This window comes from Heloderma suspectum, chromosome 2 (assembly GCF_057233095.1).
Source record: "Heloderma suspectum isolate Gila_16-S chromosome 2, 16-S_ref, whole genome shotgun sequence".
In the NCBI taxonomy this organism is placed as follows: Eukaryota; Metazoa; Chordata; class Lepidosauria; order Squamata; family Helodermatidae; genus Heloderma; species Heloderma suspectum.
The window spans coordinates 56,645,052-56,789,230 of NC_139459.1; the positions used below are offsets into that span (position 1 = coordinate 56,645,052).

The following is a 144,179-nucleotide window of genomic DNA, read 5'->3' on the forward strand; positions in this document are numbered from 1 at the left end:
TTTAAAAGAGGCTCAGGGGCTGCAGTGGGTTTGTTAAAAATCAGGTGTCCCATGGGTGGCTTTGTCCTGAATGAGCAATTAAGACCCATCAACTTTACAAAAGACCTGCTCCTGGTGGCGATAAAACTGCTAGAACTGATTTGTTGATATGGATCAACACAGCTGCCTGCAGTTTTGGACTCTTCTTGGGGCCGTGGTTATGAGGATTGTCATGATGAACACCTGCACTTCAAAATTTACCACAACACCACCGACACTGACCTGGGTAGGAGGAAGCCCTATTGAATTCAGTGGGGCTTACTTCCAACCAAGGCAACAATGGAGAAGACCTGGGTACACATGAGGACACAAATTCCATGGACAGCTCTGCTGTCTATTAAGAGAGAGTATAGCGTAGTTATTAGAATGTTGGACTAGAAAAGGGGAAACCCAGGTTCAAACCCCCATCCAGCCATAAGGCTCACTGGGTAACCTTAGGCCTGTCCCCATCTCTCAGCTTACCCCTACCTCACAGGGTTGTGGTTAAAACAGAACCGGAGGGGGAGAACCATGTAACTCTCTTTAAGCTCCTTGAAGGGAAGGTGGTGTATAAAGATAATAATACAGAACACACAGAGAGCCTCTTGTAGCACTTAAAGACTACCAGATTTATTCTGGCATAAGCTCTTGTGAACTAGCTTACGCCTCAACACACTGATTGGTTTTTAAGACGCTACAGGGCCCTTTTGTGCGTGTTTACCTGAGAAAACAACTGCAGACTTGCCTGGTCCTAACAACTACATCTTGAGGCACCTTAAAAACTTAATACATTTATTAATACATAAGCTTCTGTGAACTACAGCCCACTCCAGGCATCCGAGGAGCTCATGAGCCTGTTGCGTCATGAACAGGGCAACCCTATGCGTAGTTCACGTGGAAGTCCACCCCACTGGGTTCAATAGTACTCCCAGGTAAGCCCTGCTGTAGTTTTTCCTGCCACAGACGAACACCGCCAGTCCGCCACCCACTCTTGAACTTGTCGTTCAGCTGTGGCGTTTGAAGACGAGAATGGCGCCTAGGCCTTAGTGAGCCGGACCAGCTGGACTTATGGGGGGTGTAGTCCTTTAAAAGAGCAGGCACCTTCAGCCGCAGCAACATAATGCAGATTCCGCCGCCTTTAAAAAGGGCTCCCGCCTAACGGAGTCACCTCCCCAGAAGGTTGGGGGGCTGCTTGTGGTAGGCGGCGGCAGGCGCAGACGGGATGCGCATGCGCACTCCGCGCAGGCAGGGGTGAGAAAGGAGGAGGGCGGCAGCAGTCGAGAAACAAGGGAGTGGGAGGCGCTGCTTCTTCACGAGCGGCCAATCTGCGCCCAAGGGAGACTGACTGAGCAAACGCGTGAAGCGGCAGCGGCGAAGAGAAGGAAGGAAGGAGGTGAAGCCTAACGCCCGCTGCCGGGTTACCTCACCACGCGGGGACTGACTGGCCGAGCCTCGGGGCGGGCGGCTCGCTCGCTCCCATTGTTCCCATTCACCGCCTCAGGCGGCGGGTCCCCCTTGGCTCCGCCCTCCCCGCTGAGGTAAAGGCGGGCGAACTCCCTCGCTCCCCTCCGTCTCTTTGTCGCCTCCTCTCGGCCGCGCTCTGCCCCAGGAGGGGCGGGGAAGGGGTGGGGCGAGCCGAGCAGCATGATGGCGGCGGCCGAGGCTGGCGGCGAAGAGGGCGGCTCGGGAGCGGCCGGGGAGCCGGGGGGGCACTGCCCGCCAGCCGCCAACGCCCGCAGCAGCAGCAAAAGCACCGCAGCCGCCGTTCTTCTGGGGGGCTCCGGCTTGAGCGCCGCTCCCGCGCCGGGGCTCCACTCGCTGGGGTGCTCCAGGCCTGCCCCTGCGGAGATGTCCAAGGGCCCGTCGCCGCCGGCGCTCCCCGAGGCGGGCGGCGGCGGCGGCACCTTCGCCGCCGCTGGGGGCTTCCCTCCACTGCCGCCGCCTCCGCAGCCGCCGCTTCCGGCCGGGGGGCTGAGCACAGTCGAGGAAGGCGACTCGCTGGACGGGCCCGAGTACGAAGAGGAGGAGGTGGCCATCCCTCTGAATGCGCCCCCCACCAACCAGTGAGTATCGCCTCTTTACCCGCTCCCCCCACCCCGGGGGGCCCTGCTGGTTCTGTCCCACCGCCCCGGCTTCCCATTCCAGCACCGCACCCAGTGGGAAAAGTAAGTGTGTGTGTGTGTGTGTGTGTGTCAAACTCCGGGCAACTCGTGAAAGTTTCTTTGCCCCCGCCTCTTTCTCCACCCGCATCCCGTTGGAAGCAGCCTTAATTGGTTTAGTCAGCTGCCTGCCTGCCTGGAAAAACTGAGATCCTGGGATTAAGTTTCCCCCCTTTTAAATAAAAACTTTAAAAATTCGCCTCAACACAAACCCGAAAGCTTTCCCCCGAAGGGTGCATTTTGCAAAACCTTGGGCCACATTTTTCCCAAGCCACACTACCGTTTTCTGTAGTTCAGTAGGCTTCAGTCTTTTTTTTTTTTTTTCGTGTACAGGACTCGTTGGTAATTCTAAACTGCAATGTGAGGCCTGTTTCCGTGTGTGTGTTACGTACATTTACCATGTAGGCCCGTTTGTCCCCATCCCCCCCAATTCTAGCTCTGCAGGGATTCCTATCTTTCCCTGCCCTATCTAGAGATACCAGGGATTGAATCTGGGACCTTCTCCATGCAGATTTTATTCTGCTGCTGCTGAGCTGGTCATGCCAAAAAGAACTTCTACAGGTGTAGCTGCAAGGTTGTTTATACCTTACATGATGCGCAATCAAAATCTCTTTGACATAGCTGTTAAAGATGAAGGAATGCTGTGTTTTAAAAAATCTGGTTACCCTTCATTGTCCTAAATGCCTTAAAAAGCAATAAATATAGTGGTGGTGCTGCTAAGTGGTGACTTAGATCATGGCAAAATCTGCTTGGGACCTACCATTTGAAGACCAATGTTCTAGTCTTTCCAGATGCTTTTCTCACAATCAAAGCCCAAATGTGTTATAAATCAATCCTTGGCTTTTAAAAGCTTAAATGGGAAATATAGTGATGTACTTCTAAAGATTCTAAAGATGCACATATGACAATTTTGCATGGGTTAGTTAGCCTTTTAACACTGACAACTAATCAGAAGTATTCATAGTCGGGGTAGTTAAAATGCTCTATGGTAGAAGTTGGGGTTTCAGTATGTTCTAAACTGCACTCCTGCTTGCTTGGAAGGAAGTCCCATTGAACTTAGTGGAATTAATTTTGGAGTAAAAATGCACAGAATCAGGCTACGCATGATTGTGAATACAATGTGAAAGCCAAGAGTGCAAGTTTTTTAAAAAGTAGTCAAACTAGCGTTTCAAAATTACTTCACAGTAAAATGTGCTCCTTAAATAATGCATGGTAGTATATAGAAAATGACAGATTTCCCACCCCCAAGGTTTCATTGATCTTGTCTTAGTAGTGTTAAGTTGTAGAGATGTATGTTTTTCCTTTGCAGCAGTTCTGTAGTCTCTTTAGAGTAAACCATATGAACTTGCACAGATATTATGGTAATGTGTGGTTTATATATGTATGGGAATCTTGGATGTACTAATATTGGGTTGGAACCAACTTTGTAGTTCCACCAGTGGAACGGATAGTGCCGATGGAATGGGACCCTTCTTTCTGCTAAGATGCCCTGCACTGGGAAATCCAGCCCTCTTGGGGCTCAACAGATTTTTCTGAGCCACGGACTCCCCGCCGGAACTTGCAGACGCTGTGTGTAAAATGGCTGCTTTTTGTTCTTGGGTCCTGGGAGGGAAAAGGAGCCATTTGCATGCAGGGAGGAGACACTCATGCACAAAGTGGCAATGGTGGAAGACCACGAGCTGGCTTGACTCAACCTGTGTTGAGAGTCCAGGGGGCCAAGTCAGCAAAAACTCACCAAGCTCCATCCCCAACATGGATTCCTCCAACATCCCTATTCCCCGCTGCAACCCTCTGCTCCAAAGGATTAGCGGACCCTCTGTTGGTGGAAGGAAAAAGTTGGATCCAATCCATTATATAAATAAAATATCTGAAGCAAATCCTTTTGAGATCTGCTGGGACTGAGTGTTAAATTTATCCCTGTTCTAAAATTGTAGAACAGTCCTCTGTTGTAGTGGAACTTGCTTTACATTGGCAGTTCTAAATGTACTTATGTGGGAGTATGTAAAACTGAAATCAGCTGTTTTCGTGTATGTAGATGCAAGTGAGATTTGCAACCTGATCCTAAGATGTACTGTGGCCACAGTATAGTCTCTGCTAGAAATGCTGGTATTTTTAGAATTCGATAGCTATTAGGGGAGGAAAGCTAATGTTCGTGTTTAGATTTGAAGTGATATTCAAATTTGAATTCAAATTAACTATTTTATGTTTTATGTTTATGTGAAGTTGAACTATGCTTATGTTCTCAACACAAAACAGTTCTGCCAGCACTTTAATCACTGGTGATCTTTGTGCTTATGTAGCTGCTGGGTAGCATGTTTTATTGGCTTAATTGAAAGTGTCATATGAGACAGGATTACATTTTAACAACATAAACTTGCTTGCTGCCACAGATGCAAGAGTTGTGCCATCTAAACTTCCCAGTAGTTTTAAACTTCTCACTAGTTTCTCATTCTTGCATGAAAAATAGCAGCTAGATGTAGCAACAGAAAATACATAGTAAGAGTTAGCACCCAGTTAGAAACCTTAACTTCTGCAAGGACAGGTGAAACTGTGTGGACTGCTGACTTTGACCAATTTGTTAGCCACATAGTTGTTGGCAGTTGAACTGAAACAGATGTCCAAGATATCTGTCTGAGATTGTGAAAACCACAGATCAGTTGCTTGGATCGCTTGTGCTTTTTATTTTTCTAAAAGAATTTGAGATCCTGATTTTGGACCACATCTAACAGTACATTCAGTAAGAACTATCCAAACTGGGCCCTTACTTCATTCTTGAATTTGAATTCTCCACAGGGTCCCCCCCCCCCAAATTCTATTTTGGTATCTTGTAGCTACGAGTGGTACTACGTTCAGGGCAAACACTAAGGCTGCAATCCCATGTATGAGAATAAACTCCACTGAACTCATTGCGATTACCTAGTAAACATGCATAGGATTGGGCTGTAAGTGTGGTGGCTAGCTCAATGTGCTCTTTCAGGCTACAGCATTGGGTGGATTTAAGGACTGTCTACTATGTTGGGTTTATGGTATAAAGAAACCTTTGGAGGTTAGGGAACTTCACAAGGTAAGCAAAAAGAAACCAAGAACAAACCAGTGTAAATACACAAGGATGTAAGGGCCAAACTGTTACTAGAGTACTGCTTTTAATGACTTGTACTCTAGGCTGCCGTTACATGAGGACCGAGTTGAGTATGTGTTGTCATTGAATCATGGGTTGTCATTATGTGCGAACCCTGCACTATGGTTTAACCATGGGGTTGTTAATCACGAACAACCCAGGAAGAGAACCCATGGTTTGTTGTTGGATTGTGAAATGGTTAACAACTCATGGCTAAACCATAGTGCAGGATTCACATCAGGACTGTGCTATAAGGAACTGTGGGTGCTGCAGTCCTGATTAGGGTCTCTATGGCTGCTTTAAAAAAAATCAGACATGTTGATGCAGTTACACAGTTAACATATTGTCTAATAACTGTCTGTTGCAGCAGGAGTTTACACAGGTGACTGCATTTCTTTAGTCTTTGATCTTGTATAAGCACATTCTAAGGCTGCTTCAGTTGCTTCTTGTCAGTTTCTTACATACCAGTAAGAAGCCATAGTTAAAAAGTACATGCTCTTGGGTGAAATGTGATCTTCATTTAGGGCAGCCCCAGAAATAAAATCCCAGGAGGAAGATTGGCAGTGATCTTTTGCATTTGGGGAACATGAGATAGCAGTGCAATAAAGTTTTATATGAACCATATATGGTGTTGTATTTCTTCTGAGCAGTAACAATATACCTCTTCTTGAGCTTTGTATGTAACTATCCAAACTGGGACATAGTTACCCAATAGCGAACCATGGTTTGATCTGAGTCTTGGGCTCATGCCAGTTTCCCCCTCGGCCTGTCAAACAATAGTTTGCACCCTTTGGATGTAGCAGCAAACTTCTCTGCTGCAAACCAAGATGTCAGCAAAGGAATTGGCTTGTGTGTTCTCTCCCTTCCCCCCTTATACACTTCTATTCACTCCCTAATATACTGAGCACAAGGACAAAACATACCTGTTAGCAAAATCTGTGTGTGGGGGAACCAAGATTTCGGAGTCATTATTTGAAGTGTTTGTTTCAACTTCTTTGTTTTAAATGCCCTTTCTCACCTACCTAGGGCATGCCACTACTTGCTAATGTCCTTTAGAGGTAATTTAATAAGGCGGTAATGAAGGCTGCTTGGCAAGAACTGAAGATTCTCAAATACTGTATATGCCACTAACTTGTGTGAATAAATTTTAAGTTAATTGCTGTGAATCTTTTTTAAATTTTAGTTAAATTATGATGGGCAGGCTTTTAGATCTGTAATATAAAATGACTGAATCCTGCCTTGGTGGTTGGTGGGTTTAAAATTACTGCATTAAATGTGTAATTTGTTTTATTATTGAACGAAGAGAATGGCATGTTTATTAAATAAGAACTTAGATGCTGTTTTCCAGAGTATTGTGAGAAAATGTAACAGTGGGCAAGTGCATGCATAGTAATAAAATAGAAAATCTATTATACTTTTCCACAACAGACATTTTCACTTCATTAAACAAGCAATAGCTGTAGATTGCCCTGAATATGTGTGTGTGTGTGTGTGTGTATGTGTGTGTGTGTACACACACACACACACACGGCTTTTATCGAGAACCTTATCTCTCCCCCTCACCCTCGACATCAGGAGAAGTAAATTTGTTTGATTCCCCTTGTGCAGATTTGACAAATATTATTGTAAAGTGACTGACACATATGATGGATTCAGTTACTAAACTTGCATATCCCTCTGGAGGCATATGGAGTGTAAGTGTGCTAGGCTTTTTCTTCCCCCTCCCCCCTTTTTTTAAAATTATTGAAACAATACCTTGTGTTCCCAATGATAGAATACATAGTGTGTGTGTCAAGTATGTGAAGGGATTTGGCACAGGATATAACAAAGACTGTGGAGATAGCTCTAAAAAACATTTGAAATGTCTCTACTCACAGTATTTATTACATTTATATCCTATTTTTCCCCCTATAAGGAACCCTAGGCAGCTTACGTTGTTCTCTCCATTTTCTCCTCATAACAACCTTGTGAATCGGGTTAGGTTGAGAGTCAGTGACTGACCTGAAGTTACCCAGTGAGCTTCATGGCCAAGTGAGGACTAGAATCTAGATCTCCTGAGTACTAGTCCAACACTCTAACAACTGTACCCCGCTGGCTCTTTACAATATTCAAGTTAAGAGGTAATGGAACCTTTCCCAGTGGCCCTCAACATATCAGCCACTTTCCAAAGGATGTAATTGTGTAATGCATTGGGACAATGACTTACAATGATTCCTGACAGAGTTGTTCCTGCTAAAATCCTACCCACTATATTCACATATCACTTTAAGCCAAAAACTTCTGGTTTAATTTTGAATGATATGTACACAGACTGCCTGCTTTGCTCCTCCCTTTGTTGTGTGGCAAGTGCATGGTGGGGCAGAAACAGCTCAGTTACTGCAAATGTACCCCCATTTGTCTTAATTTCTCATTTCCAACTTCTCTTTTACAAAGCAGGAATTATAATATTGCCATGGAGGACAAGGAATTTAGATCAGAAATGACTAGAAAGCAAATCAAGTTCCAAGCAGAGATAAGAGTTACAAAATAGATCCAAGCGGCCTTAAGCTTTTCAGAGTACATTTTAGCTCTGTTATGTTCAGTTGACGGATACATTCTGATTGATGTTAACTCTTACTCAGCAGATTCAGTTTATCTACCAGATAATTTTGTAGACAACAGATCATTCTTAGATGTAAAATTTCTGAAAAGTTAGAATCCATGGGGGGGGGAAATGCTGTTTTTGTTTTCTGGGGGAAAACAGAAATTTGGGGGTAAAATTTAAATATATGGCAATAGTTTCTCATCAGACATAACTTACTGTTTAACCGCATAAAATGTATCATAGCTTGGTTCTTAAAACTGTACTATTTGGCATATTTATGAAATTTACCAGGCAATCCTGTGCATATTTACCTACTCTGTTCAGCAGAGTTTACTGCAGGTAAGCATGCCTAGTGTGTCACATCTGTTTGAGGGGAGAGGTGAAAATGTTGACCCTACATGCAGCAGCATGCTCCATTACCTTGTCAGTTAAATGGAAAGAGAAAAGGGTGATCAGGAGCTTACTAATTTTAACTTGGCTTTAATATTCAACAATTACTCATTGTTTCCAGTGACCTGATCCTTTCCCCAAGTCTTCTGCCATGTGCGGAGATCTTGGCAGAAGGGGGGGGGGGAGGGATCTTCTCTATCTTCACACTGGACTTCAAAGACGTAGAAGCAACAAGGCAGACTTATGCTATTCTGCCTTCTCCAAAGCCCAGTGTGAAGTGAGACATGTCCTTCTCATGCCCAGTCACAGCACTTGAGGAAGGAAGTGTCCTTTCCTCTCATTTTGTGCCAGATTTCGGAGAGGAAAAAAGGGTGAAAGTCTCTTGTGCTGCTGCTTCGAAGTTTAACATGAAGTGAGAGGTTGATGGCTCTCCTTCCTCAAGTTACCTGCATTTGGCAGAAGGCTGGCCAGTGGGTGAGGTGAGGATAACTCTTGCCTACCTAGCACAGTGAAGGGACCCCCTTGCAGTCCTGAAATTTGCAGAGAACTCAGAGGAGGGTAGGGCATGGTACATCAACAGGGGTGGGGTGGCCACCACTAGCAACCACTAGCAACCACATTTGTGGACTCATGTATGCAGGGATGTAGATTTTCCAGAAAATTGTTCAGTGTCCTAAATAGATTGCGATTGGATTTAGCATGTTTCTTTGACACGCTTAGGACACAGTACTAAAGATTACTATGCTAATTTTATATGCTGTACAACAGTCTCAAAAGTTCTTCAGTATCCAAAATAGTTAGGGGGAAGGGGGCACACGCTAAGTAAAGCACACTTAGGCTGAGTTTAAGCATTATATTCAAACCATTTAAGCTTGACTTGGAAATCATTTTGGGGGAATACTTATAAATATTTTAAGACATGAGAATTCACTAGTGCACACCTCTTATATTTGTTTAGATTCTAAGGGGGGAATTCACTAAACCGTAAATGTACTCATTTTAGCGTGCTTGAAGAGCTTTGCATATAAAATGGTTTATGTTAATCATGGTTTGTTGCTTTAGCAATTGATTTCCTTGCAAACAAGCAAACTGTGGTTTGTTTGTTCTTATTCCTGCTTCGTTTCTCTCCTGTGCAGTTTATTAGCATTCAGAGTGGTTTTGTTTTCAGGCTGCTGTTCCTGGGCCCCTCTGTTTCAGGGCAGACAGCAGTGCAAACAAGCCAGGTTAATCATAGAAACATAGAATAGTAGGGTTGGAAGGGGCCTACCAGGCCATCGAGTCCAACTCCCTGCTCAATGCAGGAATCCAAATCAGAGCATCCCTGACAGATGGCTGTCAGAAAACCTTGCCAATCTAATGGAAACCACTCAGAGCTTACCAGTAGATCCAGATTTACCTTCTTCCCAATCCTGGTTTAAACCATGGTTTGTCGTGATGTATAATCTGAGAACCGAGGAGGGCAACAAAGTTGATCAGGGGACTGGAAACAAAGCCCTATGAAGAGAGACTGAAAGAACTGGGCATGTTTAGCCTTGAGAAGAGAAGACTGAGGGGAGATATGATAGCACTCTTCAAGTACTTGAAAGGTTGTCTCAGAGAAAAAGGCCAGGATCTCTTCTTGATCATCCCAGAGTGCAGGACACGGAATAATGGGCTCAAGTTACAGGAAGCCAGATTCCAGCTGAACATCAGGACAAACTTCCTGACTGTTAGAGCAATATTACAGTGGAACCAATTACCTAGGGAGGTGGTGGGCTCTCCCACACTGGAGGCATTCAAGATGAGGCTAGACAGCCATCTGTCAGGGATGCTCTGACTTGGATTCCTACATTGAGCAGGGGGTTGGACTCGGCCTTGTAGGCCCCTTCCAACCCTACTATTCTGTGATTCAGTGGTTCTATATGGTTCTGGTACTCAAAAGAAATTATTGGGCTCAGAATTCTTTTAACTCCAAATGTATTGTATCAGGCTGTTGTTGGTGGATCTTTGAGTTCTAGTACAAAAACAAAGTAGATTCCTCACACCTCAGGTCTGTTTATGCCTGGTTTAAACAAGTCAATCCTCATAAGCCAACAACAAACCATTTGTGGTTTGTCACTGGCTATAAACCATGGTTTGTTTAGGGATGGATTTAGACACAACAAGCAATATTTTAACAAACCACAACAGGTCTTAGCCATCACATGTGAACCAGGCCACTATTGCATGGTTCACATGTCACAACAATCCAGGTTTGTTTGTTTTTTTCAAAACCTGGGTTGTTGTGAATAAACACAAGGGAGTGTGCTTACTCCCACTGCCTGATTGTTCCAACTCCAGTTTGTCTCCCCCCCCCCCCAACAATCCAGAATTCCTAGGTTGAATGTTATGCTAATCAACTCAGGGACAGAGTATCCCTGGTTTGTTTAGCTCCTCTTGCCCTTAGCAGGAGTGATCAAGTGGTGGGAGCCAGCACCCTCATTCATTCCTGCTTGTTCACGACAACCCAGGGTTTGAAAAAAAACCTGGGTAGTTATGACAAACAAACCCACCTTGTGCTTCCTAAGGATAGTTGTCTGAAAAGGTTAATTACAACTTTTGATTTTAAATTTGACTGTATTGTATCTGTTCCAGTTGCTTACTTTGATGGGTATTGAATCCATTTCTTATGTTACTAATTCGTTTTATGAAATACCTTTCTAAAATTTGAATAATTTTCAGAAAAATATAGCAACAGGAAATTTTCCACCCCAAATAATATGTAACCATGCTTAAATATCTATCACATTTCAGTACTTTTATGGGATTTGCATCTAATTTCCAGTTCTCAGATTTGGGATGCTACTTTGTAGTCCAATGCATACTTGCTTGGAAATAAATGCCATAGAAGTTAATGGGACTTGTTTCCAAATTAAAAACAAAGGTAAGCTGTGTTGACGGTAAGAAAAAAAATCCATATTAGTATTATATCTTTATTAGGCTAACCAAATCAACACAAAAATGTATAACCTTTCAAGATCTCCAGATCTCTTTATCAGACAATATGTTACCAAAAGCAGTGTTACAAAAAAGTATTTGGGGAGATGGGTATAGGTCTTAGGAAAAGCTGTTACAAGACAATTCTCTTCATAGCTTTCTAGCACTAGAGTATAACTTTGATCTATCAGGAATCAAACTGCCACTCACTTCCCTCCACCCCAAGAAAAATACGGAACTGTTTCAAAGGCTGGCATTTTAGTGTGTATCCTGTTTTCTAGAGGTGTATTATCTACAGGAGTTTCCTCAGGATATATTCACTAGAACAGTTTACTGCCATGTTCGCAAAGTGTGACTTACTTCCACGGTCTGTTCCACTTTTCCATTTTTTTGTTAGCCAAAATTATACCAAAGTAGGATTGTATATTAAGAAGCAAGAGTAATGAAATTTATAAATCTATATAACCAATTCACCACCAATTCATCAGGCTTTTATGTTTTATGATACGCATTTAGAAAAATATATCATCCTAATGGTCCAATCCTCTTGCATGTTTAGACGGAAAAAAGTCCTATAAATCGCAGCATTCTCTAGTCAATATGGCTGGCTGGAGGATGCTGGGAATTGTAGGACTTTTTCTGTATAAACATGGATAGGATTGCGTCCTACGATATTTTTCCTTCTTAACGTATGTTTAGTTAATGACACCCCTCCTCCCAAGGCCTGTATGTTTTGCTTTTAAAATAAATTAAAATTGAGAGAGGAGACAGTGGCCAGGGAACAGTGACTTTGAAGTTATGATTTTTCTTAGTATCCCAATTCTTAAGAAAGAAGCAGTGTCATTACATTTCTTGTTACATTGGTTATAGCTTCTTCCACAAAACATTAGCAGCCTCATCAATCAAAGGTGATCTGTGAGGAACATTTTTCTACAGCTAAATTTGTTTATAGAAGGGGACCTTCCTACACTAAAATAAAGTATTATTCAGTTCCTCCAGCTTGATCCTTGCATCCATCACCTGAGTCTGTATGTATCTTTCAGGTTTCTAGTTCAGTAAAGTGAGCATAGTGCGTGACACCATTCATAGTACTAATCCCCATGGAAGAGACAAAATTCAGGTCACCCTCCAACAAGTAATTAATGCTAAGAAGGCTGACAGTAACAGCCATCTCTTCTGTATTATGCAACACATGGCTATGTGTGAGATCTTTGGATTGGAGGCCATGAGGTTAAATCATCACCTCCACTACACTTTTAATTCTAACCTTTAAATAGGAAACATTTTCCACTAGAGCAGCTGGCTTTGAGAACTGTACCTGGGCTTGGCAAGAATGAGGCAAGTGTTGCACAGTCAGCACATTTTCTGAGTTCTTGGCTCTTGTTGCCTTCATATCATAGACCTGCTGTATGGAAACTGTGATTGGAGGAGGTACAAGCAAGAAATCCAGTTCTATTCCTTCTGTGGTTGATAGTTTAAGTGGTCACCATGTATACCACAGCAGTGATATGGGGTCAGTGGCCTTGTTAGGCACCGCTACATGTGCCACTACTTTATTATCTGGTGTCATATTTTCAGTTAGTTCGATGTATGCCCCACAAGCTGAAGTGTGGGATTGGCTAGGTCTGAGACAGGTCAGCCTCTATTCTGTCCGTAGCATGACTGTACCAGTTTTGATGCTCCACAGTTTGCTCTTTTTTCCTCTCCTTCCTCCACTGAGGACAGCACCATGTTTGCTGCCCTAATTGACAACATCTTACATTTGCCCGACTCTTCATCTGTGTCTTCGGAGGGGAATCATTTTTTGTGGCTTGTTCTATCATAATCTGTGAACTAATGTCCATGGCAAATTATCTTGAGTAACTTTTGGAGATCATCCTCCCATGCACCACAGTGTCAATCATAGAGGGGTTGCCTTTCAATTTCAGTGGCTTTTTGCAACTTTCTATCAGACTTCTAGAGACTATTCAGCTTAAGTGAGTAGCCACTCATCTTGGGGGCTAATGGAGGAAGTTGTTTCTCTTGTCCTTTTCTGTATGAGTCATTTCTTGATTGAACGGTCTGTTCAAAATGAAATTCAACTTGGAGACTTTGCAGGTGCTAGCAAAAGCTACTGATGAGATAAAATATTTTGTGGTTTTTGTTTCTTATATTCTGCACTGGAAATTAGTGGCATGCAGCACATCTGTGTGAATAGCAAAGCACATGGAGAGTTGTCCAACTAGAAACATTATATGAATTTATTTGTATCTGTTACTAAATCTCAGCGATTCACGTAAAGTTCTAGTCCCTTCATGTGAAGGGGCTCCACATGATTAAAAGGTAGTTGGGCCATCCTGCTAACCCCACCCTCAGCCTCCATATGTTGACTGAAGGTCTGAAGGGGGAGCTGGTTGTATTCATGGAGGCGCTTCATGTAATTGTGAGCCCTGACACAATCACACAGGAAAAGCCTCCATGAATACAGCAGGCTCCTCCTTCGCAACTTCTCTCAACACATAGAGGTTAAAGGGTAGAGCCAGGTGATCAACTGCAATATTGGGGGCAGTTGTGTGGCCCTGCTATCCTGCTATCACATGGAGCCCCTTCATGTGGAATGCTTCTGGTGTAATATGTAAAGGAGGGGTGGGCAACTTTGGGAAGTCCTGCAGCCATTTTTGCTGCTAACTCCCAACCTCCCCCTGCCCCCGGACCACAGTCTGCCAGGTGATTTCAAAATGCATTAAAAATGGTTAGAAAAAATAATGGCATCCATAGCAGTAGAGAGTGCCGAAAGGCTGAAATTTTATTCATTCATTTGTTTGGTTTATACCCACCTTTCTACCAAAAATGGCACTCAAGGCGGCTTACAAAACAATTTAAAATAGATTAAAACAAAATAATATAAACATAACAATTACAGAATAAAAATAGCACCTAACCCACAGAACCACTTACAGGCTGAAGGCCTTTTTGAGTAAAGCAGTCTTTGCCTGCTGTTGGAAGGATAGCAGCGAGGGAGTGAACCCAGCCTCCCTTGGGAAGAGGCTCCAATTTGGGCTGTTTGCAAGCTAAATTTAACTCTTCTAGGGCTTCACAGTTGCTATTGTTTTTTTTAAAAGGTGCAGGGCATGGTGGGGGCTGCACTGTGGGCCGCATGTGGCCCATGGGTCACTTGTTGCCCATCACTGATGTGAAGGATTGTGTCAAATATGCATGCAAGATAGGATGATTTCTAGGCTTACCAACTCACACATGTGATTCCTTTATATGGCAATATCATGTCACTGGAAAGGAGCTATTCAGTGGTGTCTCATCGCTGAAGTTACAAAACCAGTTTAATTCCTATATGCATAATGTGGCTAGAAGAGGCCTTTGCACTCATTTAAAAATTGATTAGAGGATTAGTAAGTTTACATTTTATGGCCTACCCCAGTGCAATTGTAGTTCAATACGGAAGTCAATTAACCCTCTAGAATGAACATACCACCATCTTGTGGGCCTATATTTGATGAGCAACTTATTAAATCATGTACTTCAGCCTTTGTATAGTTGCCATGTTTCACTCATTGATGGAGTATGTTTGCTATTTTAGGAGAATTCTAAGACAATAACGTTAGTAGTAGATACTAAGTGAGATCATCTTCCACAGTACACGCTTGTTTCTCCTCTGGAACTGCTGTAAATATAACGCTGACTACTTGTGCTGCTGTTCTGTTGATGCCTGCAAGCATCAACAGAACAGACTTTACTCAGACTTTGGCTGCCTTGGACATTGGAGACAGAAGCAGAGTACCCAAAGCTTAGTCCATAAGATGGCCCTAATGAATGCAGAGGCAGTAAAGTTAAAATAGCAATGATCTGCATGTATACACTGAAGACCTGCTACATTTTATAGAGTTGTAGCTTCTCTGCAGCTGTTTGGACAAGTTACTGCAGTGCTGCCTCTCCTGATCATAACTCCCAAAAAGAACATAAATCACTGGAAGTTTTGTTTATTGTGATAGGAGCTACCACAAGCCTTCTGCAGGGCCTTCAGCTGAGTCCCTTGCCCCTTGTCTCTGTAAATGCTTGTTGCTATGCTGTGGTATATGATGGCTGTAGCAGATTTTAACCTCTCTGACTACATTCTTTCACTTTATCAAATGGCTGAAGTTAATATATGATGCCTTTATGCTTTGCTTTCCAGGTGGTATCATGGAAAGCTTGACAGAACTATTGCAGAAGAACGCCTTCGGCAAGCGGGGAAATCTGGAAGCTACCTTATTCGAGAGAGTGATCGAAGGCCTGGATCATTTGTGCTTTCATTTCTTAGTAAAACCAATGTTGTTAATCACTTTAGGTGGGTATTTTGTATGAGTATGTTTTTGGAGAAGCTGGCTGTTCATACAGATGCACTTTAAAGTTGTACGTTTTGAAGCTCAGCAAGCCTCTGTGTCATTTGAAGGCTCTTGTTTTTCCTGATTCAAGACTTCAGAGGACAAAGTCAGCAGTGAAAGCAATATGGATAGAGGGAGGACATGAGTGCTGTAGCTGTAATAGTGGGAGAGCAGAAAGGCATATTGAAGGGATGGTGGTGTGGTGCATTTAACTTGGCATTCTTCACATTTTCTTCTTTCAGAAGACACTCTCTGTATTGACTGCCAAGGAATCCCTGTGTATGGTGGAGAGTTCTGGAGCATGTTTGAGGGTACATGTTCCATTCATGCATAGGTGAGGTCCATGGGACCTGTAGCCATCCTTTTCCTCTATCTGTAGATGGGGCAAGGATATATGTGAAGCAAACCATGAGACATTTGTGTGGCTGCTTGCTAGCATCTAAGCAGCAGTGGCAGCCCTACTTGGCATTCTCTGTAGTTTCAAATTAGGGAGCTTGAGCTTTCTAGCCTTAACTTGCAAATATGGAGAGAGTCAGGCAAGGCTGCTCCTGCTGGTAGACTGGAGACTGGCAGCTGCCTAGGCACTGTCCACATGCTCTACAGCTGTCACTACTCTTTCTCCTGTGTTCTGGAGGTGGGGCTTTCCTTTCCCACTTTCTAAAAAAGGGAAGGGGAGAGGTTTGATCTGTAGCTTTCTAGTCTTCTGGTATTTCTATAAGGCTAGAAAGGAGGATAGGGACTCTTCTGGTTGCCTGGGGGCAATTCTCAATCTCCATAGGTGACCAGCAGTGGCTGTTTGCAAGCCTGACACATCCACCGCGGCCTGCATCTGCAGGGAAAGATCAGTAGAGATGGGCAAGGATTGTAAGAAATACAGTTTGAAACCACAACTTCACCTGTTCGGTAATAGCAGTAGCTGAATGCCTCAAATAAGTAGGCAAATAGCAAATTGTTCTAGATGTAGTGGTTGAATTGCATTCTTAGGCTTAAGCTTGTTAAATCTTATCAAACTATGAGGCATGGAACTCCCTAAAATAGTTGTCAAAATTTGAGGAAGGAAATCTTTTTGCTTTTTCTGAGGTTTTCTGTTGTTGTTCAGCTGTTCAGTCATGTCCGACTCTTCGTGACCCCATGGACCATAGCACGCCAGGCCTTCCTGTCCTGCGCTCTCTCCCGGAGCATGCTCAAGTTCATATTCATTGCATCGGTGATGCTATCTAGCCATCTCATCCTCTGCCGTCCCCTTCTCCTTTTGCCTTCAGTCTTTCCCAACATCAGGGTCTTTTCCAGAGAGTTTTCTCTTTGCATTAGGTGGCCAAAATATTTGAGCTTCAGTATCTGTCCTTCCAATGAGCAGTCAGGGTTGACTTCCTTTAGGATGAACTGATTTGACCTCCTTGCAGTCCAGGGGACTCGTAAGAGTCTTCTCCAGCACCACAGTTCGAAAGCATCAATTCTTCGGCACTCAGCCTTCCTTATAGTCCAGCTCTCACAGCCATACATTACTACTGGGAAAACCATAGCTTTGATTAGACGGACCTTTGTCGGCAAGGTGATGTCTCTGCTTCTTACTATGCTGTCTAGGTTTGCCATAGCTTTCCTCCCAAGGAGCAAGCGTCTTTTAATTTCATGGCTACATTCACCATCTGTGGTGATCTTGGAGCCCAAGAAAATAAAATCTGTCACTGCTTCCATTTCTTCCCCTTCTATATGCCAGGAAGTGATGGGGCCAGATGCCATGATCTTCATTTTGTTAATGTTGAGTTTCAAACCAGCTTTTGCACTCTCCTCTTTCACCCTCAACAAAAGGCTCTTTAGATCCTCTTCGCTTTCTGCCATTAGGGTGGTATCGTCTGCATATCGGAGGTTGCTGATAATTCTCCCGGCAATCTTAATTCCGACCTGTGATTCATCCAACCCGGCGTTTCTCATGATGTACTCTGCATATAAGTTAAATAAGCAGGGTGACAATATGCAGCCTTGTCGTACTCCTTTCCCAACTTTGAACCACTTGGTTGTTCCATGTCTGGTTCTTACTGTTGCTTCTTGACCCTCGTACAGGTTTCTCAGGAGACAGGTAAGGTGGTCTGGTACTCCCATCACTTTAAGAATTTGCCACAGTTTGTTGTGATCCGCACAATCAAAGGCTTTAGTGTAGTCAATGAAGCAGAAATAGATGTTTTTCTGGAATTCTCTTGCTTTCTCCATGATGCAGCGAATGTTGGCGATTTGATCTCTAGTTCCTCTGCCTCTTCGAAACCCAGCTTGTACTTCCGGTAGTTCTCGGTTCGCATACTGCTGAAGCCTAGCTTGTAGGATTTTGAGCATCACCTTGCTGGCATGTGAAATGAGCGCAGTTGTGCGGTAGTTTGAACACTCTTTGGCATTGCCCTTCTTTGGAATTGGAATGTAAACTGACCTTTTCCAGTCTTGCGGCCACTGTTGAGTGTTCCAAATTTGTTGGCATATTGAGTGCAGCACTTTAACAGCATCATCTTTTAGGATTTTAAATAGCTCAGCTGGAATACTGTCATCTCCGCTAGCTTTGTTGTTACTAATGCTTCCTAAGGCCCACTTAACTTAACTCTCGAGGATGTCCGGCTCAAGTTCAGTGACCGCACTATCATGGCTATCAGGGACATTAAGATCTTTCCTGTATAGTTCTTCTGTGTATTCTTTCCACCTCTTCTTAATCTCCTCTGCTTCTGTTAGGTCCCTGCCTTCTTTGTCCTTTATCATGCCTGTCTTTGCACAAAACGTTCCCTTGAGATCTCCGATTTTCTTGAGATCTCTAGTCTTTCCCATTCTATTGTTTTCCTCGATTTCTTTGCATTGTTCATTTAAGAAGGCCTTCTTGTCTCTCCTTGCTATTCTCTGGAACTCTGCATTCAGTTGGATAAATCTTCCCCTTTCTCCCTTGCTTTTCGCTTCCCTTCTTTCTTCAACTACTTGTAAAGCCTCATCAGACAGCCACTTGGCTTTCTTGCATTTCTTTTTCTTTGGGATGGATTTCGTTGCTGCCTCCTGAACAATGTTACGGACCTCCATCCATAGTTCCTCAGGCACTCTGTCTATCATGTCCAATCCCTGAAATCTATTCCTCACCTCCACTGTATGTTCATAAGGGGTATGATTTAGGTCATACCTGAATGGTTTAGTGGTTTTCCCTACGTTCTTCAATTTAAGCCGAAATTTTGCAAGAAGCAGCTCATGATCTGAGCCACAGTCAGCTCCAGGTCTTGTTTTGACTGACTGTATAGAGCTTCTCCATCTTTGGCTGCAAAGGACATAATCAATCTGATTTCGATATTGACCATCTGGTGATGTCAACGTGTAGAGTCGCCTCTTGTGCTGTTGGAAAAGAGTGTTTGCTATGATCAGCGTGTTCTCTTGGCAAAACTCTATTAGCTTTTGTCCTGCTTCATTTTGTACACCAAGGCCATGCCTGCCTGTTATCCCGGTGATTTTTTGACTTCCTACTTTAGCATTCCAATCCCCTATGATGAAAAGGACATCTTTTTTGGTGCTAGTTCTAGAAGGTGTTGTAGGTCTTCATAGAACCGATCAACCTCAGCTTCTTCGGCCTCAGTGGTTGGGGCATAGACTTGAATTACTGTGATGTTGAATGGTTTGCCTTGGATTCGTACTGAGATCATTCTATTGTTTTTAAGATTGTACCCCAGTACTGCTTTTCCCACCCTTTTGTTGACTATGAGTGCTACTCCATTTCTTCTAAGAGATTCTCGCCCACAGTAGTAGATATGATGGTCACCTGAATTAAATTCGCCCATGCCTGTCCATTTTAGTTTGCTGATTCCCAGGATGTCGATGTTCAATCTTGCCATCTCATGTTTGACCACCTCCAGCTTACCTTGATTCATTGATCTGAATGAATCTGAATTCATTGATCTGAATTCATTGATCTGAATTCATTGATCTGAATTCATTTGATCTGAATTGATTCATTGATTGTCAGATCAATGAAGTTTTCTACCAGGCATTAAATCTTGTGTATTTGTAGGTGGAAGTAAATAAATTATTTACTTGGAGGAGAAAGGGTTGTACAAATAAGGGTTCAGAATGTTAGTGTGGGGTTTTATTTTTTCTTTACTACTTGGAACTATTAAGCAACCTTTAATATAGCTTTGTATAGAGTCGGACACGACTGAACGACTGAACAACAACAACATATGCATATGTGCACACACATACCTATCTCACTCTTCACTTTCTGAAAGCATGCATGGATAGACCTGGCTCGTATGCAACAGCAACCTAGGACTTTTTTTTTAACCCTGGGATGTCATGAACAAGCCAGCATGCTAGTTACCATGGCTCGAGTGTTCCTGCTTGGCTCCTCCTGCCAGTGAGAGCAACTAAACAAAATAACCCTCCACCAGTAAGCCAGAGTTCTGAGTTTGGATGTCATGATAAACAACTCAGGGATAGAGCATCCCTGGGTTGTTCAGGCGCTCCCACTGCCAGGTGGAGCCAAGCAGGAGCTCTCAAGCCATGGTGACTAGGGAGGTGGCTTGTTCACAACAACCTTCTTAAAAAACAAAAACCTGGATTGTCATTGCATGCAAACTGGGCCATAGTGTTAGATTTACACTTTAAAGCAGAATTTTCCTCACATCCCCCAATGCTTTGGAATACTGCTCCCATCAGCCCCAGTCAAGCATGGCCAAGGGTCAGGGATGATGGGAATTGTAGTCCAAAACATCTGGAAGCACCAGGTTGGGAAGGCTGCTTTAAAGCTTTCAAATGTTAACATTCAACAAAGACTGAAGTAGTATGAAAGTATTTCTGAATTTCTTTGTGCGAACTTGTTAAACATTCTACTAATGTTGACCATTACTCTCCCTGCCAGGATTATTGCAATGTGTGGTGACTATTACATTGGTGGACGACGGTTTTCTTCACTTTCTGACCTAATAGGTTATTACAGCCATGTGTCTTGTTTGCTTAAGGGGGAAAAATTGATGTCTCCTGTAGCACCTCCAGAGGTATGTAACATTTTTAAGGAATGCTGTCTTTTTCCTAAAATGTTTACAAATACATCTATTTTGGTCTGAGAATGTGTAGAGATGTGAAGTCCCAGGAAAACCCACAGGAAACATTGGGGGGGGGGGGCTTTTGTCCCCAAGCACCAGTTTTTCACAAAAAAAAAAACCCAGTACAATTTTGGGTTATAAAGTACTTTATTTTAGGATGATGAATAAAATGTTTAAGACCGGGTGTTTGTATATTGCAACCTGGCCTTTACTCCTCCCCCAAAACTAATTCTTAAAAAGTACGTGATAGGAAGACTTTTACATATTGCTAAAGGTATACAGTTTCTGGAACTTTGGCCGCCATGGGCGGGGGAAAGATGGATTTCTAATCGTGTCTGTAAGAGTTTTAGCATAGTTATTCCATTCCTTATTAAAATTGATTTAATCTGTCTTTTACTGATAGACATTTGGGGATGCTGCAAGTCAGGCTCAGTTTCACAATATGTGACTAGAGAGTCACCGTGTCATAAAATGTGAAGAAAATGTGCATTCTTGACAGTTTTATGGTTTTGTAGTATAGTCTTCTATTTCTGGGGCTGGGCTGGTTAGATGCTGTAGCAGTCAATGCAAGTAGTTCTAAAACTACTTTCATGTGAGTCAAATGTTGTAGGTTATCCCATCACTGCCACCACATGCAACGGAGCAATATGTGGGTTATCCCATCTATGTTCCTTTAAAAAAAGAAAAACCTTTGAGGCTTAAGTATATGGAACTTACTGCTACAGTTTTTAATAAAGGTCATAATTGGACCTTACCGTTGAATGCCACCTCAGCTATAAAAACTGTAACCACTGCCACCAAAATAACCCCTTTATCTGTAAAAGGAACATAGTAGCCTAATCCCTATGGCATAGGTATGGGATTTACACCACCACCAGAGACAACCTTTCAAACAAAACAATTAATTAACAAAAATAAGGTGTTTACTTATTACTTATAGAAGGGAATAAAATGTCATTCTTCAAGTAACAGGTTGAGATTATTTAAAGATTCTTAAATTAAATATGCTTGGTCACCACTCCTAATAGATAGGAATCTCTCATAGTTAAATAAACTCATAGTAGCTTTTTCTTCAGACCAGATTTGTCTAAACTCCACCCCAACCAATTCCTCATGAACAGGTGTGTAGATCAGTGTTCCTCTACATCCAACACTTCCTGCTTCTGGCTTCTAGGATGATTCAGGTGTTCGAGGGGCTGCTTGCTGACATTCCCTCTGGTCAGATATGAAATAGGAAGCCAAAATGTATTACATACATAACTTGATTTGCTCATAAAACTATCATATTTGGTATATGAAACTTGAAAGTATAGTTTATTCAGACAATAATTACAAATTTTCTGAGTTTAGAATCATAGAATAGTAGGGTTTGAAGGGGTCTATAAGACCATCAAGTCCAATCCAAGTCAAAGCATCCCTGACAGATGGCTGTCCAGCTTCATCTTGAATGCCTCCAATGTGAGAGAGCCCACTACCTCCCTAGGTAATTGGTTCCATTGTCTTATTGCTCTAACAGTCAGGAAGTTTTTCCTGATGTACAGCTGGAATCTGGCTTCCTGTAACTTGAGCCCATTATTCTAGTTTGCTCATCAGGATATCATGGGGCACTTTGTAGAAAGCTTTGCTGAAGTTGAGGTATATTATGTCCACACCATTCCCACAGTCCACAAGGGAGGTTACCTGATCACAAAATGAGATCAGTTTAACCTGGCAGGATTTGTTCTTGACAAATCGATGTTGGCTTTGAGTAATCTCTGCATTGTTTTCAAGGCGCTTACAGATGGATTGCTTTATCATCTGCTCCAGAATTTTCCCAGGGATTGATGTCAGACTCCCAGGTTCCTCCTTTTTACCCTTTTTGAAGATAGGGACAACATTAGCCCTCCTCCAGTCACCTGGCACTTCACCTGTCCTCCATGCTTTCTCAAAATAATAGACAGCGGTTCTGAGAGTTCTTCTGCCAGTTCCTTTATTACTCTAGGGTGCAGTTCATCTGGCCCTGGAGCTCTGAATTCATTCAAAGTAATGAGGTGTTCCTTGACAATATGCCTATCAATCTCAAGCTGCAACCCTGCCCCTTCAGCCTGTACTTCACCTTTGCCAAGGGGGTCATAGACCCTCTTTCAGGAGAAGACTGAGCCAAAGTAGGAATTGAGCACTTCTGCCTTTCCTTTGTCATCTGTTATCATTTTGACATCCTTATTTAATAGATGAGCCACCATTTCTTTCCTCTGTCTTTTACTATGCACATATCCGAAGAAAGCCTTCTTGTTTGCTTTTAGCATCCCTTGCTAACCTCAGCTCGTTCTCAGCTTTAGCCTTCCTGACGCCATCCCTGCATTCTCTGCCTGTACTCTTCCTTTGTTGCTTGGCCTTCCTTCCACTTCCTGTATGTGTCTTTTTTTGTTTTCAGGTCATCTCTAAGCTTTTTGTGAAACCACATTGGCTTCTTCTGTTGTCTTCCGCCTTTTTTTTCTTGTTGGAACTGTTTGTAATTGTGCCTTTAGAATTTCCTTTTTTAAAAACTCCCACCCATCTTGGACTCTTTTTCTTATTAGAGTCGCCGTGGGACCTTACTTATCATTGTTCTGAGTTTATTAATATTGGCTTTCCTAAAATCCAGGGTACATGTTTGGCCACACTCTGCTTTTGCTTCCTTTATAACCAAGAACTCAAGTATAGCATCGTCACATTCCCCCAGAGTTCTTGTAATGGCTATTTTATCCACTAAGTCATCTCTGTTGGTTAGGATCAAGTCAAGGATAGCCGATCCTCTAGTTCCTTCCTCTACTTTCTGTAGGGGGAAGTTATCTGCCACACAAGTCAGGAATTTCCTGGAGCGGCCATGTTTTGCAGAATTTGTCTCCCAGCAAATATAGGGGAAATTGAAGTCCCCCATTACTATTACATCTTGCTTCCTTGAAACATTGCCAGTTTGCTTTTCAAAAGTTTCATCCTCGTCTTCTCCTTGATTGGGTGGCCGGTACTAGACTCCGACCACCAGGTTCCTTTTGTTCTTTGCTCCATTTATTTTGATCCAGATGCTTTCGGTGGGGCTACCAAGCTCATCTTCATGGGTTTCTGTGCAGAGATATGTATTTTTAACATATAGTGCAACCCCACCTCCCTTTCTGTTCCTCCTGTTCTTTTTGAACAAGTTATATCTTTCAATTGCTGTATTCCAGTCATGGGAGTCATCCCACCAAGTCTCAGTTACATCTATCAAGTCATAATTTCCCTCCTGTATTAAGAGTTCAGGTTCGTTTCCCATACTCTGGCCATTAGTATATAGACATCAAAGACCATGTGCTTCATAGTCTGGCTGTCTTCCTACATGTTTATGAAGACTATTATTGGGTGCTGGTAGAGCTGTTCTCTCTGTTGCGCTGCATCAACCTTCGTCCATTGTTACCCCCAACTTTACGTCTCCCTTCCCCATAGTATTCAGTTTAAAGCCCTCCTAATGAAGTTCTTCATGCTGTGGCCAAACACATTTTTCCCAGCCCTTGTGAAGTGCAACCCGTCCCTTGCCAACAGTCCATCTTCCAGAAAGTATAGCCCATGGTCCCAGAATCCAAATCTCTTGTGTCGGCACCACCTTTGTAGCCAGTCATTCAGCTGGAGTATTTTTCTTTCCCTTTCTATCCCACTTTAACTGTTTATTTTTAAAGTTAATTTTATGAGCAAACCAAGTTATGTATAATACATTTTATGTTTGTAAAGTACCAACGTGACTATAGATCTGTAAAGAGCACTAAAAAATTGCATGGTTTTCCATTTCCCCCCAAATTTCCAGTTTTTTCAATTAAGTCTGGAAAATCCTGTGTTTTTCCCCCCCATGGCTTCAAAATTTCTGTAAACTTTACAGAAATAGGAATGCACAGTGATTTTGTATATATCAGCAGCTAACTGGACACTGCAGTTAAGCACCATCATAGAAATATTCCGTGATGGAAGTGACTACTTTTTAAAAATCCTACATTTTGATGTGTTATAGAAATAATCTGGTGCTGTGATTCATACTGCATAATAGAAAAAATAAGATTAAATACTAAGTTCTGAAACTTCTGAAACAAATCAGCTTGCTTCCCTTCCTTCATGGATGAAGTTAGGAAGCAGAGGAGGAAAAGCTACATCCTGCTGGGTCCCAAGCAGCGTTGGGGATCAACTCCCCTACCTTCCTGTCTCTCCCTGTGTGAGAAGACAGGCATTGTAGGGAACATCTAAGTTCCCAGCAGGATTACAGCTCAGGGCCTTCCGTTCCTATCATTTATTCCCACTCCATTGGGAAATTATGGCACTCCAGGAGTGGAAAGGTCCATTGTGCCTGATCCCAGCATGAACAGAGAAGAAGCGATATGGTGCTATAGTTCCTTATCCTCTTGCTGTTGTCTCCTGGGTGCTTTGAGCATGTTAACAAGTGGAAAATAGTAAAATGGGAGTCACAATATATCTCATTTATCCTTATCATAAAGTTTAAACTTCATATCACTGGCACTTCTGTGGTACTCCAGTTTGACCCCCCCCCCCAAAAAAAAAGTAATGTAAAAATATGCTTGTAGTGAAGTAGCTAAATGCAGTACACTCTGCTTATTTTCATATGGCAAAATAATTTGGTCATGAGGCTAGTGATTATGCTGGCCACCACTTGAACTAATTCATGCAGACATATAACACAAATAATGTACATATTTTATGTGCTTTAGTTACAGAAGACTTAATCTAGAAAGCTGATTAGTATGACCAAAACTCAAAAGAAATCCCACTTTGACTAGTGTAAATCCCGTGTCACCATGGGGGCTAGTAGTCTGAGAGGGATTGGATAAAAATCTGTTTGCCCATTTCCCTTGCAACTGAAAGAACTTTACATTTTTAAAATAAATGTACTAAAAATAAACCGGCAAAGGCGAAAACCAAAAAAAAATGTTCTTTTTTAAAAGATCTTTTACCATTTCTTGAGGTTTGAGGTTGAAAACACATGATGTAAGATTTTTCTCTTCTCCCTCTAGTGTTCTTTCAGCTCTTTTTCCTCAGCTTCTTTTCCTCCTCCCCTTACTATCACCAACTGACTTTTCCTCAGCTCTTTTCCCAACATTCTGTGCCTGTCCTTTCATTGGCCCAGCACGCTAAGAGTTCACAGGAGCAGGCATTACACATGCGTATACACTGTGTGTCACATGTTGCGTTACATGCATTGTGTGCGGTATATGCATTTACCTCCCCTTTGCATCATCTCTCTCCCTTTCCAAGCTCCCCACAGCTCAAGCTTTGAAACTTTTCAAGTTTTAAAATTTTCTGCACATCTACACTGCTCAAGCTTCAGTTTAAAACAAAAATGACTAAAATTGGTCTGGTAGATCTCTAGTAATAAACCTTACATTACCGTATTCTTATATAAGATGATTAATTTGAATTAAAGTGTCCTTTTTAGTTCTCATACATGTTCTAAACTTCTGAATGAGCATTTTGTTTTTCTGTTGACTTTCACAAAATATTGTGACTTTAAAAACCATTTGAGCTGTAGCTGACTGGAGATAGAATCATAGAATAGTAGGGTTGGAAGGGGCCTACAAGGCCATCGAGTCCAACCCCCTGCTCAATGCAGGAATCCAAGTCAGAGCATCCCTGACAAATGGCTGTCCAGCATCATCTTGAAGGCCTCCAGTGTGGGAGAGCCCACCACCTCCCCAGGTAATTGGTTCCATTGTCGTATTGCTCTTACAGTCAGGATGTTTTTCCTGATGTTCAGCCGGAATCTGGCTTCCAGTAACTTGAGCCCATTATTCCGTGTCCTGCACTCTGGGATGATCAAGAAGAGATCCTGGCCTTCTTCTCTGTGACAACCTTTCAAGTACTTGAAGAGTACTATCATATCTCCCCTCAGTCTTCTCTTCTCAAGGCTAAACATGCCCAGTTCTTTCAGTCTCCCTTCATAGGGCTTTGTTTCCAGTCCCTGATCATCTTTGTTGCCCTCCTCTGAACCCTCTCCAGTTTGCCTGCATCCTTCTTCAGGTGTGATGCCCAGAACTGGACACAGTACTCCAGATGAGGCCTAACCAGTGCTGAGTAGAGGGGAACTAGTACTTCCCAGGATTTGGAAGCTATGCTTCTATTAATGTAGCCCAAAAGAGCATTTGCCTTTTTTGCAGCCACATAACATTGTTGGCTCATATTCAGCTTGTGATCGATCCTTCTCGCTTGTAGTGTGGTTGAGCCACGCATCCCCCATCTTGTAACTGTGCATTTGGTTTCTTTTTCCTAGGTGCAGAACTTTGCATTTATCCCTGTTAAATGTCATTCTGTTTTCTGCCCAGTGCTCCAGTCTATCCAGATCACTTTGAATTTTGTTTCTGTCTTCCAAAGTATTAGCTATCGCACCCAATTTTGTGTCATCTGCATATTTGATCAGCATTCCCTGCACCTCCTCCTCCAAGTCATTAATATAAATGTTGAAGAGCAGTGGGCCCAGGACTGAGCCCTGCGGTACCCCACTCGTTACCTCTCCCCAGTTTGAGAAGGTCCCATTGATAAGCACTCTCTGAGTAATCACAGCATTGTTGTCAAGATGCTTCCCGATGGATTCCTTTATCATCTGCTCCAGAATTTTCCCAGGGATTGATGTCAGACTGACTGGTCTGTAGTTCCCAGGTTCCTCCTTTTTACCCTTTTTGAAGATAGGGACAACGTTAGCCCTCCTCCAGTCATCTGGCACTTCCCCCGTCCTCCATGATTTCTCAAAGAGAATAGACAGCGGTTCTGAGAGTTCTTCTGCCAGTTCCTTTATGACTCTAGGATGCAGTTCATCTGGCCCTGGAGATTTGAACTCATTCAAAGTAATGAGGTGTTCCTTGACCATATGCCTGTCGATCTCAAGCTGCAATCCTGCCCCTTCAGCCTGTACTTCGCCTTTGCCAGGGAGGTCATAGACCCTCTTTTGGGAGAAGACTGAGCCAAAGTAGGAATTGAGCACCTCTGCCTTTTCTTTGTCATCTGTTATCGTTTTGCCATCCTTATTTAATAGCTGAACAACCATTTCTTTCCTCTGCCTTTTACTATGCACGTAGCTGAAGAAAGCCTTTTGGTTGTTTTTAGCATCCCTTGCTAACCTCAGCTCGTTCTCAGCTTTAGCCTTCCTGACGCCATCCCTGCAATTCTGTGCTATCTGCCTGTACTCTTCCTTTGTTACTTGGCCTTCTTTCCACTTCCTATATGTGTCCTTTTTTGTTTTCAGGTCATCCCTAAGCTTTTTGTGAAGCTACATTGGCTTCTTCTGTTGTCTTCCACCTTTTCTTCTTGTTGGAATTGTTTGTGATTGTGCCTTGAGAATTTCCTTTTTTAAAAGCCCTCACCCATCTTGGACTCCTTTTCTCGTTAGCGTCGTTAGCGTCGTTAGGCCATGGGACCTTACTGATCATTGTTCTGAGTTTATTAAAATCAGCTTTCCTAAAATCCAGGGTACGCGTTTGACTACACTCAGCTTTTGCTTCCCTTAGAACCAAGAACTCAAGTACAACATGGTCACTTTCCCCCAGAGTTCCTGTAACTGCTACTTTATCCACTAAGTCATCTCTGTTGGTTAGGATCAAGTCAAGGATAGCCGATCCTCTAGTTCCTTACTCTACCTTCTGTAGGAGGAAGTTATCCGCCACACAAGTCAGGAATTTCCTGGAGGGGCCATGTTTTGCAGAATTTGTCTCCCAACAAATATCGGGGAAATTGAAGTCCCCCATTACTACTACATCATGCTTCCTTAAAACTTTGGCTATTTGCTTTTCAAAAGTTTCATCCTCGTCTTCTCCTTGATTGGGTGGCCGGTAGTAGACTCCGACCACCAGGTTCCTTTTATTCTTGGCTCCATTTATTTTGATCCAGATGCTCTCAATGGGGCTACCAAGCTCATCCTCCTGTATTTCTGTGCAGAGATATGTATTTTTCACATACAGTGCAACCCCACCTCCCTTTCTGTTCCTCCTGTTCTTTTTGAACAAGTTATATCCTTCAGTTGCTGTATTCCAGTCATGAGAGTCATCCCACCAAGTCTCAGTTACATCTATCAGGTCATAATTTCCCTCCTGTATTAAGAGTTCAAGTTTGTTCTGTTTGTTTCCCATACTCTGGGCATTAGTATACAGACATCGAAGACCATGTGCTTCATAGTCTGGCTTTCTTCTTACATGTGTCTGAAGGCTATTATTGGGCGCTATCATAGCTGTTCTCTCCGTTGCAGTGCAAGCGCCTACGTCCATTGTTACCCCCAACATTACATCTCCCTTCCCCGTAGGATTCAGTTTAAAGCCCTCCTGATGAAGTTCTTCATGTTGTGGCCAAACACATTCTTCCCATCCTTTGTGAGGTGCAACCTGTCCCTAGCCAACAGCCCATCTTCCAGGAATTATAGCCCATGGTATAGATACTACGTGGTATAGATACTACATTACTAAAGGAATTGGTAGTCTGGGGAGCTCTTGTCTGTAAATCAGGCAGTACATATTCCGGATCTAGTTTAGTGTATTGGATCTTTTGTCTTGAACCCATATTGCTCACATTGCAGTCAAGATTTGAAGTCCTGCATCATAGCAGAACATCTTTGTTTTTTATAGCCAGTTGAGGACCGCAGGAGAGTCCGAGCCATTCTACCATACACTAAAGTGCCAGAAACAGATGAAATAAGGTATAGTTTGTAAGCATTATAAATTCTGCATGTGGTGATATGGGTACAATAGTAAGCTACATTTGTGTTTGGGGACACATTTGTTAACACTTGCGTTAGAGTTGAGAGGGTGGTGAGCTCTGTTTTCTGATTTAAAATGCTTTTGAGAACTGATTTAGTTTTAACGGTTTTAATAGATTTGTGTTTCAATGTAAGAATTGCTTCTTTGGGCAGAAAATATGCTCTAGGACCTAACAAGTTGCTAAAGAATATAAAAAATAAATAGCAAGATGGTTGATAATTAAGTGAAGGGAGAACTCTGCCTAAATAGTGGAAATTGTGTATTATCATAGCATTTAGAACAGTGTACTGTCCAGTTTAGACTTAAAGAAAAACACAATAAGGCTACAAGCCTATACAGTTCACTGGGGGTAAGACTCTTTGAGCTCAGTGAGACTTACCTCTAAGTAGACATGCATAGGATTGCACTGTTAATAACCCAGGATTGTTTTTAAAGTATAATGTTGGTTTTTTTTTAACGTTTAACTCTATTGAATTTGGTTGGATTTACTTCTCAGTAGACATGTATAGGATTGCCCTGTTAGCCATTGAAGCTATTTTAAAAGGCAGCCTCTGATTTAAGAATGTTGGCAATATTAAGCTGTCAGCTATAGCCAACTACTCTCCTTTCACCACTACACCTGGTGCATGAGTATGGCCCTTGTAAACAGGTTTTGTGCTATCATTTTATTATTTTAAGAATGAGCCTAGTGCTATTAAGACAAAAAGATTCCTGGAAGCTTGACATGGTGGATTTTTTAAAGGGTATGGGATTTTTTGTTTTAGAAAAAAGTGGTGAGGGGAGACATGGAAGAACTTTATAAAATTATTGATGGGTAAAAAGAACAGATAGAAAACATTGTCTTCCTCTCATACTAATAGGGCTAATCAGTAGAGTTTATTAGTGATAGGGTCAGGAAAGACCGAGCCAAGAACTTTGCGTAGTACATAAAAAAGAGTCCTATGGTATTTTAAAGGCTAACACATTTACTGTAGCTAAACTTTCTGCAACCTGGTGCCCTCCAAAAGGGAGGGAGAAGGGGTTTAGCAGTGAGTAAAGAGCAGTATCTATCAGGATACTGCAGTGTGTGCATGCTAGTATGCGTGCGGACCCTGATCTCTTAGCCAGCATTACGTGCCACCCTTGAGACCGAAAAAGGTTGTGCACCTGTGATTAGGAGTTCAGCTCTAGTTTGGGTTCAAAGCAATTGAGAGATTTTAGGTTCAAATTCAGTTCCGGCTCAGTGAAGCAAACCTCACTGAACTGATTCAATTTGACTCTCTGTTGAAGACTGTAATAAGATGCTGGTATGGTTCTACAATTTATTAAGTATTTATTACAAGTTATTATTTATATCCCGTCTTCCAGCATATAAATCCTTCCAAGGCAGCTAACGTGTAACATTAAAATATTTTTTAAGAACACAATAAATAACATCAACACATATCAAGTAATCAGGACTTCCTGCAGGGCAATTGGTGGTAGATGGCCCTGTAGGGTGCATTTTTTTAAAAGTGCATTTAATTTCCAGGGACACATAAGAGGTTTATCAGGATGATGGCTAGGTGAGTGTAACATAGCTTGCCAGCCTTTTTTTTTGTTTAACTGGAGTCTGTTTCATAATCTTAATTACCTACAGCTTCCTTAAAGGAGATATGTTTATTGTCCACAATGAATTAGAAGATGGATGGATGTGGGTTACAAACCTACGTACAGATGAGCAAGGCCTTATAGTAGAAGACCTAGTGGAAGAAGTGGTAAGTTATGTTATACAACGAGTATTTGAGCACTCAAATCATTTTAAAACATAACAGTAACAATATAAAATGGGTAGCTAATTTTTCAGAGTACTAAAGAAATGCAACTGATTTTCCAGTTTTTCATTAGTCTGTGAAAGCAGATTATATAGGTTTTTTTGTCTTCATTCCTAAGTATAGATCAGTTCAGATGTGAACACATAGTTGTGTTAACATGCTCTCCCCTTGCACATTCTGCTTGGTGAGTTAGTTCCAACTATGCATCCAAACCAGTAAATTATAGTTTCTGGTTGCTATGTAAGCTAGGAATTCTGGTTTACAGGGCTAGTGAAAGCCATAGTTTTCTGGTTCAGATGTAACAACAAACTGTGGTCTGCCACAAATTAGGAAATAACTAAGAGTGCATATGAGTTCAGGGCTCATTTCCGTAGTGCCGAACCATAGCTTAGCGTCACATGCAAACTGACCCTACAAATTGAATCAGTGTAAGCAAAATAATTACTACAGTGTGGATTGTCATTATTTTGTAAAGTAACGTTGTATCATTGCAACTGTGAGGGGCAGAAATCCTGAAAAATTGACATTGTTTTGTGTGCCATAGGTGACTTAAAAAACCTTCAGTAGGGTTAAAAACCTTTCAGTAAGGTACTCATCATTACCATTTAGTTACTATTAAAAAGGTCTATATAGTCACTACTTCCAGAGCAGAGTAGTTTTCTAAATGTCCTGTAAGATAAGAGGCAGATATGGAGGGCTAGTTTGGGTGAGGGGTTACAGATGACTGTCCCAATTTATTTTACATTTTCGAACAGAAGTCTTGGTTCATCTTTAGCCAATTGAATTTTATTTCTCAGCCCAGGAATGTTGGCATAACCATGCTATGCAGCATTAAGGCTTGGCGTTCTGTTACTGAGTCTATAAAAGTTTACTGTCTCTTTATCTATAGTTGTCTCTGAAGTCAAGAGCAAGCCTTTCAGTTGCATGGTTTGTTTTCTGGGGCAGACCTAAAATATTTGAATGTCTTAATCTGTAATGCTATGTACACTTTCTTGGCATAAGGCCCATCAAACATAGTAATATTCAATTCAGAGAAAACATGCCTCAGATTGCACTACATTGCTAGTATTGCTTTGTTGTGTTTGTAATTTTTGTGGCTTGTTTTCATTAGGGACGAGAAGAAGATCCACATGAAGGAAAAATGTAAGTGTGTTTTCTAGAATATATCTATAATGCATCATAATGTCTGAATAAATGCTCTTCTAGAACTCAAATTCTTGATTTCTTCATATGCTGTGGGTGAAATTCCAGGAAAGGGAATGGATATTCTGTCCTGATATTAAGGACTTGTGTGATATACATAGCACTATTTTAGGATGTAAAGAGAATTGTTTCCAAGATTTCTGAAGAAAACGTACCACTCTAACCTGGGCTGGTACATCTTATCTGGATTGCTCTGTTCAGCATTGGCCACAGTAGTTTAAAATGGATGTGGACAAATTGAGAGGATTTACAACTACTATGAGGATGATAAAATATCTAGAACACAAATCTTTTGTTGATATGAATGGGGTATGTTAATCTGGATTTAAAAAAAGAGCAGTGGAGATATCCCTGTGGTTTTGAAATATGTCTTGAACGGTTCAGTGATAGGGCAAATTGCTGAAAGCAATTTCAGTTATATTTGATATGGGAAAGAATTACAGCTTTTGAGCACGCGTAAGCCCATGCTGACATTTAATCCAGCCAATGTGACAGAAAACAGTTATTAATTAATATAGATCAGGGTTTCTTAAAAACAAAATTATGCCATAAGAATGATCTGAATCTGAACATTTGTGTGTGTTAGAACTATTTCTTTGTGCACTTTGAGCTGTAAAATATAAATACTTCGGTCATTCCTAGGTGATGTATGCTATCATATAAAGAAAACTGGTATGTGTTGTAATATTTTCTAATATATCCTTTTTAAGATGGTTCCATGGGAAAATCTCCAAACAAGAGGCTTACAGTTTGCTGATGACAGGTACTTGTATAAATGAAATTCATAGAATATGTTATCTATACAGTATTTTTGTATTGACTGCACTGCTTGATTTGTAGTGTTTTTTAAGAAGAGTTTTTATTATGGGGCACAAAGTGATAAAAACTGTCTGCAAGGAAAAAAACATGTATTATAGTAATTGTTTAGGTGATCTACTTTAAAGGTATGCTCTTGTCAGCGAAGGTTTTGTTTCTAACTTCAGGAAGTGGGAGGGGTAATTTTCAGTACAGTTCAGATCATATAAGCTTAGCTTGGGTTTTTCTAGCAAGGATTCCTAAATCCTTTGGCATTAATTAACAGACAGAATGACTGGGTTTGCACAACACAATAAGCCATGGTGGGTTGTGAGCCGTGTTTGTTTCAGAGTCGCTTGTTGTGTTGTCTGAACCCAGCAACATAGTTTGTTGCACAAGCCACTCTGGCTGGTTTAGACAACATGACAAGCCACTCTGGAACAAACATGGCTCACAGCCCAGTGTGGCTTACATTGTGCAAACCAAGTCATTGGCTTTTTCCAGATGACTGAATTTCTCTGTGTGAGTGAAAAATTCCAGATGAGTTGAATAAATCTATCAGATTAACACTGAGACAGTACAATTAAGTAAAGTGAGGAGTTAAGTGCTTTTTCCTTCTTCTTTTGCTATTAGTTGGTCAGGTGTCAAGTTTTCTTGTGAGACCTTCTGATAATACACCTGGAGATTACTCTCTCTACTTCCGAACCAGTGAAAATATTCAGCGTTTTAAAATATGTCCAACACCAAACAACCAGTTTATGATGGGGGGCAGGTACTATAACAGGTATGTTGTGGAATATTAAGGCCGATTTACAAGTTGTGTTCTGTTATCTGTGCTGCTACTTGTGTTGCTGGGTTGATAAATACTGTCTTTTCTTTGTAATACAAATGCTGAATTGCATATGGTTTTAAATCATAAATTCAAGAGATTCAGAGTTCAGTGTGTATGAAACAGGTGAAATCGAAACTGTGCATATGTTTTAAAAAATGAACAAGGATATATATTCTTCCTGAGACTTTTAGGGATAAGCTATAAAAAGGCTAGGTCTGACATAAGAGCAGATATGCTAAGAAAAAATAGTCCCGTGCTTCTTTAAAAAACCAAAACATTGAACTTTCTTAGTGGATAACATATATACCCTATGGGTATAGAATTTAGCTTTTCATGTGAGAGGAAATTTAGGATGGAGAGTGTTTTGTACTGATACATGATTACCTTTAAATAAATCTTATTTCAACTTCTAAAAGACATGACAATCTAGACCTTAATGTATTTGAACAGCTCTTCTTAGTAGTGATGAATTTAGCACCCTCTTCCAAAGGAGAAGGCTATTGCCCTAACCCACAGATGATGGATTTTGCCAAACCTGAACCAGGGAAGTTATATCCATCCCAACCGAGAATTTCTCTCACTTCCAGCTTGGCTTCTGAGTGGTTAGAGATCCTGCAGCTGGTGTGACTGAGAAAGTATCAAGTTGTCCTAGCTGAGAAGTTCATTGGACTGTCATAGGACTTCAAGTGGAAGATGGTATGAGGCTAAACAATTGGATCCTTTTGCATATCCTACATACAAGCTACTTGAGTAACTTCTTCATTAAATCTGTCTGGCCTCCAGACATCCTCATTGAAAAATCAGCTAGCAGCAATTTCAGCCTTTGTAAAGGTAAACTCTCTTTTGCCCATTCTCTAGTTGTCTAGTTTATTAGGGGTATAGCAGTAGAAGTCTTCCATTTGAAAACCTTGACATGTATGGAACAGGATTCCAGAGTTTTGTTACATTATTCAATTAAAAAAATCCCATTTCCATAGTTTGGATTTGTGTAAGATGACTTAGTGAGAGAAGGTTTAAAAAAAATTAAACATTCTCAGCTGGAGCTGGCTTGAATTATGTTATATAGATCTTAGGTATATTCAGTTATTAATGATTCTGAAGGTATTCTTAGATATCATTATGGGATTTACAATTCAAGCCTAACTTTTTTCCATCCGTGATATTGTCTTGACCAGATATTGAAACTGAAAATGTTGACTTGGATCCAGAGGTACATTGCATGGGTGGAAAGGGACTTCTGGTTATACAAAGAGCCTCCCTTCCCCCCATCTTCCACTGATTCTTTCCTCCTGATACAGCCCCCTCTGCCCATCCTCCCTTGACCCTCAGGAGCAGTTCTCAGGGGCATAGGAGGCTGCAGTGGGAGGAAGGGTTAGGAAAGCCCCATTGCATGAGTAGAGTTTCACTCAGTCTTTGCTGGATCCAACCTATTATTGCTCCCTCTCCATCCTTCCAATAAGACACTTCTGTACTAACTGGTGCTCATCATTTTGGCAGGATAAAACTTATTTGTGTTTTAATTAATAACCTGCCTTTTGACCCTTGTACCTGCAAGAGGGGTCTCATGGTTCAGCTACTTCAGCCATTTTGATCTGTTGGCACTCATTACAGTTGTCTTACTGGGGACTCTCAAAATGAAGATGGCATTTTGAAATTCTTTAAGCCTTAAGGGTTGTATCTAATACTAGTTTAACTAAAGTCCCATTTATTTCAATGGATCTGCTTTAAGTAGGACTAACATTGGATAGAGTCCTATGTATGCCATTGTAGGAAGATATGATAGTGACCTGTATGATTAGCTTTATTTTGTAGTTCCTCTGGGAGAAGCCAGTTCAAAAACGCAGGTTAGAAGAGAACAGGGTTTTGGAGTTCTGGTAAATTACATTCTTTTTACTTAGAAGTCTGGATGGAGTACAGGGAATTGATTTTACATTAGTAGAGGTATTGACTGGGTTCACACAATATGATAACCCATACTCAAGATTGAGTATGAGTTTAACCATGGGTGGTGGTTGAAACATGGTTTCACGAGAATAAACTATGGATTCTCCTCATGCGTTGTTTGTGATTAATAAGCCATGGTTTGTTAGTGCAGCTGGGTTCAGACAACCCAAGCCATGGTTCAGCGACAACCCACACTCCACCCATACTCAATCCTGAGTGCAGGTTATCGTGTTGTGTGAACCCAGTCACTGACTGTAAGGTATCTTGTGTGCAACTGGCTAGAATTGATGCTCTAGAATTGATGACTTGGATTCCTGCATTGAGCAGGGGGTTGGACTCGATGGTCTTATAGGCCCCTTCTAACCCTACTATTCTATGATTCTATAATTACAATGTTAAAAACACACTGATAAAAAATACAAACCTAAAATCTAAATTGAAGATTTCTTGTAGTGATAAAATACTATGTTCCCGGTTTAGTGTGACAAAGGCATCCAGCGGTGGGTAATGTCTCCCCACCACCCAGGAATTGCATTAGATCTCAGACTCCTCTACCCATCCCCATTTTGTTCCTGTCTTTACTCCAGTACCTCTGTTATCACTATAGAGCTCTATTTCATTCTGTCCCTGGCAGATACTGTGTCTCCATCAAAGGTCTTCATCTCACAATATCGTAACATTTTCCAACATTTTCTTTTCACCTTAAAACTATTCTTACCTATCTTGGATCTTACCTGTATTACCTGATTCTATCTGCAGTCCTTCCCCTTCCCTTCTGTCCATCCTAGTTTCAGATCGTCCATGGCAATGTCAAGGAAGCAAACTCCTTAATTTTATAAAACACAAGACACTTAAGCACATGAGAGTGATAAGGAGCACTCAGCAGCCATCACGAGCAACCAGATCTTTTGGTGCCTTTTCTACTGCTGATTGCTGAGGCTTCTGTGATTGAGAAGGACCATGACAAGGGGACGGCACTAACATATGCTGGCACCAGCCACCATCTGAACCTTTCCAAATACTGCCATGCCAGCCACAGCTGCCACAAGAGCTTTTCTGGTGATCAGCTTGACTAGACTTCTGAACTTGCGCTCACTCACGCCATCACCAGCTGCTATAAGGACTCTGCAGATAAAACAGAGCCCCAGATTGGGTCATGGAAGCACCCTGGGGGTAATGTGGAGATCAGGTGGCACAGGACTGCAACCCATGGGAGGTTCAGAATGCTGGCTCTTACCTGGCATATTCACACCAAAGTTAGGCACCAGTGCTAGGTTTTTCAATAATGTGGACTTTCTCTCACTACTTTCTAAGGCCATGACATCCCTAGGCTTACAACCCAGCACTCAAGAGACAATGCAACAGACATCAAGGGGAGCTTCCATGTTTCCAGTACTGAAGACTACAAACAGGGGTGTACACATTCCTTCATAGGGGGCTTGTTAAATTGCCTAGAACGTTACTACTTTATGGCCAGTGCCACTCAGGATGCCATTTTGTTTGCAGCTAGATCCATAAAAGCCATTATGGTCACCAGAAAGTTGCTCTGTTGAAGCATTGGAATATGGATGCTGCTTCCAGGAGAAACTTAGCCACAGTACCCTTCAAGGGTACAAACATTTTTGGGGAGAAGACAGTCAAAGACGTTATAGTGGAGACTAGGGACAAAAATAGGGCCATGCCTCCTTCACACAACAAAAGGTCTTCTAGACTGAACTATCCCTCTTTTCAAACCAGCGGGTGCCTTCCAGAATTCTTTTGAACCTAGAGATTAGAGGAACTCCAAATCAGCCTGGCTAGAACTCACTCTTCTTGCTCCTCTAGACCCATAGCATCCCAGCCCATCAAAGGTGGCAGTCAGCAATTCTGACATTGTCAGTCTGTCAGTAGGAGAGAAATTCCTGTGCTTCCTAACAACCTTGGTGTTCACAGACCTCTGGGTTGTCAACATGGTCAAGTAGGACTATTCCATAGAGTTCCTCAGCAAACCAACAAACAGGTTTTTGCCTTCCCAAGCCTCCACTTCTTGAACCAAGCAAGAAATTGTAAGGCAAACCATACAGCATTTGCTCAAGATAGGAGCTGTGATAGGATATTCTCCGAGTTAATGATATCAGTGATAGCACATCTCCAGTTTAAGGTCATTCACATTCATTTGTACCTGCGCTATCTTCTCCTCAGGTCCCCACCTCTAGCGAAGGCTTGTCTAGATATCAGCAAGTCTGTCTTGTTTGCAAGAACGTGGGTTCCTAGTCAACACCAGGCTTTGAGCTTATGCTTCTGGAGCAAGCCCTCTGTGACATAGTAAACTGCTTTTAAAATTGAGGAGTTTCAAAGGAAGTTTGTGGTAGAATATAAGAATCTACTATTCTGTTTTTTTTAAGTCAGAGATCACTCTGCAGTGACACACTCTTGAGTACTTTAGATCCCAACTATAATATTTGCCTTTTCATAATAGTTCATACTACAAATCAGTTGCTCTGCAAATGAATATAAATTCCTGTTAACTCTGAATCAAGATTCACTTGACTCAGTCCAGCTTACTGTTCCCATCTTATTGATTTAATACGCTGTGAAACTTAAATGTTTGTCAGGTTTAAGTTCCTCTTCCAAAAGTTTTCTTTAATGTATAGTAGATCCAAACACATGCACAGTATTTCCATTAATGATTGAGCTAATCACAAACTTTCCTGATGGCATCATCTCTTCTTTTAGCTGGTAACTTTAACATAGGGGTGTTTCCCAGCCAGTAGGAAGCATTTATAGTCCCCTGTTGATTTGCTGTGAAAGGCTAGAAATAACTTTCTGAGCTACATTTTACAAGAATTAATGCTAGTCAGACTATGGAAAACAGCTTTTTAGTTCCAGTCCTGTTCCTGCCACCTTAGCACTTGTACCATGTAATTCAAACTGTCCACCTCAGAACATGCACAGGGAATATATCTTGGCACTAGATAGGCTATTCAGCTTTATATGAAGTTTTATAACACATAGCATATAATCATGTGATATAATATCAGTGTACTAAAGTAGAGAATATATACAGGTGTAATCTATATTGAGAGTTCACAGGTGTTTTGTTCATTTGTTCTTTAAGATAGGGAAAAATCTCATTTTTAAAAAATACGGCTACTGACTTGTAGACTTGTGAGAATTACTTATGATTCCTTCAGTATTTATTTGTCTATGTTTTAAAAAAATAATTTAATAATTATAATATCGTTCTTCATTTTTTATCGTTTTATCATTTTATCTCTTGTGTTCACTCTGAAATCTGTTTAGCTGTGGAGCAGTATACAAATGTAAATAAATATGTTCATTGAAGTTTCTGCTGCATGAAAGCTTCATGGAGAAATGCTTCTTTGTATTTTCACATGTTTTAATTAAAAGTTTACTTCTGATTTTTCACGTTTTTTAGAACAAGTTTAACTACTACTTCTCCTCCACCCACCAGCTACTCCCCTCCTAACTCTGTTTTGCAGTTTTGTGTTTTCATTTGTTAATCACATTTGGAATAATTGTCTGTTTCGGCAGTGTGCATAATCCTGATGATCTTGTAAACTTGCCTGTACAGTTTCTTTACAAAGTAAAGTAGCCAGAGGTGTAGGTAAAATGAAATTGTTTAATCTATAATAGCATTTAGCATTTCAAAGAAACATTGGTTTTTTTTCCTATCCTAGCAAACTTAAGAATACTTGGGATTCTTGACAGAAACAATACTCTTAATGTATAGATAAACTCAGACATTACTGGGTGTTATCCATTTTAAAAACTATCTTCATTCTTTTCAGTAGTGGTTACATGTAACCATATTGATTATTGTGAAAAGGCAACTGTGGGAAAGCTTGGTGATTTCAAAGTGCAGTTTGCATAATCTGTTGAGGTCCTTCTCTATTTCGCATTCCTACTCTCCTAGAAATAAACTGCTTTACATTCTAAAGTGACTCTCATTCCTTTTCCCCAGTTACAGGCAAACTTGGAAAAATACTGTAATAAAATTGCAGTTTTCAGCCTGGCTGGAAAGGTGGGAATATTTTTGCCCTTTACTTAAACATGGGGAAACTTGGTGTCATTTTGAACTTCTGAATATTTCTTTAAACTCTGACAATGGTTGGGATCCTGACTTGGTTATAATTAGAGTAGACACACTAAAATCAATGGACAATGAGTCTACTCCAGTATCACTAAATTTGGTCCAACCTATATTAGAATTTCTGGGGCCCAAGTCAAATGTAAATTTAGGCATGCTTTTTCTGTTGGATCTGTGTTCGTTACTAGTGGTTATATTCTGTATTCTCATGTCTCATGGTCTGGTACTGAATTTTGGATATATCAAGATAAATATGTTCTCTAGAATTGGATTTTTACATTTTGGGCAAAAACATCTGTAGTGTTTAGACTGATATAAACAACGTTGCAGTAATTTTGTATTTTTTGTATTGTATTGTATTTTTTATTAAATGTAAGTAAATAAGTTTAGAATTACAACTGTCATTTTATCTTCAGTTTTATAAAGTAGCATTAATTTGTTCAAAGATCCCTGTTTGTTTTTTTAACAGTATTGCTGACATCATTGAGCACTATAGAAAAGAACAAATTGTTGAAGGCTACTATCTTAAAGATCCTGTTCCAATGCAGGTGAGCATGCAACCTAATCTTAACAAGAAATAACTTGTAATTGAGAGAGATAATGTTGAAAGGGGATTTGTACAAACAGGAGGGCAGACCATGTCTGTTGACTTATAATCCATGCTTGAGAAGATGTATTTAGCCTCACAATTGCATGCATGTTGATAAAAGCAGGTATTGTATGGCGAGCTGGTCTTAGAGAACGTCATAGATTGATATTAATGTTATCAATGGTAAAGCTGCCTGCCGTCACAATAAAGATTATTTCACTTCTCAAGGCACTTAAATCCCTATTATCTATAACTATATTTTGATTTCATGACCCTTTGGGGGGTTCTTCAGATTTCATGTACTTTTATCCCACTTTTCAATCCCAGAGGGTAGCTCGCAGATCTAAATGTTAAAACAATATCTGTAATAGCAGTAACTGTAAAACAGTAATCTATGAACTCATGCTTGGAGCGCCTATTATGTAGCCAAAATGGTATAATCCACACACAAGAGGGGAAGTATCAGCAGATTTCAGCAAACTCCAAGGTTTGCAAAAGTACAGTAAAGCCCCCACAAAACAGGTAAGTGAGAAAAGCATGCTCAGTGGGTACAGGGTATTGAATGACTCTTGAGAGTGGGAGTGGAGGAATGGGAAGATGGGAGGAGGAAGAATGAGATGAGTGCATGGAAACCTGAACAGGAACACTGTCCATGTAAAGTCAAATAATAAAACTAGAGCCAGCAAAGAAGTAAATCTATTGGTTGAAAGAGTATCTAAAATATCTAAATCCCTGGGCAAAAAAGTCTTCACCTGACACTGAAATAATAACAGTGTCAGCTACAGGTGAGCCTCCTTGGGAAGAGCATTCCAAAGACAGGCTGCTGAAAACGCCTTTCTTGGGTCTCACCTCTGATTGTAGAGGGACCCATAGAAGGGCCTCGGAGGACATTCTCAGGATCTGGGCATGCAGTCTTTGGTTCAATCCTATTTTGATCTTGTACTGCTTTTAATTTGATGATGCGGGTAGGATGGATGACTGAAAAAATCCCATTGTTAAGCAGAGCAAAATGTATACAGGTACAGCTGTAGCAATTGCAGATCTCTCAGCTTGCTCCAGCTCTGGGTCATTCCTGCCTTTCATATGCATTCCTTTTCAAAAGTTGTACCAGGAACACTAAGGTGTAATAACTCTGAACAGATATGTCATAGCAGGAGAAAGCATTTAAAGGACTATCATAAGTTGTGGGAAACTGTTAGCACGTTTGTAGCACTGGTGTTAAACTGTAGACTTCTTACATTTCAAATTGGAAAACTAATCTCTAGTTTCCTCTCCCAGCATCAAGGACAAGTGCTTAATGATGCAGTGGATGGAAAAGAAATTTACAATACAATTCGTCGTAAAACAAAGGATGCATTCTATAAAAATATTGTTAAAAAGGGGTATCTTCTGAAAAAAAGTAAGTATCGTGCACTGCTGTGTGTGCTTGGAATAGTTGCAAATCCCTGCCACCTGAACAAATTCTGCTACCCTTGAGGAGCCCTGCGGCAAAGAGCTCCACTGGCAATGAGCAAATCTAATCACTTGTACACACACTCGCACATCTAGTAATGTGTGCACATGTGTCTGTCTCACACACAGACACATGCAGGAAGGACAACGTTCTTCTATAGTCCACCTGTGTTTTATCTTCTGTTTACTGAAGCACAGATCCTGAAGCCTTACTTACTGGCAAAGCCATAATACCTATAAAAGTACCAGGAAGATAACATCTCTTCTCCCCCTCCCCTCCAATCCCAAACTGTGCTCCTTGTAAGGAGCCAAATTTAAAATTGACTACATGCTTGTTTTATGCTGTTTTCTGAGTTGTTGCAATTCATTTTATTTATTTATTTACAATGTTTATATATTGCTCCACATCAAAGATTTCAGAGCAGTGAACAACAAGATAAAATACTAAAACCCATAATTAAAAAAGTTAAAAGATATTAAAAGAACAGATTCTGAACTTAATAAACCATGGCTAGTCACTCAGGGAAGGGCCTCTTGAAATAACAATGTCTTCTAGAGGCACTGAAAGCAGCACAACGTTGGTGCCTGCCTGATCTCCAAAGGCAGAGAGTTCCACAGGAGGGGGGCCACCATGCTGAAGGCTGTTATCCTGGTGGACTCTAGCCGGGCCTTCAGTCCATGTGGAACCACCAGGGACATGACCTCAGTAACCAGGCATGTTGGTAACGAAGAAGGCGCTCTCTCGGGTATCCTGGCCCCAAGTTGTTTAGGGCTTTGTACGGTAGTACTAATACCTTAAACCTGACTCAGTAACAAATAGGCAGCCAGTGCAGTTCCCTCAGCAGTTACATGCTGAAAAGGGACAGCTCCTGACAACAGCCAAGCTGCTGTATTCTGCACTAGCTCCAGCTTCCAGACCAGCTTCAAGGCAGCCCCACATAGAGCTCATTGCAGTAATCCAGCCTTGAGGTTACTAATGCCTGTACCACTGTGGCCAAGCTATCCCTGTTCAGGAGAGGCCATAGCTGGCGAACCATCCAAAGCTGGTAAAAGGCACTCCGAGCTGCCGTGGCCACTTGGGCCTCCAGCGACAATGATGGATCTAGGAGTACCCCCAGACTATGAACCTAATCTTTCAGAGAGAGTGCAACCCCATCCAGAACAGGCAATGAACCTATCTCCCAGACCTGGGAGCCACGCACCCACAGGGCATCTTGCCAAGATGCAACTTCAGTTTACTGGCCCATATCCAGCCCATTACTGAGTTTAGGCACTGATCCAGGACTTGCACAATGTCTCCTGATTCAGATGTCACAGGGAAATAGAGCTGTGTGTCATCAGCATACTGATGGCATTTAGCTCCAAATTCTCTAATGACTGCTCCCAGTGGCTTCATATAGATGTTAAATAATGGGGACAAGATAGTACCCTGCAGTAGCTCAGTAACCTTAGCTCAGTTGCCAAGTGGCTGAGGAATAGTCACCTGATGTTACTCTCTGAAATTGGCCCCATAGGTAGGAGCGGAACCACTGTAACACAGTGCCTCCAATACCCATCCCATGGAGTTGATCCTGGAGGATGCCACGTTTGGTGGTATCAAAAGCTGATGAGAGGTCGAGCAGAATTACGAGGGTTGCACTCCCCCGTCCTTCTCTCAATAAAGGTCATCTATCAGGGCAACCAAGGCTGATTCAGTCCCATAACCAGATCGAAACCCAGACTGGAATGGTCCAAATAATCAGTATCCTCCAATAGTGCTTGCAGTTGCTCCGCCACAACCCTCTCAAGTACCTTCCCTAAGAAAGGGTATTTGCAACTGGGCGGTAATTGTCTAATACTGTTGGGTCCAGAGTAGGCTTCTTCAGGAGTGGCCACATTACTGCCTCCTTAAGCACAGCAGGGACCACCCCTTCCCTCAGGGAAGTATTTATCACTCCCTGAACCCACCCAGTCATACCTCCCTCAGTTAGCTTTTATTAGCCAAGAGGGGCAGGGATCGAGAGGGCACATGGTTTGTCACATTGCTGCAAGCACCTTGTCCACATCATCAAGTTGCTGGAACTGATCCCATAAAATCAGGCAGATGGTGGCATCAGACACCTCAACTGGTACTGTGGTAACAGTGTCAAGTTCGCTGCAGAGACAAGCGATTTTGTCCTTAAAGTGCGATGCAAAAAAGTCACAGCTGGTCCTCAACAGGGCCAGGGCCTCATTTGCTGGGGAGGGTTTTAACCCCCGGGGCCACCTGGAAGAGCTCTGCTGGATAGCTACTCGAGGACGCAATGGAGGCAGCAAAATAAGCCTTCTTTGCTGCCCACATCATCACACAGTAAGCACAATTATGTGTTCTAAAGCGTGCTCAGTCATCTTTGCTTTGAGTCTTACGCCGTTTACGCTCTAGGTAATGTCCAGCCTGTTTTCATTGACCGCAGCTCCCCAGTATACCAAGGAGCGGAGCAGACTCTTCAGTGCTGGAGAGGGCACTCAGGTGCAATCAAGTCGATGGCTCTCCACATCTCACTGTTCCACAGCTTTGGCTGGATCACCAGCTCTCTCCACTGAAAAATCCCCAAGAGCATTCAGAAATCCATTGGATTCTATCAGTCCCCTGGGGCAGACCATCTGAATGGGTCCTCCACCCCTGCAGGATGGAAGTAACACCATGAGTTCAAATCTCACCAGGAAATGGTCTGACCATGACAGTGGAATTACTTGGACCCCCCCCCCCCCCCAATCTTCAGACCACCCAACTCACAACTGGGAGCAAAAACCAAATCAAGGGTATTCCCTACTTCATGTGTCGGGCTAATGACAAGCTGAGACAGCTTGTCATGGTAGTCATGGAGGCGATGAAGTCCCGAGCTGGAACTCCAGAGACAGACTCAGCATGGAAGTTGAAGTCACCCAGGACCATTGTCCTGGGTTCTTCCAACACCACACATGAGACTACCTCTGCCAGCTCACTCAGGGAAGATGCTGGGCAGCAGGGTGGGCAGTACACCAGCAGCATCCCCAGTCTGTCTCTATGTCTCAGTACCAGGTGCAACCCCTCAAGGCCTATTTTGAATTGGTATCAGTAATATGAACACACATCATTGTGATTAATATGATAAAGCAATATGATTGCATTCAACTGTATTGGGTTTCATAAGGTAATAGAGCAAAACATAATAATCTAGTAACATGAGCCCCTAACTCTTAGAAATCTGATTTTGACAGCCAGTGATTAGAGATAAGTGAGAAATTTGCTGGATTTTCATTTTACTGCAAACTTAACAAATTCACACTTCCTGAACCTACGTACAAACTGGAGTGCAGTTATATTATGGTATTTGAACTTTTTCAAATTTTGTGATGCAGTTCGGAAATCAAAAATGTGCACAAAAATGTGTATATTAGGGGAAAGTGCACACAACTACACTGTACTAGGGAGAAACCACCTACAGAATATGCATATACAGTCATGTGAAAAAGAAAGTACACCCTCTTTGAGTTCTATCGTTTTACATATCAGGACATAATAAAAATCATCTGGTCCTTAGCAGGTCTTAAAATTAGGTAAATACAACCTCAGATGAACAACAACACATGACATATTGCACCATGTCATTATTTATTTTACAGAAATAAAGCCAAAATGGAGAAGCCATGTGTGAAAAACTAAGTACACCTTGTGATTCAATAGCTTGTAGAACCACCTTTAGCCACAATAACTTGAAGCAATTGTTTTCTGTATGACTTTATCAGTCTCTCACATCGGTATGGAGGAATTTTGGCCTGCTCTTTACAACATTGCTTCAGTTCATTGAGGTTTGTGGGCATTTGTTTATGCGCAGTTCTCTTACGGTCCCGCCACAGCATTTCAGTCGGGTTGAGGTCTGGACTTTGGGCCATTGCAACACCTTGATGCTTTTCTTTTTCAGCCATTCTGTGCATGGGATCATTGTCCTGTTGCATGACCCAATTTCGGCCAGGCTTTAGCTGTCAGACAGATGGCCTCACATTTGACTCTAGAATACTTTGGTATACAGAGGAGGTCATGGTCGACTCAATGACTGCAAGGTGCCCAGGTCCTGTGGCTGCAAAACAAGCCCAAATCATCACCCCTCCACCACCATGCTTGACAGTTGGTTTGAGATGTTTGTGCTGATATGCTGTGTTTGGTTTTTGCCAAACGTGGTGCTGTGCATTATGGTCAAACATCTCCACTTTGGTCTCATCTGTCCAAAGGACATTGTTCCAGAAGTCTTATGATTTGTTTAGATGCAACTTTGCAAACCTAAGCCGTGCTGCCATGTTCTTTTTAGAGAGAAGAGGCTTTCTCCTGGCAACCCTTCCAAACAAACCATACTTGTTCAGTCTTTTTCTAATTGTACTGTCATGAACTTTAACATTTAACATGCTAACTGAGGCCTGTAGAGTCTGAGATGTAACTCTTGGATGTTTTGCAATTTCTCTGAGCATTGCACAGTCTGCCCTTGGGGTGAATTTCCTGGGACGTCCACTCCTGGGAAGATTGGCAACTGCCTTGAATGTTTTCCACTTGTGAATAATCTTCCTCACTGTAGATGATGGACTTTAAATTGTTTGGAAATGGCCTTATAACCCTTCCAAGATTGATGGGCAGCAGCAATTGCTTCTCTAAGATAATTGCTGATGTCTTTACTCTTTGGCATTGTGTTAACACACACCTGAATGCTCGAGACCAGCAAACTCCTGAGACTTCGGCTTTTACAGAGGTGGTCACACTTGCTGATGATCAGTTAATCGAGGGCATTTGATTAGCAGCACCTGGCTGCTACTTGGCTTCTTCATATCTATGGAAACAGTAAGGATGTACTTCGTTTTTCACACGTGGTTTCTCCATTTTGGCTTTATGTCTGTAAAATAAATAATGACATGGTGTAATATGTCATGTGTTGTTGTTCATCTGAGGTTGTATTTACCTAACTTTAAGACCTGTTAAGGACCAGAGGATTTTTATTATGTCCTGATATGTAAAACCATAGAACTCAAAGAGGGTGTACTTTCTTTTACACATGGCTGTATCTGGGAAAGTGCATACAAAAATGCATATATTTGGAGAAATGCATATACTGCAGAGTGATGCAGAAACAGGAACAAACTTGATGTTGGGGAAAAAATGAGTGGAATCAACAGTTTCATCCATCTTTCACCAAATCTGTTTGGTTGTTTTACAGGTAAAGGAAAGCGATGGAAGAACTTGTACTTCATTTTAGAGGGGAATGATGCTCAACTTATTTATTTTGAAAGTGAAAAGCGAGCCACTAAACCCAAAGGATTGATAGATCTTAGTGTGTGTTCTGTCTATGGTGTTCATGATAGTTTGTTTGGCAGGTAAAGTAATAGCTTCTATTTTTAATTGTTATATGATAGCCATTTTCATATATTTGAAGGACTGTCACATAGATGATGATGGATCATAGATGATGGAGCAGATTTGTTGTTCCAGAGAGTTGGGCTTGAACCAGTGGGTTCAATTATAAGAAGAGGAATTTCAACTAGAACTTCCTGATGGTATGAACTGTTTCACATTAGAACAGACTGGTTCAGAAGGTGGTAGACTATCCTTTGTAGGTATTTTTTAGTAGAGACTGGGCGGCCACCTGTAAGCGAAGGTGTAGCAGTGGATTTTCTGCATAGGCATGGCATTCGACTAGATGACTTTTGAGATCCTTTACAAATCTGTGGAATCTTCAGATTCCATGAAACTGAAAAAAGTCAGGCCTTTAAGTCAGAACATGTTTCAGCTTTTGTTATGCACCTGTGCATGCAAATAATCTTCATTTATCCTTTGGAGAGGCTTTTTTGCCCAAGACATTCTTGTCATCCTTTTCAGTGATGTGGTTACAGATTTTTGTGTGTGAGATGTATTGTCTATCTTTACTCACATGTCATATTGTTGTTAAGTCGTGTCCGACTCTTCGTGACCCCATGGACCATAGCACGCCAGGCCTTCCTGTCCTGCGCACTCTCCCGGAGTGTGCTCAAGTCCATATTCATTGCACCTGTGATGCTCTCTAGCCATCTCATCCTAGCCACCCTTCTCCTTTTGCCTTCGATCTTTCCCAGCATCAGGGTCTTTTCCAGGGAGTTTTCTCTTCGCATTAGGTGGCCAAAATATTGGAGCTTCAGCTTCAGTATCTGTCCTTCCAATGAGCACTCAGTTGATTTCCTTTTAGGAAAGGTTGATTTCCTTTAGGATTGACTGATTTGACCTCCTTGCAATCCAGGGGACTTGTAAGAGTCTTCTCCAGTACCACAGTTCGAAAGCATCGATTCATGTAGATAGTGCTAATTAGTAAGGATGCTATTTGCTGTATTTAGGTTGCTGGATTGTTAAGGAAAATAGTTTGCCTTGAAGTCAGAGTACTTTCCCCTCAATAATAAATCTCCCATATTCTCTGAAATACGTAAACTTTTCAGTCTAAGTATTCTGTGAAAATCTGTTGAAACATTTAGACTTTCAAACAGATGTTCTTTTCCTATCCATCAGAATTAAAACAAAGCAAACCCAAATCTTCCTTACTCTTTGTACATAAACTGTAAATGTGCTAACTTAAGGCCTGATATTAGGTGCTGGTGTGTTAACATGCAAGGCGGTCCTTTTTAAAAGTGTTTTGATTTCCCAAAATCTTGCCAAAGAAACAAATTGGCTATGAATGTTTGCAGATTGCATCCTGTAAATGTTTTATATTATCCCAAATCAGCATTCACTGTGATGTGCAAACAGTGTGGTTTCTTTCAGTCAGCACCAGCATTCACAAACTATGATAAAAATCTTGGCATTAATATGAGTTCGGTAGAGTGTGCATAAAAACCACCCACTGTACATTATAGAGATACAGGGAGGATGAAGACAGGATTAAATATGCTTCCTGGTCGATATAACCTCAAAGATGGGGGTGGGCAACTTGTGGATCTACAACTCTCATCATCCCTCACCATTGGCTATGATGGCTAGGGCTGATGGTAGTTGTAGGTTAAAAAATCTGGAGGGCCGCTAGTTTCCCATCCTGTTCTAAGACATGTTGGAGGTTGGTCACATTGGTCCTGAATATTGCATACATTGGCTGGTGAATGTACATAGCTCCAAAAGTGTGAAATAATCCCCCATTAGTTGGATATTTTGCATAATTAAGAAGTTGTGCACATTGAGCAATTACGTTCATTTTTTTCAGTTTTTCCACAACGTCTGGTGAGTGTGCACAATGGCTGATCTTTATGCACATCCTCCATTCAGCTCACAGTAACAAGAACATGTATATGAGATTCTTGCTGAAATGATACATATACATGTGGAACTAATAGCTTGGTAATTAGCTGGTAGCAAATTTACCAGGTGTGCTTCATTTAAAATTACTTTTAGAGCATAAGAGCCCAGTTCTGTGTATGTTTAGTTGGAAGTTTCATTAACTTCCGTGGTGCTTACTCTTAACTAACTGTACATAGGTTTGCAGCAGGAGAGTATTAATACTGCACATATATGAATTTTTAAGGAGACGGCTGCATGTTATAAGACTGAGTGGCGCTTGCCATTCTGTTAATAGCATTCTGTTCTTTTTGTTTTTGTTTCCTTTAAATAGGCCAAACTGTTTTCAGATAGTAGTTCAGCACTTTAGTGAAGAGCATTACATCTTTTACTTTGCAGGAGAAACTCCAGAACAAGCACAGGTAAGATATTTTTTCTCCTTTGAATTAACACTGTTAAGACGTCAACATGATGTATTGTCCTAAAGAGTACGATGGCTTATTTTTTATGTACTGCAATACATTTTCCAGTTCATATTATCTTAAGTCGTTAGAAGATACAATGGTGTGAATCATAATTTCTGTGAGCAAACTTTTGTATAATGAACAGCTTTCCCATCCACCTTCCCGTTGCAACGCCCCTTGCTCCTCCCCACTCTACCCCAGAGGGTCTACAGCAGGTAGGGGCAAACAGTAAAAACAGAGGACCTCCTCCCACCCCCACCCCCTGCACATAGCGCCTTCCACTTGCACAGTTCCACTTTTCGATCTAAGCCTTTGTGTGGTGCCACACAGAATCAAGGCTTTAAATCTTAAGCCACATGTTCACTATAGAATTAGTTAAATTGATTTATCATGGTTTTCCCCAAAGTAATCCTGAGCATTGTTATTTGTGATGGAGCTAAGGTGATCTCGAGGAAGTACACTTTTTTTGTGGAAGCCATGTAGTACAACTGAAAATACAATATATTCTTGGTCTCCTTTTTTCGAAGAAACTACATGAGAACGCTTTCATTAAAGAGAGAATGAAAATGAGAAATGTTCAAACAAGTAAATGGGTTTGCAATTTGTTAAATGATTAGACACTTAATTTAATAACTGCAGTGTAGGCTCCAATCCTGTTCAGACTTACCTGGAATTAAGTACCATTAAACTCAGTGGGGCTTAATTTTGAGTAGACATGTATAGGATTGCACTGTCTCATCAGTGAAAACTACTGATGAGAAATTCTATTACTTTTTAGGACTGGATGAAATCTTTGCAAACATTTTGCAATTTACGAAAAACTAGTCCAGGAACATCTAATAAACGTCTACGTCAGGTAATGTATGGTAATGTCAGGTAATGTTAAATTTGTGACATTTTTATTTTCATGCTAGTTCAGATAGTGAAGTATAACCATGCTATAAAGTAATGGTTATTGTAAGCTTAGAGGCTGGGCAGTATCCAGCATGCCCAAGCGTCAGCAGACCCACCGCTTGTGCAACGGAGATGTAGAGCTTTGGATAGGAACAGGAAATAAGTGGAAACACTCATTTTTGGATCGGGACAGGTTGGCGGAGCTCTGTTATGCAGGCTCCACTGACCTGCCCCATTCCATTTTAGGGTTTGCTTTTTGAAGTGCTAAGGCCCCGTAGTGCAAGTGGTGGGTCCCGCTTGCACAACAGAATCAGCAGAAGCGCAGTGGCCCCACTGAATACTACCCGTTGCTTTTTCAACATTAACGTTAACATATATTTTTAAAGAGTGGGATGAAACCTGGCATTTGGCTTAGTTAACCGTTCTGTTACTTTAGACAAATAACATATGTAGTCACAGCATTGCTTCGTCTTAATTAGATCATAGAACGATTACAGGTCCTCAATCTGATATTGACCAACAGCCAAATTCTAAGGGATGAGCAATCACATAAATGCTTATGATACAGCACTGGCACTGTTGATGGACCATTTAAATATAATGTTATGTCATAATTACAAAAAGTTATTTCAGTCCAGGTATATAGGGTCATGATATAAAAAATAGGAAACTAAAAGTGTAATCAGTTCACATCATTATTAAGTTAACAATGGGTGCCCGCAGAACACTGCATCAATGGATTATCAAATCATTTGTAATTGTTGATCAACAGTTAACATTTGGACATTAACTTTAGTAAGATTAAAAATACTTGACTGTTAGTGACTGGAATGTGGGCAGATTTTTCAGGATAACCGATCTATGATTTAGAGATGCAGGTCAATGCTTTTTAAATGAAATGTAACATAATTGAGAGTAATAATTTGAGCACTTTATATGCACAGGTGTAGTAGGCCTAGTTCTACAGGTTATAGGCATTTATTTACCACTTCAGACTGCAGGTGGGGGCTCACATGACTGAGGGCTTCTCTATACAAAGAAATCCATATAGAAAACAATCATATTTGGGAAAAGGCTAAGCTTAGAAACTGTCTCTCTGACATAATTTTCTATCCGGTGGATCTTTTTAAATACAGCAGCATTCAATCATGTGATCTTCTACAGCCTGAAGTGGTACAGCCCAGATAAAGGTCTGCCATCTCAGTGAGAACTAGGCCATAGATCATTAAGAAAAGCTGTTCTCCCTAAGTGTCCCTCGTCAGTAGTCGAGACGCTGGAGATTCCTCTCTGTCCACTGAATGTAATTCATTTTTAAGGCAACCAAATGTTTCTAACTGCCATCTTGTTTTACAAGACTGAAATCAAAAATAAGTTAATTCCAAATCTAAAAAGTAAATGTCTGTAGATTTCTTGCTCCCCAATTTTGAGGCTGATGAGCAGAACTATTTAAATTTGTGGTGGTATGGAATGCTACGTGTGTGATTTAAACCCCCCCCCACACACACACACACTAATCTAGGGACTGCATGGACACGATAATGACTCTTAACAGACTTGTCCACAGTAGACAGATGTACGCTTTCATCTGGAACTATTCGTTGTTCAGCAGAAATACAACATTGGCCTCATTTTCAACTGGAGAGGATAGGATATCAAGTTTATGCTTATAATCAGAGCAGTCAGAACGTGTCTTGTACTTGGTTTCTTTTCTCTTCCAAAAATTCTTAAATATATTTTACCTGAATATAAGAAAGAATGGCAAATTGTATTAATTGCTTCTAAACATCTGGTAGAAAAACTCGAATTCAGATGTTATCATCCTGCCCCCAAATCCTGTAGGTGCTGCTAGATCTAGATGTGGTGTTATAAACATTTTTTCACCACATGGAGCATAATTGAGATCAGTACATGCTGCAAGGATACACAACTTCAGCCTTACTTTTAAAACTGAATTTAATAAAAACATATTCTTCAAGGTCTCTCTCTCTCTCTCTGTGCAATCCCTCAAATGACTCTGTGTCTGCACAGAGTAAACCCAGAACTTTGCAGACCTTTAGGCTGAGAGCTGGTGCTTATGCCCTCCTTGCTTCAAGAGAGACTTTTTGAATATCTGTGCCTGTCTAGAGGAACAGGGTGGTTGCCTCCACACTTAGTTCTCTACCAGATGCTGCTTTGGTCTCTCCTTTTCCATATAGGAACCCTGCCCCCCAAACAGCTTATTTGGGCATTTTCTTCTTTCATGGCTTTGGAGCCTTTTTCTTTCTTCCACATCCCCATGGTGCAGTGGGTATCATTCAGAAAGTTCCCAGAGTTATATTCAGGAACAGACTGATAGGTGTGGCTGCACAGATGACCAGTTGAAGAACACTGGTTGCAAGCTTTCTTTGTACTGGCAGTATTAAAATATAAGCTAGATATTATTCTGCCATAGTAAGTTACTGTAAACAGAATCTACATTAACTGCCTTTTTATGCTCATTTCATCTTTTATCCCTTTCTCACTATTTAATACCTCAGCTTCACCAGTGAGTGTTGTTTTGTATTTCACAGTTACAGACAGACCCAGATCTCATCATACTTGGGGGTATGTGCTTAAAAATCTATTTTCTATATTTTCTCTAGGTCAGCAGTCTTATATTACATGTTGAAGAAGCCCATACGCTTCCAGCAAAGCATTTTACTAATCCTTATTGTAATATCTACCTGAATAGTGTACAGGTAGCAAAAACCCATGTACGAGAAGGACAGAATCCTGTGTGGTCAGAGGAATTTGTGTTTGAGTAAGTCTTGTGCTGTTGAATTTTATACCGAAGAATGTAAATCCAGAATGTATTTTCAGCTTCCCTTATTTTTGCCAACAGTAAATTAACATTTTTAAACAGTTATTTTGACATGAGTGTTTAATCATACAATTTAATAGCAAGTGACTGCCTTTCATTTGTGGCTTTATATGATGAAGCTAAATTGAAAAGAAATACAATTCTTGTATTGTTTTAATTTACAATGTTAAAATAAGAGTGCAAATGTGAATCAGATTTTCTCTATTTTTTCCTAGTGATCTTTCATCTGATATCAATAGATTTGAAATAAGTCTTAGTAACAAAACAAAGAAGAGTAAAGATCCAGATATATGTAAGTTTTCTTCTTGAAATAAAGATATCATGAAAATTGTAGTAGCGGCATATTTCTTTTTTACAGATTTGTCACACTTGTTAAAACATTACGAGAAAAAATACTGCTTCATTTTTCAAGTTCTTAGAAGAATTTTACAGTGAACATTTTAATCACTTTTTAAAGCTCATACTGGCATGTATTAAACTCTTTAGAAATTAGTTTTACCATTAACTAAGAATGAGATGTCTATATACAGATGTATTCCTAGGAATGTGCAAGAGCCATACTCACCCCATTTTAATGTGTACATTGCATATTTTAAAAGAAGATAAATGATTCTTGCACTTTCTGGTGAGAATACTTCAGGTATGCAGGCATTTTTATGAGCGTTATTCATGTAGCATGTAAGAGATGTTCCTTATATCTTCTGTTTTCCCTACATATGTGAATTGAGGGGAAGTGCTATTTCTAGCGAGGTCGAAAAGGCATGACATAACACGTTTACCAGGTCCATTTCCTGCACTTGCATGCTACTGCAGTCTAGCTGTTCTGAAGAGTTCCCCTCACTCTGAATTACCTTTGTGTTGTGTGCCACAGCATCTTTCTTAACCCCAGAAACTCCTTTTTATGTGCTCATGTCTTCCTTATTGCCCCTTTTCAACAAGTTATCATAATATGGTGTTTTTTTGTGCTGTATAGATTGTGTTTTTAAGGGCACTTGCTTAGAATTTTAGTTGTTGACTGAATGGATTATATATTTGATTGGGAGCGGCGTTTCCTTTTGCAGTTGCCTTGCATTGTTTTATTAAGCATTGTCAAAGAGGGTCCAGATACCACCAGAAACTATTTGATGGGCTACTCAAGAACTCTTTAGATTGCTCATTAGTATAGATCAGGGATGGTCAACTTCTGGCCCTCTAGGTGTAGGACAGAACAACTGTCATTAGCCCTAGCCAGCATAGCCGATAGCGAAGGATCATGGGAGTTATAGGACAAAACATCTGGAGGGCCACAAGTTGCCCGCCCTGGTATGGATAGATTCTTCTGATTTTCACATAATTATCTTGGATTTACCTGGGATACAGTCATTTTTCTACCCCCACGTTAATTGATGCATATAGTTTAGAAGCTGTGTCTTTCACTCCTCGTACCACAACCCAGCATTTTGACTGCCCCCCCCATCATACACAACTTAATTTTCTTTTGAGATAATTAATTGAAGGGGAATTGATTAAATTTTAGATCTGGGTGAGAATTGGAAAACCAATTTGGGGTGACCAAGTGATTAATTCTTGGCCTGCTTTAGGATTAGTGCTCTGTCAAACTTTTGAAATGCTACTTTTGTGCAGAAATTGCTGTTATTAGGATGTATGTGTAAAAGGGCTCATGAAAAATCCCCACAAACCATTTTTGTGCATTTTTTCATTCCTTTTCATAGCCATTGCAAACTGAAGAGCAACTACTGATTTGGGTTGATCTGGGGGGAGGATGTAAATTAATTGAATAATGGATTTTATTTTGGGTGAATTGGTCAGGAAATCCTCTGGCTTTGCCTTCTAGGAAATTTAAACAAATCCTAGTAATTATTTTTAAATTTGTACATATAGTTAAAAATTAGCATATGCACGTTGTATGGAGATTTGTGTCCTATAGGTCTGAGCCCCAAATCTAAGTGTCTGGCAGTGCCCTTGGCTTGTACTTTCAGATAAACTGTTTTTCTTTCATCAGTCACTCTTAAGATTTTGGCTCATAGCCCTCTTGTATTTTTTTCACATTTTGAGAAGGGAAGAGAGTGGTGGAATACTTGCTAAAGTATAATTCCTATTTGTTCTGTACCCAACAGGATAACCATTTAATTAGTTAAACAGATTAGCAAGTCATAGTTTCAAGACATTTATCCTTATTTCCTGAGTTTAAAATTAAAATGCATTTTATTGTGGATAGAAAGGTTGTGTGTGTGTGAGTGTTATTGTCACTTGTTTGAACTTTCAGTTTAATAGCGAATTTTTAACTAATGCAGTATTCTGAACCTGAATAAAGGATTTGTTGTTGTTGTTCAGTCGTTCAGTCGTGTCCGACTCTTCGTGACCCCATGGACCATAGCACGCCAGGCCTTCCTGTCCTGCGCACTCTCCCAGAGTGTGCTCAGGTTCATATTCATTGCATCAGTGATGCTGTCTAGCCATCTCATCCTCTGCCGTCCCCTTCTCCTTTTGCCTTCAGTCTTTCCCAGCATCAGGGTCTTTTCCAGAGAGTTTTCTCTTCGCATTAGGTGGCCAAAATATTTGAGCTTCAGCTTCAGTATCTGTCCTTCCAGTGAGCACTCAGGGTTGATTTCCTTTAGGACTGACTGATTGGACCTCCTTGCAGTCCAGGGGACTCGTAAGAGTCTTCTCCAGCACCACAGTTCGAAAGCATCAGTTCTTACGCGCTCAGCCTTCCTTATAGTCCAGCTCTCACAGCCATACATTACTACTGGGAAAACCATAGCTTTGATTATATGGACCTTTGTTGGCAAGGTGATGTCTCTGCTTCTTACTATGCTGTCTAGGTTTGCCATAGCTTTCCTCCCAAGGAGCAAGCGTCTTTTAATTTCATGGCTCCAGTCACCGCCTGCGGTGATCTTGGAGCCCAAGAAAGTAAAATCTGTCACTGCTTCCATTTCTTCCCCTTCTATATGCCAGGAAGTGATAGGGCCAGATGCCATGATCTTAGTTTTTTTAATGTTGAGTTTCAAACCAGCTTTTGCACTCTCCTCTTTCACCCTCAACAAGAGGCTCTTTAGATCCTCTTCACTTTCTGCCATTAGGGTGGTATCGTCTGCATATCGGAGGTTGTTGATAATTCTCCCAGCAATCTTAATTCCGACCTCTGATTCATCCAACCCGGCATTTCTCATGATGTACTCTGCATATAAGTTAAATAAGCAGGGTGACAATATGCAGCCTTGTCGTCCTCCTTTCCCAATTTTGAATGTTGGCGATTTGATCTCTAGTTCCTCTGCCTCTTCGAAACCCAGCTTGTACTTCCGGTAGTTCTCGGTTCGCATACTGCTGAAGCCTAGCTTGTAGGATTTTGAGCATCTCCTTGCTGGCATGTGAAATGAGCGCAATTGTGCGGTAGTTTGAACACTCTTTGGCGTTGCCCTTCTTTGGAATTGGAATGTAAACTGACCTTTTCCAGTCTTGCGGACATTGCTGAGTGTTCCAAATTTGTTGGCATATTGAATGCAGCACTTTAAACAGCATCATCTTTTAGGATTTTAAATAGCTCAGCTGGAATAGTGTAATCTCCGCTAGCTTTGTTGTTACTAATGCTTCCTAAGGCCCACTTGACTTCACTCTCGAGGATGTCCGGCTCAAGTTCAGTGACCGCACTATCATGGCTATCAAGGACATTACTATCATGGCTATCAAGGACATTAAGATCTTTCCTGTATAGTTCTTCTGTGTATTCTTTCCATCTCTTCTTAATCTCATCTGCTTCTGTTAGGTCCCTGCCTTCTTTGTCCTTTATCATGCCCGTCTTTGCACAAAACGTTCCCTTGAGATCTCCAATTTTCTTGAAGAGATCTCTAGTCTTTCCCATTCCGTTGTTTTCCTCGATTTCCTTGCATTGTTCATTTAAGAAGGCCTTCTTGTCTCTCCTTGCTATTCTCTGGAACTCTGCATTCAGTTGGATATATCTTCCCCTTTCTCCCTTGCTTTTTGCTTCCCTTCTTTCCTCAGCTACTTGTAAAGCCTCATCAGACAGCCACTTGGCTTTCTTGCATTTCTTTTTCTTTGGGATGGATTGCGTTGCTGCCTCCTGAACAATGTTACGGACCTCCGTCCATAGTTCCTCAGGCACTCTGTCTATCAGGTCTAATCCCTGAAATCTATTCCTCACCTCCACTGTATATTCATAAGGGATATGATTTAGGTCATACCTGAATGGTTTAGTGGTTTTCCCTACGTTCTTCAATTTCAGCTGAAATTTTGCAAGAAGCAGCTCATGATCTGAGCCACAGTCAGCTCCAGGTCTTGTTTTTACTGACTGTATGGAGCTTCTCCATCTTTGGCTGCAAAGGACATAATCAATCTGATTTCGATATTGACCATGTGGTGATGTCCAAGTGTAGAGTCGTCTCTTGTGCTGTTGGAAAAGAGTGTTTGCTATGATCAGCGTGTTCTCTTGGCAAAACTCTATTAGCTTTTGTCCTGCTTCATTTTGTACACCAAGGCCATGCCTGCCTGTTATCCTGGTGATTTCTTGACTTCCTACTTTAGCATTCCAGTCCCCTATGATGAAGAGGACATCTTTTTTTGGTGTTAGTTCTAGAAGGTGTTGGAGGTCTTTATAGAACCGATCAACCTCAGCTTCTTCGGCATCAGTGGTTGGGGCATAGACTTGAATTACTGTAATGTTGAATGGTTTGCCTTGGATTCGTACTGAGATCATTCTATCATTTTTAAGATTGTACCCCAGTACTGCTTTTCCCACCCTTTTGTTGACTATGAGTGCTACTCCATTTCTTCTAAGGGATTCTTGCCCACAATAGTAGATATGATGGTCACCTGAATTAAATTCGCCCATTCCTGTCCATTTTAGTTCGCTGATTCCCAAGATGTCGATGTTCAATCTTGCCATCTCATGTTTGACCACCTCCAGCTTACCTTGATTCATTGATCTAACATTCCAGGTTCCTAAACAACATTGTTCTTTACAGCATCGGATTTTCTTTTCACCACCAGACACATCCACATCTGAGTGTCCTTTCGGCTTTGGCCCAGCCGCTTCACTCTTTCTGGCACTACTTGGAAATACCCTCTGCTCTTCCCCATTAGTATATTGGACACCTTCCGACCTGAGGGGCTGATCTTCCGGCATCATATCTTTTAGCCTTGTGATACGTTCCATGGGGTTTTCTTGGCAAGAATACTGGAGTGGGTTGCCATTTCCTTCTCCAGTAGACCACATTTTGTCAGAACTCTCTGCCATGACCTGTCCGTCTTGGGTGGCCCTGCACAGCATAGCTTATGGCTTCACTGAGTTACGCAAGCCCCTTCGCCACAACAAGGCAGCGATCCATGAAGGGGAATAAAGGATAGAAGTAATTTAATTGTAATGCAATTCTGCCAGAAGATTAACTCAGCTCTGAACCTTTTTATTTCAAGTATTTATGCGATGCCAGCTGAGCCGGCTACAGAAAGGACAGGCAACAGATGAATGGTTTCAGCTCAGTTCGCACATACCTCTGAAAGGTATTGAACCAGGCTCTTTGCGTGTCCGAGCACGGTATTCTATGGAGAAAATAATGCCAGAAGAAGAGTACAGTGAATTTAAAGAGGTATTGGGTTACTGTTTTTTATATACATATTCAAAGTGGCTTGAAAAAATATTAACACTTAAAGTTGCCTGTCAGTACATGAACGCTAGGGTGTTTTGGTCTTGAAAGGTATCAGTGCTCTTGTGTAGCTGTCACTAATTTAAATATGATACACAGGAGATATTCAAGGGGAATTTGTGTCCCAAATAAATTGCATAGCCCTGAAAAATAAAAATACTTAGTTCAGGAAACAATGGCATACTCATTTTGTGGTAAGCTGCTGGAGTATTTGCATAATTATTGTCAATTTGGGGCTTTGCCATCTCTGTTTTTCAGTTGATACTGCAAAAAGAGCTGCATGTGGTCTATGCCTTATCACACGTGTGTGGACAGGATCGAACATTGTTGGCTAGCATTTTATTGAAGATTTTTCTTCATGAAAAACTGGAGGCATTATTGTTACGAACACTAAATGACAGGGAAATATGCATGGAAGGTACAGTATGAATATATTAATTTAGATTCTGGAAAGTCATTTTCCAGGCCATTCCCCTCCTCCATTCCAAACACCCACACAGTTGCTTCCAAAAATTATTTTTCACCACTAGCCACTTTTAAATATAAAAGAACTGCAAACTTAGGGCAGTATTCAATGCTGCCCGCACAGTGGGGCTTGCCACTAGTGCAATGGGAAGCTAGCAGTTCCTAAAGAAACTAGAATGGGGCAGGTCAGGAGAGCTCGCAGAAGGGAGCTCTGCTGACCTGTCCTGAACTGGAAATGAGCGTTTTGACTAGTTTCCAGGGTTGTTTTAGGAAGTGCTGGCTTCCTGTTGAGCCCGTGGCCAGTCCCAAGGGCACAACAGAATGAGCAGAGGCGCACAGGCAGTATTGGATACTGCTCTGAATGCTGACATCCAGTTTATTACTTATTTTTGTGCAGATGAAGCCACCACTTTATTCCGTGCAACCACACTGGCAAGTACACTTATGGAGCAGTATATGAAAGCTACAGCCACGCGTTTTGTTCACCACGCTCTAAAGGACTCTATTCTAAAGATAATGGAAAGCAAGCAGTCGTGTGAGGTAAAACTATGTCTAGCTTAACTACATCATAAATGCTTTCATTTTCTTGGGGGGAAATACTTTGTTACATGTATATCTGTTCCTTCTAAAGAGTTTAGAGCAGCATTTAAGCCACAGAGTAACCCTAGGAGGTAGGTTAGGCTGAGAGATTGTGACTTGCCCAAGGCTGCTCAGGAAGTTTCATGGCTGGGAATGGTTTTATACCTGGATTTCTCTTGCAAACCTAATACTTTGTTTGCTGCTTTACTCTGCCTTTGAATTGGGTGGTTATGATTTTGTATCTTTTGTCACCTTTCCATGTTGATCATGAAAATATTAAAAATGTTTGAAATAAAATACAGATTATACTTAATAGTCTGTTAAGAAATTGATTTGGCTGAAGATGGGAAGGAGGCATCTAAGGGTGAAATCTGCTGTTGTGTGAGCAGACTTCTGCTTGTACGATAGGACTTTGTCTCCACAAAACCTTCCTGGAGGGTGGTCCATCCCTGTTGAGCAGATTTTGAGGGTGCGCGGGGAGCTGTGGGAGGGTGAATCAGCCCATCCCTTTTCCACAGGAGGATGTCCTTCCATCAGCAGGAGGGATTAGTGGATACCGCACTGTTTTCAGGCCTTACTAGTTGTTGTAGGCTTGCCAGCCCACACAGAAAAACCTTTGGGGAGGTCAGAATGATAGCATAGAAGTCCCTTGAATCTATATGCTAGTTGCTTAATCCAGGAATCCAACATGCTGCCAGTCACCCTACCTTTAAAAAAGTTTCTTTTTATTTTGAATATATTTTGAACATAAATCTAATTTCAGCTTACTAATGGTTCTATTTTTCAGTTAAATCCGTCAAAGTTAGAAAAAAATGAAGATGTAAATACTAATTTAGCACATTTGCTGAGCATTCTTTCAGAGCTGGTGGAGAAAATATTCATGGCTGCAGAAATATTGCCTCCGTAAGTTCATCAATAACATTTAAACGTCTACTTAGAACTTCCTGTTTGTTTCCAGTTCAGTCCTAGATCTATACACTATACTCATTTTTGGTCCTAATAAAATTCAAAATTCAAACTTCAAAACAAGTTTTATTATTTGGCCAAATCTTCACAATGGATAGTATCCAATATCTGTCTTTTGTGGATAGAAGGGTCTGCTCACAGCGGGGGATCCCCCTCCCCATCAAGTTCACCCCATTCAGCAGGATCCCCTGACCATTTGTGTAGCATTTTCAGGGGTTGGAGGGAGCCATGGGGAGGAGGGAATGAAGAAGTGTGCTTCTACTAGTCCAGTTGCATGAGCCTAAATCTGGATCCAACCCAGTATTCTTAATGCACAAGTGTATATCAATAAAATTAAGTTGGATCCAGAATTTTATTCTACCACTCAGAATGCTTCCACTGTAGTGAAAAGAGAGGTAATTTTTGTTTGTCTGATGGGGAACAATTAAATCCAAAATGATTGGAAGCTAATGCTATTTTTCCCCCCCAACTTCTTCTTGTTATGTCATGCATCGATTAAGGGCCAAACGACACACAGTACTAAGCCAATGGAAGCTTCCTTCCCAGGGTTAATAACTGCGTTGGGGGGGGGGGGGATTTTCAGCAAGACTGCAGCAGGGAATAACAGATAACTCTTTCCATGTGCGCTGTTTTGATCCTGATCATACTTCTCACCTACACATGCCATTTATAGTTTTTAAAAGATATATGGAACTTGAAGTGATGGATTAGTAGAGCATGACCTAAAGTCTTTTTAAAATCAAATTTCCCCATACACATGAATTCAGTCTAGCATCTAAAGAGAGCTGCTGTATTTATTTTGAAATGTTACACCTTTGTTAGTGCACTGATAGTATGAAGTAGAACTTGTGTGAACTTGAGTGTTTTGCTAATACCTGTTTTTGACATGGTTATGAATTCAGAAGTGTCCTTTCATTTAACAGTTTTTAGAAGTAGCCGTGTTGCAAAAGAAACGAGTCTTGTAGCACCTTAAAGACTAACAAATGTATTCTGACATAAGCTTTCATGGACACTGCATCTGATGACATGGACAGTGTCCACAGAAGTTTATGCCAGAATAAATGTTAGTCTTTAAGGTGCCACAAGACACTTTGTTGTCTTTGGTTTAATTAATCTTGTTTTACACTCCATGGTGAAAACTCTTTCTTATTCAAAGTAATGCTTTCATTTTACAGATGGAATATGAAATGTCTGTGATATTAAATTCACCTCAAATTTTGGAGTTCAGGATGGCTTCATGTGGTGCTGCTAACAAATAGCATATATTACATTTTAGTTTACTAAGGCTTTTTGTTGTCTTAATTCTGACAGGACATTGAGGTATATTTATGGATGTTTACAAAAATCTGTTCAGAACAAGTGGCCAGCTAACACAACCATGAGAACCAGAGTGGTTAGGTAAGGTGTCCTTATTTTTGTTTTTTCTTTAGATACAGTAGTGAAATGTTTTCAGAGCTGGTTTGACTGATTTGTAACTATATTCTTTAGAGGCTAAAGTTCAGACTATTCAACTCTCATAACAAATGACAAATATATATGAATGATTATATTTACACACACACACACCCAAACAAGAACAACAGTGCAGCAAAACAATAAAACAATATAAAGTAAGGAATACTGCAGTCAGTTCTCAAAGACTAATCCACATGTTTGGTGTGTTTTTTTAATTACTTGCCTTCAAAAGCCAGCAGGGAGAAGGTGGTACAACCTTCCCTCAGAAGACAGTTCCACAGTGGTAGGGTAGCAGCAGAAAAGGGCCTGCTCCTGGTGAAAGGCTAATTTAGCCTCCCCATAAACTGGAATCTGAAGCAGGGCCTCATCAGAAGATATTACGTGTCAGGGAGGCTCATACAGGAGATTATTAAACTTGGCAGGTTCTAACTACTTGTTTCTTACCCCAGAAGACTCTGGAAAGGTACACTGACTGTTTATCAAGGGGGGAATTTACTACAGTGCATGTAACTATGTGGTAAACTGATTTTCTGGGTGGATACAGATTACTATTTTACTATCCATTTAATATGTTGAATGGATAATAAGCATACTCCTTGATGATACAGATTATCAAACTACTCTGTCCTGAAAGAGCTCTCTTTGTATACATCTGTTGGGCCTTTTTTATATCATCCTGCCAAGTGGTGGTGAGTTTACCATAGATCAGGTAGAGGTGGTCCTCTGTTCGTCACATTTTCAGATGGAAAATGAGATACCATGGGCTATCACCATCATATGAGGACAGCCATTAGATCAGTATGAAATTCTTGTTAATTAGTGGTATCCTAAACAAGTATTTTCATGAATATGTTTGTTCTAGCTCAAACACTGAGTCAAGACAAGTTCTTATTTTCCTTGTTTCAGTGGCTTTGTTTTCCTTCGGTTGATTTGTCCGGCCATTCTGAATCCAAGGATGTTTAATATCATCTCAGGTAAATTGTGTAAAATAGTATCAAATTCTTACTTTTAAGATAATAACGTGTGTGCATTTAGCCCTTGGTACAGAGAGAATAAATTTTGATTGATTGGTGTAGATGGAAGTGTTAATAGTTAATGACATAATTCTTCCCATTGGGAGACTTAGAGGAGAAGTATAATGGGCTTCTGTTGATGGGTTGGGCTTCACATGGCCCATTAGCTATGTTCCTCAACCTGCTGCTGAACCTCCCTGAGGTTCTTGTTTGCATCAGCTGAAATGTATTTATTTTTAAATGTAGCTTCATGTGGTTAGTTCAATAAAACTTAAATATTAATTCAACTTGACACAGTGACTCAGATACCAGAAGGAAAATAAAAAGTACCTGTATGAGAAGCACTGAGATGTAGAAGTCTTAATAGTTTGCATTTCATTTACTACATTTCTATACAGCCCAATAGCCAAAGCTCTACTGCGTGGTTTACAGAGATTAAAAGCCTTAAAGAGAACATTGCACGTAACATAAAAACAGTTTACATGCAACATATAAACAGACAACACATACACACAATTTTATCAATCAACAATAAGAAATCCCATGCTCAGATTAAAAACCTTTTTGTATGCTGCCAATTGCCTGAGAGCAGAGGAAGGTCCTAACATGGCACCAAAACGATAACAATATTGGAACCAGGCAGGGCTCACTGGGGAGTTCATTCCAAATCAGGAGGCCACCACTGAGAAGGCTCTCTCCTTTGTTGCCAGCTTCTGAGCCTCCCTCAGAAGAGCCACCTAGAGGAGGGCCTTACATGATGAGAATAGTGTACAGGTAGGTTCATGCCAGGAGAGGCGCTCTATTTAAGTATTATGCTCTTGAGCCATATAAGGCTTTATAGGTCAAAACCAGCACCTAGAATCAGGCTGAGAAACATACAGGCAGCAAGTGCAAGCAGGCCAGAATCAGTGTTATATGTTCAGACCTGCAGCTTCTGAACAGTCTTCAAAGGCAGCCCCACGTAGAGCGCATTGCCGTTATCTGACTTTGGGGTTAGAACTGATTGAGTAGCCACTAGTTAGTTGGTTCACTGTACACTTGTGCCTCTTTAATGTTTAAGAGGACTGTTTTACTCTAACTCTTCAAAGGGAAGGGGATGCTGCTATAAGTTCATTGTATGTTTCCTAGTGGCCCGGTTCACAATCTCACTGCTTACGTATCTACTCTGGACTAGGTTGGCTTGCTACCTATGCTGGTTATCAACCAAACTGTTTATTTCAGATTCTCCGTCTCCTACTGCTGCGAGAACACTGACGCTGGTCGCCAAGTCTGTGCAGAATTTGGCAAATCTTGTTGAGTTTGGAGCTAAGGTAAATATGAATCTTTAAAACGTGAGAAGTTGGGCTAATTTGCATGTTACGCTCTCATGGAGGGATCATTCGTAATCCAGTCCCTGCCCCCTATGCTGGCCTCTGAAATAAGAGGAGTTGCCATACGTCAGTAGTAAAGCATATGCCTTGCATGCAAAGGTTCCCAACTTAAGTCCTTGGCATCACCAATAAAAAGGATTTTAGGTAGTCAAGTAGTAAAGAGCTCAATCTTAGATCCTGTAGAATCAGTGCCAGTTGGAGCAGATGCTACTGGGCCAGATATGAGGCAACTTCTGCTCCCTCAGTGGTAATCATGCCAGGACAGACAATAGCTGGCAATAGTTTTGAGCTATTGACCTTACCGCCATTCCTGGCAGAAAGAGTTAGAGAATCTATCACAGTTTAAGTACCAGCTGCTGTCCTTGTGCTTTCTAGAAATAGTTGGTGTTCTTCCTGACTGACTGGAGAAGAGCCACAACCACCAGAGAGAACAAGTAACATAGCTACTGTGGTACAATAATATCTGTACAATAGATCAGTGGTCATACTTTGAAATAGTAACTGACACCTGACGTGAATTTCAAAAAACTTAGGTTTTTAGTAAACAGCTGTTCTGGAATTAAAAAAATAAAAGAATAAAAACCAAATAGATAAAAGTATGATTCCGCTACTTCCATGCTTGATCATTGCAATATGTTACGTGTGAAGCTTCCCTTGAAAATGACTTAGTAGCTTCAACTAATTCAGAATGCCAGTTCATGCCTCGTTACATGTACTTGGCTGCAGGCACACTCTAAACTCGTTTTGTGCAGCTACACTTGTGCAATTTGCTTCCATGCCAAATTCATAGTGCTGGTTTTAGCCTTTAAACCTTTGCACAGTCTGGAACCTTCCTGCTTTAAGGATTGCCACTCCCCATATGAACCCTCTCCATTTGAGATCTAGTCAGTTGGCCTGGCTGTCTGTTCCTGTTACATGACAGACAGGTTTGAATGGCAGTGCCAGGATTGGGCTATTTTAGCAGTAGCCTCAAATCTTTGGAACTTCTTCTCAGAAGAGGTTAGGAAGATATCAGCGCTGTTGTCATTTTAGAATAGCTGTAAGACATTCATGGTTCACCAAGCCTTTAGGTGAGGATTTAATTTTTGGTGGAATCTTTCTTATGTGATCCTCTTAATTTTTTTTAAATGTTGATATTTGTGTTTTAGTATGAGCACAGTGGGAAAGGGATGTAACAATACCTTAATAACAAAATAGTATAAGCAGCTCTGGCACTTAATGTACGCATCAAAATCCAGAAGCCATCACATGCTTCAGTAGATGCATGTAGGATGAATACAGTAATATCAACTCAGTAACTTTAATTTTAGGAGCCCTATATGGAAGGCGTAAATCCTTTTATCAAGAGTAACAAACACCGGATGATCATGTTTTTAGATGAACTTGGGGTAAGAATAGTTTTCTAACATTTGTCTTAGTTTTGTAAATATATACTTTAGTTTTCCACTTATGAAATCACAAAAAAAAATTGAGAGAGCTTTTGTAGTTCTCTCCAGAACCAATACGTATTGGTTGTTGTCTTTCCGAGCCACAGCTGTCCTACTTATTCTTCAGTGTAAGCAATGTTTCAAAGAACAGCTTTTCTTTGTGTGGCTTTATTTTGATAACTTTATGCTAATTTTAATAGAATAGTTTAATCACGTAGTGGTCCCATCCAGTGATTCATGTGGTTCTGCTGTCTGCTTATCCCTGTCTTTGCTATTTCTGGATATTCCACCTCCTTCTCTGCTCTTTAGCTGCACTGTTCTTGTTGTTCAGATAAAAACTCCTTCCAAAGCACATAAACAAGAAAGATTGATCTAATTGCTATGCCATTGGTTCCATGCTTACTGTCACTGATGTAGGTTAGACTCCCAGTTGAACTCACATGTGCTGAAAAAAATAGAATATTCATTCTGATTGCAGGTACGGCACAATGTGAAGAGGTTACTCCTGTGTGATCTCTAATATGCAACACTACATATCAGCCACTTGCTGAACTCTCTTCCTCCCACAACCACAATTGTCATTTTGAAGTTCAGTTATACTGCTTATGTATGCAAAACAACCATTCAATCTGCCATTTATACCTTACATTTCCTGTGGGAAAAGGGTGTCAGTGGCTGCACTCATTCTCTCTATGGGCTGACACTGCAAATTATGGTAGGAAGTAGCTGTAGCTGGTAAAAAAAAAAAAAAAAAGTTGCATTATTTCTTTTGTATGGTTTTATGAAAGGTGGTTCTAATCGTTATACTTTTTGTTTAAGAATGTGCCTGAACTTCCAGAAACTACAGAGCCCTCTAGAACTGACTTGTCACGTGATCTAGCAGCCCTCCATGAGATCTGTGTGGCACATTCAGATGAGCTTCGAACACTCAGTAATGAGCGAGGGGCAATGCAGGTAAGACCTGTCCTAGAAAGCTGGCTTTTCTTTAATAGTGTTAAGCACTGATAGCGGACACTTAAAATTTATGTACGTAGGTATATGATGGAGGTGCTAGGTGACAGGCAAAGTAAACTCTACTTGTGTGACCTCTGAAAGGTAAATTTGTTGCTTCTGAGTCATCATTTTGGTTTGGGTCTATATCATTTAATTGCAGAAGTTTTAGATCTAGCTAATGAAAATTTGCTCCTCAACTTTTATGGGTTGCCAATCCATGTTATCCTGACTCATTATTTATCCAGCTTTGGAAGGGATTTTATTTACCTTAGACTATGCTTTATAAGTAGTTATATTCACAAGTTAGTGTGGATAAACTGAATGTACATTTTGGACTTGGAATTCTTAACTTCCATATTTTTAGACTTAATATTTCTCTTTAAATATTTAAGAAGCTATTTTGCAAATGAAAGCAACATTATAGTTGGATGTAGACAGTATGAGGTGAAGATTTAAACAAGGCAGACATGTAAGAACTACTGGTAAATAGCATACTGGAAAAGCATGTTGTAGTCAGTGCGTTGGATCCAGACTTGCCCAGAGTGGAACTCCCCTACTGGATGCTCCTGTAGGTGGAAGAGGGAAGAGGAAAATTTCACCAATTCCCCCTCTCCCCTGAAAATCTGCACTGAAGGCTTGGAAGACCCTTGAACAGCAGGTGGCCCTGGGGGCGACGGGAGGAAGAGCAAGACACACAATATGTAGTTAGGCTAGATGTCTCTTACATCCTTTCTGTAGCCCTTTCCACAATTCAAAAGCATTTTAAAAGATGTAAAGCAAATACACTGATTTGATCCCTTAAAGCTTCAAGAAAAGCTGGGAATCAAGACTACTGCAGTTATTTTAACTTATATATAGAAAAGTGTTGGTATTGCCCTGATTATCTACTTCTTTTTTTAACAGCATGTGCTAAAGAAGCTGCTGGCAATTACAGAACTGCTTCAGCAAAAGCAAAATCAGTATTCAGTGTCTAACAACATCAGGTAGCAGCTTTCTGTATGATCCAACGCAACTTTCACCAATAACACTTCCTCCTTGCTCTTGCCAAAAATAGCACACACGTTTCACATTTCCAGTGATGTGTGAACTATGCAAAATAAAACAAAGAATATGTTGGTGACTGATCGTACCAGCAGCTTTAAGCTATCTGTGCAGGACACTTGCACTTTCTTCCACTTGGAACCAATTTTCACAACCTCTGAGCCTTGGTGTACAGATCACCTTCCACAAAGAAAATGCTGTGACTGTGTCTTTGAACTTTAAATCTATTTCAACACTTCCAGTTGCCAACGTCTTGCTATCTTTTGGAAAAAGTATAGTGAACTGCCAAGGAAATGTTTTGACAGCAAAGTATAACTGGAGAGAAATCACTTCTTACTGTAATTTGACTGGTTACAGCAACTGTACTAGGACTGTTCAACCACTTTAATTTCTATTTACAGCTTCCAGACTTTGATAAGAAACCTTTGCTGTACACTTTTTATACCATTCTATTCCTCTTGTTTAGAGTTGTACTGAAAGAATATGCAGACTGGGTTTTGTCAGCTTTGTTTTTTATGTGCCACTTATTGTTTTGAATAATTTTTCCATCAAGGACTGTATATCCAGATAAATCACAAAGCTTTTTGTAAAATGTTTACAATAGTAAATAATTTGAATTCAGTAAATTTATTGATTATTGTATCAGGCATGCATGCATTCATTAAACACTTTTATAGCATACATATGATTGTTGTTTCTGTGTAATGACTCAAACTCAGTTATTAACAAACATGCAGTGCATCTGTAGGTAAGGACTGGAGAAGGGTTTATCTTAACCTCCAAATTCTCCTCCTTTTCTAGGTATTCTGTGTATGGCCAATAGGAGGTAGCATTTTTGGAGGAGGCTGCACTGGGATTCTTTTTCTTTCACACACACTTCCTTCCCAGACTAGTTACTCCTCTTCAGTGGTTGAACCAGTTGGATACAGTAGTGAAATACCACTAGCTGAGAAGGCCAGTAGCTCAGTGGTAGAACACATGTTTTGCATGCAGAAGGTCTCAGGTTCAATCCCTGGCATTCCCAGGGAGGGCTGGAAAGACCCTTGCCTGAAACCCTGCAGAACCAGTGCCAGTCTGGACAATACTAAGCTAGATGAACCTACAGTCTGACTAAGGCAGCTTCCTCTATTCCTATGACCACATAGCAACTTCTTAGCTACCCCCTGGAGTTCACTTCTACTGAAGGCTGCCTTTCAAGTATCAAGTCTCCAGTACCTTAAAGGGATGCAGGGATGACCAGGTGGCCACCTTTTAAATTACTTTCACTCTATCTTCTAGCCTGGCATGCCATAGATAATGACCTCCTACAGGGAGTGTATCTGGCCAGCCATTGTGTTGGCCTAAGCAATGTATGTTGTGATCCATTGCACCACTGAGGCTAGAAACACCTTACCCTGACCTGCCACAGCACAGAACCTACCACCAGGGGAAGATTATTTTCTAACGCCTGAAGGGACTTCATGTTCTGATAGTTCCATTCCATCCAACCACTAGGTAATAATACGCAGTTTGGCTTCACTTTACTATTTACCTAGTAGACCACCTAAAATTAATCCTGGCTTTGCTAATATAAAGACCCTCATGTTTCGCTTTACCCAGGAACCTGTCTGTTTTGCCCAGAGCAAGACATATCTGAGTTGCAGCTAGCCCTTGTTTTCAGAAATAGGGTGTCAGCCATTGCTGCTTTGTCCCAGAATGTTTGGTGTAACTTCATATCTGCAACACCTACCACTGACTTATTCATTCAATCTGTAATTCCCATGTTGAGACTGTCTAAATTGCAGACCTCATTGCTGCAACATCTAGCCTAGCTGCTGGACTTTTCTATTCTTCCCCTATTCCCTGGTTATTGTTTTTACCACCTAGGCTGACAACTTCTGGAAACTTGAAAGTTTGCACAATCTTTTGTGGCATTTGGTTGGTTCCAATAAAGATATTGCTCAACTGTACATTTTGGATTTTTGGCCTACATGAACTCGGCGAACATCCATTTTGAGAAGCCCATAATAACTTACAATGCTGGGGAACTGGGTTAGGATTAGCTCTTGCTTTCTATGAACAAAAGTTATTTGCCTCTGAAATGGGTCCAGAATTTTAGGTATGAACTCTTACATAATGGCCAGGTAAAGTGGCCATTGTAGGAGAGTCCCAGAAGTGGAGGACAAGCATTAGATGGGGCCTTGCTGTGTCACCTTTTCCCCTGTAGCAGCTGGGGGTGGATGGTTGCTGATGAAAACCAGAATATGCTGCCCTCAGACTAATTAAGGATGTGTCCAATTATTTCCACTGGCTAGAACATGATCATTGCCCTCAACTCCCTCCTACAAGTAAGGATTTCCAGCAGTCTGAAAAACAGGCCAAGATACCCCTTCTAAGTTCAAGGGGGTCATTTAGAAGGGAATCCTTCTTCCCCAATCATCAGAAACAACTCTGGCCAGGTTACTGGTTCTACATACAGGCTAGGATTATGAACAAATGGGACTTTCTTACTCAATTGCAAGCCATATTGCACAAAGCATGAAAATAATTCCTTTGAAATCTACTCTTACTGGTACTGTGATGGTTCTGTCTTTGGCAGCGTACCTGATAAAAAGCAGTACTAGGATGCTGACCGATCCTGACTTAGTAATCACAATAATAAACATGACTATAAAGATGTACATCTATCTTGCCTTTACTCAATGGTAAACTCAAGACATTAATGGCTATTAGAACCAAATATTTGGCTTAGCTGATTCCAAACAGATGAGGCATGTTTATAAAATCTGCATCTCTAAACAATATAACTGGATAAAGTGTATCTGTTAGACATGGAGTATTTCCACTTCAGGTTGTTTTTACTTCAAATCATCTCATTTCAGGCCCCCCCCCCCCCACCTCCTTTAGTTATGGTAAAATGTGAACTACCTGAAATCTATGTAAATATGTGCAGCAGTCGTTTGCTCTATTCTTGCTTGATACTACACACAACCTCCCACATTTATTATGTAACAAGTGCTCTGTTAGAGGAAACAGATTCAGGGTTCATATGTCCTAAATGCAACATATTTGCTTACATCTGCTTCTTTTGCATAACTCTGATGCTACTGGGTATGCATAGGGATAAGAAGCTATGTAGGACACTGCAACTCATGGCCCCTTAGAAATCTTGCTTAGCACATGCACACATACACACACCAGATGGAAAGTGCATGGTGATGTCTGAAGATTTCATTAAACATTACCCACATTTCCTGTGTCAAGCAGGGGGTTGTACTAGTTAGCCTACAAGGCATCTTCCAACTCTGATTCTATGACTGTCAAGCTTATTTTTGCAAAAATATGAACTAGAAATGCAGTTTGCTTGTTTTCACAAAAGAATGAGCAGTCATGGTTCTTGACCAGTAGTAGAATGTTCCCCACTTGTAACAATGCTGTTTAAATCATTTCAAGTATTCTAGTCACTGTGTAAAATATTTATTACACTAGCAATATATCTTATTTTTCTGCAAGGAGGGAGCTGTGTAACATGTTCTCAGGCTCTACATTACATTTAACTACTCAGAATTTCATCTGTGTAGGTAGTCATAGTCAGTCTATGAAATCATCATCTGTCCATTCATCCTAAAATAGAGGGGAAAGAAAACAAGTTAAGCAGCAAAAGAAACAGACCCAGACTACCACAACACAAACACAGTATTCTTTTATCCAATTATTTAACACTACAAGATTCTTTTTCCTGTATAAATAGAATTTATATAGTAGACGGGTTTATTGGAACAGGGATGAGCAACACACTAGAAAAAGGAAGGGAGTAAATTATACCAGGTTTAACACACATTGCTCTAGACTTAAGTATCCAAACTTCCCAATTGGATAATGTTTTTAAAAAAGTTCTATACATGACATCATTTCTATGTTATTCATAATTTCAATTAAGGTATAACTAGAAAAATGCAAAGAAGGGCGCTTCAATACTGTATAAAGTAAATGGGGAGGAGCCATTGTATAGGCATATGGTTCCAACTAAGTTCAGTTCAAGGCATCTTCAGTTAAAAGATCAGGGAGGACTTGGAAGGTACTCCACTTGGGAACACAGAAAACTACCTCTATTTGGAATGGACCAATGGAACTATTCAGTATAAGGCAGCTGCAGCTTCATGTTTTCGTACTGCAAATGCTTTTTCTTCAAAAGGTGGATGTGGGTATGTTAACAGAAATGTAACAGCATCCTGACTGTTTAGACTAGCTCATGTTTTGCTTTGCCTCAAACCCTTTAACGTGTTACAATTTTTTGCACATCTCATCCCTATACTAAGTTTGGGTGATGGGAGATATAACCAGTGCCAAAGTACAAATATTTCATAGGATTTATGTAACAATTAAAAGAGTTTTGGCTTCAACATTTGCCCTTGTTATTATGCTTAAAGATTAAAGTAATTTCTTGCACTGAGACTTGGATTTAAGCCACAAACATAAGGTTTTATGCTCTAAAAAGAAATATCCCAGTTTAGGATTCTCAGCTGACTCCAAAAACATTCTGCTGCATATCATATAAACAGGTGATGTGAATGTTTGGTAAACTTTTTTTTAAAGAGCTGAATCCTGTTTATATCCTGTGCCTGCAGTAGGGCAATGTAAATCACAAATTACGCGAAACCTCAATCCGCTGCGTAACCAGAAGGTCTGAGTTGGTTAGTGACACGTCTGCATCAGGCTCTATGATGCCTGTGAACCAAAGAAGTTGCACAACATGCCATGCAAACAGGCTGCAAGGTGACCCTGCCCTTTATCCTTACACAGCAGTGCAGTGCAGTACAGTGCTCTGCAGGGGCCAGGGGAAAATACTAGCAAAAGGCATCAAAGGTTGCCTATGAATTCCAGTTCAACCATTGCTCCAGTTCTTATGAGTCACGGCAATCAGCACAGATGGTCAGAGATTGGGCCATCACAAAAGGGGCAAAAGGTAGGGCTGCATTGTTTAGTCAATCTATTAATCTATTTTTAAACCATTTTTGCAAACTAAAAAGAAGCCCTTAATTAACTGGCATTCCCTATTCTAAAAGAGAAGGGAGAAATGTGACTTCAAATACCATGCCTGCTGTGACACATGCATGAATCATCTAAAAAGTAGTATGGTGTGCTTTTTTTGGTTTAGAAATATTATTTTATATGCAAATTTAATCAAGATTCAACTCAATTCAATGAGTTCAATTAAGATTTCTTTAATTGGGTGACAGCCCTTTAAATCAAGTATGTACAAATCTACTAACCTCCTCCATTTTGAATTTCTTTGCAATGTATTCATCATCTTCATAGCCTTTCCTCTTCTTTCTAAAACCATGTCCGTAACACAAAAAAGTCAGATAGCATGTCCCAGCTCGAATGATTTTTCTTCAGTTCCCTTCATCATTTATATTAAAGGAAATTGTAACAGAATCTAACAACGCAACAAGGATTTCACTGGCATCTGACATGAACTGCCTGTTTGAATGCAAGACCAGAGGCCCTTAAAGTACTTGATAAATGAAAATACTTTCTATCAAAACAAGAGTCTCGTGGCAACTTTAAAAGATGAATAAATGTATTGGGCATAAACCTTTGTGAACTAGAGTCCACTTCATGAGATGAATGAAATGTTATCCTCAGTTGGAAGGCATATACACACACGAGTAAGGGAGGGGGGTGCAATTTAAACTGGTCAGATAGAAATCAAATGCTATATATACCAGTTTGTGGTAATTACATTAAATGTTATATGCATGCAAAGTAAGCAAACCGCATACATTTAACCTTTGAGGTAATTATAAAAGATTATACGTTTTTAGCATTTCCATCTCAGCTACTGTTTACATTCCCTCACCCCCACCCTACCGCTGCACCCATGTGTACATATACACCTGCAAGTAAGGATTAAGACTTCATGCATCTGATGAAGTGGACTCCAGTCTACAAAAGCTTATGCCATACAAATTTGTTAATATTCTTAAGATGCCACAACATTTGGGTTTTGTCTCAGACTAACATGGCTACCTCTCTGGAAAGTCTTTCTTAAAGCTGGTTTTTCATGTACAGATAATAACCTAAATCCAAAGATACCCTTCTGCTACTATAAAACCTCTCCCATTCACAGAAAGGCTGTTTCAAACTTAGCAGAAAAAATGTTGCATGAGAAAGCTAACCTCAACCCCACATAAGTTTCTGTTTGTGAAAGACTCTGCACAAACGCCTTCTCAAGTCCTAATAGCCCATTAGACTATTTATGCTATGCCCTACATCTTTCTTGTTCACCATGCCTCATACTGTAATGCAACCTCCCCAATATCATGCAAGACATCTTCTGCTAGCTTACTCAAGAGTTCTTGCAACAGCACTCATGGAACAATGCTCAGTTCTTTGCATATAGGCCAATACTTGTCTAAGAGTAAAATACTGACCAGCACCTGGAATAGGCCCTGGTTTCAAGCCTCTGATAGATTAAGGTTTTGCACAGCATTTCCAAGAAGTCAAACTTTTAAAACATCAGAGTAATTTAACAGTCCTCATATATGTTGTCCATAATTTCAAGCTAACATTGAAGCAGTTACCATGCAGCTTTAAATTTCTACTTACATATTAGTATTAAGAGCAAGTTCTGGGCTGTGACATTTCTCTAACTTCTGCTTTAGGACACCAACCTCTTCTGGATGTGGTAGTTCATATCTTTTAACCAGATTTTTCATGCCTAGGTAGGAGCAACAAAAAGCTTAGCAAAATACTATAATTACAACCCCTGTGAGATACATTCATTACCAGAGACACAACAGTAGATTCAAGAAAGCTCTAGAAATACAGGTATCCTGGTCCCACTCCCACCCTTATGCTCAAGCCCTATAGATTAGATGTGGCACTGTACATTCCAACCCATTTTGTGGAACCCAACCTGTTTTGATTCCACAGACCTGGCCAAAAGGGAGATGGCTTGCGGGATTTATGGTGCAACAGTAGATAAGCTGTATTCTGGGCAAAGTGGGATCTAATTTGAAGAACTTTAATTGCTCCAGGGTGCAAGTAAAGCTGAGGAATGGCTTAGCCAAGCTATACTATATACAGCCCTCAGCACACAGGACTACTAGTGCAAAGGTGGGGGGAAATGCCTCCCTTGATGTGTGCTGCCCTGTTTCAGCAGGACGCTCTGCCTTGATACACATCAGTGCAGTGGTGAAAAGGGCCTGCTGACGGAGCAAAAAGAGCCTTCCTCTACCAGGTGGCTTAAGCTACTTTTAATAATGGGTAAGACATATTTCAAGGGTTGCCCTTATTTCCTTTCATCTGACAAAAGCCTACATAGTCCAGATCTCAAGAAGCCAGTGTAGCGCAGATAGTAGGTTTTCTATCAAATTAAAAGTAAGTCCTCTTATCAGAGCAAGCACTGGACAATTGAGAAGTACTCCAACTTCTTTCAAATTGTTTCAGACAAAGTGTTGGCTTAAACTTGCCATTGTAACACTCTTCGACCCTTTACAGAAGCTAAGATTACATTTGTAAGACTCTTAGCTGTCATCTTATATCAGAGGATTTATTCTAAGTAATGTCAAGACATAGTGTAAGTATGAAGTGAAGAACTACACTGAAGTAGATGTTCACATTATGTTTTTTGGATTTCCTTGAGGCTAATGGATAATGCAGAGTTAGCACTACTGTCCCAGGGAAACTGTCAGAGACAAGGCACATTTTGCATATCAAGCCTTCAAAATATAAATCAGCTGAAGGCTTTGCTGTCTTTGATGCAAGCATAAAAGCAGTATCAAGGACAGTCTAGTAAGCATCAATTTAGTGGAAAAATGAGTACAATTATTTTGGCATTTTTGTGGGTCCTGCAGGTTGGAGGCTAAGGAGAGGATATCAAATAACCTCTTTTACTCCCTTACGGTGCCAAAGACAGTGCCCAGATTTTGTTTTTCATCTAAAACATCTTCCTTGCTTCACTGAAAATTCAGGTCTTACCAGGGCGCAATCCTATGGCCACTAGTCAGTGGCTAGACGGCCATAGGGTATGTGGTTTTCTGGGAACTGACCTTTATGTTCTGTTCCTGGAGAACCGACCTTTCCCCCCTTCCACGCTGCCTCACAGGCAGTGCGGAACAGCCTCATGCTCTGCACTCGCAAGAGGAGCACAGAGCGGCCAAAATGGGGAGTTCCGGGGGGCATTCTGGGGCGGGGAAGGCAGAAATGCCGGTACTACACATCCTACATGTCATCCTGCAGCCTCTTCCCCGCTCTGGCTTCCCGCAGCTCTACAGCTCAAATAATCTGTCTAGCTGCAAATGCAGGGCAGGAGAAACAGGGAGGGAACGATCCCCTCTGTGCTTCTCCTGCCCTGCATTGGATAGGCGGTCGCCTCCAAGTTTGGAGGCGGCTGCCTATCTCCATAGGATAGTGCCCTTAATCTAGAAGACACTGGGTTCTATCCAGTGTTGTCCTTCAATTCATAGAAGGCTCTTTGATCCAGCAAAGGCTTCTGTGAATGGAAGGTGGGAGTGACTTTTGGCGATTCCCCCTTTCTCCTGCAGACACCAACACCACCTGCCGCAGTGCTGCAGAGGGTCCCCCATACTTCTAGAGTAGATTTTGGGTGCATGCAGGAGGCTACAGAGGGAAGATGGAATAAGCAAAGTCTTCCTCCCCGTTCCATTAGCAGAAGCCTCCACTGACTCAAAAAGCCTTCTGGGAATGAAAGGAGTCCACTGGACACTACCCACTGACAAGAAAACAAAAACTATAGTGAGCTATATATTAGCTTCTTCCTTAATTTTAAGGCATGTATTCTAACATTCTCCTAGTACTTTATTTTAAAGAAAATCATCCCATCACATGCACCCTAGTAAACGCTCAGGTTGGTTTATAGCATTAAAAACATAACAAAACACAGCACAAAAAGACTAAAATGTAAGAACAGATCAAAATCAGTAAAGAGCATAAAATGAGTAAAACTGTCAGGAAAAAATAAGCTCTCTAATGCTCAGCCTTGTCCCAAAACGCCCTGCAGAATAAACATGTTTTCCTAAAAATACAAACAGAGCAGGCTCAATAAATTTCAGTTGTAAGCCTCTCTCAGTCAAGGACTGTTCCTAAGCCCACCCCTAGTATAAATGAGAGATAAGGTGGGCACTTATGCTAGTGGAACTATTGTGGGTCCCAAGGGCTTGGGGGGCAGGGGGGAGAGAGAGAAAGAAGGATTAATTGGGCTAACACCATACAGACTCAAGAAAAGTGAAAGCCTGCACTAAGTATGGGACTGACTTTTATGGTCCCCCAGTGCCAATCAAAACAGGGACAGAAGATTGTTCTCACCAGTAGTTGCCGTGCACTGATAGACAAGAGAGCTGGAGAGCACTCAGGCACCTCTCAATCCTGGGATTCATTAAAACAGTCTGGTGTGAACTTGTGCTTTACTTGAGCAGACTTTTATGCTTCAGAAACCATAACTTTAAAGCCCAGGTCAAGGGTTACAGCTCTCCACACCATTGTGAAGAAATGCCATGTAAATAAATGTTGCTGTTTACTTTGGTGGGCCTCTGTGAAGCTGTTATGTATCCCTGAGGCCTAGCTTTGTTACTGTCAGAGGCCTATGTAGGAGTACTGCTTGGTGACTAATTCTGAAGAGGGGGAGAGAGAGATGATCGCTTTGAATCTTTATAGATGGGGCCTGGGTCAAGTAGATTCAGTTCTGATTGGCTGGGGGTGAATAGCTAATTTAATAGTGGCAAGGAGTTCCTTAGGCACTGAAAGATAAGCAATTTGCAAGAAAATAAGGAACTACATAGGCGGGATTGCCCAGTGAAGGAGAAGTTTTCCCCATACCCATCATTCAGCATAACAGGATATCGAGACGAGTATCAGGTAGGCTAGAGATGTCTGCTACTAGTTCTAATCTAATAGTGACAAGTCACCTTTAAAGGTATTTGAAATAACTCCAAGCTGAAGCAGGGGAGGAGGTCACAGGTGTTAGTAAGCATCCCCTCCAGCCACACAGAAAATGCATTTCCTTTTGATTTCTTTTCTTCCTTTTTTTGTACTGGAGAGAAAAATTGTTTAGAAAGTGGGAGCAGTCAAGCCAATCAGGCCAATGCTCCCTCGGCCCAACCCAGTAATTCACTGGGACAATGTGGATGGGGATATATATGTCATATTACGTGCCAATTAGTGATCCATAACTGTATATGACTAGAGCTGGATTGGGGCAGACATCTTGCCCCAACCCAGCTCCATTGGCTGGTAGGCAATGGAACTGTCAATACAGCAAGACAGTAAGCAGATGTCCAACTGCCTGGGCATCATAAAAACATTCCCTCTCCTTCCCCTCCCCCCGCCGCTGCCTCCACAACACAGAGTGAAGACAATGGGAGGGCACTGTTTGTTACGTGTTTATTTGTTACACCATTTTTAAAACTTATTTAAGCCACAACGGCTTATTTAAGTCGCAGTGCATGCTGGGAGCAATTTCCATAATCACCGCCCAGGCACAGCTCGTCACGTCGTCCAAACCTGGGTGGCATGGCTTGTTGGAGGGGGAAACAGCCCTCCAATAACTTTACAACAAGCCAGGCTGGCCAGGTTTAAATAAGCCATAGTGGCTTACTTTGATCATGAGAACCAGCTCAGTGGCTGTGAACAGGTATGAAAATATTCACAAAAGGTTGTAAGTAGCAATTTCATGCGGACCCTTTAACCCCTCCCCACTCAAAGCACTAACTTCTGAATTATGTGAAAATTCAGCACACTAGCAGCAGATATTCACACAAAATGAAAAGACTCAGTACAGACACATTATATCCTTGGGTCAAAATGGAATATCTTCAAGGCAGCTTTAAGTTATTTCCACAGTAGACAGACTAGCAGTATACAAGTTTCTGCTGCAGTAAACTGAAGAAACACTGTAGAAGCACAGATATTGTATTTCTGCTGTACATCTGTTTAACTGCTGGAAGTTGTTTTGCTGATGCTCTGCACTTGATATTTTTACTTATTTTGTCTGACTGCCAATTTTGGATTTTAAGTGTTTTTAGGCCACTGAGTGGAGAAGTGGCTTAGAAATATGAATTCCCCCAAAAACAGAATCTCTCTTTTAGGCAGACAGCCACTGGCTTGAGTCACTGGAAATTATTTCCTCTATAGGCTCCATTATACACTTGCTCTCTGCTTGTGGCTGTCACTGCCTGGGATTATTTGGGAGCTAGTACAGATTGTCCTTGGGTGGGGACTTGTTAGCTCTTTCCAATCATTTCTATAATTTCCATTAACTAGAAGTACTGGAAACATATTTAGAGACTAAAACATCTCAGCAAAACAACCCTTATTTTGCAGGTTTAGAAGCTAATTTACTATCGGTGGGAATACCATTGCACTAAGACAACTTTCTGTTGTCTTGTCTTTTTATGCATCTATATGGGGTAGTGGGAGAGGAATGACACCCAAGGGATTCTTTAATCATCAGCAGGGTACAAGACTTTTTTCAATATGCATCCTAGTGATAATTTAGAAAAATCAAAAAGTAAAGCCTCTACAATCTTTCAAATGGCTATCAAGTCTTTTGCAAAGCCCGTTTCCTTCTGTAGTATGTAGCACACTTCAAAATAAATCTATACACACTGCCTCATTCTCAGCATCTTTACTTACATTTCATCCCATCCAGTAACTTAGAGAGGGAAGCTTTGTTCTCTTTCAGCATTAGACTTTCTGACAAGTAACTGTCAAAAGATTGTGAAAATTAGATCCCAATACCACTGTTTGGATGAAAAGAGACATGAACAACAGCTATGAAGAACGTTTAAATTAACATACACCCCATAAAGAGAATTAAATTTAGCTAATGTTTTATGTTAGGTGATGGAATTTTTCAACAGTGTTTTAAAAACATTACACACACATATACACACACCGTAAAAAATAACAAGACAAGACAAAAGCCAATGTCAAAAATGTTAAACTAATGATGATTAGAACTCTCTACAGCCATTTCTTTCATTTCCAAAAACCTACACCCCTCAACGAATCAAGCATAACCTTCCGAAAGCAAAACAATGGCATTCTGACATGAAGTAGTAGTCTAGAAACATTCACTTATTTTGATAATGTAAGACAGACATTTTACAAAGCTGCAGAAGTAATCATTTTACCGGCAGCTTCTGACATATGACAAAATGAAGGAACAAAAGATTTAGTACTTTCAAAAACCCTACATGCAGTTATTCAGATAGTCAAATACTGGAATGCAATAAGAAATTATTCTTCTCTGAGCAGTGCCACACACAGCTGCATGCAAGTGACTGATCAGGTTGGCCACCCATGTAGGAATCCACATGGATTATTCTTGAAGAACAGTAACATGCAAGCAACTCTCAATCCATGTAATGACAATGTTTCATTAGGACAACATATACACTCTTCCATAGCTGTACAAAAATGGCTACTTTCTTGTACAGACTCAGCACAACTACTCATTAAAGCTGTATCTTAAATGTTCAGAACATTATCTACCTTTCCATATTAATTCCTGCCCTAGATGCACTGGACAAGATGGCCGTGAGAGCTATCTGAGAAGGTGTATAGAGAAGGCAAGCATCTGTCAAAGCTACCCGATTAAGAAAGTCATCAGCGGTCTTCCTCAATGTCTCGGGATTCTCAAGCAATGGATAACGAGTCTAGAAAATAAGCATCCAAATGTTAATGTTTTAACATTGTATTTTCCTGTGTCTTCCACTATTCAGGACAGGCTTCAAATGAATATTATTCTTGTTTTAAAGAGGCAGGTCAAAATGCTAACAGACCTTCTTGTCTTCAAGCAGAAGAATAAAAGCAAATCTAAAAAGGTTTATCTGTCTACCATGCCCCTTCCAACCCACATCAACATCATCTAGAATATACAGTACTAAGGTCTTAATGAACTGACAAGGCACAGTTGCCAAACATCTAGTAAACAGACAGGACAATCCTACCTCCCTAGTCATAATGCTCCAAGGTCAGAGTGACCAAGATATTGAAAGCCCTGCTGGGCTCCTGCTGGCAGGGCAGAAGTGAGAGTGGAGTGGAGTTTTCCCTTCTGTCTCAGTTTTCAAACCATTCCCCTCCCATTCTGAGGGCTGGCATAATTTTTCCTCCATGTTGGGGGTTTTATTCAGGAAACGGGAGGACTCTGGACCCAAAGTCACCTCCAATTCACCCATACCATATTCCCTAATCCATCCCCTTTTCACCTCTCCCAATGTCAGAGCTCTGACCTCAGGCAGGTGAGTGCTGCAGAACTTTCCACATGGGCTGGGGATGGATATGAGGTCAGAGCTCACAATCCAACCTCAGACAGGGAGATCATGTGTTTCATATGACCCCTGGGATACCCTCTCAGGAACCATAGGATTTTTACCTAAGGCTGTCAAACTACAGTCTTCTACCTCAATCTTAAAAATGAGGCTACAGCACAAATAAAAAATGAAACGCTATCTTTCATGTGCTGCCAGTCAGTATTTGTGCCAGAATGTCTGCCATGCACAACACCAGGAAAGAAAAAAAGTGGGGAGGTGATGGCAGGAGGCATCATCCGGTCCATGGGGTGCAGGACAATCCAGGTCCTGCCCCAAAACAGTTCTGCACCCCTGGCTTAGAGCATCCTGTCATTTTGAAGGTGGCAGGAAGGTACAGCAGAGAACTACAGTAAAAAATTTTCTCTTCTCCATACCACCCATAACCCTTGCTTCATTCTTGGTCTGCCTCAATAAGGATGGTGTTAGAAACATGCCTTCATGAAACAAGCATGACTACATGGGTAATTCCCATGCTGATCAAAACAACTAAGCTATTCCACAAAATGGGAGCACAGACAATTCTGTGTGGGTGATGGACAGACACACTAATCCACTGATTGTCATTTTGCCACTCAAATGTATATGCACCACTTAGTAACTTTTTATGTACATTGAGAACTAACTGAAGGAACATATTTCAAAAGATGTACAAAGCCAGGCAAAATATGGGACCACTGAATTGACAGACTGTGCTTCAGCTCAGAAAATTTAACTTAGCAGCACCAATGTCGATGTTCTCTGTATCATTCTTGTTTCAGCACTTTACAGTAGCTTGTAAAGAGCTTTGGCTACAGGGTGGTATAGAAATAAAATAAATAATAGTTCTTGCACTTCAAGATGCATTTGTTAAGCAACAAAAATATATTACCTTCAGATCAATCAAGAAGCCTTCAAATGGTCTGTAAGGGTTGTGTACTATAAGATGGAAGTTCAGTTGCTGAATAAGTAACAATTCATATTCCAAGATCTGTTCCAGAGCCTTTTCCTGTCCTACTGGGCTTTCACGAAGATTACCAACAAACTGTGCACTAGACACGTTAAATTCATCTACTTTACACGCCAAGAATGCACACGTTAACCTTAAAAATAAACAGAAAACACATTTGGTTCCAAGCCAGTTAGTGTGTGTGTGTGTTTGTGTGCGTGTGTATGTTTTGGAGGCATATGTAGAACACTCTAATCTAAATCCTAAACAGAAACAGTGGAAACTTTTCCTCTATTAAAATGAAAATCAGTCCTGAATCTTCAGTGTCTTGTAGTATTTAAAATTTGCAAATTATCAACAAACATTTAAACTAAGATACAAAAGGTATCAGTTACTCACATAATTATGCGAGGATGATACTCCATCACCGAGTTATTGAGGTAAAAACGTTTGAAGTACATACAGGCCGATCCCTAAAAGGAAACTAAAGTCAGAAAGTTGATTCACATGGTAGCACTTGCTCTTCACTGCTGTCATGTACAATACATAAAGGTAAAGTAAATACAGGATATGTCAGGCAATTCAACAGAAACCTAAGCCATGGGCAGATCAATCCTATGCATGTTTACTGAGTTCAAAACAGCCAAAGGGGAAGTTTCTGCAAGAGCAGGTGACAAGGGGAAACCCAAGGAGGGAAAGAGTTGGGCCACTGCCAACTGGAACACTAGCTAATCTACCCAAGATCCATAAATACCCAATATGCTATTTATTAAAAGAGACAATTTGAAAAGCAACAGTGGAAAGAATCCCGCTTCTAAGCAGCACATTTCCATCAGTGTTCCTGCCCTTCTCTGACTCAAAAATAGCATACAGCTGAGAAAGGTTCCCTAAGTGACAGGTGCAGGAAAGGCCCACATATTTTCTTGTGACCTCAGATGTGAAGAATTCTTCACATTTGCATTTCTCCAGAGTTGGTGGCATGGAATTCCATATCGTGCCCACCACTGGATCTTGGAAGAGCTGAGGCCTCCTTTGGTGGAGATCAACAGGATGGCAAGAATTAGCTCTCCTGATCCTCTGTTACCATCTCCAATGCCCACTTCCTGGGCTTCTGTTGCAAAAACCCTATCAGCGGCCCCCTCCATTGCAATGCTACAAACTAGAAGAAGGTTGAATTAATTGCTGCTGTGGCTAAAATGTTTGTTCTCACACCTACCATATTTTGCCACAATGTCCTCCAGTACTATTCTGAATTTTATATTACTACCAAAACTCTGGATGCAAGAAAGCAGCCATCAGTGGTGGAAGATCTAATCTAAGGTCCCCTGCTTCCCAGCTCTGGCACTTGCATCCATTGTTCCTGCTGACATGCTGCTGGGACAATCCAAGGGAGCTTCTTGGCTGGCAAAGACCTGACTTAGGAATACTTGCTGCTGTTGGCTTGGAGGACCTGCTCATACTTTATGTCTCTTTGCTGGGTGACTGGATTTTGGTCTCTCCTTGAGAAGTACCCAGCCCTTCCTGGCTAGGTGTACAGGAAATTCCTCCACCTACCTATCTCCCACTGAATTTGTACAGGCAGTGAAACTCTTTTCCCAAGATTTCAGTAATGTTTGCTCACTATCCTTGGTCAGAGCAGCATGTTTCCACAGCAGGCTGCATAGAATGCTGGTACTTAAAGGACAGGACGTGGTGGAACTCACCCTGTATGGGGAAAATGACATCTGCCCTAATGTGCTCATCTTTGCCCCTTAACTGTGCATGTCTTGAGGCAGACAACAGTTCTTCAGTTGTGAAGGAAAGGAATTCTGCACATGCTCAGAAGCCTTTTTGCATCAATGTATATAAATGTTCCCCTTCATGGATCACTGCCTTGTTGTGGCGAAGGGGCTTGCGTAACTCAGTGAAGCCATAAGCTATGCCGTGCAGGGCCACCCGAGACGGACAGGTCATGGTGGAGAGTTCTGACAAAATGTGGTCCACTGGAGAAGGAAATGGCAACCCACTCCAGTATTCTTGCCAAGAAAACCCCATGGAACGTATCACAAGGCTAAAAGATATGATGCCGGAAGATGAGCCCCTCAGGTCGGAAGGTGTCCAATATACTACTGGGGAAGCACAGAGGGGATTTCCAAGTTGCGCCAGAAAGAGTGAAGCGGCTGGGCCAAAGCCAAAAGGACACTCAGCTGTGGATGTGTCTGGTGGTGAAAAGAAAATCCGATGCTATAAAGAACAATGTTGTTTAGGAACCTGGAATGTAAGATCAATGAATCAAGGTAAGCTGGAGGTGGTCAAACATGAGATGGCAAGACTGAACATCGACATCTTGGGAATCAGCGAACTACAATGGACAAGCATGGGTGAATTTAATTCAGGTGACCATTAGATCTACTACTGTGGGCAAGAATCCCTTAGAAGAAATGGAGTAGCACTCATAGTCAACAAAAGGGTGGGAAAAGCAGTACTGGGGTACAATCTCAAAAACGATAGAATGATTTCAGTACAAATCCAAGGCAAACCATTCAACATCACAGTAATTCAAGTCTATGCCCCAACCACTGAGGCCGAAGAAGCTGAGGTTGATCGGTTCTATGAAGACCTACAACACCTTCTAGAACTAACACCAAAAAAAGATGTCCTCTTCATCATAGGGGATTGGAATGCCAAAGTAGGAAGTCAAAAAATCACCAGGATAACAGGCAAGCATGGCCTTGGCGTACAAACTGAAGCAGGACAAAGGCTAATAGAGTTTTGCCAAGAGAACATGCTGATCATAGCAAACACTCTTTTCCAACAGCACAAGAGGCGACTCTACACATGGACGTCACCAGATGGTCAATATCGAAATCAGATTGATTATGTCCTTTGCAGCCAAAGATGGAGAAGCTCTATGCAGTCAGAAAAAACAAGAGCTGGAGCTGACTGTGGCTCAGATCATGAGCTGCTTCTTGCAAAATTTCAGCTTAAATTGAAGAACATAGGGAAAACCACTAAACCATTCAGGTATGACCTAAATCATATCCCTTACGAATATACAGTGGAGGTGAGGAATAGATTTAAGGGATTAGACCTGATAGACAGAGTGCCTGAGGAACTATGGACGGAGGTCCGTAACATTGTTCAGGAGGCAGCAACTCAATCCATCCTGAAGAAAAAGAAATGCAAGAAAGCAAAGTGGCTGTCTGAGGAGGCTTTACAAGTAGCTGAGGAAACAAGGGAAGCGAAAAGCAAGGGAGAAAGGGGAAGATATATCCAACTGAATGCAGAGTTCCAGAGAATAGCAAGGAGAGACAAGAAGGCCTTCTTAAATGAACAGTGCAAAGAAACTGAGGAAAACAATAGAATGGGAAAGACTAGAGATCTTTTCAAGAAAATCAGAGATATCAAGGGAACGTTTTGTGCAAAGACGGGCATGATAAAGGACAAAGAAGGCAGGGACCTAACAGAAGCAGATGAGATTAAGAAGAGGTGGCAAGAATACACAGAAGAACTATACAGGAAAGATCTTAGGGCCCCTGATAGCCATGATAGTGCGGTCACTGAACTTGAGCCTGGCATCCTAGAGAGTGAAGTCAAGTGGGCCTTAGGAAGCATTAGTAACAACAAAGCTAGCGGAGATGACAGTTTTCCAGCTGAGCTATTTAAAATCCTAAAAGATGATGCTGTTACAGTGCTGCACTCAATATGCCAACAAATGTGGAACACTCCACAGTGGCCACAAGACTGGAAAAGGTCAGTTTACATTCCAATTCCAAAGAAGGGCAATGCCAAAGAGTGTTCAAACTACCGTACAACTGCGCTCATTTCACATGCCAGCAAGGTGATCCTCAAAATCCTACAAGCTAGGCTTCAGCAGCATGTGAACCAAGAACTACCAGAAGTACAAGCTGGGTTTTGAAGAGGCAGAGGAATGAGAGATCAAATCGCCAACATTCGCTGGATCATGGAGAAGGCAAGAGAATTCCAGAAAAACTTCTATTTCTGCTTCATTGACTATGCTAAAGCCTTTGATTGTGTGGATCATAACAAACGGTGGCAAATTCTTAAAGAGATGGGAGTACCAGACTACCTTAACCGTCTCCTGAGAATCCTGTACGAGGGTCAAGAAGCAACAATAAGAACCAGACATGGAACAACCAAGTGGTTCAAAATTGGGAAAGGAGTACGACAAGGCTGTATATTGTCGCCCTGCTTATTTAACTTATACGCAGAGTATCATGAGAAACGCCGGCTTGGATGAATCACAGGTCGGAATTAAGACTGCTGGGAGAACTATCAACAACCTCAGATACACAGACGATACCACCCTAATGGCAGAAAGCAGAGAGGATCTAAACAGCCTCTTGTTGAGGGTGAAAGTGGAGAGTGCAAAAGCTGGTTTGAAACTCAACATTAAAAAAACTAAGATCATGGCATCTGGCCCCATCACTTCCTGGCATATAGAAGGGGAAGAAATGGAAGCAGTGACAGATTTTATTTTCTTGGGCTCCAAGATCACCACAGACGGTGACTGTAGCCATGAAATTAAAAGACGCTTGCTCCTTGGGAGGAAAGCTATGGCAAACCTAGACAGCATAGTAAGAAGCAGAGACATCACCTTGCCGACAAAGGTTCGTATAATCAAAGCTATGGTTTTCCCAGTAGTAATGTATGGCTGTGAGAGCTGGACTATAAGGAAGACTGAGCACAGAAGAATTGATGCTTTCAAACTGTGGTGCTGGAGAAGACTCCTACAAGTCCCCTGGACTGCAAGGAGGTCCAATCAGTCAGTCCTAAAGGAAATCAACCCTGACCGCTCATTGGAAGGACAGATACTGAAGCTGAAGCTCAAATATTTTGGCCACCTAATGCGAAGAAAAAACTCCCTGGAAAAGACCCTGATGCTGGGAAAGATTGAAGGAAAAGGAGAAGGGGACGGCAGAGGATGAGATGGCTAGATAGCATCACCGATGCAATGAATATGAACTTGAACACACTCCAGGAGAGAGCGGAGGACAGGAAGGCCTGGCGTGCTATGGTCCATGGGGTCATGAAGAGTCGGACACGACTTAATGACTGAACAACAACAACATATAAACATTGTTAATTATTAGCTGGTGCTAAACTCAAATCAAGGATTTTACATCCAGCGATCCAAAATATCACCATAAAAGAAGCCCAGTTAGTGTATAATGCAAGTCAGGAAAGGTAGTACCAAGTCCAAGAGGTCATCAGCATGGTTAATAAGCAGTGCCAAGGAAGCTATTACAGAAAAGGCTTCCATCAGAAAATGGAAGTGTTGTCCAAATGAGAATAAAAACGAACACAAAGTTGCATAAAAGAAATGCGAGCAGATAATAAGCAAAAAAGGATTCTGAAGGAGCCTAACGCTAGCAACATTATGACCAATGATACAACAGTCTTTAAATACAACAGAAGAAACCAGCTAGAGAGGTCAATAGACTACTGAATGAAAGGGAAAGGTCTACTAAAGGAAGATAAGGGAATTATAGAGAGGTTGAATGAATTCTCTGCAGAATTCACTGCAGAATATGTAGGGCAGACACCGATGCCTAAACTGACATTTTCAGTAAGGGATTCTGAGGAAATGAAGCAAATAGTGGTGACGAGATGAAGTTCTAGACCCTACTGAGAAATTGAAAACAATTCACCAGATAAAGACAGTATCAATCTGAGAGTTCCTCCAGGACTCGAATGTGAAATTGCTGATCTTCTAACAAAAATATGTAACGTACCCCTAACATTGGCTTCTGCCCCAAAGGACTGGAAATGGCCAACCTAGTATCATTTTTTTAAAAAGGGAACCAGAAAGTTATAGGCTGGTTAGCTTAATATTTGTTCCAGGTAAATAGGTGGAAAATGTTAAAGATAAAATTATCAAATATATAAAAGAACAGCTCTTGTTGAATAGGGCTTCTGCAAAGGTGAAGCCTGTCTCACTAACCTTTCTGAGTTCTTTGAGAGTGTCAACAAACATGTGGATAAGGGAGAAACAAACAGACATTATTTGCTTGGACTTCAAAAATGCTTTTGACAAAGCTCCTCACAAAAGACTCCTGAGCAAATGTAGCAGTCTTGGGATAAAAAGAGAGATCCTTTGATGGATCAGTAACTGGTTAAAGAACAGAAAGCAGAGAGTAAGAATAAATGGATAGTTCTCACAATGAGATCCCCCAAGGGTCTTTATTGGGACCAATGCTTTTTAACTTTTTCATAAACCCTTTGGAGCTAGAAGCGAGCAGTGAGGTGGCCAAGTTTGCTGTTGATACCAAATCACTTAGGTTAGTTAAAACAAAAAGGGACAGTAAAGAGTTCCAAAAGGATGTCTCCAAACTGCAGGAATGGGCATTAAAATGGCAAATGCAGTTCAATATAAACAACTGTAACATGACGCACACTGAGGTTTTTTAAAAAAATCCTAGCCACATATATACTGATGTGGTCTGAGCTGGCAGTGACTTACAAGGAAAGGTATCTTGGGCTTGTGCTGGGTAACGTCAACCCAGTCTATGGCTACTATGAAAAACGCAAATTTCATGGAATTTCATGGTGGAGATAATTAGAAAGGGAAATAAAACTACCAGTCTCACAATGCTTCTGGTGCAGTCACTCCTGGAATACTGTGTACAGCTCTGGTCACCACACCTCAGGAAGGACATTGTAAAGCTGGAGAAAGTGCAGAAAACGGGCAACCAAGATGATCAAGGGGCTGGAACAACTCCCCTATGAGGACAGGTTAAAATGTCTGGGGCTTTTTAGTTTAGTAAAAGGGTAAGGGAGAACATGGCAGAGATATGTGAAATGACGTACTATGTGGATAAAGTGGATACAGAGCAGTTTTTCTCCCTCTCATATAATATTTCTTCCAATGACTAAATAGCGAAAGATTCCAGACAGAAAAAAAAGTATTTCTTCACACAGGACATAGTTAAACTGTAGAATTCGCTACCACAAGATGTAGTCATGGCCACCAGCTTAGATGAATTTAAAAGTAGATTAGACAAATTAACAGAGGATAAGGCTATCAGTGGCTCTAGTCATGATGGCTCTACGCTGCCTCCAGGATGAGAGGCAGTATACCTCTCAACACCAGTTGCTGGGGGCCATGAGCGAGAGGGTGCTCTTATACTCATGTCCTGCTTGTTGGCTTCCCATAGGCAGATCTGGCAGCTACTGTGCAAACCGAAGGCTGTACTAGGTAGGGGTTTGGACTGATCCAGCAGAGCAATTCCTCTCTGGATAGAAGGGACTGCCCCAAAAGGTGGAGTATGTTTCAAAAAGTAAGGGGGAAAGTAAAGGTTGCTACGCGTATCAAGAGTAGAAAAAAATACCAGCGTACTACTTGCTCTTAAACAAACGTTAGAGAACCCAGATGAAGGAACTCACCACCACAGATCTGGGCATTGCTGGCTTGAACACAGAGCAGAAGTCCAATAACCTTTTCTCATAGTATTTACAAATTGTCAACTCGTCGCGCGGCTCAAGAAGAAACGGGTCCGTCGGTTGAACCTGGCGGGCGAACAAGAGGCACGTCAGCTTTAAAGGAGAGCAGAGCAGAGGTCAGGCGGAGTTCTGAAGGGGAGCCGGTGAGCAAGACAAGCCCGGCCTGGGGTCGGGTTTTATCCCGGCAGCGCGTCCAGCAGCCCTCGCCGCTCCTGCCTGACATCTGGGCGGCCCCCGCCCCTACCTTCCCATTGGCCACCGCCTTGCAGCGGAACTTGCGGTTGGCGTCGGCCCGGCGCCGGCTCAACTCCTCCTCGCCGCGGAAGGTCCAGTGCCGCCTCTGCGTGCTGCTGTGATACATCCCGGACGGCTTCGCGCGAGTTGCCGCCGCCCGGACGGCTCGCGCTCACCCAGCCCGGAAGCGGCCAAACGCCCTGTGACGACGACGACGGCTGCTCCCAACTCCTCCCTCGGCGCCGCCGCCGCCAGCTTTCCTCATGGTCCCGGCGTGCCCTGCGCGAAGGCCGCCGCCAGAATTTTCCCGGCACGCACAGGGGCTGCACTTGTCTGCCTTTCTCTCCTAGACGGGCAAGACAGCGCCTTCGTCCAAAGAGAGAGAGGGAGAAAAGGGCTGCATCGTAGCTCTATACTTCCGGAGCAGCCATATGCGGTGTGGCATAAACTCGCCACCGCGCGCCGAGAGGGCCATAGTGGGCATGTTTACGTGTAAGTAAGCCCTGCTGAATTCAGTGGGACCAACTCCCGCGTCAGCGTGAGGGAAGGAGAGACTCTAAGTTCTCCTCCCTCCCTGTCGCTCTCCTGTTTGCCCCGCACATGGCTACGTTCAATGGACGATCAGCGCGCAGCTCAGCTGCCTCAGAGAGGGGTGACTAAAGCGTTTCTTGACTCTAGGATCAGTGGAGGCTGGTGGCTCCGGTGTCAGTGGGGCCGCGCATGCGCTCTGGGTTTCAGCCAAAGCTCTGAAGGAGCTATGCAAGGTGCTGAACCTATTTCGCAGGTTGGGTTCAGCACCTTAAATCGCTCCTTTAGCGTTCTGGCTGAAACCCAGAGCGCATGCGCGGCCCCACCGACACCGGAGCCGCCAGCCTCCACTGTCTGGGATAGAACGCCAAGAGATGCCTTAGGACGGAGGAGACGTCTCGTAGAGATAGACGTGAAGAGTTACGCGCACCCCGCGCTTCGGGGTTCGATTCGAGCGCTGCCATAAGCTGGGTGGGGACGCAATGCTGAATGTGGAGCGCCCGCTCTACCCTCCTCTACCCCAGTCTTCCTTATTTCTGCGCATTGGCTGCCCCACGTTCAATTCCGAGCCGAAGTATTAACTGAGCCAAGGGTGCTGCGACTCACTCTCCGTGGACGGGCCCCAGTACTACGTATTTTGAGAACCGGAGTCGTAACTCCTCACTGCTTCGGAGTTCGCATTTGCAGTCGCCAATAAATAACACTACAGAGATAGAAAAGTGGAGTAACGCTCACGCGGGTGGCGTACGGAGAACACGGATCAAGCACTGGTTTGACCATGGTTGTCTATGGGCGCCAAGCGGCGTTGCGTCCCGACGACCGCGGTGGGGTGGGGGGGCCCAGTAATACTTTGCATGGGGAATTAAGAGTGCAAAGAACGCCGTTTCGATTTTAGACGGCCAACGAGCAGGTAAAGGCCAATAAATAAGACATCGGAGATGGCAGTGGGGACTGCGACGGTGTGTGGCCGAGGGTGCAACTTACTGGGGAGTACGCCCTACTTGTGGGACTTGCTTCTGAGCAAATGTGCAGAGGATTGGGCTGCACGCTGTTCCCATCTTTGCTGGAACAGGTGGGAAAGAAACCTCTTCCCGGTGGTAGCAAGGAGCTATAGAGGGAGGCGGGTTTTTCTCGTGAACGCCGCAGCTGCCTGGCAGTCGCGCTGGCGATTCGCTTTTAGTTCTCAAGTTGTTGTTTATTCGCTCAGTCGCCTCCGACTCTTCGTGACTTCATGGACCAGCCCACGCCAGAGCTTCCTGTCGGCCGTCGCCACCCCCAGCTCCCCCAAGGTCGAGTCCGTCACCTCCAGAATATCATCCATCCACCTTGCCCTTGGTCGGCCCCTCTTCCTTTTGCCTTTCACTTTCTCTAGCATCAGCATCTTCTCCAGGGTATCCTGTCTTCTCATGATGTGGCCAAACTACTTCAGTTTTGCCTTTAAGATCCTGCCCTCAAGTGAGCAGTCTGGCTTGATTTCCTGGAGTATGGACTGGTTTGATCTTCTTGCAGTCCAAGGCACTCTCAGAATTTTCCTCCAGCACCACAGTTCAAAAGCATCTATCTTCCTTCGCTCAGCCTTCCTTATGGTCCAGCTCTCTCAGCAAAGGTTACTACGGGGAATATTAACTCCTGACAGGGCAACTTTCTCGCCTCAGACAAGGGCCTGAGATGTCATTTCTGTTAGGGATGAATATTGGTGTGCAGAGCAGGGATGCAAATCCCACCTACTCTCATTTCTACAATCAAGGCTATTTTCTAGAGCAGCCTTCCCCAACCTGGTGCCGGCCAGATGTGTTGGACTGCAACTCCCATAATTCCAATGGCCATGCTGGCTAGGAATTATGGGAGTTGCGGTCCAACACATCTGGACAGCACCAGGTTGAAGAAGGCAGTACTTAGAGCAGGGGTGGCTGGAAGTTAAGTCTGGACCTACCAGTAGATCTCTGGGTGATTTGCAGGTTATTGGCAAGGATTTTTGACTCCCCCATTATGGAAGATATGATCCTTCTGGAAGCGAATTCTGTCTCTGGTGTATGTACTATCTGCATGCAAAGATGCATCGGTTGTGGACAAATTTTGGGCAACAGATAAAGATTCCTGTGGTGCAACTGCCTTCATCTGTCCACTAACCACCTTCGTTAGAGTATGAAAACACCCATCGAGAAATAGGATTTCTGTTTCAAATTCCATGTATGAACAACTTAGTGCCAATTAAATGACCACATCCTCTACATAGAAAGTTGTTCTACACAAAAAAAGAGAAAATAATATGTATGTGACAGAAACTGGAAAAGGCCGTAGCTTTCAGAAGATGTGAACAAACGCAGCATGTAGATTTCAACTGTTGCAATAAGTTAACATGCTTAAATGTGCATCAGCTCACGCAAGTGAAGACAATTGTGTTTATAGTCCATTTTGAAAAATAGAGAATAGTTTCAGTATTAGGCAACCATCTCTGGCTCCTAAATCAAATATTTAAAGAGATATTAAGGGTGTGTTACCCTAGAAGGTACACACCCTCTCTTGTACCTTCTTAAAGTCTAAGAAAAGGCTCTTTGCATCCAGATTTCAACCCATGGCTTGGTTTCTTATATTAATATATAAAATCAAGCCAGTTAGGATGAGGGAAATACAGATACATCTATAAAGGAATGAGAGGAGTTGTGGAAACACTGAAAAAGATAACATCAATAGAGACCAGTGGGGTCAATATCAGTGAGGAAGTTGAGAGAACAGGAGCTGGAGGCTGCAAACCTATATAGCCACTTACCTGGAAGTAAGCTCCATTGAACTCAATATGACTTATTTCTGAGTAAACATGTATAGGATTGCACTGTAAATGTATTGTGGAAGCTCTCTAAATCTCCTGACAAACAGTGACAAACAGACACTGAATACTGATGTAACAGAGCCAGTACGGGGATAGTGGGAGCAATACGACTGGTTACATAGAGTTGTATACCAAATATGTGATCCAGCCTGATATAGAATCTCAAGTTGTGGATTCATAACAATGAGCCATAAGACATCATGTGATCTGGATCTCTAGAAGTAGCACTTTGACACATCAATGTAAATGACTTATTCAAGGTGGTGTGAAAAGCAGTGGTGTTCCTGTTCTTCATTTTAGAAGCAGCAGTAGCAAAATTTATTTTATAAATTTTGCCAAACCATTAAAGGGGGAAAAATAATACAAATAAATAAAACTTCAGTGCTTGGTTTAATGGTACAGCTTTAATATATGAATCAGAAAGATGCACCACTGAAAATTAAACTGGAACTGAAATGTGCTAGTTAATTATGAACGGCTGAATTGCTTGTTGTGCAAATTGTCCACAGGCAGAAGAATTAGAAATGCAGTGCTAATTTTACAAGTATTGTAATCTCATTTTCATAACTAGCTGTAAAAGTTATTAATCAGTTGCTCTGGCCAATCATGTGTAAAAGTTCTTAGTCTATGAAGATGTTTTATTTTGCCATTAAGCATTACATGTGCTAGAATATTTGGCCAGAATTATGAGAATAGTGGAACAGCAAAGCAAACTTGGATGATAATGAAAATTATCCAATTACTTATGCCTTTAAAATGTGCTACCTGAGTTATTTCAATATCTGACAGAGAATTAGAATTTTGCCAAGCTATTTCCTAAAAAGCGCACAGGCGCTTCTACACTCCTGGTTTAGTGTTTTGCTTCCAAAGCAAAAGTATGGAAAAAGTCACTCACACACACACACAGCGCACTTCTGCAAAGAAAAGGGTACAGCAGTGTGGTAGAAAATCTAGCACCAACATGTTGTTTGGACTGGACTCTGGTTTACATTCATCCTCATCTGCCATGAGAGCAGGCTCAGCAAAGACTGGATACCCTGAATTAGCAAATTCAGCAGAGTAATAGGATCCCCCGCAAAACCAGTGTAGGCCAGCAAAATGATATACATGACACAACCATTTGTTTAATTTTCTATGTACTATCCAATTTTTCCTAAATGATTTTACTTATATACATGACACCTTTTCTCTTTAAATACAGGAAGATATAAAGAAGGGAGGGGAAAACCTAAAGGGAAGGGAATAGGGGCAGGAGGAAGGGCAGGGGTGGGGAAGGTTTTACTGTTTGAATTGTACTGGAAAATGAAAAAAAAAAAATAATACACCGTTAACAACGACAACTGCAAGTTCAATGCGGTTGTGTCCCCAAACAATCCTGCAAGTCCTGTAGATGTGAGCAAATGTAGTTGATTTAAGATAACCTAGAATCAAAACACTTTGGTATCTCTGATGCGTCATGTACTCTGCACTTTAAAAAGAAAAAAGTCAAAATTCTGTGTCAAAGTAAGTCCAATACTGGATCACAAAAGGCTTATTTTTTACAACCTGTTAAAATTACGCATATTTTCATGTACTTGTTAGTTTGTATATATCCCCCCCACCACCATCATACACACTATAGTCATGGGGTGGGCGGGGAGAAAGGAGCTGTGTGGGACCCTGAAGCCATTGTGACATTCCTGCTCTGGGGTTATACCTTCTTCAGCTTTCCCCTGTTGAAACTGCAACCCCCTCAGGATGTCTGCCTCCACTTTGGTCAGCTGTCCTCATTAGGGATGTCGGATAATTTCTCCACGAATCTCCGGCCCCCCAAAATTGGTGGAGAAACGGTCCGCCACCCCCCCGCCACCCCCCCCCCCGGGATGGGACTTACCTTTGTCGAATGTCCCTGGCAGCGGCAGCTCCCGGCGGCAGCGGCTGGACTTCCGACTGGCTGCCGCCGCTGCCATTTCCAAGTAAAACAACAACAACAACAACAAACGTGATAGGCTACGTAAAGATTTACGTAGCCTATCATGGCTGACTGCAGGAACGCAAACGGTGGCGGCTATGGCCGCCACCATTTATGTCCCGGCAGGAGACGAGATTCGCGGCCGGAGGGATGGGGCGCCTCCCACCCCGCCCAGAATTTCGGGGGGAGGGACGGAGCGCCTCCCCCCCACCGCAAAGCAAGCTGTGGGACCAGGTAAGGGACTTTCGTCCATCCCTAGCTCCTCATTCACACACAAAGCTTCAACCTTTTTACTCTGGGTCAAGGAGACATCCAATATGATTAATTGGTTTCTTCTACCCAATACAGGAGAAGTAACAAGAAATAGGGTTTTAAAAAACAAAAATATCTGATAGCGTAATAAAACAAACCAGCACATGGGATTTTGTATTTATAATAAAACAAACACAAAAAGTTATGTGTACGGTTACTAATCTATACTTGGTTCTAACCTACCTACCTACTCTACCCCATCTAAATCCTATTTGCAAAACCCCACTCACTAGATGTACACTCCTTCAATCCTTAATCCCCATCTGATCATTTACCTGTCAGTTCACCTGTCTTTAAACCTCAGAATACTCTCACACACAAGCCCCTCCCACCTTTCACTCAGTCTCTAACATTCTATTAACCCTAACTTACTTGGATCACATTTTACAAATTCTAACACATACATATAAATTAACAAGCATATGTGACACCCATCCTAGATAGTGGAGATAGTATTAGATCCCTCTCTCTCTCTCTGCCTCAGTTCCAGAGATAAAGAGTCATTAGAGTATTACACTGAGCCCCAGGTTCAAATCCCAACTTTGCCATGATGGGCCCACCTGTCATGAATGAGTGACCTTGGGCCTGTCACTATCTCTCAACCTAACCTGCCTTGCAGAGTTGTTGCAAGAAGCAAAAATGTAGGGGAGAACCATGTATGTCACCCTGAGCTCTTTGGAGGAAGGGTGGGCCTTAAAGGTAATAAATATGGTACCTGACCTCCCCTTAGCACACTGGATTGTGTGCCTGGTGCCAAATTGTGCACTTGGACAGAATTATTAGAAGACTCACTGCTCTAAGTATCCCTCATCATGTTTCAGAGATAAAGGTACATCTGCTAGGTCCTGTTCTGATATAGGGATGGACGAAAGTCCTTTACCTGATCCCGAAGCTTGCTTCGCGGTGGGGGGGAGGCGCTCCGTCCCTCCCCCTGAAATTCTGGCCGGGGCGGAGGCGCCCCGTCCCTCCCCCCCGAAATTCTGGCTGGGGGGAGGCGCCCCATCCCTCCCCCCTGAAATTCTGGCTGTGGGGGAGGCGCCCCATCCCTCTGGCCACGAAACCTCCTCTCCTGCCAGGACGCAAATGGCGGCGGCCGTAGCCGCCACCGTTTGCGTCCCTGCAGTCAGCCGTGATAGGCTACGTAAATGTTTACGTAGCCTATCACGGCTGACTTAAAAAAAAAAAAAAAGCGCGTATGTAAATGGCGGCGCCCATGGGCGCTGCCATTTGCGTTCCCCTTATTTTCGCCGTAGTCTATGTAAATGTTTACGTAGACTACATGTGCCAAAATAAGGAATGCAAGTGGCGGCGCCCATGGGCGCCGCCATTTGCGTACGTGCTTTTTTTTTTTTCTCCAAAGTCAGCCATGATAGGCTACGTAAACATTTACGTAGCCTATCACGGTGTTTTTTAAAAAATCTAGCCGTGATAGGCTACGTAAATCTTTACGTAGCCTATCACATTTGTTTGTTTGTTTTACTTGGAAATGGTGGCAGCGGCAGCCGGTTGGAAGACCGGCCGCCGCAGCTGCCACCACCGAACCGCCTCCGGACTGCTGCTGGAGCCGCCGCCGCCAGGGACATTCGAACAAGGTAAGTCCCATCCTGGGGGGGGGGGGGCAGACCGTTTCTCCACCAATTTCGGGGGGCTGAATGCACTGGTATTCGGCCTCCCCGAGATTCGTGGAGAAATTCTCTGACATCCCTATTTCTGAACAGACCCACATTTTTTCAAAGCCCCGTAAAATTCAAAGGGGCAGTTTTCATAAAATAAATTATTACTTCTGGGCAAACTAAACATGATGTTGAATGCATATTTGCATCTAGTGTGCATGTTTTAAGAAATGAAAGTTGCATGAACTTGGATGGAGGAATAATAGGATCACAGCCGACATGGAGAGGGAATTTAATCTTTTCCTCCCCACTGCAGTCCTGAGGAAAATCCTTCTTCTGAAGGTGCTATTTGTATTGGGAGGAAATCCTCCATTGGAACCATTGGGGAATCCCCACCCCCCACCCTCTAGTGCAAATAGCACATTTTAGAAGAAGAGGTTTCCTCATGAAGCGCAGAGACAAAGTCAAAGGGGCTTTTCAAATCAGGCTGAATCTACACACCGTATTTATACCGTTATACTGTTATCATAACTATTGGGACACATGACACCAATGGACACCAATAGTTATGAAAATGGTATGATAACAGTATAACTGCTATGTGTAGATTCAGCCTCACTTTTTCCCCCAGTGTGAAGCTTTTGCAGAAAAGTCCTCTTTAATTATGCACCTCAGCGGTTCACCTCAACATACGGGCAAAAGACGAACTGTTTTGACCTTTCCCCCATTCTAGTCTGAATGCAATAGAAATCCCCCTTGTTCTGACCCTCAGCTAGGGATGTTAGAGAAATCCTCCACAGACCTCAATGAGGCCGAATTCTATTGAATCCACACACACACCGAAGTCCATGGAGGATCGGATCTCCTACCTTGTCTTCCAGCGCAAAGTCCTTGCTGGCAGATCCTCCCTGCCGCCGGCTCCGAAGACCCAGCGATACAGCCGCCATGGCTGTATCGCCGGACTGCGGATGCAAATGGCGTCTGCTACGCCATTTGTGTCCCTGCTCTTTACTGTGAAAGGCTACGAAAATCTTTATGTAGCCTATCACGGTAAAGAGCAGGGACGCAAATGGCGTAGCGGATGCCATTTGCGTCCCTGCACTTTACCGTGATAGGCTACATAAAGATTTACATAGCCTATCACGGTAAAGTGCATGGACGCGAATAGCATCCGCTACGCCGGACGCCATTTGTGGACGGAGACCGGTCGCGGACAGAGTCTCTGCGGACTCGCCACGGAGCGGAGCCAGCCGGAGAGGATTCCGGGGGAGGACCGGATTGCCTCCCCCCCTGCAGACCCCCCAGCAGACCCAGGTAAGTGGGGTTTGTACACCCCTACCCTCAGCCATTCCAAGCTACAGGCGAAAGGCTCTTTAACTCCTGGTTCCATGGTGCGTGAACTCCGCAACAGTGACTTCAGAAAATTCCCCCCTTGTATATGTCAGCTGCCTGCTCACGTTGGCCTGTGTTCACAAAGGAGCCATTTAGAACAGGGTTGGGCAAACAGTAGATCCCCAGATGTTTTGGACTTCGATTCCCAGCATTCCTGACCATTGGCCCTGCTGGCAGGGCCTTCTGGGAGCTGAAGTGCAAGACACTTGGAAGGCCTTCTGTCCACAACACAAGCTGCTAAAACCACACGGGCAGGGATTTTATGCACAACTTTAGCAAAGTGGGCATAGGACTGGTGACTTGCAGCACCAACTTTAGGGGTCAGCATCACTGTGCACCTGCCAAGGCCCATATTCCGTCAAGAGACCCACTGCTAGGGTGGTCATGTTGAAAAGGTCAGGGCTCCTACATAGAAGTTGCATAGAAGAGGAAATTTCAGCAGGTGTAGCTTGTCATGCCAGCCCCCCTTCTGTACAACTGTTAAAGATACAGGAGCCCTGTGCTCTTTTGCACTTGGCTCCCCTACCCATTGCTGACTCCCCAGAAGCCTGCTTTTCCTTGGTGGTGGTGCCTATCCATCTGCCCTCTCTATGCATGTGAGCAGTGACAAGAGGAAAGAGAAGGAGCAGTGATAGCCTCCACTTGCCTTGCCTTCTCCTTCTGGGCAACGGGAGAGGATTGGGCCCAGAGGGAGAAGGCATGCAAATGGACAGTGGTGATAATGGCTTGGAGGGAGGGGGGTTCCCTAGGGAGGAGAGCTCACTAATGGCATTGTGCCAAAGCTGCCGCGCCCCCCCCCCCAAAAAAAATCTGGAAATGACACTGATGGCTTACATGCCACAAAGATAGCATTTAAATGGGGCCTTAAAGTGAGTGGTGAAAGAGCAAGATAGAGGAGATCTGTGCCGGATCAAGACAGAGGAGGGCTGTGCCAGGTCATGTGTTGTTATTCCTACTGGGGAAGTGGGTTAAAGAGCCCTTTTGTCCACAATAGCCTTGCCCAACCTGGTGCCCTCCAGATTTGTTGGGACTATGACTCCACCACTGGAGTGGAGTTGGTGGATGGGCTGATGGGAGTTGTAGCCCCAACACATGTGGAGGGTGCCAGGTTGTGGAAAGTTGGTCTGTGTCTTGGTTAAAGAACACCTTGTGCCTTGGCTCAGAAGAAAGTCACTGAGGTGCATTGAAGGAGAGGAGGTAGTAATTGGAGTCTATGATGGAAGCCAAGTAGAAAACCTGATGGTTGCCCCCCACCCCCAGCCCTAAGCCTGCCAGTTGTCTATCACTACACTAAGCCAACATTTGTGCTGTTTTTATTTTATGTCCTTTTTGTCTTCTAGCTCTCTACCTAAGAAGGCATGGGCTTCGCAACAGGCAATATTATTTTTTTTCAGATTAAAGTTTTCACTTTAATATTCTGCCACTAGCTCGAAAGCATCCCCCTGGTACATGTTAGGAATGAGCAAATTGCCCTATTTTTCAGATTCAGAGCAGAACACTTCAGCAAGAACCAGACCGGCTGCCTTATCAATAAATGGTTTCCCACTCCTCTATCTGAAGGACCGGGCTCTCCGGAAAACAGCTCTGTTCATCTTGCCCGTAGTAGCCTTCATTACAGTTCAATTCACGTGTGGCCATGGTGCCCTTACTGGTGCTGTTGCTACGGATGTCAGAGAATTTCGCCACGAATCTCGGGGAGGCCGAATGCCAGCGCATTCGGCCCCCTGAAATCGGTGGTGGAATGGTCTGCCCCCCCACCCCGGGACGGGACTTACCTTGGGCAGATCTTCCTGGCGGAGGTGGCTCCAGCGGCGGTTCAGTGGCAGCGGCTGCGGTGGCCGGTCTTCTGGCCGGCCGCCACCACCGTCATTTCCAGTAAAACAAACAAACAAACAAAATGTGATAGGCTACGTAAAGATTTACGTAGCCTATCATGGCTAGATTTTTAAAAAACACCGTGATAGGCTACGTAAATGTTTACGTAGCCTATCATGGCTGATTTAAAAGGAAAAAAAGTACGCGTACGCAAATGGCGGCGCCCATGGGCGCTGCCATTTGCGTTCCTTATTTTGGCACGTCTTAGTCTACGTAAACATTTACGTAGACTAAGACGGCAAAAATAAGGGGATCGCAAATAGCGTAGCATCTACGCTATTTGTGTTCCCCTTATTTTCGCCGTCTTAGTCTACGTAAATGTTTACGTAGACTAAGATGTGCCAAAATAAGGAACACAAATGGCGGCGCCCATGGGCGCCGCCATTTGCATATGCGCGTTGTTTTTTCTTTTAAATCAGCCATGATAGGCTACGTAAACATTTACGTAGCCTATCACGGCTGACTGCAGGGATGCAAACGGCGGTGGCTACGGCCGCCGCCATTTGCGGAGCCAGCCAGCCAGGATTCAGGGGGAGGGACGGAGTGCCTCCCCACCACCATGAACGTCACCCTTCGAAAAGGTAAGTGACTTTCGTACATCCCTAGCTGTTGCTGTTGCTGTGGTTGTGTCCTCAACTTGTTTTCTCAGCAGGGGTCTCCCTCTGCCCACCTCGCCTGCGTGTTATTATTATTATTATATTTATTTATATCCCGCCTTTTCCCAATACTGGGACTCAAGGCGGCCTTACAACATTAAAACTGCTACAATTAAAACCTATAAATAGAAATATAAATACAACTGTACAAAAGTTAAAAATATAATTAAATCATCAATATTAAAATTGTAAAAAATATTAAAACATTAAAAGACTACTAGAACAACAAAAATGGTATCCATACGTCACATTTTCGCAGGTCCAGACTAGTTATCCCCAAAGGCCTGCTGGAACAAAAAAGTTTTTGCATGCCTACGAAAACTTATCAAGGAGGTTGCCACTCTCACCTCTCTGGGAAGGGAGTTCCAGAGCCTTGGAGCAGCCACTGAGAAGGCTCTGTCCCGCATTCCCACCAGGCATACCTGTGATTATGGCAGGATGGCGAGAAGGGCTTCCCCTGAAGATCTCAGGGCACGAGTAGCCTCATAAGGGAGAATACGGTCTTTCAGATAACCTGGACCCGAGCCATATAGGGCTTTATAGGACATAACCACCACTTTGAATTGTGCCCGGAAACAGACTGGGAGCCAGTGAAGCTGTTTTAACAGGGGAGTTGTATGCTCCCTGTAACCAGCCCCAGTCAGCAGTCTGGCCGCAGTTCTTTGAACTAGCTGAAGTTTCCTAACACTCTTCTGAGGCAGCCCCACGTAGAGTGCGTTACAGTAATCCAAATGGGATGTAACTAAGGCATGCATTAAGTATGCATAAGATGTCTTTTGTTCCAGAGATTGCAGAGGAAGAAGAGCAATGGTGCGAAGGAAGATATTGTTAAGTGCTCTGTACTTCCGTGAAGGGCAAGAAGTCCACACGCAGTGCTACATTTGGTTTCCTTGGGATGAAAAAGAAAATGCTGGAGACGTGTGGTGCTTTTGGAATGTTTATTGACCGCAGCCTTCCCCAACCTGATACCCTCCAGATGTTTTGGGCTTCAACCCCCATCAGTCCCAGCCAACATGACCAATGGTCAGGAATCCTGAGAGTTTGTAGTCGAAAAGGTACCAGGCTGGGAAAGGATGAACTAGATATTATTTGTCTGTTAGCTCAGTGCATGAAGGTAACTTGCTTGAGTGTAAGGACCTGGAATATATATGCCATCCTTACCTTCATCTCTGTTTACTTATTTATATAGATTCCTCTCCCAGCTCATTCCAAAGAATGAGAGAAAGTTATCATGGGCCACAATGTAATTTTTTTTCTCACCTGTGGTAGCTTAGGTTGGGTAGAGGCAGGTTAAGCCAAGACACAGTTTTTTGTCCAGTGACATACAGTGAGCATCATGGTGAAGCAAGCATTTCAATCTGGATTTCCTAAATCCAAGCCCAACACTTTAGCCATCCATTTGCTTAGGTAGTTAATTAGTGGAAGGATGAAAAGCAGCATCAGTAGCAAGATTACTTTCTCCCAGAAACAAGTGTGTGGCGGTTTAAAAGTCCTGCATTAAGGGAAAATCTCTGTAGCAGGCTTAGCTCTGTCTATAACGCATTGCAACAATGTAACCTGGATGTTACCAAGGCAGGATTAGGTCTCTCTAGGACAAGCCCAGCTGGAAAATTGACTTGAAGGCACTCCATGCCACGCTCACCACTTGGGTGTCTATAAGCAAAGTTGGATCTTGGCACACCCGCAAGCTGTGAGCCTGGCCCTTAAGGGGGAAAGCCACTCCATCACAACAACAATTCAAACAACTCATTCCAAATCTTTGTGCATATTTTAATAGCATGGGGGACCAGATGGAGCCACGTGAAACCTCTCTCGTCTCCCCCACCACATCCCACACTGGTGGTCTTTCTCTCCCCCCACCCCATACACACACCTTACCAGGTAGCAGCACTTTCTTCTCCTCTTCTTTTAACTTTTAAAACAGGTTGGACACTTTATTTATTTATTACATTTCTATACTGCCCAATAGCTGACGCCCTCTTGCAGAGTAAGCTGCAGTCGTGCTCAGCTGGTTGATTTCAGATTTCCCCAGTGTGTCTCTGGGCCCAGATGGCCAGAAATCAAGATGCCAAGTGTGGCTGCACTTCCTTTACAGTATGTTTGGCCTGTTTTAAAAGTTAAAAGAAAGAGAAAGGTTTGTCTGGCTGTGGGGGAGGCCCAGAGGAGCCCTGCAGTGCAGGAAGTGATGAGTGAGTATAACCCAGGAAGGGGAAATAGCAAATGGAGCACTAATGGGGGGGGGAGCATCAGTAGGGGGGTGAGTTGAGCATTGGATGTGGGGAGAATGCATTTGGGGGGCCTAAGAACTCCAGGGCCCCAGACCTAATGGTGTCACTGTTCAGAGTGTCAAGGTCCTCTCAAAGCCTGGGCAGGCTGGCAACTGATTTCTTTTACTTTTGTCTCTGGCCACTCCACAGGTAGCTGTCTTTGCCTCTTCTCTTGCCAGCCATGGCTCTTTGCTTTAGCTCTGCTAGTGGTGACCCCTGCTCACCTTTACCAAGAATCCCGCTCCTTAGTCTGGGTCCTCACCTTTGCACATTCCCATTCTTCTCTTCCTGCACTCTTCCTCCCTTTTGTCTCTGCTCTCCTTCCTCCCCTTGGCCAACACCTTCCTCCTCGTATCCTGCAGCCAAAAATTCCCCCTTCTTTCCATCCTCACTTATCCCTTGATCCCTTTGCTTGGTCCCTGGAGACCACACCCACCAAGGTCTACTATCCTCCCTCCACCACCGTCTCCTCCTTTCTCGGTTTCTCTTTCATCATCACAGTGCCTCTGGGTTCTCCAGACTCTCTCAGTGAAGATATTTTACTGAGGTGACCAAGGAAGATGCAAAATCGGGCCAGATGTCCAACTGAAATGAATTCACATTATCAGTGTCCTCCAGAAATGTCTGGATTTGGACTGTCATCACTCACTCAAGCATAATGCCTAAGAAGGGGAGAATTGCAGTCTATTGATAACTGGCAAAATCATTTGGAGCAATGACCAATTTCTTCAGAAGCAGAAGCAGAGCTACTTCTTTTAAGGGACTTCTATATTTTCCAGCATGAATGACATAATATCAAATACATTTATTGCTTCCTAATAGCATATGCCATTTGAAAAGTCACGTGATACCAAATGTTATCCTCAAGCTTGTATGAGAACATTGGCAAGAAACAGTGATTTTTAAAAAAAATACTCTTGTTTGTAGTCTTCTCAATTAGTTTGAAGCTCAGAGCTACAAGAAGATATTCTTTGTGTAAATACAGGTAGAGAGAGAGAAAAAAAAGGTGTCTATGAAAGACTGGTCTGATCTTCATTGCTGGAATTGACAAAAAGATCTAAACTTTGGAAATAGCAGTTTCATGTACTAATGCTCTTCTTCCAACTGCTGTGGGATCTGAGGCCATGAAGTATATCACCAATTATCAGTGTCTGAGGGGGAAAAAACTATACACCATATGAAAACCACTGACCTATGCAGTTTGTTTAGTTAGCAAGACAGAAAGCATTACAATTTCTGTAATTGGTTCTGATGAGTTTCTGAATATTTTGCTGACTAATATGTTTGTCTTCAGTTTTTTGCATGAATTACTTTCAATGGTATTTTCTTTCTGGGCAAAAGCTAAATGAGGCTTTGCATCTCATTGCAGGCAGCTTAAACAATATACTACAATTAATATCAATAAATTTGAAAAATGTATACAGTGCTGCCAACTTTATACTTCCTAAATTTTGTTGCTTACTTAGTTATTTCAATTGTCACTGAAATGGTTGAGTTAATTTAATACAGATTGCTGGACTATAATATCATACCTTGCAGGTTCTCCAAGTGTAATGTACATAATTTTACAGAGCAGAGGGTATTTCCTAGTGATGGCAAGACAGAGAGCATCTTTACAGCGCAGGTTAACTATTTTCTATTTCTTTTTTTGCCGGTTTGTCACATATGCTTTTCCGCCCAAAACATATTTATATGCAGATGTCTCTTTTATGTTTTTACTGTATACTTGTATTGAAACTGCCTCTGGTGTCCCCACAAAATTGTTATTTTGAACATATGAGTTGTCTTCAGACAAATGCCCACTGTATACAGGTTCTGGAATCTGCCCTGATCCCTCTCATTTCATTATGATCTCTAGTGGAAATTATCGGTTCTGGGGAGAAAAACCAGGAAGAAACAAAGTCCTATCAAGAAAATGGAAACACCTGCCCACACCTCCCTTGAACACACCTACAGCAAATCTTACCTCTTCCATGAAGGGGAGTGAATAAAACTAAGCATTCTGAGACCGCAGTGTGTGTTGTGTGTGTGTGTGTATTCCTTTAAAAACAAAACAAAAAGTCTATCCTCTTGTGTATGTCATATCCTCATTTTTCCATCTGAAAGAATGAGTTCCACCTTTTGAAAATCCCATCTGGTATTGATTTTACTGTTGCTGTTTTGTCTTGTTTTTTGAAGCGGGTGGGAAATTAGAGGGGTGATGAGGTTTTTCACCTCAGCAAGGCTAGTACCTCCCGCAGCAATAGTCTGTTCTCTGTCCTCTCTCCACAATGTTCAAACAGTTCGCTTACAATGTCTACAGGATTGTGTTTGTTGCACCAGTAGTATCCTAGGGAAGCCATTGCTATTGCTCCTGAACACCAATAATCTGAACCCAGACTATGAATAAAACCATAGGACTTTCTTGGCAGTGCCCCCCATCCCACAATTGTGGAACTCTATTCGACATCCACCAGGCCCCATCATGACTAGGGATATATAAGAAATTTGTTTTAGTTCATTTTTGATCAGGATTTACCCAGTTTTCATCTTCTGGTCTGAACACGAACTCAGACGCAATCTGTGGTCCAAGACCATACCTGTCCGAGCTTGCAATGTGATTCGCAGTCCCACCTACCCCCAAGCGTTCGACAGCATGTGTACTTTTGGAAAATGTGCACAATACTCTTTAATCAATGAGAGGAGGATGTGTACATTTCAAAGGCACACACAATTGATGTGCACATTTGGAAAAATATGCATGAAAATATACATGGATTTTAATGCGAAAAGAAAAAAACAAAGCTCGCAATCCAATATGGACTTGAATTGAAACAAGCTTCAAGATGGAATTTGAAGAACTTTGTCAAGCTCATGTTTTGCTGATTAGCACATCCCTAATCATGACAGGTCTTCAAGTGGACCCCAAAGACTTGCCTGTTTAGTCAGGACTTTATTGGGTGCCATTCTGTATGTGGTGCTTTCTGGTTTTGTTAATTATGATTTTAAAAAATTCTTATTGTTGTGATTGCTTCATGTAAACTATTTTTATTTATTAAAATTATGCCTCAGCTTTCCACCAAAAATGGCACACAATGTGATTTTATTGTTTTTAGAGGTCTTAAATATTGTTGTACACTCCTTGGGAGGGTTTATACTAAAAGGCAACTTATACATCTTTTAAACCAGTTGGTTACCAGCCAACATCGCTCCCGGAGACAAATCAAATCTAATTAAAGATTTAACTTAACTGTGTTTATTGAAACATTCAAAGTGTTACATCTTTTCTTTACAAAACTTCCTTAAATACAATGTTCTTCATGTAAACTCCAGGGTAGCCACTGTAACGTCCTTGTTCTGGTCCACTGACAACTTGAATCTTGAGGTTAACCAAAGAGCACACACAACTCATGACAATGTAGGTCCCTTCATGATTTGTTTATAGGCCGTATGTTACTGGAATATTATTGTACTTTGGCCTGCACCTCTGTTTATAAAGGTGTACAGAGACTTTAAATGTTATTTTGTTACATTTAACAGTTAAAGACTTCCTTTCTAAGCAATAACTAAACTTTAACTGGGTTACTTTTAACAGTAGGTGTCTCTTAATCCTTTCATTATTTGTTTACAGGCTGTATGTTACTGGCATATCATTGTACTTTCACCTCCACCTCTGTTTATAAAGGTATACAGAGACTTCTTTGTGTTCAGTGTTTCATTTTGCTCCAATTTACAATTAATTATGTTTGTTTAATTGTACTTGACATTTTTTTGATATTAAAAATAAAACTTTATAGTACATAATAGAATAGAAGATAGCCTAATTCTTAAAAAGAAACAGAAAAAAAAGCATTATGGACATAAATAAACTCCCAACTGTTAATTACAGTGAAAATCATTGTTATTCATGGAATCTGCATGTTAAGACCTTTCCAATGAAGTGTGTTTCATGAGAATTGCTCAATGGGAAGGCAGTCAAAAAGGGATGACCAACTAACTCCCGACTTTGAATATATATATATATATATATATATATATATATATATATATGAGATAACTAAATAATAAATAGCACAGCACATAAATCTATGTTGGGGATGGACAGGGAAAGCAACATAGTTATACTATACTTTATCAGTATCCCTTGTCCAACATGGAGAAAGATCCTTCATTCAGTTAACGTTGTAGGGCAGGGTTGGGCAATTTGTGGCTCTCCAGATGTTTTGGCCTACAACTCCCCTAGCCTGCACAGCCAATGGGTAGGGGTCATGGGAGTTGTAAGCCAACACATCTGGAGGACCACAAGTTGTGTACCCCTGTTATAGAGCATCTTGTGTATGCAGTGTCTCTCCAGATTCTTCCCCCAGTAGCATAATCACCTAAAAACATCTCTATGGTTATGTATAATCAATGGAAGCAAAACGTAGCAGGATCATGTCATTTCACCACTGGATGTAGATGCTTATAACCAGCATCCACCCACTGACTGAAATGGATGTGTTTCTTCCCTATTAACTGTCTATAGAGAATAACTAACACATTTTTGTGTGCTACCATCTCGAAATATGACCCTGTAGAGCTACAGTTAAATCTCTTAACATTAGTTTAATCTAGCTTGCTTTTTCCATTTTGGGAATGTCACATTGTTTGGTACTAGGAACACAGAAAGCTGCCTTATATTGAATCAGAGCATTGGTCCACCTACCCGGGTATCGTTGACAGTGACCAGCAGTGGCTCTCCAGGGTTTAAGGCAGGAGGGGTGTTTTTTTTTAGTCCTACCTCAAGAGGCTAGGAATTAGAACTTCTGCTTGCAAAGCATGTGCTCCACCTCTAAGCTACACCCTCTTTCCTTAGACAGCTGTCTGGAAATGTGAAACGATGGAACCAGAAATGTGTGTAATGATACCAGATGTTAGGCCATTAAGGGCACAATCCTATGCATGTTGAGACAGAAAACAGCTCTCCAACTCCCAGCATTATTCAGCAAGTCATGCTGTCCAGGGAATGCTGGGAGTTTTAGGACTTTTTTTTCTGTTTCAACATGCATAGGATTGTGCCCTACGGTTGAAATCCTATACACACTTACTAGGGAGTAAACCCCATTGAACACAGTGGGTTTTACTTCTGCATAAACATGCACAGGATTGCACTGTAAAACAATTGGCTCTACATCCAGATACTCCTGTTCTATACTATCAGAACAATTGCTTCCATATTCTCTATACATGCAAAAGATGTTTCAGAGGTGGATACTATTTAAATAACAGAAGAAAGTCAGTTTTCAAATTATGTTTACATGATAGCAGCTGAGAATTTTAATTCTATCATAGCCTATCACTTTCACAAAAATTTAGAAACCTGCTAGACACATATATTACCTGCAATGGAAAATTCCATTGTGAATACTCTCTTGTGATCAAGTTCAGTAGCTAATCCCATGTTAAAAGTTGTATAGAACAGGCACAAAATAAATGCACAGCTCATGTATGAAGAAGTTTAATGATAATTTAAAAACCATCTGATACAGATGAAGTGTAAAGGTCTCATTGTGTCTGATGAGTAGACATTATGTTAATTGTGTGAATGCAACCAACATGCACAAGTAATTTTTGTATGTAAGCAGCAGCAACATGGATGGGGGATGGGAAGTTTAACTCTCTCTCTCTCCCTTTCCCCCTGCTGACAAAAATGGTCTCTCTAAAGTTGCTATTTGCATTTATTTATTTACAAAATGTATAAACTGCTCTATATCTAAAGAAGAGAACAGGAAAAGCTTGTTTAAATAAAAACATGTCTTGAGCAGATGCTGAAAACAAAGCAATGTTGGCACCATTTCAAGAGAAGCCTCCTGTTATGTATCCTGGGGTGGTGGTGGTGGTACTATGGCTTAGTTATTGTTCTGAACCTTGGCAGTTCCTGTACAGCTGGGAGTCACAATAGTGGGTGGAGCGTCTGCTAAGTGGTCACTTCTGTGTGCTGAATTAAAGAACCTTTGTGTTTGAAAGGCCTGCTGATTGTGCAGTCATTCCTTCTACCTATACAACACCACCCTTGGCAATAATGGGTGCTTCCCTTGAAATGCAAATAGCAGCTTCGGTGAGGAGATTTTTGTTAAGAGAGAAAGAGTCAACCCCCCCTTCCACCCCCCATGGTCTGTTCAGGCTTCCAGACAGGTGGTATTTGCATAACAATGTGTATGCTGATTGTATTCACACAAGTAACATCCCATCTAGCTTGGCCCTTTGGCATGCATGGCTGTCCCAGGAGTGCAGCTCTGTTATTATTATTATTTATTAAATTTATTAATTGCCCATCTGGCTGGTCACCCAGCCACTCTGGGTGATGTATAAGCATATAATAAAACAGTTTAAAACAATAAAATTCTACAATAAAAACATGTTCTAAAATACCCTAACCCACCTCAAATGCCTGCCTGAACAACCACGTTTTTAATGCATGTTGGAAGCTCATTAAAGAGGGGGCATGGGGGAGTTCCCTAGGGAGGGAGTTCCACAGAGTAGGGGCCACCACAGAAAAGGCCCTCTCCCTCGTTCCCACCAGTCTAGCTGTCCTGGCTGATGGGACAGAGAGAAGGCCATCCGAGGTTGATCTTGTTAAGCAGCCTGTCTGGTGTTGCTGGAGGCTCTCCTTAAGATAGGCTGGGCCAGAACCATATAGGTTTTAAAGGTCAAAACCAACACATGGAATTTGGCCCGGAAAACAACTGGTAACCAGTGCAACTCCTTCAGCACTGGAGTGATGTGATCTCGCCGGCGAGCCACCGCGTTCTGTATCAGCTGCAGCTTCTGAACCGTCTTCAAGGGTAACCCCACGTAGAGCACATTACAGTAGTCTAAACGAGAGGAGACCAGGGCATGTACTACCGAGCCCACAGCTCTGAGCCCACAGAAGGTCTGCTGTTGGGAAGAGGGGATCAGAGGCAGAAAAACACCAGTGTGCAGAGCAGTGTGCATGTGAGGGAGTGGGAAAGATGGAAAAGACCACTGGATTGTGTTCTTTGCATATGTGAATTCACATTTGATGTAATGTTGCCACATGTTTTCAGTGTGGGATGTTCTCTAATTGATGCTGGTAGAAAATGTGAAAAAAATATTGACTGTATTAGAGGCCTAAATTTAGAAGATGGTGGATAGGAAATGTATTGGGGGGAGAGAAGGTAAGATTACCCTGGATCCAAAGAACTGTGAATGGAAGGAAAATATATGCTAGCGTACAGATGCATGCTCAAGATTTTGCACAAGAGTTTGTGCAGTAGGTTCCATAAGCAGTTCTCATGCTTCTGGTTGGGCAAGTGGCTGGACAAGCATAAAGGCGTCACTGGATTTAGTTTCACTTTTCCTTCACAACACTCTAAGATGAGGTGTACTCCTTCTATGATCGGAAGATGTAGAAAGACATGTGGAAAGAGATCTTTGGAATCAGCCCATTGTGTGGTTTACCAAGATTATCGTTTCTCTGCTATTTATATGCTAAAAAATGGTAATTTAAAAAATAAAAGATTTATAAAATGAGTATTTAAAAAATTAAAATGCAGCTTTAACCCATTACAATTACTTAGCAGTTGCAACACTGTCTTTGATCTATAAGTGGCAGTATTTATTTGTTGTATCTGTCGGCAGTATTCCCCCTGCTTGATATTTGTGAAATCCTGTGTGTCAGAGTTTCATTTTCAATCATACTGTATGCAAATAAGCTGTAGTACCATGCAAGGGAGTACCACAGCTTGCAAAATAATTGCCAACGTTTTCCAGCAATTCCATTCTTACACATAGAACAGTCTTTTGAGAAATTACATCTATAAATAAATCCTTGCAATTGCTAGAAAGACATTCTCCAACTGCCCCCTCCACTTTTCTCTTCTTATGTGGAAATACATTAGCAACAAATTAAAATGGGAAAATGTTACTATTTTATACAGTGTGCTCCAAAGTCATGTAAGATGGCTGATCAAAATTTGCAAACTGACTTCTGTTAGCAACGATGTTGCTGAATATGTGAAATTTGTACGGAGTCAAACAGTTAATACACTGAGCATGTGTAGTCTGTTCTGACTAGCAGTGGCTCTCCTAGGTCTCAGACAAGGATCTTCTTTGAGCTTTGCTACCTCAGATCTTTTAGCTATGGATGTTGGGGGTTGAATCTAGAATCTTACATGTGCAAAGTATGTGCTCTACCACTGATCCACATCTTCTCACCATATTCTAAAGCAAGGGGAATCTACTGCCCTCCAGATGTTTTGGACTACAACTCCCACAAGCCTCAGCCAATGTGGCCAATGATAATGGATGATGGGAGTTATAGTCCAAACCATCTGGAAGGTACAAGATTGTCTATCCCATTCTAAGTGAGCGAACATCTCTTACAATACAATACAGGGGCTGGATCCCGATTTGGGCTGGATCAACTATGCTGGCAGAAGTGGACTTCCCTGCCCCCTCCTTGCCTCCAGCCCACTGCAAATGCTACCCAGGGAGTCAGAACATCCTGCTGAATGGGGTGGGCTGTGGTGTGTTTGTGGGGGAGAGGGGGATCCCCCAAACTCAGGTACCTTCCATGACTGGAGCCCTTTCTCTCATGGAAGACAGACCCTGGATCTAACTCCAACTGACTGTAAAGTTGTCTGCAATGGCCCATTTCAGACATGCATCAGTTTGTGGACATCTCTACACCAGCCTAAAATCCAGCATTTAAAACGGGGCTTTCTGCTTCCGTTTTAAATGTAGGATCATGACTCCCTTTTTCACCCACTTCCTTTCTACCCTCCCCCTCCCCCTTTCCCCTCCTTCTCCCAGTATCTTGAGTCTTCCATTATCTTTCATTGATCTCGCTCCTCTTCTTGCCACTTTTATTCTTTTCACGGAGGAAACTGAAGCAGAACACAACAGGGTAATTTGATAGCTCATTATCTGTGATCTATTTAAAAACGGAACAAAGAGCATTTGGTGCAGGAAACGCCTTGGAAGTCCACAGCATCATGTAAAGAGCCTGCAAACTTGGGTGAAGGAGCAATCTCAATCGCAGGATAAAAGCTCCATGTGAAGGAAGCCCCGGCCAAAGAGCCCCTTGTGCAGCAGATGGTTTGGCATCTACATGGTTGTGCACCTACTGCTGCATGAAAAGACGTTTCCCCACCAATCAGATAAAAGCACTTCTGTGTAGGAGGGAGAAAGAGTGCCTGCATCCAGTCTGCCCATCCCCCAGAACAGGTGGCCAGCATTTTCAGAGTTGACAGACCTGGACAGCAGTGCAGTACAGAACCATCATGCATGCATCTGTACCCTTTGACACATGTGGAAGCAAGCCCAGAAGGGTAATTCATGCTCAGAAACAGGGATTGCTAAATAAATGGAGGAGTTTGTCTCTCTTCTCACTGACTTTCTGTGTTTTTCATTTTTAACAAAACATTGTGTCATGAAAAGACCTTTTAAATGTAACTACCAAGTTATGTTAAACCTAGAGGTCCCAATGCAGTTTTGAACATGATTGTGGGGCAACCAATGCCAGGTAGATGGGGCACTGCCCCAGAGAGATGTGCAGCAGAGAAAATCCACCTAGGTTTATCATGGTTCTGCCACCAAAATGGAAGGTTTCAAACAGGTTTCTTTCTCTCCCCCCACCCCCGGGTATTTTTATATGTAAAATACAGCCACAATGGCAAAACTAATAAGCTATGTTTGAGTAAATGAAGGAAGATGGAAAGTCAATTATTTCCCAGAAAAAGGAGGACTTATTTATCACTTTTGGAGCAGTAAATAGGGAATGACTGTTGAGTTGGATGATAGCTTTCATTAACTCTGAGTTTGTATAATGAATATAGTGCAAAAAGGGTGTCTATAATGTTTGTTTTGCAATATGGAATACATTAGTTTTGGACTGGAAGTGTTGAAGTCATGTTATGTACTATGGCTCAAATTCAGCAGAGTGCATCCATCAGTGCAACAGACATCATCGGTGGAATGGATTCCCCCTATTCCTGCAGCCCCCAGGACCCTCCAGAGCTAGTGCAAGGGGGAGATGCAGGTGGTAGGAAGAAAAGTCCCCCTGCACAAGCAGAAGCCCACTTGCATGGTGGTGGATATCACCAAAATGGTTGTTAAAGATGAAATCCTATACATGTTTAGATGGAAAAAGTCCTCCAACTCTTATTATTCCCCAGTGAGTATGGCTGGCTGGGGAATGCTGGCAGATGTTGAACTTCTTTTCTGTCTAAACATGCATAGGATTGTGCCCTCAACTAGTGTAGTCATGGGCTTTGTTTATATCATACCTCCTATTTCCGACGTTCAGATGCATGTGCCATTGTTTATGTAGCCAAAATAGAACCATCCACACACAAGAGGAAGGTATTATCCGACTAGTGGGAAGCCCAAAGTTGCAGAATACAAATGGGGGCGTGGGGTGGTGGGAAGCATCAGAAGAAACACCCCAATGAGTTCTAAGCATACTCAGTGATCATGGAATGATAACTGACTATTGCAGGGAAGAAATGGAAAACCAGGTGAGAGGGGAAAAGGAATGAAGTATCATAAAAAATGGCATGGCTGATATACCAGAACAGTGAAGAGGAACATGAAGAGGAGCACTTCACGCTGCAACACTTTGTTGCAGGTCCCACTGGTATATCTAAACGTTGGCATATTTAAAAATAATACAAGTTCTATATTAGATTTAGGAATCCTGAATCTTGAATTTTAATTCCCCCTAGGTAGTGGAGGCTGGTGGCTTCATTGTCAGTGGGGTCGTGAATCCGCTCTGGGTTTCAGTCAAAACCATTCAGAACTCTAAAGGAGTTATCAAAGCTTCTGACTGAAACCCAAAGCAGATTTACCACCCCACTGACATCGGAGCCACCAGCCTCCACTGCCCCGGGAGGTCCAAAATTCTTTCGTCAACTGATAATCCATCAATGGAAAAAAAAATCAAATTCTAGCTTCCATGGAGCTGAAATAAAAGTATATCAGGTAAGGAAAAATTTAAGGCACCTTATCAGCCACTCAGTTCAATGAAGGTTCAACCAAGGGCCGATCTACATTGTGCCCGCCATCACAATGAATTCGGTGTCCTGTTGGGTTAAACACTCTCACATTAAAACATGATTATTCACACTCACCCATTTTCCCCGTTGCAGTGCTTCATTGAATGCGCGAGCCCAGTTCACACTCGAGCGCTGTGCTGTTTTCCTGCTGTTTTCCTGCGCGTGCTTGTCTGATCTCAGATGCTAAGTGGGGTTGGCCCCGGTCAGTAGTTGGATGGGCTACTAAGGCTAAGAGTCTATGAGACTAAGTTTCACAACTTCGAATCTTTGAAGATCATGGCTGAATTAGAAAAAAAAAAACATCGCGGAGAAGCCCTGATTCTGCGAGGATAACGCCTTAATTTAAAAAAAACAACGTCCTGAGTGGGGGATAGGAGGGGGTAAAACTTAATCTCATTTGAAGGGTAACCCCTTGCTCAGTGCAGGAAGCCTGATTCCCAGGCGGTCGCCCATCCAACTACTGACCAGGGCCGACCCCGCATAGCTTCCAAGATCAGACAAGTGCGCACACATCCAGCCCTTTGTTTGTTGCTGAGAAAATGGGGGCTGCTGAGGAAGCTATGCGATCAGTAGCCGGAAGACGACATGGGGCCATCGAGAGCTGGGATTGGACAGGAGGGAAATACAAACACTGCCGTATATGGACAGACGGGGGAGGGGACTACGACGGATATGGTAGCGAAGGCAGAAAATCAGAGCACATTAAGGGGAAATACCGGGATATTAGGGTTTTGAAAGCGGGAACATGGACGTGGGAAATTCCGGTTCCAATTCGAGGTGGCTACTGCGTTGTGTGAAAGGCGGGCAGTGAAACCTGACTGGAAGCGGAAAAAGGCAGTAAGTGCAGATCCAGCCCATGTCTGGCCCTAAGAATCTTCAAAAGCTGTGTGAGATCTTCTTGTTTGGGTTACCTTTTATTGGATCACACACACACACACACACACACACACACACTCATGTTAAAGAATTCTCACTATCGTACAAGAGTAGGTGAAAAATATTAACATCTATAAACGTCTACATAAATACATGTGAATTATTACATTTAGGCAGAGAAGGCAATGTATTTAATTAAAGTGCTGAGCAAAATCCAGAGATAACAAGATTTCAAATACTAGACTTACAACAAAAGAAAGGAAGGAAGAAAGAAAGAAGATGCAGCCAAAGGACTGTTGTTTGCCTGTGTCTAATCACAATGCAGCCTCCATGGAAGTGTTTTGCAAAATAATAATGCTGTGTGTGTCATGAAGCTGCAGAGGGCTGCACTGTTGACTCCGAAGTGTAGAGCTCATGCAAATGAATGTTGTGCTCAAGCCTTTCTTCTCCTCCCCTTTCTCTTCCTCCTATATCACTCTCCAAAAAGAGAGAGAGAGGGAGAGAGAGAGAGAGAGAGAGAGAGAGAGAGAGAGAAACAACCCTTCTTTGTGTCTGTGCAGTGGGGTTTACTTTAACCCAAATCACTCCAACTGAAAGAGAGCTTGTGTGTGGATTGAATGACACCTTGTCTAGTGTTCTTGCCAAGAGAGAAATTTACCTCTTCTTTAAGTGCCCACCCCCCAATAGCTCCATTCTCTTTGTTTATTTGATCAGTTTTTAGGCCCTTGCTTCAGACAGTCTAATGTCTTAGATTGGCATGTGTTTATCATTAGTAACATTGTTACATGCCCATCTTCCTTCCTTTCCTGTTTATGAAGCCTTACTTTATTTAGCTCTATACCTCCTGGAGAAAAGATGAGAAATGCATCTTTCTTAAACATAGGACCATATATTTAATTTCTTCATGGGATGTCACACCTCTCTCTCTCTCTCTCTCTCTCTCACTCACCCACAGACACGCATGCACACACACACACACACACACTTAAACAAGAAGTAGGTTAAGGATAGCATCTCCGTTAACATACAGTTTAAGCAGGGTATTTTTCCCCATCATTATTTTACCTACTAATACTGCTTTACCATACACTTCCGCCTTTGTTAATTTACATAAACATGCATATGCTATGAATAATGCATAAGACTTACTTGAAATGCAGGGTTTCCAGCTTCCACAGTGCAGTAGTATACACAACAATTTGATTGGCTCTGCTCTGTTTTCATTACTGGCAATTTCTTGGAACACAAAGGAGGTGGGGGGAAAAGCTGACAAGAATGGACAGTATTTATTTTGTGGGAAATATTTGTTGCCTTTACAAGGCAATTGTGTTGCAAAGTTTTTGCCTTGTGATTATTGTTCCTCTCCCCCCCCAACCCCTTGAAAGAATTCATTAAAAGGTCTGCAGTTGCTCTTTTGTAAATTCAGTCATTCAGATTTCTGATTTTTTTTAAAGCTTGCTACTGGATTTGTTCCCTATTTGCATAAATGTAAGCACAAGCTATAAATAAATAAAGAACCATCCGATTTCTTAAGGCCTCCCAATTAAACTGAAAGCAGCAAGGCAATCCTGTGATGAACTGGTAGAAATGATGAGGTATCTCAACTTTCAGAATATAGAAAGAAAGTTTGGGGGGCAAGTTTAAAATTATTTCCTCATAGTGGAGGAAGTATTTCTTCTTCTATCTTCTGTGCAAGTGCATTATGGCAATTGGCAATCCTCTTATTATTTTAACCCGTTGGTAGTTAATATGGGACAAAGATGTCATGTCTGAATTGTGCTGCATACAAGACTAGGCTTGCTTAGCAGGAACATGAGTGCACCAGGGGCTCAATAATCCTTCAGCTTTTGTGGTCTGCATGGAGATGCAAAAGTAGGACCCTAAGAACATAAGGAGAGCCATTCTGGATCAGACCAAGGGTCCATTTAGTCCAGCATTCTGTTCACACAGTGGCCAACCCACAGTGGGTTGGGGAAACCCACAAGTACGACATGAGTGCAATCTCGTTCATGTCATGTCCCTCAGCAACTGGTATACAGAGGCATACTGTCTCTGACACTAGAGGTAATATATAGCCATAAGGACTAGTAGCCATTGAGAGCTGTCAGACACCTGATTAGTTGTCAAGCAATTGATGGTAGTCAAGAAACATTTTTCTGTGTTTTAACATATCATGGCAACAACGTGTTGCATGCATAGACCCCCACACACAGAGGCCTGATTTGTATGATCCTTCTGTCTAGTTATGTCAAAGGGTAGGGTGCCCACTTGTGCATTGCCACAAAAAAAAAGCAGAAATGCACCATTACAAAAGGTGACAGAAGAGGACACAGATTGGAATAAAATGTGTATGTGCTAATTTATATGAATAGATTCACATTTAAAATGAATTACTGTGTAACAGAAACACATCTCACTGTAATGGGAAAGACTGTGACCAGGTGACCTGCGTGCCTGCTGTTCAGTCCACTGCCTAGGCTGCTATGTGTTGATGGGCAATTTCAGGGCCACTGTTGCTCTACCATCTTTATCTTTAAACTGGCCTTGGACTGGATAGCCCTTCAAGTAGAGGATGCCTCCAAATAGAGGAATGTCCTCTGTAAATTAGGCACATGTCCCACTCTACCTAGCAAACAAGGAGCAGATCCTGTTCCTGTGGCAACCAGATCCTTATGTTTCATTAAAGGGAGGGAGGAAGATTATGCAAATTAACCCTGTATTAAACCTACTGGGCCAGGTTTAAGGTTTTAGTACTAGGGTACAAAGCCCTAAACAACTTGGGACCAGGATACCTGAGAAAGTGCCTTCTCCCTTAGCAACCTGTCTGATCACTGAGGTCACCAGAGGGCATGCTCCTGGTGGTTCCACAGGGACATATGGCCCAAGTGGAATCCACCTGGAGAAGAGCCTTCAGTATGGTGGCCCCCTTTCTTTGGAACTCCAAAGAAGGCCAGGCAGACACCAACACTGTGTTGTTTCTGGTGCCTCCTGAAAACAGCACTGTTCCAGGAGGCATTCCTTAATTGACCAGCCATGGTTTCTACGGGCATTCTGTTTTTGTTTTTTGTTTTTTTAAAAAGCATAATTTTAATATGATGTCTTAATCTTTTTATTCTTTCACTGTTTTATCATTGGTGTTCACTGCTCCAAAATCTGTTTTAGATATGGAGCAGTATACAAAGATTGTAAATAAATAATAATATATATGTCCCCTAACCCATGCATGGAGTGTCTGGCTCCCACAATGGGCCAGTTCACATGAGACAACAGTCCAGGGTGAGACTATGGTGTGTACAAGGTGCATGCACCCACCATTTTGCATATCCAACCCTCGTTCAGGGCTTGTCATATTGTGCAAAACTGGCGAGTATGAGTTAAACCTTCACATAACCCACACTGCCTGGGTTTGCACAACATGACAACCCCTGAGTGGCAGTTGGATATGCAAAGAGGTGCCTGTGGGCACTGCAGCTCCCTGAAGGTTAAATAACCCCCGTCGAGCTACGCAGTGTCATGTGAACCAGGTTAGTGCCTTTTGCACTTAGCAAGGGGGAACATACATGTTCACACCCATCTGCATGGAAGGGTGGTCCTTGGGTGAGTATTTGGCCCATCCCACAGAATCACAGTTGGAAGGGCCTATGCCAGAGACTTAACAGGTTACATTATAGACATATTAGTTCACTTGTAAGCTTGTATCTGGCCTTTATTTCAGTCATTCCTAGGGGGCAAAAGTACATCATGAGTCTATTAGTCTACCTTTATTACACTCTGATTTGCAGCCTACTTTCTTTCCTGAAAAACAAAAGCAAACGGTGCAATTTTTCAGGCTTTCTGCATTGAGCAGGGGGTTATTCTATCCCTTCAAATGAGACTTAGTTTACCCCCCACCCTTGGCTTAAAAAAAAAAAAAAAAGATTAAGGTGTTATCTTCAAAGAATCGTGCCTTCTCCGTGATTTTTTTTTTTCCCCCTAATTCAGGCATGATCTTCAAAGATTCAAATCTTCGAAGATCATGCCTGAATTAGAAAAAAAAAATCGCCCATCCAACTACTGTCCAGGGCCAACCCTGCTTAGCTTCTGAGATCAGACAAGCGCGCACACATCCAGCCCTTTGCTTGTTGTTGCTGAGGAAACACTGAGTGCTGAGGAAGCTATGTGATCAGTAGCCGGAAGACGACATGGGGCTGTGGATTGCTGTGAGCATGGTGGGCATGGAATCAGCAGAAACAGGAAGAGTTTCTGATCCTCCAATGAGAGCCTCCATCTTTAAGAGCAGAAAAACAGCACAGCACTCGAGTGTGAACTGAGCTCATGCATTCGATGAAGCACCGCAACGGGGAAAATGGGTGAGTGTGGATAATCACGTTTTAATGCGAGAGCATTTAACCCGACAGGACACCGAATTCATTGCGATGATGGGCGCAATGTATATTGGCCCTGGATCATTTGCACCATGTGACAGGACCTACCTATCTATTCTATCACCTCATAGTCATGATGGCTATTACCTCCTGCATTGGAGGAAGTATGCCTCTGTATACCAGTTGCTGGGGATCATGCATGGGTGGATGCTATTGGACTCATGCCCTTCTTGTGGGTGTGCTACAGGCATCTGGTTGGCCACTGTATGCTGGACTCAATAGGCCTTTTGTCTCATTCAGCATGACTTTTCTCATGTTCTGATTACCTCCCACCTAGCCTCCAGGACCAGCTATGATCTAGCCGCTAACCTTTGCACAGACTACCCTCCATCCCCCACAAAAATGTGGGAGAGGGAAGACGAGAAAATAAAAACAAAAAAACAAACCACTTTCGACAATAGTCAGTCTAATAAAGGCAGGGGTTTGATTTGCAGGGAAATCAAAGCTTTGCTGCATTTTATACCATGCCTCTTAGTTTTCACCTATTTCGGGGTTAGGAAAGGAAAGGAAAGGTTCTTCCTGGGCAAGTACCGGGTCATTATTGACCCCTAGAGGGATGCCGCTTATGCTGGCGTTTTCATGGCAGACTATAGTGGGGTGGTTTGCCATTGCCTTCCCCAGTTGTGACTATCTTTCCCCCAGCAAGCTGGGTACTCATTTTACCGACCTCAGAAGGATGGAAGGCTGAGTCGACCTGAGCCGGCTACCCGAGACCCGGCTTCTGCTGGGATCGAACTTGGGTCGTGGGGAGAGTTTCGGTTGCAATACTACCACCTACCACTCTGCTCCACATGAGGCTCTATTTAGGGGTTAACTATGTGTTAAACACAAAGATGTGTATAAGAGCTCCAGTACCAGCTTTAAAAAAGAATCAGATTCAGGGCGGTGGCGGTGGCGGCAGCGGTGGGGACGGGGGAGGTTATAGCTGCCAAACTCTTATTTAGAAAGAAGCAGCAGGGGGAGGGGGAAACAGAGTGGAAATGTGGCAAGCTGGGCAGGCGTTCAGTATCTCCTTCTCCATCATTTCTTTGCTTCAAATCCCCCTCTACATGCACACCGAAGCTATTTTTCTTTTTAAAAATTGGCACCAGGGTTGATGTGACACAGATTTTAGCATGCTGTGCATATGCCATCAAAGCACACCATGCTGGAATGGGCAGGTAGAATTAAACCTCTGCCCATGCATTGCTATCAACTGTCGCATGACTATGGCTCTGTCAGAAGGTGGGTTGTGCTTCCCACTGGCTCTCTCATTCTTTCTTTCAATGGGAACTCAGAAGGCAGGCTGCCATCTCATGGTTAGTAAATAATGTTTCCAGTATACAGTGGCATTCAAAGCAATTTACAAATGCGGGCATCGTTCAGATGAGAGTAGGAGAAATTCAGTGCCCTGGAAAGTAGTGACATTCAGAACTGTACTGTGCATTCCCACCTAACCGTGAGTTTTCTGTTACAAAGCTCATCAAGAGACCTGCCCCATAAAGACAATTTTGACGCAAACATGAACAATTCATGTACCATCTATTCTGCATTCACTTAGGAGCATCATCTGGGAACTCTTGCTTAATCTCATTACTCTGCCTGCCCTTGTTTTGAACAGGCCTAAGATAATTTATTCACATTCTGTGCCTGCACAGCATTCACATGATAACACAATGCTCATCTGTGAATTTATAGACTTATTGTCTTCTTTCTAAGGCCCCGCCTTCTGTGACCAGGGCTGTGTCTAATCATATGATAAAAAACCAGAGAGCTGCAATGTCCCCCATGTTATTACTGAGCCTGCTCATTTTCAGAAAGCATCCACATTGCCAGCCACTGCTGTAAGAAAAGGAGGCTTATTACAAAGAAGGGAGTGGAGATTTTACATATTTTAAAAACAGCAAGAGATATGCGACAGAAGGGGAAATCAGGGAGGGAGTCTCTCTCCCTCATGCTCTTTTAAAGAAGTTTTACAGTTGCTCTGGGCCACACTAACAATCTCAGCGGATAAATCTGACAGTGAAGAGTCTCCAGATGTAGATTAACAAGGAACATGAAGTGGGATTAAGATGGGGTGAGCTTCTCACCTGCTGTGATGCTACTGTAGGTTGTGGCCAATCTAATGCCAGCATTTCAACAAGGAAACAAACAAATCCTGATCCTGTTAGGAAAAAAGAAAGAAAGAAAGAAGAAATGCAAATCTGAAGTTCCCCATTTGAGTAGCTCCATGCCCTGGATTTCTTACTCAGGAGAACAACACAGCTGAACAAGGCTCTGCAAAAAAAATGTCAGTATCATATAGTTAATTAATCACTAATTTGTTTGCCATTTACACATTCTTTAAGAAAAAACACCAACAACTGCTGATGTTTTCAGGCTACCTCTTCCCAGACAAAGGGGAGTGCGTTGATTATGAACTTCTTAATAGCATCATCCAAGCAGAAAGCTTAAAGATTAAATGTTAAATCACACCTCTGTATTGGCCCGTGCTGAGCCTTTCCAATATTTATATCTTATTCCTCCATCCTTTGTACACAAATGATAATGGGAATATATTTTCTTTTCATTTTATCTTTTTGTTGCTGATGTTCAGAACATATACAAACCACACTTCTCCTTCCTTTAGCAAGTTGAGGTGATGGGATCTCATCCTGCTGTCATAGGGGAGCCAAAGAGTTTTTTTTAAGTGGTTGATTATTATTATTATATTTAGTTGATAATGGTGATGATTAAAGCTATTACTTTCTTTACAGTTCAGGAGCTTCTTTGCTGAGCCACTACTTAATCTTTTTACAATATTGGAAGTGGCTGACTTTTAAAACATTTGGGGACCAGAGAGTTTTTTCCCCTTGCCATTTTACACATCACCAGAAAATCAGCAAAGGTTAGCTGCTTGCTGGATCAGTTCCAACTCAAGCCCTGTTCAGATGACGCAGAGTGTGCAGTGAATGCATGGAGAGGAAATTGGGATTGTGCCCTCTGACTTTGCTTGTGTGTCCTCCATGAATGCCAACAGAGCCAATGTGCATTGACAAGCTGCACATGCGTCGACTCTGTAAGTGCAATATACTGCAGGGGGTTCGTCACCACCACCAACCCACCAGGGCTCGGGGGCTGCGTCTTATCTACATTCTGACTGCTTACGCTGCAAAAGTCCCCCTGGATACAGCATGTGCGATGAAACACGCAGTTGGACTGCGTTGGACGGAAGTGGAGAACAAAGTTTGCTGGGGCAATAACCAAATGAAAATGGAGAGGTGTGGCTGGATGGGATGAAAGAGTTGGGAGAGGAGGCAGCCAGTGCAGTGGAGTCTGGTGGCTCCGATGTCAGCGGGGCGGTGCATCTGCTCTGGGTTTCAGTCAGAACTATAAAGGAGTAGTCAAGGTGCTTGGCAGGAGTCCCATGAGGTGCTCTACCCCTTGGAGAGCTCCTTTAGAGTTCTGTCTGGTCCTGACTGAAACCCAGAGCGGATGCACCACCCCACTGACATCGGAGCCACCAGCCTCCACTGAGGCAGCCTGAGTTATGCAATGATCTGATTGGGACAATAATTCTATGCATCACGTCCTCTGATTGGCTATCATAGGATCATAGGAAGCTGCCTTATACTGAGTCAGACCATTGGTCCATCCAGCCCAGTACTGTCAACACTGCCTGGCAGCAGCTCTCCAGAGTTTCAGGCAGGGGTTTTTCCAGCCCTACCTGGAGAAGCCAGAGAGTGAACCCGGGACCTTCTGCATGCAAAGCAGGTGCTCTGCCACACTAAGTTATGGCCCAGCTCACTATGGCACTGCCACTAGGTTATGCTCATGTGTGAGTTCCTCTGGGCTGGATGCACCCTCTCGAAAGCTAAGCAGGGTCAGTCCTGGTTACTACTTGGATGGGAGACTGCCTGGGAATCAGGCTTCCTGCATTGAGCAGGGGGTTGGACTCGATGGTCTTGCAGGCCCCTTCCAACCCTATAATTCTAGGATTCTTTTCTATTGGGAAATCATATTCTAGCTTTGAACCTGAGACTTCAAGAATGCCAAACCTGTGCTGTTCCATTGGGGAAATGTATGGGACTTTTAGGGGCAGAACTACTTCTTCCAGGGTTGGCTTTACCATACGGGAGAGTGAGGTGGCTCGCTGCCTCAGGCAGATGATTTTGGGTGTCATGAAAGGGCAACATTTCATTCATTCATTCATTCATTCATTCATTCATTTGAAATGATTTTTAGGCTGCCCTTAAGGGCAGAATTCTCCCATGGCATACAAGATAAAAACAATACATAAATATGCAAAAAAAAATAGAACAAAAAAAATTAAATAAAATACTATAAACACAGTATAACATTGTTTTGAACTGCCCAGAGAGCTTCAGCTATTTGGCACTGTAGAAATGTAATTAACAAACAAAACAGATAATAGCAATGAAACCTGCAGCCCACAGTTTATGAAAAGGCCAGAGAAAACAGGTGGTTCTTCAGAGCCATCTTCTATTATTTAATTTATTATTGTTGTACTTTTACTCCCAAGAAGTAGTGGTTGTGGAGTTTTCTATCTCAGGTGCCAGAATAACTTGGCCAATGCTATGTGCCTTCATTCAGAGCGGTTGGCATCATTTACTATTCTGCCTCAGGCAGCAAAATATCTTGGGCCACCTTGGACTTCTTCCTTTCAATAAATTGCTTTGCCCGATCCCATGAATCTCAGTTGAACACCAACACTATGCCTCTTCTATATAGTTCTCCTGAGAATCTCATGACTACTGTTCCCCTTTCTCCTTTAGTACTTAGCAATTGGAGCAGAATAGCTAAAAGCTACTTTACCCATTACAGTTTCCTTATACAAATGGACCCAGGAACTGGGAGTGGGGAGGGGAGGGATGGATGGACCATATATGCAAATTTGCACTGGGGTATGCAGATCTTCACCCATCATGGGTGAAGAACTTGAACATTTTTCTGTAAGTTCATTCATCCATAACTCACAGCGGTTTCCCAGCAAAGTATTCATAAACTTGTGGACACAACTAGAAAGGAAATATAGATTTTTTAAAAAAATAAATTAGTGAATCCATGAATCTTCACAAGTGATGGTATATGCTAGTGTAGAGTGTTCTTTGTCTACACTAGTGCACACAGCGGGAATGCGTCCTGTCTGAAGCAGCCCTAACTTAGCATAGGTGGTAACCACAGGGGTAAATTTCTTGCCAGTTCTACTGAAGCTGAATGGTGTGTCTTTATTATTAATATATATCACCCTTCACCAAAATTAGTTCCAGAGGTACATACAGTTAAAATATAATGCATTAGCTGAATTCCTCTCTAGAGTTTAGACAGCAGAGAGGATCTAGTTACAGTGTCAGAGCTCTGGCAGCAGATACCTTCACTAGAAGCCCCACTGAGGCCTGGGGATTGTGGCTGAAATGCACCACATGCATAAAACAGGCAGCTGGCCAAGAAAAGTGCACCTAGTCCCAGGGCCTTCAATTTTGAGATCAAAGGCTTCCAACCCCATGCTAGAAGTTGTAGCTCAGGCACTGTTAGATTGGCCAACAGAGGACAGTCCTCTTTTTGAAGGGCTGCCAGTAAACTGTACTCTACTTCGAAGGTGTCCTCTATTTGAAGGGATGTCCAGTCCAAGTCCAGTTTAAAGGTAAAGAACCACCAGAAGGAAAGGCTGGGACTTGAAATTGACTGAGCAAGGCAGACAGGTCACCTGGTCATGGTCTTCCACAATTTGGGGAGATGTACTGCATTTCTATTTGAAAGATAATTATTATTTATAAATTTGCATCTATACATATACATGTAGTATATGTATGTACATTTTACGCAAACTGGCGTCCTCTTTTGTTCTGTTTTTGGGTGATGCACTTCACCTTTTTGGCAATTCAGAAGTGGCCACTGTAGGTACTGTAAGAACATGCTGCCCAGATAGGGCTGATTCTCCTTCTCCCAGGGGCATCTTGGCATAGCTGAAGCACCCCATCCTCTGGAATGCATTACCAATTGTCATTAGGCCCCCCTAATTCTGACATTTAGGCGACTTCTTAAGACCCATTTCTTCACACAGGCTTTCCCTGAAGTGTGACCCAGCCAGCTGTGGTATGAAGTGCACAGCAGTGTGGTGTTTAATTGCCGATTAGTTGCTGATTTATTATTCTGTAGTTTTATTGCTATGTTTTATTGTTGCTTTTTGATGGTAATGACACTGTATACTCACTGCTTGGATAACTCTGTGGAAAACATTATATACATTTGGATGATGATGTTGTTGTTGATGATGATGATAAGCCTTTGAAGCTGGCTTGGTTCAGCCAGGCTAATGGGCCTGTTCCACAACGATCCCTGAGGCTCTTGGCCTCCTCCTAGCCCATCTACTGCCACCAGGATGATCAGCCTGGGCTGGATCTCATCTCATTCCTCTGAGCAGCCATGAGGGAAGCCAACACTTCCCAGTGACGTGATGGAGCTGGTGGAGGTGACCAGCAGCCTGGAGGTGCAGGGAGGCTTTCAGTAGATGGATTTATAACCATAATTATATGAAATGTGTTGTTTAACTTACATCACTTTTTCCGCTTGCAATGAAATATTCAGAATTCCAGCTTGCCAGCTGCAGAATTTTGGGGTTTGACTTTCCGTCCTCCAAGGAGCTCTCTGCTAATCACGTGTGTCACTGCCTGTCAAAACATGGCCTATAGCCCAGCGACTGGCTGAGCACATGCTTTGCATGCAGAAGGTTCCAGGTTCAATTGCTGGCTTTCTGACTAAAAGATATGAGGTGGCAGGGCCGGAGGAGACCACTGCCAGTGACACGCAGCAGACACCGCTAGTCAGAGGTGGGCTAGAACAGCCTTCCCTGACCTGGTGCCCTCCAGATGTGTTGGACTACAACTTCCATAATTCCCAGTCAGCATGGCACCAGGTTGGGGAAGACTGGGCTAGAATCAGGGCTGGCATCAAGGGTAGGCATGGTTAGGGATCTGCCAAGGACCCACACCCCAGCAGAAGCCCACTGACAAGAGCCCCCTCTACTTGCTTCTCTTCTTCACCATTGCAACCTGTTTGTTCCTCTGCCTCTCTCTCTGGCCCAGACAAGGTGGTGGTGGGAAGGAAGAGCAATAGATGCCATTGCCTACTTGGTGAGTGGGTTTGTGCCTGTCAAGCAAGCAAGTGGTAGCAATGATGAGAAAAAAGAAGAGGGGCCATAGCAGCTGGTGACAATGGTGATGAAAAGGCAGACTCCCTGAGAGAGGGGGCCCATGGAGGATGTCTTGCCCAAGGACCCCTCCTGGAGCTGGCACTGGCCAGAATGATCTGACTCAGCAGAAGGCGAGTTCATATGTTCTTTATGACTGGAAGAGTACAGATTTGTGAGTCCCATGGTGAAATCTGGCCACAATTTATATATAGCAAGCATCCTTCCAAGGCAGCCAACAAATAGCAAACTTACTCCATCTCAAAACTTCTTGGAGTGGTTTATGGGCTAACTCCAAGGCCAATCCAGAGAAAGTGACTTGTAGTGTGTAGCTGAAATATGGTATGAAAAGCCACCAGAAAAAAAAATAAAATACAGCTATTAATCACAATAGGATTCACAAAGAGAAAGCAGCAAACAGAGTTCTTGGAAAAACAGAGGTTTCATTCTGTTCTGGTCTATTTACATTTTGCTCCCTAAAAATAAGAGCTGCAACATATACAATACAATCCTATACATGTCTACTCAGCAGCAAGCCTCACTGTGTTCAATTGGACTTACTCCCAGGTAGGCATGTATAGGATTGCATCCTTAGTTAATTAATCTGATTATTCTATGATTTATTTTGGTGGGGGGAGGGCAGGGAAGATTAAAAAGATGTCCCTGATCAATCAGGGTGCTTTTACAAAAAATGTTACCCATCTTTTTAATACAAGTATTTAAAAATAAACCTGCTAGTGGCAGGCCTCGGCTCACAAAAAGCATTCTTCATCCTGTCTCACACTGGAGTCCCTCTTCTTTGTGCCAAACTAGGGATGATATTATTAATGAATTTAGCCTTGGCAGGTATGATTTTAAAAATAAATAAATAATTGAAGCAGCATAGGAGAGGTGATGGGGAAGTGAGCAAGATTAGGACCATGGCAGTGGGTGACGCTTTGCCTCTCCCACAGTCCTGATCTTGCACCAGCTACATTCAAGAGAAGGATCACTTCCATTGCCTCTCCCTACACAGGCTATTTATTAGAGATATGCATCTGATTCAGCCAAAGCCTGAGCCAATTGAGCCAAATTGGGTCCCCTCAGTGGATTTCCTGAATTAGCAGGAAGTTGAATTTGATTATTTTTGAGGTCCTTTCTGACTCACATTTCTTCCCAAGGCAAAGTGGGTGTCAGGATTGATTCTGAGCACAGGGAGATAGTTAGCAGCTCAGATTCAGAAGAGGAACAGCCAGAACCGGGGGATGCATTTTCCCAAGCCAGTTCAGATATGGGTAGGCGTGCTTCTCAGGTTACTAACTCCCAGATGGCTGGGCCTGAAGCCCCCCCCCTGCCCCCCTCTGTGAGAAGCCAGGAGGAGGAGGAGGAGGAGGAGGAGAATGGGGGCTGTGACCTAAGAGATGCTAGACTGTGGCGCAGAGCTAAGAGGGAAACATCAGGGGCGGAGCTCAGATGGTCAAACCGGTTAGCGATGCATGAGAGGCGATGTAGGGAAGCATCACTGGAAGGGCAGGACATCCCTCCCTAAGATAGATAAAACTTTATTATGGTCAAAGACCAGCCCAAAATAGATAGATGAATTTTAAAAAGTACATTAAAATTATCTGTCATATATCCTCAATCAAATTAATAAACACTTCAGCACAGTGTAGTACTAATGTAATGCATATCAGCCATACTGGGTGGATGGCATTACTCCCCAGACTTTATTTTTCATCCAGCTAGGTAAATCCGAGCTCCCTCAGCATCCTTCTTCGAACGCCTATCACGGCTGCAAATAATTAGGCGACGCTATACGTAAGTGTTGAATTAGTGTCAGACAACAATATATAGGTAAATTGTTGTCCTGTACGACCCGGAGTACCATTCATCAATGGGGAGATGAGCGCAGCGTGACTGTCTCTATAAAATATACACCACAACAAAATGTGCTCTAGTTTCTATCTGTTCCATGCCACAGGGGCAAAGGCAGTCTGACCAGGGGATCTTTTTGTACCGTCCCTCCAAAACTGCCGAGGGGAGTCCATTGAGGTGAGCCAAGGTAAATGCTCTTCTATGTTTGTACAGCTCCAGTTGTTCAAGATAGGGTGCAGCTATTACGATGTATCTGTAATCCTCCCTAAGATAGAATTCTGAGGCACAATTGAGGTCACTTTGTCTCTCAATGTCTGCAGTGAGCTGCTTAATAGTTTCCATTGCCTGTTCAAAACCCATATTTAATAAAGTCCGCAAGGGAAGACCCAAGAGAGCTATTTTCTGTTCAATTAACTGAATCCAATTGGATTTAAAATCATCTTGCAAAATTAGTGGGGCAAGGCCAGTTGGAAAATATGACAGTCTAAGCCAGTACACCCAAACTTTAGCTTCAGTTTTGATCTGGCCAGTCTCTAATCTTATCTTTGCATTGGAGACATCCCTAGGAACACCCAATATTGCCCTCAAAAATTTTGATTGTACATGTTCTAATATTTGGGTATTCGGGAAAGGCCCAATTGAGAGCTGTACAATAGTTGGGCTAGTACTTTTGCTTGGTATAATTGGAGGGCTAAAGGGATATAGTGGCTGCCTTTTGTTCTCATAAATTGTGCTATTGCTGACGAGCTTCTCTGTGTGTTTAACGCCACATATTCGCTGTGAGCCTTCCTGGAACCATTTGCTTGGAGGACTACACCTAAATATTTGAACTGGGAAACCTGCTCAATCTTGCGTTGATTTATCATCCATGATCTGGTTTTTGGTCTTTTTGCAAAGGACATAATTTTTGTTTTTTGATAATTGATCATCAGATCTTCTTCCTCGCAGTATTCCACCAACTTCCGCAATGCTCTTGTAAGCCCAGTTGGAGTCCTTGAGACAATAGCTGCATCATCTGTGTATAGTAAAGTAGTTATATGTCTCCCCACAATTTTGGGGGGATGAAAATTGGTATGGTTTAGCTGGTCTACCATTGAATTGACATAAAAATTAAACAAAAGTGGGTGAGAATGAAGCCTTGCTTGACCCCTTTTTGTGTTGGAACAGCCTTTGTAAGGTGGCCACGAGCACTACATCTGACCTTAAGGGAGGTGTCCCTATATAGAGTCTGAATGAGCAGGAGCAGAAGTCTATCAATGTTAGAGGCCTCTAAGTTCTTTCATAGTTTGACCCTTGAGATAGAGTCGAAAGCTGCTTTGAGGTCTATAAAGGCTACATAGAGCGAGGTGACATTGTTCGAGATGTATTTCTCAATGAGATGCTGTAGCACCAAACATTCATCTATGGTAGAGTGACCCTCCCTGAAGCCTGCCTGCTCCTCTGCCAATATCATATCTTGTTCCAGCCAGTCTTTGAGATTCCTATATAGGTGCCTGGCATATAATTTACCAATAATACTTAATAAACTGATAAGCCTGTCATTTGCAGGGTCATCTCTCTTTCCCTTCTTAAATATAGGAACAATAATTGCAGAGCCCCAATCTTCTGGAATCTGTCCAGTCATGTCAATGTAGGAAAATAGCAATGCTAGAGCCAGAGCCCACCATTCTAAGTTGTTTTTTACCACCTCTGGGGGAATCTTCGCCTGGTGCTTTGCCCATTTTCATCTGGGCAGCTAGATCATAAATTTTTAAAGCCGAGACTGGGGGCCAAGGCGGAGCATCTTCAAGCGCAATATTCCAGGCCACATGGGCAGCATCAGAATCCTTGTATAGTTGATGGAAATGGTTCTCCCAAGCCCTTGGATGAATATAACAGTTTGGCAATGTTGGTCCACAGATTGGCGAGATCTTTATCAACCGCCAGAACATGGTCAGGTCCTTAGATTTGGTTGCTTGAATCAGTTTCACAGAGTTCTCCTTCCAAGCCCTTTTTTTCTTTTGTATCAGTAGCTGTTTATAGGCTTTTTTTTCTGTTCAAGGAGACCTTGAGACGCCTTCAGATCAGAACTAAATTTATACATTTGATAAACCTTCTGTAAGGCTTTTTTTGCTTGAACACATTCCCTATCAAACCAGGGCTTTGAGAGTAGGTGGTGCCGTTGTTGAGGCTCCCTTGCTCTCTGAGTAAAGGCTTGTTTCAATTCTTGAGTTAACTCCTGATATAATTCCACTGGGCTCCTTTTTTGGATGTTAAGTATTAGAGATGCCCTAATGTTTTGCATGTTGTCTGATGCAAGTAAGGCCCATAATTCCGTATCCATCCTTGGAGTCCATTTGACACGACAATAAGCTTCCCCCTCAGGGAGTATCATAGGCATGTAGCAATTGGCACTTCATAGATAGGGGTGCAGAGCTTTCAAAGTCAATAAGACCGGAAGATGATCACTGTGAAGATTTGGGACTACCTCCATGTCCTTCAAAAAGGGAATCAAGTTTGTTGATACAATAAGATAGTCTATTTGACTCATTCTGGTTCCCGCCAGATAGGTAAATTCCGCCAGATGGTCTTTCCCAAATGCACCATTTAGAGTGTGCAGGTTGAGCCTTGTAGTCAATTGATGTAGTAAGAGCCCAGAATAGTTAGATTTTATGTCTTTAGATTGTCGGATAAACACCATTTATACTAGGTGTAGGGGGATAAGCTTTTTGCTGGGAATATAGGGCGTGATCACTTGGGCCCATCCTGGCGTTAAAATCCTCTCCCAGGACCACATATGTATTGGGATAGGATTGGGGCAGATCTGCTACATATGTTTCAAATTCTGCCCAAGTTTCCCCAGTCTGTGATTTCTTCTTTTGAGGGGGAAAGTAGACATTTATTATCAACAGATCCCATCAAGCAAAATGAGCAAGAACAGCCATTGCATGTTGTTTATAGGGTGGCAACATCCTTGGGCTTATGCACAAAGATGTAGCAATTAAAATTCCTAAACCTCCTTTACATCTTCCATGTCCCTCCCCAGGGACTGCTCCAATAGAGTATGATTGAAAACCATTAAACAGCAAATTCCCCTGGACCCATGTTTCTTGCAGCTGTACAATATCCTTGGAAGAAAGACAGTCTTTTGATTCGGGGTCCTGCAGGATTCCGGCCCAGCCATTTATGTTCCATATTATAAGGCCAATTTTATTTGTATGGTGGTTGTTTCATGTCATTGGGTCTCAGGAGTGGTACTTCCAATTCCCTGGGCACCCTTTTTCCTTCACTCAGCTCGGTTGTTAACTCTAAGGCTAGTCCGATCAAGGGAACAGGTGAGTCCATCCGATTCTCTCCCAATGGGGATTCAACTTGAGGATATGTCACACCTGATTTTAAATGGTGTCCAGGCATCCCATGAGGGCTAGAGGCACTGACTTGGCATATCAGAGGGGCCTGGCAATCTGTTTCTGCAGCATCATCTGGCTCTGTACTAAGCTGAATACTTGTTGAATTTTGTAGTCCTTCTATGAGTTCCTCAGTAAAAGTTTGAGGCTTCTAGGTCTGGATCTCATCCAACATCCTCTCTAGATCTATTGAAGATATTTCACACCTAACATAGGAGCTGTAGTTCTTCCTTTCCATTGCAGGAAATGGCCTTAATGGAGTCAACTCCCTTATCCCCATCAGTGCCTCCATCTCTAATTCCACTTCCTCATCCTCTGTTATGTCAGTCTGTGGCATACATATCTCAGATGAGTTTCCAGTGCCAGATTTAGCCATTCTGCTATACTATTGTAGATTTGAAATTGCTATTATTTCTGGGCTCATTGTTACCATAGACTTTTCCTTGGTCAATGAAGAGTGAAGCATCCTATTATACAATCCAACATTATCAGCTGGTTTCATATCAGAATCTAAATTATTATCAAGGGTGCCCAAATTTAGGTCCAGGGGGCTCATGAATACTAGGCTTGTCTGAGTAGAAGAGTCAAGATCTAAAGTATCACTGTCTCTCTCCAAAGCCAGATTTTCTTCATGTAATCTGATTCTCATTGGCATTAGTAGCTCATCCAGTTTGTTCTTTAATTTTAAGAGTCCATCCTGCTCGACTGGGTGGTTAGCAGCCAGCTCACAATTATTCTTTAGCAGTTTACCTTTCTGGTCAAGGCTAGACTCCTCCACAGCTGTCCGAATTGTTGATGATAAAGTGGTGCCGTAGTTAACCCTTCTAACTCTGGCAAAGGCTCTAACTCCGAGCTCTTTAAAGACTCTCTGAGGGGTTATACCATATCCTCTCAGATACTGTGCTGAATGGAAAAGTTGTAAAGGCACAACTGTTGATTTAAAGTCTAGGAGTAATCTTTTGCAGTCCATTTGTGATGGCAAAAAATGGAAGTGTTTTAAATCCAATGGACATATAATACAATTTAGTAATTCTGTCAGAGAGGTAAGGATTCTTTTCTTATTTGTCCAAAGCTGTGCATCTTTCTTTGGGAAGCATATTAGGACCTGATTTGTTTGGAGTATTCTTTGTACTCTCCCTTTTGTCTTATGTTGTACATGTTGCATTCGCTCAGGGTTAAAAGAGGGGAGGCATGTGACAATGCCGTCTTCCTCGTTCTCACCTCTTTGCTCTAACTTGGATACTGGGGGAGCGTACGCTTGAATTAAGGCTCCTAATTGCCTTTCAATTTTGTTTAAATGCTCTAGAATTAAAATTAGGGTTTCTGTAGATATAAAGCAGATCTCACCCAAATGTTGAGGAAGGCAATTTGGCTGTGGGGGGGGGGGAAGCGTCTTCTGCCTTCTGATTGTTTACTTTCTGTCCTAGCGATTTAAGCTTTCCCGCATTCCCCTTCACAGGAGTTTTAATTAGTAGACTGCTTTCTATCTCTTGACAGACTGAGGTGCTGATAGGGGTTGTGGCCAATGCCGCAAGTCTATTCTTTGTGCTGTTTTTGATACTCACGGCATACGTAGCCCCATTTGAAGGAAGGAAGCTTTCAATTCTAAGCTGTTTCTTCTTCCTCTCCTTTCCAAACTTTTCTTCTCCAGGACTTATAGTGTGCCATCTCTTTCTTAATCTCCTCCACCCTTTGGCTGTGAATAAATCCTTATTATTTTTCATATACCCCTTCATGGATCACTGCCTTGTTGTGGCGAAGGGGCTTGCTTAACTCAGTGAAGCCATAAGCTATGACGTGCAGGGCCACCCAAGACGGACAGGTCATGGTGGAGAGTTCTGACAAAATGTGGTCCACTGGAGAAGGAAATGGCAACCCACTCCAGTATCCTTGCCAAGAAAACCCCATGGAACGTATCACAAGGCTAAAAGATATGACGCCGGAAGATGAGCCCCTCAGGTCGGAAGGTGTCCAATATACTACTGGGGAAGAGCAGAGGGGATTTCCAAGTAGTGCCAGAAAGAGTGAAGTGGCTGGGCCAAAGCCGAAAGGACACTCAGCTGTGGATGTGTCTGGTGGTGAAAAGAAAATCCGATGCTGTAAAGAACAATATTGTTGAGGAACCTGGAATGTAAGATCAATGAATCAAGGTAAGCTGGAGGTGGTCAAACATGAGATGGCAAGATTGAGCATCGACATCTTGGGAATCAGCGAACTAAAATGGACAGGCATGGGTGAATTTAATTCAGGTGACCATTATATCTACTACTGTGGGCAAGAATCCCTTAGAAGAAATGGAGTAGCACTCATAGTCAACAAAAGGGTGGGAAAAGCAGTATTGGGGTACAATCTCAAAAACAATAGAATGATCTCAGTACGAATCCAAGGCAAACCATTCAACATCACAGTAATTCAAGTCTATGCCCCAACCACTGAGGCTGAAGAAGCTGAGGTTGATCAGTTCTATGAAGACCTACAACACCTCCTAGAACTAACACCAAAAAAAGATGTCCTCTTCATCATAGGGGATTGGAATGCTAAAGTAGGAAATTAAGAAATCACCGGGATAACAGGCAAGTATGGCCTTGGTGTACAAAATGAAGCAGGACAAAGGCTAATAGAGTTTTGCCAAGAGAACACGCTGATCATAGCAAACACTCCTTTCCAATAGCACAAGAGGCGACTCTACACATGGACATCACCAGATGGTCAATATCGAAATCAGATTGATTATGTACTTTGCAGCCAAAGATGGAGAAGCTCTATACAGTCAGTAAAAACAAGACCTGGAGCTGACTGTGGCTCAGATCATGAGCTTCTTCTTGCAAAATTTCAGCTTAAATTGAAGAACATGGGGAAAACCACTAAACCATTCAGGTATGACCTAAATCATATCCCTTATGAAGATACAGTGGAGGTAAGGAATAGATTTAAGGGATTAGACCTGATAGACAGAGTGCCTGAGGAACTATGGACAGAGGTCCGTAACATTGTTCAGGAGGCAGCAACGAAATCCATCCCAAAGAAAAAGAAATGCAAGAAAGCAAAGTGGCTGTCTGAGGAGGCATTACAAGTAGCTGAGGAAAGAAGGGAAGCGAAAAGCAAGGGAGAAAGGGGAAGATATATCCAACTGAATGCAGATTTCCAGAGAATAGCAAGGAGAGGCAAGAAGGCCTTCTTAAATGAATAATGCAAAGAAATCGAGGAAAACAATAGAATGGGAAAGACTAGAGATCTCTTCAAGAAAATCGGAGATATCAAGGGAACGTTTTGTGCAAAGACGGGCATGATAAAGGACAAAGAAGGCAGGGACCTAACAGAAGCAGATGAGATTAAGAAGAGGTGGCAAGAATACACAGAAGAACTATACAGGAAAGATCTTAATGTCCCTGATAGCCATGATAGTGCGGTCACTGAACTTGAGCCGGACATCCTAGAGAGTGAAGTCAAGTGGGCCTTAGGAAGCATTACTAACAACAAAGCTAGCGGAGATGACAGTATTCCAGCTGAGCTATTTAAAATCCTAAAAGATAATGCTGTTACAGTGCTGCAGTCAATATGCCAACAAATTTGGAACACTCAACAGTGGCCACAAGACTGGAAAAGGTCAGTTTACATTCCAATTCCAAAGAAGGGCAATGCCAAAGAGTACCAGACCACCTTACCCGTCTCGTGAGAAACCTGTACGAGGGTCAAGAAGCAACAGTAAGAACCAGACATGGAACAACCGATTGGTTCAAAATTGGGAAAGGAGTACAACAAGGCTGCATATTGTCACCCTGCTTATTTAACTTATATGAAGAGTACATCATGAGAAACGCCGGGTTGGATGAATCAGAGGTCGGAATTAAAATTGCCGGGAGAATTATCAACAACCTCAGATACGCAGACGATACCACCTAACGGCAGAAATCGAAGAGGATCTAAAGAGCCTCTTGTTGAGCGTGAAAGTGGAGAGTGCAAAAGCTGGTTTGAAACTCAACATTAAAAAAATGAAGATCATGGCATCTGGCCCCATCACTTCCTGGCATATAGAAGGGGAAGAAATGGAAGCAGTGACAGATTTTACTTTCTTGGGCTCCAAGATCACCGCAGACGGTGACTGTAGCCATGAAATTAAAAGATGCTTGCTCCTTTGGCAAACCTAGACAGCATAGTAAGAAGCAGAGACATCACCTTGCCGACAAAGGTCCGTCTAATCAAAGCTATGGTTTTCCCAGTAGTAATGTATGGCTGTGAGAGCTGGACTATAAGGAAGGCTGAGCGCCAAAGAATTGATGCTTTCGAACTGTGGTGCTGGAGAAGACTCTTACGAGTCCCCTGGACTGCAAGGAGGTCAAATCAGTCCATCCTAAAGGAAATCAACCTTGAGTGCTCATTGGAAGGACAGATAATGAAGCTGAAGCTCCAATATTTTGGTCACCTAATGCGAAGAGAAAACTCCCTGGAAAACACCCTGATGCTGGGAAAGATTGAAGGCAAAAGGAGAAGGGGACGGCAGAGGATGAGATGGCTAGATAGCATCACGGATGCAATGAATATGAACTTGAGCACGCTCCGGGAGAGAGCGCAGGACAGAAAGGCCTGGCGTGCTATGGTCCATGGGGTCACGAAGAGTCGGACACGACTGAACGACTGAACAACAACAACAACAACATCTGTAATGAACCTGTTGATAATGAAGTAAAGGCGTGAGACTGAAGCCTCTCTATTTGTGTGTGTGAGTGTATAAGGAAAGATGGGGCGAAGGGAAATGTGACAGTGGGTTTCCCTCTGAAGTAACCAGAACCAAAGCTGAACCCCGCATGAGGCTTTGGAAAGGGTCCTTAGCCCTGCATCTATCCTTGTGAAACTTTGCAGTTTTCTTGCCTGGTGCCATTTTCATACACATTGCCCTGAGCATCACCTCTATGCTGTCTGTCATTTTCAGAATAATAATGCTGTACAGAGTTTTTATACATGAGGCATTTATTGTGCACTTACGATTTCTTAATCATGGTTGTTTACCTGTTCTGTAGACAATGTCATGATTCTCCAGTTTCACTTCTGTTTTTTAAGAGCACTTCCCTGGGGGAGCGTGGAAAATGGGGTATTATATCTGAAAGCAAGGGAAAAGGTATTTTGTTACTTATGTATTTGTGTTCTTCTGCTATATCACAGTGCCACCTAGAGGTTATGTAGCAGAAAAGCAGGAAAGGAAAAGCTATTTGTGTATTGCTCAGATCTCAATTCTACTATGAAACCAAAAGCGGATACAGTGATTAACAGCCTCATGTAGAAAAGCTCAATGTCCCACAAAGATGGATAGGTGATACCCTCAAAATGTAGGTGGATAGGTGATACCCTTAAAATGTAAAGGCTGCTCTTGCACAAAAATCCATGCACGTAATCATCTGAAACTTAGCAGACTTAGTCCCCGCAGAAGGGGCAACAACTCCTGCAAATTTCATCCAATTCTGTCAAGAAAGTTACTAGCAGTTTCTCTTAAAATATAAGGTGTGTAACACTTACATTTTTCTGAAATTTGGCAGGCACAATCCTCTCCTAAGGTGCTACTATGCCTGCAAATTTCATTCATGTATGACAGAAAGAAAAAACAACGTATAGCTTTTAAAATTATTATTCTCATGATAATCAGTAGAAGGTATGAAGCCTCAGATTTCTGAATCTCAACTTAGTTTTGGTGCCTGAGTTGAAGCAGATGACCTCCAAGTTGGTCCAAGCTGAATTGCCCCCCCATGCCCTTTCCTTTTCATGCCTTTTCAAACGCAACCACTGTTTTTGCTACCAAAGCAGGAATTTTGGTGGCAAATTTTGCAGGGCTGGGGGCAGGGGTCCAGCCCCAGTGGGTTCCAGGTGGCAAAGTGACCCCCGCAAGATACCCACTCCTGTCTTAAATAGACAGGCACTGGGTAGTGTCAGAAGACACACATTTTTGACACACAGTAGCAACACTAAAAAGGCCAGAGAAAGAACTGAAATCATTTTTATATTACAGGTGACATAAAATTATTCAGCCTCATAACAGCAAAATCCAGAGGGGTAGCAGTGCCAGTCACTGCAGGAAGCAACAGTCTTGTAACACCTTAAAGTTTAACAAATTTATTCTGGCAGAAGGTTCCTCATGCATATAAAGAACTCTGGAGCACATAAATTTTTGTCAGAATAAATTTGGTAATCTGTAGGTGTAACAGCTCCCCCCTCACCAGCCCACAATCAATAAAGATCTATGTTTGATTGAAATCAGCAAAGATATATGTTTGATCTTAAAAAAATCAGCAACCCTCCGCACAATTAAAAGGAAAGTGAAGATCCTTCACAATAAGAACACTGGATAAACACGAATATGTTATGGGCAGTTTATAGTAATACCACCTATCCCTGGAGGATTAGTCAGAACCTGATAGCTCACTCAAGTTTAAAATCCTCTTATTGACATCTGTATATACAGAGTCGTGTTAAAATACTGAAAACTGAGCTTACAGCTAAGAATAAGCTAAATGCAACACCGGAGAAACTGTGGCTCTAACTTATTCCATGAGGATAATTAAGTGGTCTGATGCTGATTTGAATGAGCTTAATAGATGAACTCATGACAAAGTTCAGAGTGCAGCATCCAAATGCCATAGTGGAAAAGCCATACATCCCAAATCTGAAGGAGGAAGATAATTAGTAGTATATGGATTCTACAAAACTCAGGTATCAGACTGTGAAACTATCTCAGGACATGTAGTCACCCAGTTCTTCAAGCAGTGGTCCAGGATTACTTAATTCCTCCACGTATCGGTGATGTATCATTTCAGACAGCCAATAAAAGGAAGAATTGAAACATGGAAATCCAAAGCCATGCATGGGAAATATCCAGACGTCTTTAACAGATAAAATGTGGATATTACCGTATCAGTAAAGTGATTGAAAGCAGAAATGGCTTTTTAGGCAATTCACTTTAGTAGTCAACTTAAAGAAACATTTTTATAACACTGCTATTCAAGACTCTGTAATTGTTACCAATAACTATCAAAAATATAACAAAGACCACAGCTACAGACACTTGTCAGGAATGCAAAGATAAATCAGAGACAATAAAACATTATTTGCCCTCTTTTAACTAATAGAGAATATCTTGCTAGACACAATCCAGTAGTAAAAAATCAATCACCTCCAATTGGGTATACGCCACTAACTAATCAATTCAAAACTACATCCATACTACAAATGTAGTTCTGACCCAATTCTTAAGAATAATGGCTACACCTGGAATAAACTTATTACTGGAATAAATCTATTACAAACAGATAAAACAATACATTATTGGCTTTTCTACACAAGGCTGTTAATCCGCCACATCTGCTTTTGGTTTCATCACAGAATTGAGATCCAAGCACTACATGAAGATCATTTCCTTTCCTGTGTGTGTGTGTGTGTGTGTGTTTTTCCGTAACCTCTAGGTGGCACTGTGATATAGACATAGAATCATAGGGTTGGAAGGGGCCTACAAAACCATCCAGTCCAACCCCCTGCTCAGTGCAGGAAGCCTGATTCCCAGGCAGTCTCCCATCCAAGTATTAACCAGGGCTGACTCTGCTTAGCTTCCTATTCTGTTTCTGTAGATAAACTGTTTGGATTAATACACAAATGGAAACAGCATTTTCTTTCACTTTCAGAAATAAGCTCCCATGTTCCCTGCTCTAAAAAAGGATTTTGAATGGGCTGTTTACAAACAGAAGCACAACTGAAGGGTAACAACGTCATCTAAAGAACCCATAAACAACTGTGAATAGGGAATGACAAACTCACAATAAATGCCTCATGCAGAAAAGCTCTAAATCAACTAGATATAATTCTGGTGAATAATTTTTAAAAAATAAAATCAGCTACAGTAATAGATATCATATAAACACTGAAAAAAACTAAAAATTAAATAAATACCATGCACTAGCCTTAGAAATAAAACATGTCTGGAAACTCTGGACAATTCATACAGTCCCCAGCTATGGGGGGAGTTGTTCCAATTAATCTGAAGCGAAACTTAGAAACAATAAATGTGCCATCATTCCTATCAAATACGATGGAGAAAGCTGTCATTCTCCAGGACTGGCATATAACAAGGAATTTTCAAAACAGCAATAGACAATCATTACAAAAAGAGACTTGGGATATTGTATCCCTACCTTAATAATACTAATACTATTACTACATCATTATTATTATTACTACTACTACTACTATTATTATTATTATTTAGCACAACAAAAAGTGGCATAACAAAAAAGACATATTGCTGCCCTGAGAAGCTTAAAATCTAAATTTGATACAGGGAGAGACAAAAGGAGGATAGGGCTAGGAGGAAAGTGAAAGGCTCGTTCATTCACTGTAACCATTTGGTAGATACTTTTCAAATAAAGTTGCTTTTATCCATTCTGAATTAGATGCTGCAGTATCTTTGGCACCTGTTTGTCCAATTTCATTGGATATTGTGATGACTTAGTGTTATAAACAATAAAACTGAACTGAACAATTTCATTGGGTACATTTCAGTTTGTGCATCCTGAAGTTGTGGACAGATTTCTTGGAGAGGGGAGGCCAGTCAAATGTCCAGTGAACCCTTGCATTTCCCTGCTAATAAGCAGGGATGTATGAAAGTCACTTACCATTTCGCAGGGGTGACTCACGGTGTGGGGGAGGTGCTCCGCACCTCCCCCTGAAATCCTACCCCAGCCGGCTCTGCTCCGCAGCAACTCCGCAGAGCCGCCGGCCAGGTGCATTCACAGGAGTCTGGAGCCTGCGGACACAAATGGCGGCAGCTACGGCGGCCGCCATTTGCTTTCATGTTTTTGGCCGTGATAGGGTACGTAAATATTTACGTACCCTATCACGGCAAAAGATGGGAGCAAATGGTGACTGCTATGCCATTTGCGCCCCTGTTTTTTTACTGTGATAGGCTACGTAAATATTTACGTAGCCTATCATGGCAAAAAAAACAGGAATGCAAATGGCGGAAGCTATGGCAGCCGCCATTTGTGTTCCCTTTTTTTGCCATGATAGGCTACATAAATACTTACGTAGCCTATCATGGCCTCCGCAGGGACGCAAATGGTGTCCCTGTGTTAGCCGTGATAGGCTACGTAAGTATTTACGTAGCCTATCACACAGCCTAAATGGGGAAGCGAATGGCGGCCACAGACGCGGCTGCCATTCGCAAGCAGCGCAAACGGCACCAGGTAAGTGCTCCGTTTCGCGCGCCTTTCACGGGTGGGGTGGGGAGGGGGGCTTCATTCCACCACGGATTTGGGGGATGGGCCGAATGCACTGGTATTCGGCTTCACTGAGATCCGTGGCAGAATTCTCTGACATCCCTACTAATAAGAGCTGCGAGAAGAGGCCTGACCAAGTGGATAGTGAAAATGCTGAATGCCGCCTTGTGGCAAGGTGTGGTCCTGGCAAGTTTGAAAGAGGCAGTAGCAAAACTTCTATTGGAAAATAACAACACTCCCTCTGTTAATCCCACTGTACTGGAGAATTTCTGGCAACTCCCTTACATTCCATTTTTAGGCAATGTGGTTGAGCATGTAGTGATATCTCTGCTCCAGGTTTCTCTGGATGGTACACAATATGTCTGTCTGTCTGTGGTTAAGTTTGCTTTGGGATGGAAATTGTGGTCTATAGCAATTTGGGGGGTGGGTGGGACCATAATATGGAGGAAAGGGATATGCCTCCCTCCCCACATGGCATGGTCCATAGCCTAATCAGGTCCCTCTCCACAGTTGCTATTTAAAGAAGAAAAATAAAACACATTTAACACACATGAGCATTTGGTGTATTTTTATGCCCCCACAACCTAATTCTCTCAGCAGTGAGAACTCCAGGGGCTCAAGTGTTTTATGCAGGGTTCATGGCGTTTTTGTGATATATGATTTATTTACACACATGTAAATAAACCAGAGAGCTCTGGCTATTGGGTGGTATAGAAATGTAATTGATAAATAAAATAAATAAATAAAAGTAAAAGTAAAAGAAATACAAATGCATACAGTTTGAGAAAAGATGAAGATTCACAGCATTCACACCCCAGCAGATTTCTGCTCCCCCATTAGGTTTCTATTTGTTTGTTTATTACATTTATATCCTGCCTTTTTTCCTCCTTCAGGAACCCAAAGTGGTGTACATAATCCACCTCCTCTCCATTTTATCCTCACAACAACAACCCTGTGAGGTAGGTTGGGCTGAGAGTCTGTGACTGGCCCAAAGTCACCCAGTGAGCTTCCATGGCCAAGGGAGGACTAGAACCCGTTTCTCCTGACTCCCAATCCAACACTTTAATCACTACACCACACTGGCTTTCTAGAGGGGCTCTTGCACTCTAAATACACCACCAGAGTTCTAACTGACCTCTCTGACTCTCCAGCCTCATCTTGTTTCAGGCTCTCCCAGCTGCAACTACCTGAGCTTCTGGCCCCCACCGCATCCCATCACGGGTGGAGACAAAAGAAGGAATCCTCTTCCATTCAGTTAACACTCAGAGGCATGTTAGGGCTGCCACATGTCCCCTTTTACAGAAGGCAGTTCTCTGTTTGAAGGGCTGCCAGAGGACTGCTGCACTATATTTGAAGGCATCTCTGTTTGAAGGATTGTCTTGTCCAACTCTGGTGTAAAGATAAAGAACCATCAGAAGGAAGGGCTGAGCCTTGAAGCTCATCAACAGCACCTAAACAGCAGACTGAACAGGCAGGCACACAAGTCATCTGGTCACAGTCCTCCACAGTATGATGAGATGTACTGTATTTCTATTCAAATTATAATAATTATTTCTAAAATTTGCATCTATACATATAAATTAGCATATGTACATTTTATGCAAATCACTGTCCTCTTTTGGCGAGTCTATGAGTCACCCCCATAATCACCTTCCTTAGAGAGGGGTGGTGTTTGGAGAGGCCTCCCATTTGAATAACCATAGAGGTGGCCAGGCCAGACCTATCCAGCAGGTTTGACCAAAATAAATCAGTTAACCCTGTCCTTGTTACAATCACAGAATCGCAAGGTTGGAAGGAGGTCATCCAAACCAAGCCCAGATCTCATTATAGTACCATCATGTTTGGCCCTGAAAAGCATTGAAAGGCTGGCCCTAGCTGTATGAATGAATACTTCCAGAAGCTCTTTTGCAAAGAGATTTTTTTCCCCACTGCCAAAAATGTGTTTGAGATTTGGAGTTTCTTCCTTCTTGTATCCAGTTGTAATTAATGGAGATAGTAGGCACAATTACCCAAGCACTACCGCCACACAACCTGCCTAGTAACACTGCACACTAGATCATGTGTTCATGTGTGTATGTATGTATTTTATTTGAAATATTTCTAGGCCGCCTTTCAGGCCCTCCCAAGGTGGCATACAACAATAACATGCATATAATAAAAATTGTTCCAGTAATAAAACAGCAAACGTTCCAAAAAGAATAAGGAAAAAGAACACCGTCACAAGACAAAACTTACAGCATAACTGCAGCTACAACCCAGTCCTATAAAACATAATCAGGGGAAGGCCAGAGTAAACATGTAAGTTTTCAGGGCCTTCCTAAAAGCCTGGAA

At 42.2% G+C, this 144,179-nt stretch overlaps 2 protein-coding genes across 7 annotated transcripts; one reads left to right on the forward strand and one right to left on the reverse strand.

The window, feature by feature from the left end:
- Positions 1 to 1,649: 1,649 nt before the first annotated feature.
- RASA1 (RAS p21 protein activator 1) lies at positions 1,650 to 70,040 on the forward strand. Of its 3 annotated transcripts, XM_084833611.1 has the most exons (25): positions 1,650 to 2,081; positions 15,393 to 15,545; positions 20,453 to 20,588; positions 29,237 to 29,307; positions 30,987 to 31,104; positions 32,273 to 32,304; positions 33,075 to 33,127; positions 33,793 to 33,943; positions 40,495 to 40,573; positions 41,893 to 42,013; positions 47,268 to 47,424; positions 49,674 to 49,761; positions 50,582 to 50,659; positions 53,319 to 53,476; positions 53,752 to 53,828; positions 58,967 to 59,139; positions 59,455 to 59,614; positions 60,059 to 60,201; positions 61,028 to 61,143; positions 62,518 to 62,604; positions 63,568 to 63,635; positions 64,896 to 64,984; positions 66,355 to 66,432; positions 67,291 to 67,425; positions 68,368 to 70,040. In XM_084833611.1, the coding sequence occupies exons 1-25, from the start codon at positions 1,663 to 1,665 to the stop codon at positions 68,449 to 68,451; spliced, it is 3,024 nt and encodes a 1,007-aa protein (XP_084689737.1). In that variant the 5' UTR covers positions 1,650 to 1,662; the 3' UTR covers positions 68,452 to 70,040. The 3 variants fall into 3 exon arrangements, with proteins under 3 accessions (XP_084689737.1, XP_084689738.1, XP_084689739.1); XM_084833612.1 differs by lacking the exon at positions 66,355 to 66,432; XM_084833613.1 differs by lacking the exons at positions 1,650 to 2,081; positions 15,393 to 15,545 and adding an exon at positions 15,766 to 15,916.
- On the reverse strand, positions 64,040 to 90,615 carry CCNH (cyclin H). Of its 4 annotated transcripts, XR_014787649.1 has the most exons (12): positions 90,437 to 90,615; positions 90,136 to 90,258; positions 83,149 to 83,222; positions 82,693 to 82,903; positions 81,004 to 81,167; positions 80,143 to 80,213; positions 75,097 to 75,208; positions 73,758 to 73,818; positions 72,036 to 72,108; positions 67,960 to 68,030; positions 67,114 to 67,203; positions 64,040 to 66,916 (listed from the first exon to the last, which is right to left on the reverse strand). XR_014787649.1 is itself a non-coding variant. In XM_084833616.1 (10 exons), the coding sequence occupies exons 1-9, from the start codon at positions 90,551 to 90,553 to the stop codon at positions 72,076 to 72,078; spliced, it is 966 nt and encodes a 321-aa protein (XP_084689742.1). In that variant the 5' UTR covers positions 90,554 to 90,615; the 3' UTR covers positions 67,137 to 67,203; positions 72,036 to 72,075. The 4 variants fall into 4 exon arrangements, 3 of the variants coding, with proteins under 3 accessions (XP_084689742.1, XP_084689741.1, XP_084689740.1); XM_084833616.1 differs by lacking the exons at positions 64,040 to 66,916; positions 67,960 to 68,030 and having other exon boundaries at positions 67,137 to 67,203; XM_084833615.1 differs by lacking the exons at positions 64,040 to 66,916; positions 67,114 to 67,203; positions 67,960 to 68,030 and adding an exon at positions 68,070 to 68,128.
- Between the last annotated feature and the right edge of the window lie 53,564 nt (positions 90,616 to 144,179).

What these genes read in the sequence shown, in the direction of transcription:
- RASA1 (XM_084833611.1), top strand. Translation starts at nt 1,663, where the DNA reads ATGATGGCGGCGGCCGAGGCTGGCGGCGAAGAGGGCGGCTCGGGAGCG. An exon ending in AATGCGCCCCCCACCAACCA is followed by an intron (nt 2,082 to 15,392) that starts GTGAGTATCGCC and finishes TTTGCTTTCCAG; the next exon opens with GTGGTATCATGGAAAGCTTG. An exon ending in AAGATCCTGTTCCAATGCAG is followed by an intron (nt 40,574 to 41,892) that starts GTGAGCATGCAA and finishes TTCCTCTCCCAG; the next exon opens with CATCAAGGACAAGTGCTTAA.
- CCNH (XM_084833616.1), bottom strand. Translation starts at nt 90,553, where the DNA reads ATGTATCACAGCAGCACGCAGAGGCGGCACTGGACCTTCCGCGGCGAG. An exon ending in TATCATCCTCGCATAATTAT is followed by an intron (nt 82,904 to 83,148) that starts GTGAGTAACTGA and finishes TTTATTTTTAAG; the next exon opens with GTTAACGTGTGCATTCTTGG. An exon ending in GTTACTGGATGGGATGAAAT is followed by an intron (nt 75,209 to 80,142) that starts GTAAGTAAAGAT and finishes GCTCCTACCTAG; the next exon opens with GCATGAAAAATCTGGTTAAA.